This window comes from Trachemys scripta, chromosome 11 (genome assembly GCF_013100865.1).
Source record: "Trachemys scripta elegans isolate TJP31775 chromosome 11, CAS_Tse_1.0, whole genome shotgun sequence".
Lineage (NCBI taxonomy): Eukaryota > Metazoa > Chordata > Testudines > Emydidae > Trachemys > Trachemys scripta.
Window position 1 is genome coordinate 12,207,536 of NC_048308.1, and position 144,179 is coordinate 12,351,714.

General features: G+C 45.3%; 3 protein-coding genes across 9 annotated transcripts; 1 reads left to right on the top strand and 2 right to left on the bottom strand.

Annotated features, from left to right (window-relative positions):
- Positions 1-11,870: 11,870 nt before the first annotated feature.
- DBI (diazepam binding inhibitor, acyl-CoA binding protein) lies at positions 11,871-20,477 on the bottom strand. The gene is made up of 4 exons (XM_034785058.1): positions 20,329-20,477; positions 18,524-18,641; positions 15,786-15,848; positions 11,871-12,908 (listed from the first exon to the last, which is right to left on the bottom strand). Exons 1-4 carry the CDS (start codon positions 20,335-20,337, stop codon positions 12,835-12,837), a joined length of 264 nt encoding a protein of 87 aa, XP_034640949.1. The 5' UTR covers positions 20,338-20,477; the 3' UTR covers positions 11,871-12,834.
- A 149-nt stretch (positions 20,478-20,626) lies between these two features.
- On the top strand, positions 20,627-41,409 carry C11H2orf76 (chromosome 11 C2orf76 homolog). 2 transcript variants are annotated; one of them, XM_034785057.1, is made up of 7 exons: positions 20,871-20,885; positions 27,773-27,978; positions 28,120-28,272; positions 29,348-29,398; positions 33,627-33,664; positions 33,798-33,879; positions 38,256-41,409. In XM_034785057.1, exons 3-7 carry the CDS (start codon positions 28,140-28,142, stop codon positions 38,330-38,332), a joined length of 381 nt encoding a protein of 126 aa, XP_034640948.1. In that variant the 5' UTR covers positions 20,871-20,885; positions 27,773-27,978; positions 28,120-28,139; the 3' UTR covers positions 38,333-41,409. The 2 variants fall into 2 exon arrangements, with proteins under 2 accessions (XP_034640947.1, XP_034640948.1); XM_034785056.1 differs by lacking the exon at positions 27,773-27,978 and having other exon boundaries at positions 20,627-20,885; positions 38,256-41,408.
- Positions 41,410-45,442: 4,033 nt separating this feature from the next.
- On the bottom strand, positions 45,443-88,322 carry STEAP3 (STEAP3 metalloreductase). Of its 6 annotated transcripts, none has more exons than XM_034785208.1 (6): positions 88,119-88,310; positions 69,607-70,091; positions 68,292-68,819; positions 66,449-66,613; positions 56,936-57,156; positions 45,443-45,963 (listed from the first exon to the last, which is right to left on the bottom strand). In XM_034785208.1, the coding sequence occupies exons 2-6, from the start codon at positions 70,087-70,089 to the stop codon at positions 45,912-45,914; spliced, it is 1,449 nt and encodes a 482-aa protein (XP_034641099.1). In that variant the 5' UTR covers positions 70,090-70,091; positions 88,119-88,310; the 3' UTR covers positions 45,443-45,911. The 6 variants fall into 6 exon arrangements, with proteins under 6 accessions (XP_034641099.1, XP_034641100.1, XP_034641096.1 ...); XM_034785205.1 differs by lacking the exon at positions 45,443-45,963 and adding an exon at positions 71,963-72,148 and having other exon boundaries at positions 54,698-57,156; positions 88,119-88,311; XM_034785209.1 differs by lacking the exon at positions 56,936-57,156 and having other exon boundaries at positions 45,885-45,963; positions 88,119-88,322.
- Between the last annotated feature and the right edge of the window lie 55,857 nt (positions 88,323-144,179).

A 144,179-nucleotide genomic window follows, 5' to 3' on the forward strand; every position in this document is an offset into this window, starting at 1 on the left:
ATTTTATTATGAAATCTGATTTTTTTTAAATTGTTAATTACCTGCTTATGTAAAAATGAATTAACGAACATCAAACTAAATACAAGTAGATTCATACCCCCAGAATTAATTGTAAACATGACATACGTAAATCATGTATATTTTATGGTAGTATAGTAAATTCCTCCAGAAAAATAGGCCCAATATAATACAACACCTATGCAACCTAGCCAAGTTTACATTGTTATTGAAACATTAACTTTTGTATTTCTTGATCTTTTGCAATTTAACTGCAATCTTATAGTTGCTTTAATGTAGTTGTTTACCTTTAATTTCTTTGTTGCTCTGAAAGAGAAAAATATGGGAAAGTAGAAATTGCCTATACTTAGAATTGAGTTAGTTCCAATTATGTGTTGAAATTCACCCTTCACTAAAGTGGTTGAGAGGAGGAAGAGATGAATATTTGGATGATACTATAATAATTAATAATAATTACTCCCTTTGCTGCTGCTATTATTTGTCTTGAAACACCTCTCTCTCTCTCTCTGTGTGTGTGTGTGTGTATATGTGTATTTCCTTCTGTAATCATTTTTTAAAATCCTATCTAGGATAACTGTGGACTTTATAATCAATGGAAAAATGTATTTCTTTTCATTCTATCCTAACTAAAGTCAGCCAATAATTTTACTCAACCTTTTCAAAGTAAAACAACAAAAACACTTTTAGGCAAAGATTAGCCATGGAAGATCTCAGCCATGAGGTTATTATTTTGGAAAGCTATGCATGTGAAAACTCTCTGTGTTATAATGGGGATTGCTTAGTACCTTTAAAGGGACACTGATATCTTAAAATTATTATTTGTTTGTATTATCGTAGCACCTAGGAGCTCCAGCTATGGACCAGGACCCTGTTCTGCTAGGTGCTGCCTTAGACAGGCCAACCTGCATTCTTGTGGCTCAGAGACTAGTTAATGGACGATAGAGCCTTGCAATTCTAGGTTAAGCAGTGTAGATACATACCTGTATCCCTCTCTCTCTCTCTCTAGGCTTGGCAGAATTTGATTTTTTAAAAATAATTTTGACAGATAATACTGATGTTTACTTTTAAGCATTTTTTCAATTTTAATCAATTTACATTTTCACAGGTGTGAGAAATTATCGGGGGTCAGACAATAATTGTTTAATGACAGTACACACTGAGATTCAAAAAGTTAAGACTTTATAATTGTTACAACACAAACTGTCAACATCATATGTCAAAATTTTAGCCTTAAATCAAACTCTATTAAGTTCTGAAGCAGCATTTTTCTTATGTTGCCTATCTGTAAATTTCAATTATTATTGGTGGAAATATTTTTTGTTGATTTGTGTGTGAATGGTGACATTTATATTAATCAACATTTTACCGATAAAAATCTAATCTTTCCAAGCCTTTATATAGAGATTTTAAAGAAAGAAATAGATTTTAAGTGAGTACAAGTAATGAGGCATAATAATCAAAAATGGTTACAAGAAAAATAAAGATAAAACACTTTCTAGTATCTACTTAAAAAACTCTCTTGTTCCAGCAGGCTTTCATGCTCCAGCAGATTACTGACTAAACTCTTTAGGTCAGGAATGCCACCGCCCCGTGCCCTACACCCAGAGTCCAATGGCTGTTTTCCTTTGTCTTCTAAGGTGCGATGCCAGAGACAGACAGGGAGGAAGGTGGGGTGCTTTGGGGTGTTCGTGCCTCTTTTTTTATAGTTTCAGTCCCCCTCTTGGAAAACATTTCCAGGTGAGAACCAGGAGACAAAGAGTTTATGTGGAAGGATAGTCCCTGCTGTTTTTTTCCACCTGTTTGAGCTTCCTTTGTTTTCCCTTCCTGCTTGATGATTCTGTTTACTGCTTAAATTCAAATTAAGGCGAGCATACATTCCTTTATTTAGAACAGACCTGTTTGCGACATCTGCTTGGGCAGGACTATGGGCTTTGGAACACAGGTTAATAACATTATACAAGGGAATCTTATAACTTCACATACAAGGTTGCCAAACATATCTTATCAGGACAATACTGTCCAGCCAATTATGAGTTTTCAAATGATACCCCAGTAGGCATACTTTGTACAAAGATTATTACAGTAGTATGTAGGGTGTGAATACGGAGTGTATTCCATCACAGTAAACTTCTTTTTTTCTTTCATATATGGGTGCTATTCACAGTAACATTTTTAGCACCAAAAGATCACCACCAAAATAACTAGAGGAAGGAAGGTTTTCATCACCAATATGCCTTCATTGCAGTAAGGCGAATGACCAGTCAAGCCATTCAAAATAAGGCGCATCTGCAAAGTTGGTGAGAAAGAGCTTTAGGAAAAGGGTAATGTGAAATGTAGTACATGTAATCTGTTTTACATACTCTGGCCCTGGCAGTGATAAAATCTCCAAATACTTCAAATCAAGAATAATACACTCACTGAATAATGAAATGGTCAACTTTTGCACAATCTCTTATTGCATTTGATAGCATGCGAATAATGCTTTTGGGTAAGGAGTAATAATATGAGAATGATAAGTAAAGGGCTGTCTTATCACAGGCTCGAGTTAACATTTATTATTGCTGTATCCAAAGTCCAAACTCCATCCTACACTCCCTGCAAACTCAGTAACCTAGGCTTGAGGACATATGACTGCCAATTGCCCTCTGACTCACCTTCACATTGGGTCTGCTTGAGAGCATAGGTTCCCCTCCTGCATACTCTGCGGTAATCAGGATGCCGCTGCCCTTCATAGATGTAATATCACAGGCTGGATTGGAAATTGGTATCGCTGGAGAGACAATAGCAACTCCCTGAGAAACTATTGGAGGAATCTCCCTTGTTCTAGTATCCCCCTGTAATCAGAAATGTCTGTTCCTCCATTAGTCAAGGGTATTATCTATAGCTAGGATCTTACATGGCTTGCATTACTGCAGTGAATGAGTCAACAGCTCCTTTAGCTTTTTGAGAAGAGCAAAACACCAAATATGAAGCAAGAAGGAACATTCTGGCCCTGGAGGGTTTGTAGGAACATCCTACTAGCAACAAGAAGAGAGAGAGAGACACAAAAACAGCTCGTGAAGTTACTGAATGCCGATTAACAATGTCTAACTTCTGAACCTTGGTTGCCTTCTTTTTCAACTCTGTTCTCTGCAGAAATATTAATAAGTATACTCATAATTTTGAAAAGCAAGAGGTTTGTAAACCAGGAAGGTCCATGCACCAACAGCAGCTATCTATCTAGTGTTTGTACCTGGTAATGATTTCTCAGTGCCTAAGTAATTTTAATAGATTCATAGCTGACACTTCTTTCGCTGCCTTTGTTTGTCCACTCCAGGCACAAATATTTATGTATTCATTTCTGCGTAAAGACATTTCTTCCTTAACACCTTTTCTACACTCTCTTACTGCATGGTCCTTACCTATGTAGGAACTCCTAAATTTCATCTCCATGTGCTCTGCTTCTTAGATGCACAGCTGAACCTGGAAGGGCTGATTCAAATTGGAGTCTATTCTGATGTAATTTAGTTGATGAAGTGCTGGGGTCAGGAAGAAAGTGTAAATTACATCCATTCAGGGCTTTCCTACACAGAGGGCTTAATCCCTAGCTTTTTGATGTGTGTCAGTTACACACAACATAAGCTGCACTCATAGTGTGCACATGGCATGGTTTTCAATGCACATCACTGTGTACACACACGCTTGCTGCATACTCAGGGTACAACATTCTCGGAGGGTATCCCTTGGTCCTTTACTAATTGCTCAGCAGTTTGCATTCTAGGATTTTTCTCGCTGTTCATTGTGGGATGCATAATGGAAGCCAGGAGATATCAAATTTTTAAAAAATCCCGTGTGTCCTCTGCCTCCACCTCGTACTTCCTTCCTAGTGGACTAGTCCATTTTTTAATTGCTGTGGCCAGCATGGACCCAACAATGCTCTGTGCTGGTATCCTTGCAACTGTGTATTCATAGAGGTAGCTTGGGCTGTATTTCAGCACTCAAAGCCAGATGAATTTGGCTTTAGACTTTGCCTGTCACAGCACTGAACAGATGATGTGGCAGCAGCAGCAGCAGCAGGAAGAAGCGAGAGAAGGACATGGAAGAAGACGAGGACTCTCATCAACTGATAGTACAGAACAGATTTGTGGAGCAACTTCACACCATTCAGTGCTTGTTTCTGGGCTTGGGAAACCAGTGTGGACTGGTTGGAAAGAATCATTCTGCAGACCTGAGATAACCTGCAGGGGCAAGAGATTTTCTGGGTGAGGAAAGTGACTTTTTGGGAGATATGTGCTGAACTACAGTGATGGTGTGCTGGCTTGCAGTGCCCCATGCCCATGGACAAGCAGGTCACCATCTGGAAGCTTTAAAAACCATACATATATCCCTGAATGCCAACCCATTCAGCATGGGGAGATTGATTGCTGGGGCCATTATCATGGAAAAGGTACTGTTGCACCAGGAAGCTTGGTAATGCTCAGTTTATTGGTGGCTTCACATGCAAGGGCTTCCCAAACTATATTGGGGCAACTGATGGGACCAATGTGCCTATTATTTGCCCACTCCCAACAGGGATCAGAATTTATAAACAGAAAGGGTATTTTTCTAGGGTGCCCCAAAGGCTTGTTGACCACCGTGGCCGGTTTATGGACATAAGTGCAGGGAGGTCGGGAAGGGTTCAGGATGCTTGGCTCTATTGAAACTCCACCCACTTTACCTGAAGAGAGAGAGGACTGTTTGTCCCCAGGATCACTATGGACATCAATGGCATGCACACTGCTCCAGCTATCCTGGGAGACCTGGCTTATCCTTGGTTTCCCTGGTTAATGAAGCCATTCACAAGCTCCTTGGACAGAAGGAAGGAACTGTTTGAACTACCACCGCAGTAGCTGCCGAATAGTAGTGGAATGTGCATTTGGCCATTTGAAAGGAAAGTGGCACTGTTTGTGGAATAGGTTGGAAGCCACAGAAAAAAGCCTGCCAAAGATTATAGCAGCATGTTTTATTTTGCACAATATTTGTGAGAGTGAGGGGTAAAGCCTTAATGATGAGCGGGAGGCCGAGGTCAAGACTTCCTCAGTGATCTGAGCAGCGTGCAAGGCATTCCATAGAAAATGGTAACAGGCAGGGCAATGGTGTCTGCAATGCCTGTTGCTCTTATTTTGAGTCTCAGGCCTGAAACTGTGCAGCTGCACATCCAACTGTTATCCTGTGGAGCAGGCGGTGGGATGTATTGTGAGCAATTCAATGTTGTTTATGGGTAGTGGAGGTGTAACATTGTGGCAATCCTTATTTCACCTTCTGTCTTTGACTAGATACTTTTGTAAAATCTTATGCATGGAGGGTATGGAAGAGCTGCATTATGGGTATGGAATAGCTTCCATGCGATGAAAGCTTAAAATGACTGGAGCTGTTCAGTTTAGATGACTATGATAGTGGTCTATAAAATCATGAGTGGTGTGGAGAAAGTGAATAGGGTATAGGCTGCAGGTTTCAAAAAAAAAAAAAAAAAAAACAGAAGGAAACACTTCTTCATGCCACACACAGTCAACCTGTGGAACTCCTTGCTGGGATGTTGTGAAGGCCTGAAGTATAACAGGGTTCAAAAAAGAACTAGATGAGTTCATGGAGGATAGGTCCATCAATGGCTATTAGCCAAGATGGTCAGAGATGCAAGCCCATGGTTTGGATTTCCCTAAACCCCCGACTGCCAGAAGCTAGGACTGGACAGGGGATGGACCACTTGATAACTGCCCTGTTCTGTTCATTCTCTCTGAAGCATCTGGCACTGGCCACTGTTGGAAGACAGGATACAGGGTTAGATGGACCATTGGTCTGACCCAGTATGGCCATTCTTATGTTTTTATTTAAAACAATGATTTTCTGTGTAAAATGCATTGTTGACACCTTATGAATAATGTTTTCAAGGTTTTTATTATTAAAGTCTATGATGTAACACAAATAATCTTTAACTGAAACCATAAACAAAACAGTTTTTTTTTTATTATGAAACAAAACAAAACAACTACGAAGAAATGTTTAAAACAGTGAATCAAGATGTGACGGGATCCCTGGGGTGCAGTCTGGGACTGTGGAACCTCTGTGCCCCTTTATTCTCTCCAGCTTGGACTGTCTCTCACAATGCTTTGCAAACCCCTCTGGGCTCGATCATCACTCAGTACAACCACATGTGGAGCGCCACACCCAGCTGGACTGCATGAATGCTCCCAGAGTACTCATGAATCACACAGAGTAAGGCACCAGCCAGATCCCCCCAGCTCCCAGCCTTGTACCTCAGGAATATACCATCTTGCACTGCTTTTTAGTCTCTTCTGTTGGGGTCTTCTGAGTGTCCTTGTTGCCTGCAGCATAGGTGGGGTCAGGAGAAAGGCCAAGCATGAGGCCACTGTGTTCTGTTTATACCCTTAGTCCATGTGCTTGGAGAACATAAGTCCAGGCAGGTCTGGTGGGCATTGCTGAGTCCCCAGATAAGGTGGAGCAATTCCCCTGGCGTGGGGACTCAGTGAGTGCTTGAATTGTAACTCCCTTGCTGGACAATGGCTGTTGATCATTGTTTGACACCCGCCTGCATGTTGGTTAGCTCCCTTGACCAGGAGGGTCTAATATCTGGGCATCTCCCCAACTCCCAGCATATTTTAGTGACAACCATAGAACACAATCTCATAACTTCATCTACACTAATGATATACACATTTAGATGGAACAATGGCTTTCAGCAGATCATAACCTTTCCCATGAGACCTCACATGGCATGCTTTATATGCAATATCACAATGATATGTAAATGAGGAATATGGGGGTTACAGGGCGCTCACCCAAGGAATAGAATGTCACACAAGACATGAAAGTGGAGCAGGGCGGGACACAACCTGGGTGGAAGGGTGGGGAGGGCTTAAAGTCACAATGCCTCTGCCTCTTCTTGTTCATGTGCCTTCTGGTGTTGTGTTGCAAGTCTTGAAGTTACCAGGGTGCAAGAAGGTTCACAAGAGCTCAGCTCCTAGATGCAACTGTTCTCATTGCCCTGAGCTTGGGTCTGTAAAAAGCTGGCCTCTGGGAGCACTGCTGTGAGGGCACAGCAGGGAGGAAGTGCTGTTGTCTCCAGTAGCCCGTATTGTCCAGGGTCTGCATAACATGGCGAGTGATGGTTTATAGCACTGCATTGCCTGTTATAATAACAGCAACACGTGCAGCAGCAGAGTATTTTGGCTTTGTATCGCCTCCGCATCTCCCTGTCTTTTTTTATACTACTTTTTGCCATGCCAACGCTGTCCCTGGCCATTCCCAAAATCTTTCTGGAGAGCTACCCATTTCTCTCTCAGTCCTTGTCCTCATGCACTGCCACCACCTCCCTATATGCGGTTCTTTTTGGGACTCTGCAGTAACATCAGCCAACATTGGGGGGAGGGATAGCTCAGTGGTTTGAGCATTGGCCTGCTAAACCCAGGGTTGTGAGTTCAGTCTTTGAGGGGGTCACTTAGGGATCTGGGGCAAAAATCAGTACTTGGTCCTGCTAGTGAAGGCAGGGGGCTGGACTTGATGACCTTTCAGGGTCTCTTCCAGTTCTATGAGAGAAGTATATCTCCATATATTATTTCGTCATGAGTTTTCCGTTGTGCCTTAGAGGCTGTGCAGAGCATGGTGGTAGGGGGCTGGGAATTATGTTCCTGGTCTGGCTTTGTAGTTTTAGTATACATTGGAGGCACCTACATGGTGTCAGAAACATTAGCAGGGGGTGTGGGAGGCATCTGGGAGCAAGCTAGATGATAATCCCCTTTAAGCTGTCCTGACTCTGAATGATATTACATGGAGGTGGGTGACTGGGAGGCAGAGAATGGCCTTATTGAAATAGGCTAAGGGCAGACTAGCAAGATAGGCTGTGAAGTTATTCACCAAGATAGTCCCCACACAGCCATGCAACAGGAGTGGAAGAGAGTTGTAAGCTATACAATGGGGGATGGAGGGAATGAATTATTCCTCATAATCATAGAACAAAAATGGAGGAAGTTCTCTCTCTTAGATTTTGCTTTATCTCCCCTGCAGACATGGTAAAAGTGCAGAGGAAAAATAGATAGGGTTCTGCAATGACTATCTGAAGCATTCACAGTCCCTAATCCAGGGGTGGGCAAACTTTTTGGCCCAAGGGGCACATTGGGGTGGGGAAATTCCATGCAGGGCATAAATATAGGGCTGGGGCACAGGTGTGGGAGGGAGTGCAGGGTGCAGGAAGGGGCTCAGGGCAGGGGGTTGGGGCACAGGAGGGGTTCAGGGTGCAGGAGGGGTTTGGGGTGTGGCAGGGGTGCAGGCTCTGGCCCAGCACCGCTTACCTGGAGTGGCTCTGGGGTGATGGCAGTATGCACCATGGCCAGGACAGGTTGCCCTGGCCCTACGCCACTCCCAGAAGCGGATGGCACCATATCCCTGAGGCCCCTGGGGGAGAGGAGGGCAGACAACTCTGCACGCTGCCCTCGCCTGCAGGTACTTCCCCTGAAACTCCCATTGGCCGCGGTTCCGTTCCCAGCCAATGGGAGCTGCGAGGGGCAGTGCCTGAAGGCGAGGGCAGCGCAGAGCCCTCTGATCCCCTCCCTCAGGGAAGTGGTGCCGGCTGCTTCCTTGAGCAGTGTGGGGCCCATGGCGCCACGAGGGTGGCAATCCTGCGGGCTGCCTCCAAAGCCCTGATGGGCTGGCCTGTAGTTTGCCCACCCTGTACTAGTCTCTCCCTGTGTAAGCTTGTGAAAAGCCATTAAGAGTTTTGCTATCCCTAAGGTTAAGTTCTTTTCCTGTAAGTGTATGCGTTCCAGGGCAGTTATACCTCAGCAGGGAGCTGTAGTCAGTGTAGCTTTCCAGGTATACAATATCGCTATCTACCTCTTGGAAACAGAGCACCAAACTTCTTTTCCTGTAACTGCTGCCTCCATCCAAGCTTGAATTTCACCCAAATGGTTGTTTCCATTATTCGTATTTGCTGTAGGAGGGGTAGAGACTGCGGCTGCACCATGCTGCCAGTCACCAGTTTGAGCAGGCAAATGGGGTTGGGAGTGGGGTGCATTTACAGGCAGGACAGATGAGGGAAGGAGAAAGGAAAATAGGTAGATGGGCATGTGCGCTCTGTGGTCAATAGTTAGGGCTTTAGTATGAGACAGAGGCCAATTCCCCAGCTGGAGCAGCCAACGTTTTGGAAAAATGTACTGGGGAGGAAGGGCAGAAATGCTAATCCCAGGGTTGTGAGTTCAATCCTTGAAGGGGCCACCTAGGACAAAAAATCAGTACTTGGTCCTGCTAGCGAAGGCAGGGGGCTGACTTGATTACCTTTCAAGGTCCCTTCCAGTTCTAGGAGATAAATTAATGGAGATATCTTATGTATTTTATAATGGCACAGAGGTAGCACAGCCCTATGGCACAATAATAATAAATTGTAAAGATAGATACATGCTGAAGTTTCCTCAATAGGATCTGCCTCATCAGTCCTAGCCTGGGCTGCTACCTAGGAATCAGGCTCAGTTACTGGAGGACAGGAATTGGGCCTGCCTTCTAGTTGGCTGGTGTCACAGTCCTCCTCAGAAAGCCAGGATCTCTGGGATTCAGCTCTCTTCACTGGCCTTCTGGTACTCATCCTCCAAGGAGTCCTGCTGTTCCGCAGCTGCTAAAATGGCACACACCAGCAGAGCTGGTAAAAAATCTCCAGTGGAACATTATACCACTGGAAAATGCCATTTTGTCAAAATTGAAACTTTTCATAGGGATATTTTAATTTTGATGAAATTTTGTTTAAAACAGTGAAATGAAGCATTTTGATAAGGAATAGAATGGTTTGATGTTTCATTCTGAAATTTTATATTATGCATTACATTTCTCCCCCACCCCCAAACATTTCATTTTGCAGGAAAATGAATTTGTTTTCATTCCAGTTCAGAACAAAAACAAATGTCAAAATACCAGAATTTCTCATGGCTTGGAAACTACGCTTCAACTAGCACTACACACCAGCTAATGGGCAGAGAGCTTTTTAGATGAATTTAAGACAGATACTTGTAACAACTGCTAGAAAACTTGTGCCGACTCTGGATGCAGCAGAGATCGCACAAGCCAAAGCAGTTGCCAGAAAAGCAACATTACTCATTGCATTGAGAAAAAAAAAAATGGTCAGTCATGCATGAAAATATTTCAGGAAATCAAGATGCAGATGGACACAACTGCTGATACCTTCAGATGTTTTTGATCAGAGATATTGATGCACAGGAATCTTCTCATGATGGAAATATGGCCCACAAACTGTCGGGATATAGAAGACCAAGCTAAACAACATAGATGGAGAACAAAGACAGTGAAAGAGATTCAGGAAACAATATCATCACTGCAGGAGCCTTGCCAATGCTGCTTACTACCAGAAAGTTGTGTCAGTCCCAGATACTGGCAAACTACTTTATAATAAATAGCCAATAGTGCTTAAAGGCCCCACCCTGCAATGCCTCATATGACATGAGAGTTCCTGACAAAAAGTTACAATCTAAGTAGACAAAAGGGGGAGAACAGAAGACTTACAATCCCATTTTAAACAAGGAATTGAGGAAGAGGAAAATTAAGTGATTTGCTCAGTCTCCCAAGGCCCAGTCATGTACCTTATCCATAAGTTGTAGAGATTCTGGCAGCTGAAAATGCCATGCAAGTGGCAATTATGTCCAACAAAAGACATTAGCAAACTGTTAGGGAGTAATATGAACCCTTTCAGCAGATAAAAGCAGGTGTGGAAGTATTTGCTAGTAGTAGTTCGATTCTGCTCCAATAGCTAATGGAAATAGCTAAGGATCACTGGTTTCACAACTACAGCTGTTGAGTTTTGGAGCCACCTAAAGCATTTAGGGCTGGCAGGGAATCAAAGTTATCTCATGGGTTAACCTGAGCTGCCACTCCTACCCTGTGTGTTTTACTAGGGAAATGATAAAACACACTAAGCTTCCAACAAAGGGGAGAAAAATCAGAAGAGGCAGGGAGTGAGAGACATGAAACAGGAGGAAACAAAGGAGAGGGGAAAAAACCCCATAAATGTTCTATCTTAAAGAAGGTAGTTTCCCCACTCCCACCCCTGCTCCACTTGAAAAGCTGAACTACAGCACCAAGTTTACAACAGAACCTTTTAAGTTAAAACAGCAGTGGGCCAGGGTCATTCAAATCCATGGAAGGAACTGAGGTCGAGCCATTTTAGCCTTCTGCTGGCATTGGAGCTGGAACAGAGGTAGCTGTGATTTGAGAGCAAAATGATTTTCTGAAGTTTAAGAAAGATACAACTAACATGAACAAAATATAGACAGTCAGCTACTTGGCATCCACTAATCCTTGCACTTCCATGAATTTAGAAAATCATGAGTGCACTACCCCTAGGCTTACCTGAGGACAACTGGCAAAGGGCCCCCATCCTATTTACCCATGATATTGTACCTGCAGCATGTACTATTCCTCTATGTCCAAGCAGCTAGTATGACAGACTCTATAGTGTTACTTTTATCTATCCTGCAAGAGGGTGTGGGTTACTTTTCACCTTTTTAGGGGGGGGAGGGGAGAGAAGACAAAACAAAACAAAAAACCTACTTAGTTATCTGACTCCTCAGCAATCCTCATTCATGGTCATGCTGAGCTGACAGTCTTTAATCCATGCTGTGGCTTCATCTTTTGAAGCCAAAGTTGCTACAAAACAACCACTGAAACAAGATACTGAAATGCTCCTGAAAGTGTTCCTTTGAAAGCTAGGCCTAGGATTTTCCCAGGTAAGATTTTTATTGCTGGGGAGGTGTTTGAGATGGTGTCAACTGGTACTACAATGCTGGTAATGACAGCAACAAACTAAATCCAGACCGAGGGAAAGGCTGTTAGTCTTTATTTAACATTAAAGGAAAGGGAGATGGGAGGGAATGGCATTTAACCAACAATATGATTTAGTGATTGGCACTGGGTACAGAGATCAGTTATTGACTGCAGAATGGTAGGCAAATTACCAGAAATCTCCCCTGCCCTCCCTCTTCCAACACATGAGAATTTCCCCACTTGGGTCATTTCTTTGAGATCCTCACAAAGCATGCTATGTAGATGATTATACTGTGAGGGATGGAAGGCTTTCTAATGGCTTAAATCAAGCATGCTTGGGTAAAGGGCACTAGCCATAGCAGAGTCAGTGTAGAAATCCATATTAGTAGGAATATGGAGAATGTTTTTTAACATTAGCTTTAATAATTTTTTAAAATCTGTAGTCTTAAGGTTAGCTAGTTTATCATGGACTATTGTAGCACACTTCCACGTATTCTAGCCTATAGTAATTGCAAATTACCCATCAAGTGTCTCCTCTACACCAGAGATAGTAATTGTGGCCACAATTACTGTTTAATTTTGATGAAGCCAGTGTTACTATTGCATTATGAAAGGTTATTAGAGCCCTCTAGTGGGCAGGACAGTTCTGGAAACAGATAGCTAGCAGCTTCAGTTTTGTAATGACAAACAAGAAGTACAAGAAACTTTTAAAGTGTTGCATCATAGCTATTCTTTGGGCAAAGAACTATCACTGTCAGTTATCAGGTGGAGATGGGCAAATGGTAGCCAAATCCCTGTATTAAAGTGGCCACCACAAATAAGTAACAAATGTACTTTAATGATTCACAGGGTAAAGCTACCCAATTCATTAGGTGTAATTTACAATTAGAAGTTTAATCTGAATTGCAGAACTCAAACTACAGTACACTACACATTCTAGTCACCCCCAGTAATCAGTTATCCCGTGTATTAAGAAATAAGGCACATTTCAGGTCCACAAGTGGGGAGTGGATGCAATTCTTATATGCCATATTTGCCCTTTAATTCTTCCACTTTTGCTATGTAAGCTTTCATTGCCTCTTCTTTGGCCATTCCTGAAATCAGAAGACATGCATCAGATGAAGACAAATGTTCTAGTCATATTCCTCACAGAGTACTTGTAATAGCCACTTGTTACACTTAAACCACCAAGTTCTCCCCACTTCAGTTGTCTAGTAAGATCTATGTTGCACTAGAAACCATGGGCAAACCAGTTTAAAGCAGCTAGAGGATACACGGCTGCTTCCTGGAAGTTCCTTCATGCCAATTACTTTGTATTAACTGAAGTGAATTGTGAAGTTATAGGGCTGGTGAGTAAGCCAGCCCTGTAAGCCTCGTACTGCAGTAGAGTAGTAAGAACTCAACTGGAACAGTAAAATATTACCAAGTAGTCAGAATACTTTGAGTATGCCACAGAATCATGAGATTAGTGGAGGCCGTAACCCATTCATAGAATGTCTCCCCTGAATTGCTTGCTAATTTGCATGCTATAGCACTTTCAGTGAATGAAAGTGGGCCACTCACCTTGTAGCTGCAATTCCTCCTAGGGATTCATTTGTTTGCCCAGCCTTTGTGCTGGAATCTTTAAACCTATGCTCAACTACTTGGCTATTTAGTAGAAGCAACCTAAATGGTCACAAAATTAAAATATATTACACTACTGCCTGATCTAGTGCAGTGGTTTTTAACCTGTGGTCTGCAGACCTGTGTGGGTCCACATATTAGGTTTAAGATTTCCAAAGGGGTCCACACCTCAATTTGAAATGTAAGGGTCTGCAAATAAAAACAAAGGTTGAAAACCACTGATCTGGTGAGACCATCTTATTCATAAGGTTAGCACTATAGGCACAACCATGATGGGGGGTAACCCCTGCAGAACACAAGTTGCTCCCTGAGTGTCACCCATCCTGTACCCTGCCCTTTCCCAGCAGCAGTCATTACCTGCCTCTCTCACCTCCACCTACAAAAGGGCCCTGGGGTTAGAAGTGGAGTTGTTACTCTTCCCCACCAAGTTGGCCCCAAGCAACATCAGCTGTAATTCCTTGCATCACAGGAAGTGTAGGTTGGCCTCATTCCTGACAGGGCCCCGGACTACTTCCAGGTGACAGGGCTTTCCCAAGCAGGGGTGGGGTTAAATTGTAACCAGAGAACAAAGCAGCTGCAGGATAGGAAATATTTAAAAAAAAAAAAAACCCTAAATTTCAATATATGTAGAAGTGGAATTTATATCCTTGGTTGGACAGTTTACAACACTTTTGTAGGTTATCATTTGGTATCACATGTGATCTGGTGTTGCCTTCTAGAGAAGGAGCCTACATTCCTTTCAGGTTTCCCCTGGAAGGTTCTTTGATAAAGCATGCAGCTTTGTTCAGTTACAAGCCCGTTTACTGTGTCTACACGACATCTTAATGCCAAGTTACAATTCCTTGTTGTGCGACTAGGTGGCATGCAGTCTTGTAAGGAAGTTATGAGGGACACTCCAGGCTGTTGGATCTAATATTAGACCTGCTCCGATTTGTTTTTAGGGGCATCTGTCATTCTTTCTGCAATAACTGAGCAATGACTTGAGACACAAGCTTACTCTCCAAAGCAACATTTGGATATAGTGCAAATAGCAGCAATACATGTACCCCTCGCTGTGTTAGGAGAGGGTGGCTCAGCAGAGCCGTTTGCATTTTAGGTATACTGCAACCTTAGTCTGGGGGACTTCACATCTGTGAAGTGATGAGGTGAACTCAGGGCTCAAGGATAATCCCTCTTGATTGGAAGACCAATTTAGTTAATGCAATGGAACATAGTAACTGCGTCAACAGTATATGAGGGGAAGAATGATCCAGTTGTTTGTGTGCTGGTCTACCAAGTGCCAGGCTAAGATCAATTTCTTGCCCAAGCTTACACAAGAAGTCTGTTGCAGAGCAAGTCAGTCTGTGCCTCAGTTCTCCATATGCAGAGAGGGCTAACAGTACTTCCCCACCCCAGAAGGATGGGTAAGGTTAAAGACTGAAGTGATCAGATACTATGGTGATGGCTATATAAAGATCTAAAATAGATATGTATAAATAACCTCAGGCACTTTTGTAGTTAGGTATTGATTAGAACAGTTCAATGCCAACACAGAAGTACCACATTAGAAGTGTTAAGTCTGTTGTTCTACAGTTAACTATCCATTAATTACATCAGAGTATTTAAGTGAGCCTGAACCTGCCAGCAGCAACTCCTAATTGTCTTGGACATGTAGTCATAGGGCTTGGCTACACTTGCAAGTTACAGTGCAATAAAGGAGCTCCAGGCACACTAGCTCACTACCCGTCCACATTGGTAAGGCACGTAGAGCGCTCTGACTCCACAGCTACAGCACTGCTGGTACACCACCTCTCTCCCTCCACATACACAGTCCACACACCCCCCGCATTTGAAAAGCATGTTGCAGCCACTTGCATGCCAGGATAGCTATCACAATGCATGGCTCTTTGTGGCATTGCAAGAGCTGCTAATGTGGCCACACCAGTGCACTTCCAGCTAAGGCCTTGGCTACATGCGCGGATTCACAGCGCCGCCAGGGCTCTCTCGCAGCGCTGCGAGAGCTCCACCTCTCCAAGGGGAATAGCGTGCAGCACTGCAAGAGAGCGTGCAGCGCTGCAGGTGCTGATTACACTGGCGCTTTACAGCGCTGCACTCGGGGGGGGAAGGGAGGGGTGTTTTTTCACACCCGAGTGCAGCGCTGTGAATTGCTAGTGTAGCCAAGGCCTAAGAGTGTAAACACTCGGCAGCATTTTCCCTGCTGCTGTCTCCGAAGGCTGTTTAACTCCCAGCACTCTACAACTACAAGTGTAGCCATGCCCATAGAAGACTTCTACTCATTCATTAAGTAGCAAGTATTAGGATTTGTGACCAACCCTGCTGTTTTCATGTCATCTTTATTAAAAACTTACCTTTTAATGAATTCCAGGCATCCCACTTCGCTTTGCCTTTGAAGTCAAGAAAACCAGGGCGCTCTAGGACAGACAATATTATTAGCCACAGAAGAGACAGTCAGTGGATACAAACCACACTGTTGGGAATCTCTCATGTCCTTTCAGGAGATTGCACTTGATGTGATGGTTCTGTGTAACATGGTCTCTCATTTCAGACATCATACTTCCTGAATTAGAGTGTACTCAAGAAAGAGCTATTTTGTTCAGATGCTGGAGAAAGCACATTATAACTTTCTATTGTTAGCAGCACTCCACATGGTCATCTCTGCTAGGTTTATTATCTATTGTTGGTGAGAACTCGTTTACTATAAATTTACAGCCTTCAGTTTATTTTGTGAACTTGACAGCACTGTCAGTTTAGTCATCTTATGATGTCAGTTTCCCTATTCCCTAGAGTTTTCTGCTACATCAGCAGGGGTGCTGAACTGTATCTTTCTTAAGAGATGTGAAAGATATTGTAGCAAAGAGATGGCATAATAGACAAGAGAAAGGTGATATGAACCTCTTCCCAGTCTCAAGAATAACTTCCAGCTTTTGGTCTTCTCAAAAGAGGCAGAGTTCTCAATTAAACGTAATATGGGTAAATTTAATATACAGTCATGGGTAAGTGCTATGAGACCAGTGGCTAGATGTAGAGGTGGAGCATTAAACTCATGCCAGCCTTACAGCAGGGGAGTGACTTATAGCATTAGTTGGTAGTTCCACCCCGTAACAAAATGGGAAACTAGGTTATTGCTCCACATGAACTGATGCTTCATAATAACAACACTAAAAATCATGCAAGTGGTAACGGCATGCCAGGACACTTCAAGACCACTAATTTGACTTGGAACAAAAAGTAATTTTGCATTCCAAGCTGTGCCAGAAGCCTAAGCTTAGAAAACTGCTTGGCTCTTTTCCCCTCTGCTCCTTTGCAGAGTCAGGCCTACAGTGCAGTGCAAGTTTGTCTATAAAAACATTGCGTGCACACTTAAAGCTACAGTGTGCCAACTCCAGGCAGCTTGGAAACAGACCCATGTCTGATAGCCCTCACCACTAACTGGTTCAGTAGGCCAGTGCTTCAGCTGGTATTTTTCCATTTCTAGATTTAATTCACTTCAGATGTTACGCAAGACCACTAAGACCATTTGCATCATTAGACTGGGAAACGATGAAAGTCTGCATCGCAAGGTAAGTAAAGCTGTGGAACAGGCTTAGCCCTTTACCTCTCATCTGTGGGAGGATTTGTTTCTCGTCCAATCCCACAGCCAGCTCTGACTGAAGTTTCTCGTTTCAGTACACACCTGCTTTAATTTTTATGGCTTCTGCTGCCTTTGGTTTTCTTTAGTTAGGCCTTATCTACACTATTTTCATACCAGTACAGTTATGTAAATGCTGATGTCCACTGTATGTTGCAATTTACCCTGGTAAACCACACCAGTTCAAGCCCCATTTCCATAGATGCAGCATCTACATCAGTGCTATTCTCCTAGTCTAGATAGCCTCTTAGTCACAGCTGCCCAAAAACTGAAAATTAATGCAGTTTCACACAGCAGCTGTATAAAGGATGCAGGATTCTTAGGGTTTTCTATATTCACAAGTTGCACTGATTTAACCTCAGCCAGTGCAACTTCTGTGGTTTAACTAGTATTTGTTCAAAACTGGTTATCAGTTGAGTTAATGCTTAGCATACTCCTCTACATCTACAGGCAAGTATAGGCCAGATTTAAAAGTCAAAAGTGTCATTAAATTGCACTAGTCTAAACCAAACCAGTGAAAAACCTTTAATTACAACTTGTACTTGGCCTTAAAGGATCAGAAATAAGTTACTTGCTTTTCACCTATTAGCTACCCTACTGCTAGTGCCAGACTATGTTGCTTTTCCCTACATCAGTCTACTAGGGGCAGCTACTTTAAGTTTTGAGAATAAGGACAATCAGTTATTTGCTTAGGAAGGCATTTACATAGCTATCAATACCCTATTTATTTGAATGAGGCATTGCTTAATCGAGTGCAATACAACTTACTGGCCAAATACATCTACATAGAGGGTTGAAACGGTACTGCTCCAGCATATAAAAATGGGAGGACCTGTGGTCAGGAGTAGTTAAGAATGCCAAGTGGAAAAAGTACATGATAAAGAGAATGAAATGCAGGGTAAGAAAACACCATTATTTTTATCAGCAAAAACAACGAAGAGTTCTTGTGGCACCTTAGAGACTAACAAAAGCCCACAAAAGCTTATGCTCAAATAAATTTGTTAGTCTCTAAGGTGCCACAAGGACTCCTTGTTGTTTTTGCTGATACAGACTAACATGGCTACCACTCTGAAACCTGTCATTTTTATGTTGTTCAAGCAGCTCTCAGCTGAATAGTAGAGGGTGGGGTCATGTAATTTTGTACATTTCTATGTAAAGGTTATGCCAAAGCAGCAGCACTCCTAAACTTTCAAAAACCCACTCTTTGCCCACACCATAGAGATTTTGCCTCAAAAAAGCAGGAGCATAGTTGTTTATGGTCAGTGACTTGGGAGCTAGAGGTCAGGGTCATGTTGCATTACACACCACTCAGTTTCACTACTTAAAAGTAATTTACAGAAAGCCTGATGTACATCTAAAGCCATTAGCAGCTAGTGATAATGGAGCACCTCTCTTTATTGAGGAAAAAGAGTGAGCATTTTTTATTCCTCAAGCCTAGAACTCCTTTCCAATACATACCTGTGTTTATATCTCCAACTGTAGCTTGTTTGAAGTGACTGTAGATGTACAGCATTTCTTCATCTGTCGGTTGAGACTTCAGTTGCTTAACTTCTTCAGCAGCTTTATCAAACTCAGCCTAAATGAAAAGATCAAAAGTTTTCTATGTTGGTTTTCACTCTTGCCAGTAGATATTAGTTTAAATCTTGAACGGACAAATCTAAGGTCTGCTTGAAGAGGACAAAATAGCAGGAAGAACACAAAAATTAAAGTTGAAACCAAGTCTCATGACTGGAGTTTACACGAAGGTGAGACAAGAGATTATAAACATTGCATTCTGTGTAGCTAGAAATGCTAATAATTGTAACACTTACATTAAAAGTCAATTGAACTAGGTTACTAACCAGTTTGTGCCCTGTAGGATTAGGAGTGAAAGTCTACTATTGTGAAAGCAGCAGCAGGATCAGAGATATTTGCTACAAATATTGCATGGGAAAAGAAGTTGAGAAATCTGCAGTGAGGATTTGGCAGAAAGGAGGCCTTGAACACAGCCCTAAAATGTTAAGCTTCCCCACCCCTTAACTCCTCCAATTAAGAAAGTTCACTTGGTGATTCTGAGATTACATAGTCAGACAGCTGGCACCTACCATTTTTGGTGGTAATTACTGGCCATTTCCCACCCTATCCATCAAGTGAATGGCCCCTTCTCTGCATAGTCTCTCCAACCCCATCAGTTTATTGTCTTGACATGTTACACAGCAGATGTTTATACAAGTGTTTTATGGGCCACTTTTGTGTAAGGGAAATGCTATCCCTTATTTTATAAAGCTGCACCTGCACACAAACTTAAAGTAGTTAGCATGTCCTCATACTCTTTAGCAAGCTACTAACTCCACAACTTGTGTCCGAGTAGTTACCAAGCCATCAGAGCTCTTGGATGTGTTAAGAGAAAGACTGCAGCCTCTGGGACAGAGTCTTCTTTCCCTTGACACCAGCATAACGCCATTGGCTTCAGCAGTGCTTCTTCCAGTTACACTGGTGTGAATCTTGATAATCAGGCCATTTGCTCTTCACCATGGCATCTTCACACCATGCCCTTACTAGACCTATGGACATTGGGCTCGCTCAGTCTCCACTACCACCCAGGACGCCCTTATGCGACCCTCTGCACCCATACAAACGCCTTTCCCCCTATAAGGCTAATACCACCCCCCATAACTACTTGCAATAGCAGCACTACACAGGCCTCGGGTTAGTGGGAGGTGGAGAACAAGAAGGATGCAGCAGACGTGCCCTACACCGTCTATAACCTCCGCGCTGGGCATGCGTCCCCTCCCCACGAGCCCCCCAGGGGGGCGCTCCACCCAGTTTCAGAGTGGACGCTGGTCGGAGTAGGGTCCTGCCCAACCGCACGGCCGCCTGCGGACCCAGGGCTTAGCGCTGCAGCGGCTGGGGGGAAGCGGCAGCTCCCACTTGGCGCGCTCCAGCCCCAGCGGGGCCTCCGAGGAGCAGGGGGCGGCGGGAGAAGCCGCCTGGGTTCGGGCTCGGCTCGCTATCGCGCCCCAGGCCCCTCGCACTGGGAACGGGGAGGCGGGCGGAGGGCGGGAGCCCCGGGAGAAGGGCGGAAAGGGGAGGGGGCGTCGCTAGCGCCGAGGCAGAGCCGCCCCCTGAGCCGGGGGGAGGGGAAGGAAAATGGAGGGGCTCCCAGCTACCAGGGGCGAGACCACACCAGAGAAGCGACCCCCCCCACCGCACTTGCTAAGGGAACGGGGGGGGGCGCGGACAGCTCCCCCCGCCTTAGCCCCCCCAGCGCGGGCGCCCCGTACCTGAGACATGGCAGCGGCCGGCAGCAGCGAGTCGTTCGTTGTGTGGCTGATTGACTGGCTCGGACCCTCCTGCCAACGTGCAGCAGCGTTTCCGCCTTCGCCCACAGCACCCCTACTTCAGCCCGCCCCAGAGCGCCCGCCGCCCAATCACAGAGCCCGGCGGGATAGGGGCGGGGACGCGGCGTCCAGCGACCAATCACGGTTCCATCGGGGCGGGAAGGCAGGACGAAACCGAGCTCGGCCCACACCAATCCCCCCGCGCGGGAGGCGGGCTCAGGGGCGCCTCACGGCCAATCACTAAAGGAGGCTCGTGGTCAGAACGCCTGACGCCAATCCAGGAACAGCGAGGGGCGAGGCAGAGCGAGACCTGCGCCCAATCACACGGAGCAGTGAAGGCAAGCGCGAGGAGGGGGTGGGATAGAGTCTCGTGCGGCCAATCCCGGAGCCTTGCGCGTTGAGAGAGGCCCCGCCCTTACGTCGGAAAGGGTGGAGGCAAGGGAGTCACGTAGGATGGCGTGAGGGCGGTGAAGCCGGAAGTGCCCGGGCAGAGCGTCGCAGTAAGAGTTGAGGGGGGTAGCGTCTGCTTGATGGGCGGGGCCAGGGGGCGAGGGAGCGCGAGCTCAGGGGAGTGTGGCGGTTGGCGGGCCTGTGGTGGGGGTGGGGAAGAGGCGGCAGTGGGGGTGGCTGTAGTATAACCTCCAGCCCCTAGGGGGTGCTGTGTGTCACATGGCCAGCCGTGGGGGAGGGGCAAACACGTCTCTCCAGGGGAGCGCGGTGGCCAGTCTGAGTCTGGAGTAGACGCCTGAGGTGCTTGCAGCGTCGCCGCAGCCTGCCAGTGGGAGGAGTACAGGCCGTGGGGCCAGCCAAGGTTGCAAGCTCGATGGCATGAGGCATTTCAGTGCCCCCGGAAGCTCAGCTGTGCCAGGGCTGGCAGACGGCAAGACACTGCTGCGAACACCACCCGGAGCCTGGAGACGTCCCGATGTCGTCTTTCATGTCTGCTCCGGGGAAGGCCGGCAGAGCATAACTTTAAATCCATTGCCTTTAATGACCACAGTCACAAAGATAATGGTGAAAGAGTTCTGGCAGTGCTTGACGCCTACTTTATACCTCGGAGAATTGTGGGATATGAAACGGTGCATTTTTGCCAAAGAAGTCAAGAACGAGGAAATCTGTTGAATCTTTTATAGCAGTTTTGCATGCCTTGGCAGAAAGCTCTGATTTGAAGGCTATAAAACATGAAAATATCAGCGGTAGACTGGTTATTGGTCTTATAGATAAAAGCATCTCACAGCCGCCATAATTAAAGACCGATTTGACCTTACACACAGGCTAACTACAAAACCTTTCAGACTAAATGCACAACATATGGAAAAAGTCTTAGCCCATGAGATGTGTGTTCAGCCAAAGGTGCAAGGTATAACAAATACACAAAATATGGACATTTTGCCGGCGTTTGCTGCACTGGGGCAGTCAAGAGGCATTGTTTCTGGGATCTATCAAGTGTGATGATAGAGCCTGCCTAGAGAGTGAAACTGAATATTCATGGAAAGACCATTGAGTTTAAAATTGACTTAGGAGCAAATGTGAAAGTCATACCAGAAGGGATGTATAATCACCTTGAAGTCCTCCCAGAGCTGAAATCGCTTGACACAATCCTGACTAGCCCTGGAGGTATTGTGAAGTGCATGGACCAGTTCACCATAGAAACAACTTACAAAGACAAAAGCTTTGCATTCAGAATGTATATGATCAAAGACCAAACACCAACAACCTTCTCAGCTGCAGCATAGAAGCCATGATGGGCCTAATTAGAAAAGTGGCAGAACTTCTTGGAGTATTTGGTATTGGAGTTTTGGTAGGAGTCTGAGTATAAATAACCTTAAGAGGCAGTGTTGAAACATATATTGTACGTACATCTCTGAGGATTCCTATCATGTTGTTTAATAAAGGGGAAACTGAGTTAAAGAGAATAGAATAGATTGGCTTAATCGAGAAAATCTTTGAGTCAACATCATGATGTGCCCAGTGGTACCAATTATAAAGAGAAATGGAAAAATACAAAACTTTGTGTAGGGCCTTATGAAATCTGCATTAATGAGAACACGGATGGAATCATGAAATTAAAACATAACATGAAAACCGGGGTGTTACTGGCATTAGGACCACAGTGGCAGCCAGGCAGGGCGGGCTGCATGGCTGAGCTACGTGCAGCCACTGGAGGTAAGAGAGCAGTGGTGTGGAGAGGAGGTGCAGGTGGCTAGGGCCACAAGGGATTGCAGGGGTTAGGGGAGAAGGGTCAGCATCTGGGATTTAAGGGCAGCTTCTGAGAACTCAGTTCCTTGCTGTGTCAGTTCCTCTGGGACATTGGCATCACATTAGGGAGAAGCCGAAATACTCTCAAGACGCTCTGTCAATAAAAGTATCCATTGCGCAAGTGAAGATAGGTTCATTTGAAAGAACCTCTTCATGCTCCTTTACAGAGGCAACATGTAGCTGTGGCTAGTGAGGGGACACAAATGAAAGGTTCTCAGGAAGCCCAGCAGTGAGGAGGCAGTAGAACTCTCCCTATGTCCCTGCATTGTGGGGAGGAAGGAAACAGCAGGGTGGCTGGCTGCCGGCTGAGCAGCAAGGACATAAAGAATAAGTATCTCCATGTGAATGTTGCAGAATTAACAACACAAAGTATCTTTAATAACAACACCTCTACCAGGCAGATGTTGGAAGAGACTAGTTGCAGATTTATGCAAATTCAGAAGACATAAATTACCTGGTCATAGTGGACTATTTTCTTAACTACATATAAATAAGGTACTTGAAAAACCTGACCTCTTGCAGTGTTGGCAAGAAACTGAGGGTACGTCTATACTTACCTCCCGGTCTGGCGGTAAGCAATCGATCTTCTGGGGTCGATCCCGGAAGTGCTTGCCGTCGACGCTGGTACTCCTGCTCTGCGAGAGGAGTACGCGGAGTCGACGGGGGAGCTTGCCTGCCACGTGTGGACCCGCAGTAAGTTCGAACTAAGATAATTCGACTTCAGCTACTTGAATAACGTAGCTGAAGTTGCGTATCTTAGTTCGAAGTGGGGGGTTAGTGTGGACCAGCCCTGAAGTGCGCTTTTGCTCATTTCAGTTTTCCAGAACAACTAGTGATGGACAATGGACCACAGTTCACTGCAGTGGAATTCAAGTAATTCCAAATGAAATATGATTTTGACCATATTACTCGCAGTCCACATTACCCACAAGTGAATGGAGAGGCTGAGAGGGCTAACAGACATCCAGGAAAATCCTACAACAGGAAGGTTCATTTGTTGATCTTCTGAGCTACAGATCAATATCAATAGCAGTCACTGGTACAGCACAACTCCTGATGGAAAGACAACCCAGAACTACTGTTCCAACTTTGGAAAAGAATCTACAGTAGAACCTCAGAGTTATGAACACCAGAGTTATGTACTGACCCGTCAACCACACACCTCATTTGGAACCGAAAGTACACAATCAGGCATAGCAGAGACAAACAAACAAAAAAGTAAATACAGTACAGTATTAAATGTAAACTACTAAAAAATTAAAGGGAAAGCAGCATTTTTCTTCTGCATAGTAAAGTTTCAAAGCTTTATTGAGTCAATGCTCAGTTGTAAACTTTTGAAAGAACAACCATAATGTTTTGTTCAGAGTTATGAATGTTTCAGAGTTATAAACAACCTTCATTCCCGAGGTGTTCGTAAGTCTGAGGTTCTACTGTATCTCCAAAGTGACCAGATGTGAAGATAGTAGCCAAACTGGATAAAAAGACAAAAGGAGTTTATGAACGCTTTTATAGCAGATGTCATTCAGAGAACTGCCAGATCTGGAACCTGGTGACTATGTTTGTGTCAAACTGGATGGAGAAAAAGGATTGGCAACTCCAGCTGTTGTAAAGAAAAATAATTTGTTGTCCAGACCATATGTGATTGAGACGGACAATGGAGAGTTCAACAGAAACTGTCGACATTTCAGTTTGTTCCTCAGAAGGAACAATCAACAGAGCAAACTCTACAGATGGTTCATGCAGAACAAGAAGATGACCACTCAAAAATTCTAAACTGATCAAATACAATCACTGCAACTAATAGACAACCAGATGACCAAGTTGTTACTTGTTAGTGTTGTGTAATTAGAAAACCAGTATGACTCGGAGAGACTGAACTTTAGAGATAGTATGATAGTGTAATTTTATAAATGGTAGGAATGTAAAACTTAAAATGGGAGATGTTAATGGAATGTTAAACTGTATTATACTATTCAGCCACTACGTGGCACTGTGTGTAAAATGCCTTTCCTGAGATGCTAACAGTAATACGCAGAAGTGCTTTAAAGCAGTGTTTCTCAAGGACTGGTCTGTGAACTGGTGCCAATCCTTGAGCTCTCCCTGACACAGTTTAGGAAGGCAGCAAGCCAGTCCCTGATATCAAAGAGTTTGAGAAACACTGCATTTAAATATCTTTAAGAGAACATATTACTTTGCTTGTATCTCCATGATGGAAGTTCTGTAGCCAGGGGGAGAGCTTTCCTGGCGATAAAAAAAATCCCACCCGAACAAGTGGTGGTAGCTTTGCTCCCGGCGATAAAGCGCTGTCTATACTGGCGCTTTTCAGCACTAAAACTTTTGTCGCTTAGGGGGGGTGTTTTTTCACGCCTCTGAATGATTAAATTTTTAGCGCTGAAAGTGGCAGTGTAGACGTAGCCTTAATCTGATATAGAAGCCTGACCTACTAGTAGCAGCCTTACAACCTACTGTGTACAAGGAGTACATAACTAGGGTGACCAGATGTCCCGTTTTTATAGGGACAGTCCCATTTTGGGAGACTTTTTCTTATATAGGCGCTTATTACCCCCCACCCCCTGTCCCATTTTTTCACAGTTGCTGTCTGGTCACCCTATACATAACAGTGACAAAGCAGGTCGGGGGGGTGAGGGATGGGAGGCTGCCTGTAGCAAATTGGAGGCTGCCTGTAGTGGGCGTGTGGGAGGGATGAACGGCAGTTGGGGTGTGTGTGAAGGGTAGGGGGCTGCCTGTGGCAGGTATGGGGGGGGGTGAGGGGCAGGGAACTGTCCGTAGTGGGGAGGATGAAGGACAGGGGGCTATCTGTAGCGGACACCTGGGTGTGAGGCAGGGGGATGCAGTATGAGGGAATTTTCGGTGAACTGTCACTTGGAGTCCTCATCCATTCTTGGGCTCTTTGATGAGAAACAGAAAAGGGATTCCCTGACTTTTGGTTTCCTTTACGCTGTGGGGCAGGGCTTTAGTGCAAAGCTCTTTAGTTAGCCTTGGTGATCTTATATCTGTCTTGGATATGGAAGAAATATCTAAGCTCAAGTCCAGGAATGATTTGGTTAACACAGAGAATAATTGACCATCAGTATGTCTGCATTGGACAGTTTGCTGGTTTTCTGGGCTGCACTTTCTGTGTCATGCCTCCTGAAAAGTGCAGCACAGAATCTGGCCCATCTCACTATTAGATCAGTCTAAGATATCAGCATTTCCTCATCTAGGTGCTGAATGCTAAACTCTGTGGCTTCTCTTCCTCTCCATCTTAGAATCTGCTTCCCCCAAGATGATCTCACGTAGTTCTGGGGGCAGTGGTTCCCAAACTTTAACAGCCCGCGAACCCCTTTCACTAAATTGTGAAATCTCGTGAACTCCCTCCTAAAAATGAATATTTTCAGGGATTTAAGTTTAAATTTCCTCAGTGTGAATTTCCTCGGGCTTGGGCTAGTGTTCGGGCTGCCGGCTCCCCCGCTGACGGGGACAGGGCTCGGGCTGCCAGCCCCAACTGCCCGGCCCTGCTCTCCCTGGGGCTTGGGCTGCCGGCTCCCGCGCTGACCGCCGGGACTCAGGCTGCCAACCCCAACTGCCTGGCCCCACTCTCCCTGGGGCTTGGGGTGTCTGCCCTGCAACCGGGTCCCACCTGCTGTCTCCAGTGCCCGGGGTCCTCTGTCCGCCATTAGTGAAATTTTTCTGGCGAACCCCCTGTAACGTTCTGTGAACCCCAGTTTGGGAACCACTGTTCTGGGGGTAGAGTGCGTTCAGAACCCAGCAGGGTCCTTCTCTGTGCTAAGGGTCTTTCAACTTTCGGTCCTGTGTGGAGAAGGACCAGGATAATGTTCACCTCTTTTTAGCATAATTAAAAAAACCCTCTTTTCAGATACAAAAGAATGTGATTTTGTATGTACATGTTATATAAATGAGATACTGATGTACTGTGTTTTAACTTGATTATTGTGCTTCAGGCATAGAACTTGGGTCAAAAACTTTAAATGTGACCCCCTCCTCCCACCTGCAAAAGTTAGGTAAAGTCAGGGGACAGAAGGATCCCCCTCCAAACAAAAATGGAAGTGAAGCCCTGTGAATGACTTAAAAGAAGGATAGCTCAGGAGTTTAGTACACTAGCTTGGGACTTGGGAGATTTGTGCCTCAGTTCCCCATTGGATAAATAGCACTTTCCTACCTCATAGGAGTGTTGTGAGCATAAATGCATTAAAGATTTGAGGTGTTCAGATACTACGGTAATCGGGATCATATAAGTACAATTGATTGATAAAGACTAAATAAACAATTTAAAACCTTTCAGATACACAAGTCTCTTAGTTATTGCAGAGCAACAAATACATAAGGAATCAGTACGTAAGAGACAAATAGAATGAGCAAGAGAGAGCGAAAATATTGTGCAGATAGTTGGAGATAACTGCAAAGGCAGCTGAAATGTAGCTCTGTGCTAAAGACAAACTTCCTGGCACTGAAGCTGTGGCCCAGTGTCATTGTTGCAGAAAGCTAATGAACTAACGGAAATGGAGGAAGTGGAAGAGCATCTACCACTGAAAACTGGGGATATTATCAGTGGTAGGAAACAGCTCTGCTGGCTAGAGAGACAGGAAATTGACTATGAAGGTGCTGAACTAAAATCTCTGTCTGACTTTGCTTAAAGGGGAAGAGCGGGAGAAAAGCAGACTTAAGCCAAAAAAAACAAAAAAAAACCAAACCAAAAACCACCTACCAGTCCATATTCTGCTTTCAGTTACAGAGGTGTAAACCCAGAGGGGGTTACTCTGGATTTATACTAGTGTAAATGAGAGGAGAATTTTGCCCCCTAATTCCTACAAAAATGACGTTATCTCCATCACCATTATTTTGTTGGATTTAATTTTAATTTGTTATACAGTGTAAAGATGAGCCTTAGGTGGTAGCACAGGCATTTTTCTATATGGTGTGTCTGTGTGATACTGATGTATTATAAATAAGCTTTTATTTTTGTTTATGGTGTCCAATTCTATCCTTTGGCTCATAGAGGACAGGCAGACTTTTCAGTGACTTGGACTTACAAATAAATTAAAAGCAAAACACGTCTCACACAGCTTTAAACCATTTTTCTGTAATCTTTTTTTTCTTCTTAATATAGGGCCTGACCCTGTGGCTCGTTCCTGGAGCTGCTGCTGTTCTCAGTGGGAGTTCTGTACATGGAACAACTGCAGAACTGGGCCATCTGACATATAGAGTCAACTTCTACCCTTAAATTCTGGACAATCCTGTGTCAGTGAGGAGGCTATGGCTCTGCTCTTGCTCCCATCGTAGTCATGGCAAAAGGGGTACAGAATTGGGCCTAAAGTGAGGGCACAGTATGTTTAAAAGTTTGTACATTTTTAACTCTTTGGGACTGTCAGACTAATGCACCTGCACCTAGTTCTTTTAGCTGTTATATTTGTACAAAGAGAGAACTCAGTAATTACTCTCTTTAATATCTTCTAGGGTGCTTGCAGTTAATTCACATGTCATCAGAAAACTCAACCATTACTGTTCGCCTGGTTCGCTCCTTTGAGCACCGTAATTTCAGACCTGTGGTGTATCATGGAGTTAATTTGGACCAGACTGTAAAGCAATTCATTACATTTGTAAAGAATGGTAAGGCACTGTTATTCTTACACACTTATTTGGTCCCTGTACTTTGCTGTCTGTGCGTAAGCAGGTGTAGAGGAGCAAATTAATGGGAAAACTCTTGTGGCTCCATTAAAGCTGCCAGCTCCACATGTTCCCCTTTGGGCGGCTGGGGATGGAGGGGGCTGGGGAGCCAAGGATTCATGGGGGATTTGGCCCTTGATCCCAAAGAGGATGTCCAACTACATGTAGGCATTACCTCCCTCTGCCCTGCACTGGAAATCCCCATGATCAGTCATGGCAGTGCTGTGCTGCAGTTCGCTCACTGCCCCAAGCTGCATGGGCTGCACTGTTGGGCAGCTACTCAAAAAGCATTAGGGACATATGCCATCTAGCAAATTTTTGGTCACTGTTTCTACATGACTAGGGGCTACACCAATATTTGGCAGAGAGGGAAAGCAAAGCGGGTCTCAATTGAATGGGGAGGAAGTGTTCTGCGTAGTTATTTTCAATGATGGAAGGTACCACTATATGAGTGTGTTCTCTGGGATGTTTTCTTCCAGGCTGAGTATTGTCAGCCAGAAATGCACACAGGCACTCAGCATCTCTTGGAGTTGCTCAACACCAAGCCCATAAAGGGGCTAATTTTCAGCAGTGTGGTTTTCTTTTGGGAGCTGGTTAGCAGACTAGTCTTCCACATCCAATTCATTTGTGTGTCAATTGTTTGGGTGCAATTTGCAAATGGGGATGCACGACTTCTGCCCCTGTGAAAATGTTAATAGGATACACATGACAGTAGAGCTATGGAGGATCAGACTCCAAGAGTCTGATCCTGCACACCTTTCCTGAACATTATGCATGTGGGTAGTCCACTGAAGTCATTGGGGCTACTCACACAAGTAAAGTGTACCAGAGAATTTGTAGGACCTGGGCTCAGATTTGTACCAGTTGCTCTTCAACTTTTGATGTTAAGACAAGTTTCCTGATTTGAGATTTATTTTAAACTTCAGATTCAGAGTGAAAGCTTCATGATGTAATCATTTAAAAATATAAAAAGAAAATTGTTACAATCCGTTTCATGTAGTCTCTTTATTTTTAATAGATGTGTCTTTAAGAACAGGACTTCCACCTCCCTTTAAAAAATACAAATATGGTATGTGATTTTTTTCTTATTCTTTAAGAAATGTGTGTACAGTATGTTATACCAATTCTCATGTGATTTAACTGCATTACAGTTATTTCCATCTAAATATAGTAAGTCAGGACTAGTCTCCTGAAAGGAGATGTGACACACACACTCATACTTTGGCAGCTGCTTTCAGGAAACAACTAGTCAAGCTAATGGTTAATTTGGCACAGCCCTATTGCGAATGTCGTACACACACCATTAACTTTACATCACGTGTCTACAAAACCCAACGATTATTATGAACTTCTGTATTCACTTCAGAATTAGGCAGCACATTACACATTCTGCTGCTAATTGGCAAAGGCATTTTGGGATATTAATTTTTTATCATTTTTGTAAGTGCCTTTTAAACTCTGTTCCCATTCTGCAGAGCAGCTTGTGACCCACAGTACTTTGAAATCACAATCCTCTTCGTGGTTATGCATTTCAATACCCGGCTACTAATTGTGAGGTCACAAGGGATGGCCAAGAAGAAGCTAAAGGCACCGAGTGGAAAATATTTAGATTTATGTACTTAAAGAATTTACATAATATTAAACAAGACGAGGAGGAGGAAAACACGTCTAAAGTAAATAGGAAACCTCCTAAATGTAAGCTTGGGATGAAATGAAATGGAATGAAATAGCCTGGGGTAAGATTTAAATCTGATTCTATGCTCTAATGATTGTTGCAAGTAATGCTGCTCACATGCAAGTTTCCTTGGTGTAAGCAGGTGGAGAGTATCATACTTTGAATAGAACATGCTCCAGATTTATCCCTTTTCTGGGATTTGGCTTTAATTATGCTGTTTGGTGACTAGAGCAAAAGTACTGCAATGGATGACAGCAGGGTCATGCAGTTATACAGCATAAAGAATAACTCAAATGACAATAGAACACTTTCCCTGAGACATAAACCTCTCCCAAGAAGAACTGTTCCAGGGGTTTCCTTACAGATGCCTCTCTGCCATCCATGCCATTCCCACCTCCCTCTGTCCAAGGTGGAGTTAGCAAACCACATCTACCACACTGATGAAGCATCTCCCTGAGTGGGGCGCACATATAATTCCTGTGAATGGTCCTGGGAATTACACGCCTCTATCAAGAGACTAAACTGGCATAGGGCCTGATTCTTCATTCACACTGATGGGGAATCAGGAGGTGCAAAATGGGAGCAAGTGGGAAATGTATCGGGGATTAGAGTTTAATTTGTTAATGTCTCTATCTTCAACTTGTTTCTCTGAATTTAGAGGACAGATGTGAATATTGAATTATTTACAATTCCAGAGATTTGAAACATCTGTCTCTGGAGAGCCATTCTTCCCTTTTGTGGCAAATGAAGGAGACCTGTGCTATCATTTTATTCTTTATGCTGTGGTATACCTGCAGGTCCATGCACAATTTTTGGTCTAGTCACAACACATGGCATCAGGGGAGATTTGCTGTGCGCATGTGCTTGTGGACATGTGGCTAATTGCTATTCAGAGTACTGAACAAAATACTGTACAATCAAGGGAACAGAACTACGCCAGGGCAGTAGTTTGATTCCCGATACGCTAGCTCAGTCTTAGCCTCTCAGCCGTAGGTGCCAGTTATGCTGAGTTTGCGTGTAAGGAATCCAAACCGAGCTCCTGATCTTTCCTCTGAGCCCTACCTTCTCTCTTTCATTTCTCTACCATGGTGGTGGGTAGCACCACCATCCTCCTCATCACACAGGCCTTTAATCTGGGCTTCTCCTGTAACTCTGCCTTCTTTTGGTTTTCTCAGCCCATCACTGTACAAATCTTGCTGCTTCTTCTTGGCCAGCATCATAAAGGGCCAACCTTATCCCCGCTCTGACTCATCCCATCTAGACTCTGATTGGCCCTCACCTTGACTTACACGTTTCTTTGTATTACTGTAGCATCTAGGAGCCCCAGTCATGGACCCTGACCACATTTTGCTAGGCGCTGTACAAACAGAATGAAAAGGCGGTGCCTGCCCCAAAGAGCTTCCAGTCTAAGTTGTGCAACTTCCACCAGTCTGGCTCGACTGTTGCTGCCTCATTTCCTCAGATTTCATTAAAAATGCTGCTGTCAGACTCCTCTTCTTGGTGCTTCATTTGCACTAAGGCCCCCTCCTCTTTGTCTCTCCATTCTCTCAACCTTCTCCATTGCATCATACCTAAAATTCTTGTTCTCACTGTTAGAACCCTTCAGTTTAGTTTCTTCCTGTCTGTCCATCCTGTCATCTTACTGTTAAGTTGACTCTGCCTGCATGGCACCTACAGTGTCAGCCTTGGTCGCCCACTTGTTTGTTTCTTTCCCTTTTGCACCTTTTCCTGTGCATATGAAGCAATATGAGGAAAGTTCCACAAAGCCACCTTATTATCCTCCTTCGAATCCCTCCTTAAAACGTACCTCTACCATGTTTCCCACAGAGAACTGTCATCTGATAATGGCCGGGCAGGTAGCAAGCTGTGATTTCTGCTTCTGATTGGCTTACTACATCTACAAATTGTGCAGACAGCTAGTCTGTACTAAAGCATCCCATTATTTTTACTTCATTCCCTCCATCCTTTTCTTTGTCTGACACGTGTCACATTTTGTCTTTTAGATTGTAAACACTTTGGGGCAGGGACTGTCATTTACCACATGTTGGTACAGTTCCTAGCACAATGGAGACCCAATCTGGTGGAGTCCTCTAGGCCCTACACCCAATACAAATAATACAAAGAATTGTCATCGGAGTTCAGTACAGTTTAGTATCTCATGACAGTGTTTTATATCAACGGTCACAAAAGGCCTGTTACGAGGAACACCAGGTAACATTTATTTATGTGCTCAAGTGAGATTAGTTTGGGGTTAGCAAAAGCAAATGGGAGGAGGTGAGGCTTTAGCCCGGATTTGAAGAGGCTGATACTTTATCTACATGGTGGGGTTGGAACAGCGTCTCCTTCATAGGGCAAATGGTTAAATGCAAAAATTTCCATGGTCAGTGGTGGAGCTGTGAACAGATAAAATCAAAAGTGACTCAGAGACTGAATGGGTAAGTAAGAAGTCAGCTCAGAGAATGGGGATGTGAAGTTGTACTAGGATTTGAAAACCAGTAGGCTGCTCTTGGACTCCATTCATTGGGAGTATAGAGCTGGCTGAGGTTAGTAAAGGTCATTGATAGCTCGCATGTTCTCTTCCTAGAGATGAAAGCTTAGTATGTTTTCAGTGTGATTATGTGGTCTTCTTGCAGTAATTCTATGTAATGGTAAGATTCCAGTAAGTGTTGTTTAATGCATGTCTTGCTTCTAAGATATATGGATAGTACTGCAACTGGCACTGTATGCTAAATCTTTAGTGACTTTTGCACTGGGAGAGCAAGGCAATCCAAAGCTCCTTAAATGCTATGAATAAAATGTACAAAATGGGCTGAAGTTGTGTGTATGTTCATGGATTAAAGCCTTGGATTAAACCTCTAATTGAGAACGTGATCTTTATTGTACCAGAGCTCTGAATACTCAGTCATACCAATTTGAAAGTTACTCTAGTCCACATTCTCCCCCCCACCCCCCCGACTTACAAGTGGGTAAATAGCATCAAGTTTCTAGCTCCTTTGCTGAAAAAAGCACTCGTGTCCTATTTTGAGTTTGTTCAAACATAGATGTGTTGGAATTCTGTTTTAATATTAAAGTTCCTATATATGTAACAGTGGCATCCTTTTACTGACTCTGTTCCCTGTGAGTGCGTTCTGCCATCTCTGCTTATTTTAGTGACAAAATTAAGTTGTTACTACTTTTTTCTCCTGCTAGCAGAGCAGAGCCAACACCGCCGTGGGAGAGCAAGTTGGGTTCTCTTTCTTCTTGTGCAGCATCAACAGATTTGTTTATTAAATTCCAGTCACCTTCTGTGCACCTGTGCAATCTCATTGAAGACAGATTGCAAGGGTATCACAGAGGGCATAGGATGAAGACAGTGGGATGGAGTAAATGTCCTTGAGACCCTAATTGCGTGACAGAACTTCTAACACAGGTGGTAATACTCACGAAGAAAAGAACCTAGCTTGATTCTCAGATTTCAGGTTTGGATTGCAGGGCTAGCTGCTAGTGGAGAGAGTTTTGTTTTTCCCGTTTTGAACAGAGAACACTTGAAAATTCTCAAGCGATGACAAACATGGAACCCTCACAGTGCCATTGTCCAGTGTAATGAACCACATCTTAAGGGAAATTTTGTATTTTCTTCCAGATACGATGAAGATTATTCACCAAGCACATGGATCTAAGGTACATTTGCTATCTGTTCCTTTCCCCCCCTTTTATGTGTGGATACAGCAAGATCTATGTACTTTTAGAGAACATAATGGCAGAGCTAATAAAACCTGCATTTATCTTTATATTCCTGTTTACTTATTTCTAGACCAATGAACTTGTAGTGAGTTTGGAGGATGATGACAAACTCATTTTAAAAGAAGACAGCACTTTGAAAGCAGCTGGAGTAGGTAGGAGTACCTTTATATTGACTGACAGAACTGATCATTATGCTTGTCATTATACTGATAACTGGCTGATTATGTTTGGATAGTCTGCTGAAAAGTAAATGCTATTCCTGATGCTTTTTACACTACCTGATAATTATCCAGGGAAGAAGGGGGGATAATGTACATTCACATCATTGGGCTGAGGGCGGCAGGTATGTGCACTCCAAATGCTCAGAATGCAAATTGTGATTTTTAGAAGGTATGCTTAGAATTCTGCTGTGGGTAATTTTAAATGATTGACAGATAAGATTAAGCAGACATAGTACTAAATAACCTATCAGTAACATTTAAACTGATGTTTTGGTTAGAAGTTTAAGTAGTGGAGCTAGTGTGGAATAATGAAATGAGATTAGGTTTGTTTAATGTGCAACACAATATTCAAATTGCTCAGGGCAGCACAAATAATATCGTTTAGAAGTGAGCTGAACATGACGCGTGGTTAAAATCAACCTGAGTCCTTGCTTTCTGACAGAAGAATGCATATGGCCAGGGCCGGTACAAGGAAGTTTCGCGCCCTAGGCGAAACTTCCACCTTGCGCTCCCCGCCCCCCTCGTCCCCCCCCGCGGCAGCTCCCCTCCCCGCCCTGAGGCTCCCCCGCCCCCGTGGCAGCTTCTCCCCCCGGGGAGCCGTGCGGCAGCTCCCCACCCCAGCTCACCTCTGCTCCGCCTCCTCCTCGAGCACGCCGCCCCCGCTCTAATTCTCCTCCCCTCCCAGGCTTGCGGCGCCAAACAGCTGATTGGCGCTGCAAGCCTGGGAGGCGGGGGGACCGTGCACTTGGAGAGGGGGCGTAGGAACGCTGTAAAAAAAAAAAAAATTGGGGGCACCGCTTTTTGGCACCCCCAAATCTTGGCGCCCTAGGCAATCGCCTAGTTTGCCTAAATGGTAGCACCGGCCCTGCATATGGCGCATGTCCTGTGCTAATAGTGTAAAGAAATGCCTATGTATGACAAATCTGATAGTCACTGGATGTCAATTTTGGCTCCATGCAAAAATGATTATGTGGCAGCAGAGCAGCTGAGACTTTGAGGCCCAATTTACAGGTTTTGAAACAGCACTGATTAGTTTAGAATGTCGCTTATTTAAATCTGGTGCACAACAATCTTACGCTCTGGGTGAAACATCACAGAGGAAGTTAGAAATAGAAGAACCCATTCAGCATTAGGCCACCTAGCCTCTCCCCAGCCAATGCAGGATTTCCCCCTACACAGTACTATTTAGCACTTTGTCTGATCTAGTTTAAAATCCTTCAATCAGTGGTGCTTCCTCCACTCCCCTTAGGAGACTATTATAAATCTTACCATTGGAAAAGATAAATGGAACATCAGAAAATACTCTTTTGATTTCATTCCTTTACTCCTGGTTAATCTCATTGGGCCACACTAATCAATTCCCCTGTTTCCTTGGTATTTACACCTGATACTTCTAGTTTCTCCCCCTTTCCTCTTCGCACACCACCCCTTATTCTATACTGTAATCTTTCTGAGGAGAAGACAGTCTCGTACTATATGTATCTATTGTGCCTAGCTCAATGGGTCTCTGATATAAGGCCTTATAGAGGACTGGGCATTACTGTATTATTAATAATAAAAGTCATTCTTTAGCCTTCCCTGCTATCCAAATCCTTTTAATCCAGATGAAAACCAGCTCTTTGGGAAGGAGGGTTATTGGCAGTCTGAAGACTTCAAAGTCTTGTAATTTAGTTAGTATATGCCTCGTCAGCATGAGTCTTACCTACCTAAGACTTGAGGTAGCATGGCCTAGAGCAGTGGTTCCCAAACTTGTTCCGCTGCTTGTGTAGGGAAAGCCCCTGGCGGGCCAGGCCGGTTTGTGTACCTGCCATGTCCGCAGGTTCAACCGATCGCGCCTCCCACAGGCCGCGGTTCGCCGCTCCAGGCCAATGGGAGCTGCTGGAAGTGGCGGCCAGTATGTCCCTCAGCCCGCGCCGCTTCCAGCAGCTCTCATTGGCCTGGAGCGGCGAACCGCGGCCTGTGGGAGGCGCGATCGGTTGAACCTGAGGACATGGCAGGTACACAAACCGGCCTGGCCCGCCAGGGGCTTTCCCTACACAAGCAGCGGAACAAGTTTGGGAACCACTGGCCTAGAGGTCTACGCAAGGGGCTGGGAAACAGTGGCAGATATTTGTTTAGAGCTGCCCTCCTCCAGTGATGTCCTTCTTCAAGACAGTATTGATGAATGATTGTACATTCCTACCTTTGAAACAGGTACCATAGTCCTAGTGGTGGTATAACTTGATGCAATCTCAGTAAACTATCAGCACACCAGAGTAATCTTGTTCTGAAAACAAACTGCGATAAACTAGACTGTTTTTATTTCTCTGTATGTAGGGGAGGAGGGAATGGTTTAAGGATGGAAGAAAAGTAATTAAAACACTACCCCATAATTATTCAGGTTAGCTATATACTTACAACAAATGCTAACTGCGTCAATGCCTAACTGCTGAGTGAGGTAGAATGAAGTTCTTGCTGTGTAATGAGGAATATCCTCTTACACTTGCCAAGTTTTGAGGTTTTAAAAGAGCAGATTTTGTGTTCTCATATACTAAAGTTTACCTCAGTGTGAAAAGCTCTCTTCCACTGACTTACAGAAGCAGAATAGTGTAGTAAGACCTTTGGCGACTCCTAATTTTTATCCATTCAGAGTAGATTTGCATTTCTGGTAAGTAATAAAAATGTAGCGAAAGCTCTTCGGGATAGGGACTGTTTCTGTTCTGTGTTTGTACAGTGTTTAGCACGATGGGGTCCAGGACTAGAGCTCCTAGGCGCTATGGTAATACAAAGAATAAACAAAATAAGTGATGCACAGTATCATGTGATATTAGTTCTGCCTTCATTGAAATCAATTGCAAATCTCCCATTAATAGCTTCTGTAAGTCAGTGGAAGAGAGCTTTTCCCACGGAGGTAAATTTTGGTATATGAGAACACAAAAACGGCATCAGTTAGGCATTGACGCAGTTAGCATTTGTTGTAAGTATATAGTTAACCTGAATATATAAAGAATAAACAAAATAAGTGATGCACAGTATCATGTGATATTAGTTCTGCCTTCATTGAAATCAATTGCAAATCTCCCATGAATAGATTCAGATGTTAAATATGTAGGCTGCACAACATTTGCTAGAAGCAAACACTAGAATTTCCCTTTTAAAAAAAGCCAGGAGCCCAATCCTGCAAGGTACTGAGCACCCTCCTCAACTCCAAAGGATTGATTTTAGCATTGGGCAGATTGGGCTGGAAAGATGTAAATTAGGAGGGTATTAGAGAAGCATCTTTAGGAAATCCTCTGTGGTGGTGATGATTATTACAGCTATTATCTAGTCAGCAAAGTTAATGTGTGCGTATTTCTAGAGCAAGGATGTATGTTAATAAAGTGTTCAGCATTCATTGCAAACAATCTTGTCAGTTTCCTAGTCAAGATTCTAAAACCTCTCCTGCTCCTTTGTATAAGACAGGCAGACTTCATTAAATTCAGGTTTAATTTAAAAAGCAAATGCAGAACTTATTGGCTCAGGACCTTAAAGAATTCCATGTTTAATAATTGTGAAGGTTTTCCATCAGATTTGTCTCCACTCTGAATTAGTAATGTTGCTGACTTATTGTTTTAGAAGAGGAAGTCCTTGACCTGCTGGGTTGAAAGAATTGTGACTGCTCTGAACCTTTGTGGGTCCTTTAGCTGTGCCATATCCCCTGTGAATAATTAGAGGTATTTGAAAGTATTGCTGGAGAAGCCAATTTGTGTCGTTCACTTTGCATATTGTTGAAGCCTTATGAATTAATCATTAGCAGGGCAAAAAATTAACTTCTTCAGACACATATTTTGATGGGCCATGAGGGAGAATGTAAAGTGATCTGTAAAATATTCTCCTAATCCTCTAAGTATTAAATTATTATACCTGCAGGCTAATTTCAGAAAAAAAGAGGTTTTTTCTCCCTCCTTAGCTGAATAATGGACTGGGGAAAAAACAAGCGTCGTTGTTTTCTAGGATTCTTAGAAAGAATAAATGTCCAATCTCGTAGGTTGCTGAATGCCATCCAAATTGTTTTGTAGCCTTTGGTGAAATTAGTCTTGAAGGTTTTTGTAGATGTTTGTTTACATTTACATGACAATGTTCTAGTTCTTTTTAACCAGACTAAAACACATGGTATTTGGGTCTAACGTAAAAACAAACAAGGTGGTGACTAGTGATTGCCTTTAACCAAAAAGGCACTGAATGCATTCTGAGGTTCTAATTAATGTTAATAGGCTGCTATGTGGTTAATACAATAAGCATATGCTTTTATTGGGTATGCTGAATATTTATTTTTTTATCCCTTTCAGCAGATGAAACTGAATTAGCGTTCTTCTGTGAAGAAGATTACAGAAACTACAAAGCTAATCCGGTTTCGGCCTGGTGACGATCCGAAGAGACTTGGATTTTTTTGTTTTCTCATACCTGTTTAAAACTCTCTTTTTCTGTTTAATGAGATTTTTTTTAAATCAATAAATCCTAGAGGATTGCCTCACAAATGCTGAAATTTCTTTATTATAGAAACTCGTTTCTCTCAGGATGCTGAGATTCAGGGGGAAAAAATCAATGACCCAAATTTGCTTTCCTTTCATACATTTTCCCTCCCCACCCCCCTTATAATGTAAGCAGTATAAATGAACTTGGACTTGTAACATTCTGGTGGTGTGATTCTACAGTGGTGGATTAAGTATAAGAGATTAAGTATAAAAGATGTTCGCTATGTATGGAAATTGTACAGATGTAAAATCCCATCATGATGGTATCCTTTCTTTATGGAAAAAGGAAACTTTTTATGACCAACTGACTGGATATTTTAAAGAGTTTAGTGATGGAATCCCTAGGTTACAAATAATAGATTTATTTCACTCATCTTATGTTCAGTCTGTCTTGTTTGAATGGTGCAGGCTGATTCAGGTTTCATATTCTTCACTTGTGAATGCTTTCCTTTATACTCTATATTCCAGCCTCGGTTAGTGTGATGAAACAGACAAATGACTGTTTGGAAGCTTTTGTGTTCAAGGACCAGCCTGCCTGTTTTTAGCATCGTTTCACGGAGATGCCTTGGTATAAGGCATAGCAACTTCACTTCTTGTGTGACATCAATATGCATAAGCAGACATCAGGCATTTCTCCAAATGGTGTGAAAGCCAGTGAATGCTCCTGGGTTCAGTTCAGTATTAAAAGAAAACCAGAATGATTGCATTTCTTGTGATGGGAGGCACAGTCTGTGGGCAGCTGTTTCCAGGACAGGGAGTGATTCTTTCCCACTTTCTTGGAGATGAATACTCCCATAGTGTCACTATCTATTAGTTCCTGGAACTTCCATACTCTTCTGCTACATTCACCAAATTAAGAACAAGTAGAATAGTCATCCTAGAATGATTAGAATCACTTGCTCCCCAGGAAGCGTTAATACTGCTGTTCCATGAAATTGCGGTGCTAAGCCAGTGGCCCTTCATGGGTTGTGTTGTACAATAGCACGACAGGGCCTTTTGTTATACTCTCGAACACTGCTTGTATACTGTGACGCTTTCTGAAATACTGTTAGACTTGTGTTACTTTCACCAGCTCTTTAAAGAACTTCAGTCTTCAAAAAAAGGCATAGAAAATCACCAAGACTTATTATTCAAACAGAGAATGTTGGAACAGAATACCAGGAGGATTGGTAATGGAATATGGGGCCTTTTGTCGCTGGAAGCTGGTTTGATTCTGGAGCAGTTGAGTGGTGAACAAAAGTTGTTAGCATCCATTACTTCCAGTAGCCACTGTGAAATGGGTTAGAGGTTTCTGTTCAATTCCTTATGGAATGGTCAGCCCATCACAAGAAAAGGCCACCACAGTTGGTACCCTGCTTTGTGGTCTTAGCAGAGGCCCTGACTAAATGGGTATGGAGATTGAACTAACATCTGATCAAAGGTGATTTCCCCATGGCAGTGTGGGCTAGTTTGTACTGATTTCGCTTGTGCTCTTAGCCATTGTGGGGATAATGAGGACTTTACTTTCCAGGGCTATCAACCTGTCATCTCTCACCAGCTCTAAATTAAACTATAAAACAAACAGAACTGTAGTCTTTATCTTGAGTTGCTTTGATTTTTAAATCAGCCTGAGGTTTACTGTCTGAAGGTGGTGGAATGAACTGACCCTCCTGCAGAAGAAACAGATCCAGGACTTTGTATGGATCACAATAGTTGGGAAGGGATAGCTGCAATGGGAGAGGGCAGAGCTGGGGAATTTCTCACGGAGGGAAAAATGGCATCAGGGAGTGGAGGCTTAGTTAGATGTTGACATGGGAAGATGGCTGCAGTGGGAGCAAAGAGGAAGTTTGAATGAGAAGGAATCGCCAGCATGAGCAATGGTGCCTGGCTGAATAAATTCTCAGTTATAGCTAGACAGCTGGATACCAAAACAGTCTTCAACTGTCCTAATTTTTACAATTAAAACTGTCACTTTGTTCACTTAAAATACCTTTTGCAAATCTTGCTTGTGCAGGCATCTGAATTTTCCAGAGACAATTCTGTTATCTCTTGACATTGATGCTGCTTTTCTATTTGTTAAGAAAAAATTGCTGGCATGAATATTTATAATGGGTATGTTAAATGCTCCCAATTGTTATTGGCTTAGACCCCTTCCTAGGTCTTCAAGGAGGAGTCTAAGTCTATGTTGTGCAGTGTCAGTGTTACTTAGGGGAACTCTTTACCCTCTGAAAGTTATTTTGTTCTAGAAGAGATTTGCAAGTATTGAACGTAGAAGGACGAATGTTCCTCATTTGGTTTTGTGGGCATTCAGCACACTACCTTACATTTAGTTTATTTGAAAAAATATTTACAGGTAACCTTTTAGCATGTAGCACTTGTCACTGGTCTAGAACAGCTGTGGATTCCTGTCTTACTGGGCAAGGAGTAGGGAAACTGACTTCAGGCCTTGAGGAAGAGGGATCCTTAAAGGGTGAGAATGTGATTCTAGGATATGCTGTACTTGTCCATGCTTGGTCACATCAATAAGAAAATACAGGGCTCTCTCTTTGAAGTTAGTGGCAGAAGGATCACTATAAACACTTAGGCTATGTCTACACAGGCAGAGTTTTTTCGCAGAGAGTTTGGTCGCTGATAAAAAAGCGCTTCAAGAAAATTGCTGTTGTGTTCACATTGTCTTCCACTGGTGGCATAGCGCATTCACACTTGTGGCACTTGCATCGGCAATGAGAGCAGTGCACTGTGGGTAGCTACTCCACAGTGGAGCTCTCCCGCTTCTGCTGCTAGGTCTTGTGGAAAGGCACAGGGGATCATGGCGCATCATGGGTCCGGGCTCAATGCCCCGTGATGCACTGCTTTCCATCCCAGCATTCCATGTGCTTCTGTCATCAGTTCATGGCATTTTTCAATGTCCCTTGTGTGACGTTGCACCCCATAATGCTTTCTAGAAATATGCTTATGAGTGTAAATATGATGTAACTGGAATATGCTTCCTACAAAAGGTCTCTTGTAAGGTATCATTACAAAGCTTATGTTCTTCTGCATGTATTCATCCTATTCGTATGCATGTATCATTTTTATATCTGAAGTTATGAGCCTTGGCTCTATGCTTGTATTTAAAGTGTTTGCTGTAGAAAGCACGTAAGGCAGATGTGGTCAACATAGTGTGAAGGGGTTATTCAAGTAATTGGGAGTATTTAGTTAACAATGGACCTTGATAGACACCAATCCACATCTGAGCTTTCTTGGGAAGTCCTGCAGAAAACGGACATGTGACTTGTCCATGTGACTCCAAAACTCCATTTTGTAGTTGGATTCTACACGGGGGAGAGGGGGGTTTCCACCCACGAGAGAGAAACTATATAAGCCCCTGGGGAAAAAACCTCCATTTTGTCTTTAGCTGGCACTAGAGAGAGCCTCTCCACCCCAAAAGGATACCTGAAAGAAACTGGAACAAAGGACAGTAACCACAGGGGTGTGAGTGATTGCTGGACCCAGACTAGAAGGAGGCTAGTCTGTAAAGGAAGCTTACTAGAACATCTCTGAGGGTGAGATTTCATCTGTAATCACTTTCTTACTGTATTAGGCTTAGACTTGCATGTTTTATTTTATTTTGCTTGGTAATTCACTTTGTTATTACTTGGAACCACTTAAAACTTACTTTTTGTATTTAATAAAATCACTTTTTACTTACTAATTAACCCAGAGTATGTATTCATATCTGGAGGGGGGGGGCAAACAGCCGTGCATATCTCTCTATCAGTGTTATAGAGGGCGAACAATTTATGAGTTTATCCCGTATAAGCTTTATACAGGGTAAAACGGATTTATTTGGGGTTTGCACCCCATTGGGAGTTGGGTACCTGAGTGTTGGAGACAGGAACACTTCTTAAGCTGTTTTCAGTTAAGCCTGCAGCTTTGGGGGGAACGTGATTCAGACCTGGGTCTGTGTTTGTAGCAGGCAAGTGTGTCTGGCACAACCAGGCAGGGCACTGAAGTCCCAAGCTGCCAGGGAAAATGGGCTTAGAGGTAGTCTCAGCACATAAGTTGGCAGTCCCAAAGGGGTTTCTGTGATTCAACCCATCACACCTTGTTTTCTGCTTGCCCTGCCACATCTATCTGCAGGAATGGATCCCGTGCTGATCTCCACTGCTCTGCTAGCTCTTACTAGCACATTGCGAATAGTAGTGGAGTTATTCTTGAAGTTATGAAGGCAATGACAGTCAAAGTTGCCTGACGCAGTGTCCGACATAGAAAGCAGCAACATTAGATTGCTTTTGGCATTCATGGAACAACTGATCACAATGGAACGTCGCTTTTGGGCTCTGGAAACTAACACAGAGTGTAGGGATTGCATCATTATGCAGGTCTGGGATGATGAGCAGTGGCTGCAGAACTTTCGGACACGGAAAGCCACCTTCTTGGAATTGTGTGCTGAGCTCGCCCCAGGATGTGACGCAAGGACTCCTGAATGAGAGCTGCCCTCTCAGTGGAGAAGCACATGGCGATCGCGGTGTGGAAGCTGGCGACTCCAGACTGCTACTGGTCGACCGTGAACCAGGTTGGAGTGCGGAAGTCGACTATTGGGGCTGTGTGAACGGAAGTGTGCAAGGCCATTAGTCACATCCTGCTGCAAAAGACTCTTGGCAGTGTGCGTGAAATTGTGGATGGGTTTGCAGAAATGGGTTTCCCTAACTGCGGAGGGGCGACAAGGGGTTTTCGCAACAAATTCTTTGGTGGCCTCACCGTGAGGCCACCAGCTCTCACTGGTGGCTGCACTGACACTTTTTTTCCTAAAATACTTAATTAACTTTAGGAAAAACAATTAAATATGCACAGATTCACATCCAAATCTTTGTAATGTATATTTGTAGGGGTTTTTGGGGGAGACTCAATAACAAAAATAATGCTACCTCCCCCATCCAGCACTTAGTGGGTCCTGGGGCTTGCTGTGAAAAGTGATATTTGTATATTTGTTAATATCACAGCACACTTAGTAGCTACCTGCCAGGCTGTGATAAGTGACATTAACAAACATACACTATCACTTTTCACAGATAGCTAGTAAATCTGCTGTGAAAAGTGATACTTGCATGTTTGTTAATATCACTTTTCTCAGCAAGCCCCAGAACCCATTAAGCCCTGGATGGGGGGACCGAAGAGGGAGGCAGCAGGGGCCAGAGGCGATGGTGGGATCAATGCATTGCCAGGGGAGGCAGCAAGGGCCCGGGGCAATGCAGGTGGGCGATGAGCCCCACTGTTGCGTGGCCAGAGCCAGGGCCTGGTGTCTGCTGCCATGCGGCCAGGGCCGGGGCTCAGTATCTGTGGCCGGAACCTAGAGCTGGGGTTGGGAACTGCATGGCTGGAGCCAGGGATTGGAGCCCGCTGCCACACAACTGGAGCTGTGGTCAGCACCCAGAACTAGTGCCTACCACTGCATGGCCAGAGCTGAGTGCCAGAGCCCAAGAGTGCATGGCTGGAGCCAGGAGTCAGCACCTGCTGCTACATGGCTGGAGCCAGTGCTCATTGCTGCACAGCCAGAGCCAGGGGTCGGCACCTGGGGCCAGTTCCTGCCACCACGTCCGAGTGGCCGGAGCCCGGGAACAGAGCTGTGGGTCGGCTGCCATGCAGCTGGGGCAGGGGATCAGCACCAGGGGCTAGAGCCGTGTGGCTGGAGCCCGGGGCCAGTGCCCGTTACCGCCTGGCCAGAACTGGGGGCCAGAGGCCGACAGAAGCTCCACAACCAGAGCCAGGGATTGGTGCCCAAAGCCCTGTGTTCGGAGCCGGGGCTGGGGGGTCAGCGCCTGTGGCCAGTGCTTGCCACTGCACAGCTGGAGCCCGGGACTGGAGCCGGGAGCCAGCGCCTGCTGCCACGCAGCTGCAGCCAGGGGCTGGAGGCTGAAGTCCTGCAGCTGGAGGCCAGGGCTGTTTGGTCAGAGCCAAGTGTGTGGTCAGTATTCACTGCCCTGCGGTCGGAGCCCAGGGCCACATGGCCAGGTTCCTGAAGTCCCGCCGCTGGAGCCTGCCGCTCAAACCCCCTCTCCCCAGTGTGGGTCAAAAACTCACCTTGCTCCTGCAGCCTTGCGTCCCCACCTCTCTCCAGAGGCAGTGCAGGCGGTGCATCCAGGAGCAACAAGGAGGGAGGGAGAGGGGCCCATGCTTTGCCCCTCCTCCCCCCGCCTCACCGCCAAGGAGGCTGTCGTGGCTGCATGAAAATCCCCTGGTGGCTGCATGCTGCCATGGTGGCCGCATTTCAGAAACCTTGCAATAGATGGCGTGCATATTCCAATTCTGGCACCGGACTACCTTGCAACGGAGTACATCAATTGGAAGGAGTATTTCTCCATGGTTTTGCAGGCTTGTGGATCACCCTGGGCATTTCACTGACATCAACATGGTCCAGAAAGGTGCATGACATCCGTATCTTTAGGAACATTGGCCTGTACAGAAAGCTGCAAGCAGGGACTTTCTTTCCAGACCATAAGATTACCATAGGGGAAGTTGAAATGCCCAGTGATCCTGGGAGACCTGGCATACCTCTTAATGCTATGGCTCATGAAGCCATACATGGGAAACCTAGATAGCAGTAAGGTGCAGTTCAACAAGAGGCTCAGTTAAGTGCAGAATGACTGTTGAATGTGCGTTTGGCCAATTAAAGGTGCGCTGGCGATGCCTGTATGGCAGGTTAGACCTTAATGAGGAAAATGTTCCCATGGTTATAGCCGCATTTTGCACACTGCATAATATTTGTGAAGGGAAGGGTGAAAAATTTACTCGGGATGGACTGCCAAGGGCTATTAGAGGGGTGCAATGTGGGGTAATAAGAATAAGGGATGCCTTGAGGCAACACTTCAAAGCTGAAAACCAGTAATATTTATTGCTATGATTGGGACTGCAATGGTTAATTAAATTTGATATGCTAGGAAGCAGTTGTGATTGTCTAGGATTCAATGTAAGGAACTGATAAAAGTGCCTGTTGATTTGCAGGTACCATCTGCTATCATGGAAACAAAGAGTGCTTATAATTCAAAGAACTTTTCTTTTATTGCCAAATAAACCACAACCCAACACCACACGCACACACATAGACACACAGATTCTTGGTGGGGGAGAAGGTACTGGGGGGGGGGTGACTTTCAGAGCTGAGCATAAGTCCAGCTTTCGTTTGAAACCCTGTCTACAGGGGGTGGAGTTTAGAGGAGAGCACAAAGTGTCAGAAAGCAGAAAGGAATGCGCCAGGAGAATTCTGAATGTGCTGAAGGGGAGGGCGAGCACGCATCTGCTCAGTCTGGACCATTACAAGAGACTGGAGCATGTCAGTTTGATGCTCCAAAACTTTTATCAGCCTCTCCGTGGCGTATCTATTGTACGCATCATTTTCTTTTCTTTCCTGCTTGTTGCTTTCCCTCCACTTCTTGCATTCAGTCTTTTGTGCCTCTGACTGCAGCAGCACCTCCCAGAACATATCTTCCTTGCTCCATCTCGGGCGTTTTCTTATCTGGCGCAGATGCTCTCCTGCTGTTGGAAGGAGTTCTCAAGGTCATGTCTAGAGAGGCATAATTAACAATAAACAGAAGAACTATTGTCAATTACACACAGAGCATTGAAACACTGCATTAAAATAAACAGCTGGTAACATATCTATCACTTTCTCGGTGACCCTAGGCAAGCACCCATGCAGGAGAACACCCCAAGAATGGTGAGTGAACCCAGGGGCAGGGGCATTGTTCACTGCAGAAAAGCAATGTGAAAGGGTCGCAGGGCACTTATGGGGGTCAACACTCTAAACTCTCCCACCGTTTTCCACAGGTGGAGGTCACTTTTTGGAAAATATCTCACTCCTGAGGAAGGAAGCAAGGGTGCATCTGCTACACGCTTGCATCCTCTGCCCCAGTCCCTTCGCTGCTTGCCTGTGTGCAGCTTTGGTCCCTGCCTAAGTAATTGCAGAGTGGCGCGGGAAAGTGTCTCTCAATGGGGGAAGGAACAAAGCAGCTCTGCCAAGGAACCTCTGGCAGAGGATCACTGAGTGCCTCCAGAAAAGTTTCTCTCTGGAGGAGTCTCATGAAATCTTGGAGTGCGTCAACTCCCTGTTCCGTCATTCTGCCTAGCTGTGGAAATGCCTAGCACACAAACACAGCCAACCTTGTACATTTCTCTGCCCTCAACCCGTTTCAGAACTTCACAAAGCAAAACCACTTATCAGGGGTCTCCTCTCCAGGCTTGCCAGAGAGCGACTGCCAAGACTGGCGATCCACCGCCGGAGTGGAGAACAGCTCCTGACTGGATGTACCATCCGCCGGCCCTGCCGTGGGCTCCACATCTTCAGCCTCCACCTCTTCATCAATGACTTCCTCCTCGGGTTATGTCCACTTTCCACTGGCCCCAGACCCGACGAAGTATCCACGGTGCTCTTGGCGGTGGAGGTTGGGTCGCCACCTAGGGTAGTGTCAAACTCTTTATAAAAATGGCAGGTCTGGGGCACAGCACTGGAGCGACGGTTTGCCTCCCTTGCCTTGTGGTACGCGTTCCTCAGCTCCTTCACCTTTGCGCTGCACTGCAGCGTGTTCCGATCATAGCCCTTTTTACGCAAGCTGCATGCAATCTGGCCGTAGATATCAAAATTCCTACAGCTGGCGCACCGCTGGGACTGGACAGCCTCCTCTCTCCACTCATCAGATCCAGTAGCTCCGCAGTAGTTGAAATGGGAGATTGTTTGCTGCGTGGAGCCTTATTGGAAAAACCTGGGAGGTGAGCGCAAGCCTGCCCACGTCTAAAGACCCCTCCCCCAGCCTAGTGGGAGGGACCACTGGATCCAGGTTCCATTGAGTACTTGGGACAATTAATGAAAAACAGGGTCAGGAGTGTGGAGCCACCATGGTCACCAGGGAGGATGTGATGTGAGCTCCCCACGCTGAGCAAACAGGAAGGGGAATTTCAAAATTCCTGGGGCTTTAAAGGGAGAAAGGTGGAAGGTTGTTCACCTGGCAGCAGGGCAGCAGAGTTGAAACTGCTGACCAGAATGGTCAGCATGGGCATTGTGGGACACTTTCCAGAGGCCAAATACAGCACTAAAATCAAGCATGGTGTCTACACTGGCACTAAGGCGATAAAACTTTGGTGCAAAAAAGCCTTATGATTCTTGTCAACGTGGGTTTTTTTACAGCGCTGCAACAGAGGAGTGTTGGCGCAAAAAGTGCCTTTGCAGTGCGTACACCTCTGCTGCCTTTTGGTGAAAAAACTTGGCAGCGTAGACCAGCCCTTAAATGACATAGAAATGCAAAAGTTGTGTGTCTGTCTACACTGGCTTTATGGCTTATAACAACAATCTATAACCCACTAACAGCTACCCCACAGCTATTGCCTCCCCCTATCCTCCCTAGGACTGGAGGTGTTAATAGGCCAATTCACCTTGAATGGTCTCTTACAATATGTGTTAACTACTCATGCTAAACGAGTCTGCTCCACCTCGTATTTAGCTGTGACACTTGGTATCTACCCTAGAGTTTACAGTGGCATAGCTATCCAATGCAGCTGCGCCGCTGTAAGATCTCTATGATGGGAGAAAGCTCTCTTGTCGGCGTAATTACTCCACCCCCCACCGAGTGGCGGTGGGGTGTGTTTTAGTCACACCCCTGCGTGATATAAGTTATACAACATAAATGGTAGTGTAGACATAGCCTAAGTTTCCCAGACCTGAAGAAGAGCTCGGTATGGCTTAAAAGCGATGTCTCACCAACAGAAGTTGGTCCAAAAAGCTATTACCTCCCCCACCTTGCCCCTCTTTATATATTGTCTGGCAGTGTTTCAGGAAGGGCTCTGCTTTTCTTTGAGATCAGATCTTTTCCCCATTATTTCTTTTTGCTGGACTTCTGCACATAGACTTTCCAATTATGAATGAGTCTAGTAAAGAGGGGCAGGAGAGGTGAGACTTCTTTTTGCTGTTTTTTGTGGCACTGGCCTGGTTGTTTCCTACCTTAGATAAGGTAACTTGTCAAGCCTTCCCCTTTTCTAGCTCAATCCATTCATCCCTTCCTTGTGCTTTTCTTCTCTTCCCTTCTTGCCAACCCCCACCCCCACGTCTTCACTGCAGCAGGTTTTCATGGATGCAGCATTTGCTGCACAGCTGGGACAGCAAAGGCTCACTCTAGTGGTGCACAACTCTTTTTTGCACCCAGTGAGGGATTCGTGCCCTTCCCGAAACAGAAGCTATGTCCCAGCCGTGACCTGAATGAGGAGAGTGTCAAAGGCTCCTTCTGAAACAGGTTCTCAGAAAATCACGCATAACATAACCCTGTCCACTTCTTGGTTTAAACAGAAATGTAGTTTCACCATAGAGTTGTGTGCAATGAGTGGGGAGAACTATAACAAAGCCCAAGAGCTACTCGCGTGATGTATCTTTGTCTGAAGAGAAAGCCAGCAGGTGTCAGCACAGCCTGTTCTTCAGTATTCCAAAGCCTGCATGAGCAAGGAAATATTTAGCATTTGTGAAGAACAGTTCTCTGTGAACTAGTTTAACTTGCAGAGCCTGTGCTAGCTCTCTGGGGCCGAGCGCAGATGCTTTCCTTGCAGACAGTGTTGCATTTTAAATTGAAGTCAAAACGCTGGTGTCAAATCTTAAATTCATCCTGTTAGATTAAGAGCATTCTTCGCATAGCCAGTTCCAGCGTGTCTAAACCTTTGCACAGCCTGGATGTTAATCTCCCCATATCAGTCATTTGGTGTGTTTGGAAAATACCAGTTTTACTTTGCTGAGGCATATTTATCTAGCTTTAAAATAAGTCGGTCTTAACTTCAAGGTGAAGCACTCAGAGCAAACACAAACATACATGCAAAATCCTTCACTAAAACTTCAGCAATACAACGTAAGCCAGAACACACACATTATCTTAATGCCCTCCACCCTGCCCTCCCGTTAGTCCCCCTGTGCAGCGAAAAAAGGGGAATCTTGCATTGTGTCTTCCAGGCCATCACATCTGAGCTTTGATCAACTCAGGTGGGATGTGAATTCCAGTGCACAGAGGTGACAGGCTGTAGTGTTGTGAATTGATTCACTCATCTATCATGGCTGAAGTGGGCTGTAGTCCACGAAAGCTTATGCGCTAATAAATTTGTTAGTCTCTAAGGTGCCACAAGTACTCCTGTTCTTCTTTTTGCGGATACAGACTAACACGGCTGCTACTCTGAAACCTATCATGGCTGAGGTTCACATAGATTATGCCCAGATAATGGGCAACAAGTGGTGCGTAAGGGGGTGTAATGGACTTCCTTACAGTTAGGGTACGTCTATACTTACCTCCGGGTTCGGCGGTAAGCAATTGATCTTCTGGGATCGATTTATCACGTCTTGTCTAGACACGATAAATCAATCCCGGAAGTGCTCACCGTCGACACCGGTACTCCTGCTCCACGAGAGGAGTACGCACAGTTGACTGGGGAGCCTGCCTGCCACGTGTGGACCTGCGGTAAGTACCTTGTATTTCAAACTAAGATACTTGGACTTCAGCTACGAAGTTGCGTATCTTAGTTCAAACTGGGGGGTTAGTGTGGACCAGCCCTTAGTCTCCCATCTATCTACATGCATTAACTTACCAGTGGAAGGCTGGCTACAGAGGAGATGAAAGAAAGTAAAGTTGAAATGTGGGTGCGGGCTGGTCTGTGTGATGTTTTTTCCTTAAATCTTCCAGTTTTGTTTCTCTTGCTTTACTCCTCTCTTCTGCAGTCTCATACTGTGGAAATTACTCTAGGGATTTTCAACCTTTTTTGTGCATAAGCAAAAAATTGTCCTAGGCCATTTAGTTCCCATTAGGGATTCATAATAACTTGTCAAATTTCATTTTATATCAATCACCCCAATGTAAAAATGAGGTAATAGGGGAATGTGATGGGTGGGTTGCTGGTGGTGCCAATGGGGAGGTGAGGAGGATGGGGGTGTGTTCGCTATTCCCCCAGCAGCAGACTTGCTGCAAGAGTGTGGTGGGCCTGGCCCTGTTGTCGCGTGAAACACAGCTCTCCCAAGAGCTGGGAAGGAAGGAGAAGACTGAGGAGCAGATGTGAGATTGGGTTAGGGTTAGAGCAGAGAGGGACAGCAGGAAAAGTGGAACTTTTCATATCTTCCTACACCCTCTGTTGCACCCTAGAACCCACATGATTTTGCTTCACCCCACCAGCAATCCATGGGGTGCAGCCCAGCAGGCTTCCCTCATGAGCCATTGGTGGGTTGAATCTTAGGGCAAGTCCTGATTTACAGAAATCAATTCCTTTATAATGTAGGGGCCAAATTCAGAGGGGTGGGGGTTGGAGTGTAAATTGGATGCAAATCTAAGTTGGTTGTGGCTACACCGAAGAGACCAGAAGAAGGTGCAAAGTATATCAACTTAGACTCATCTCTGCATTTGTCCCTAGGCCTCACATTCTGCCAGATGCGGCATGTAGTGCTGCACAGCTGAAAGTTTCCCTATCCTCTAAGAGCTTGTAGGCTCTCATTTTACATCACACTTGGGTCTAATTTGGCCAACGTTGTTATCTGCACCTATAGGGATGAGGGTGCAAGTGGGCTGGGAAAACATGCCCAAGGCATCTATATTTCTCCTGTTCTGTACTCCACATGTGCTGCTTAAGAGGCCAGATCAGGAAGCCCCTTTGCTTGAATGGCCTTAACTTTAAAATGTCAAGTATTGGGCTATTCCCACATTGGTGTGCAGTCAAGCAAGCCTCAGGCTCAACGACCGTCTAGCCGGCATGAACTAAATCAGATCAATGGTCTTTAGTCAATGACTTCATCCAGAGTTAAACAAGTGGTGTAGAGAGGAAGACCCCCCCTATAAGTCATTAGTGTTAGCTGAGCCTCTCATTTTCTTTTTCTATTTTATCAGGGGGAATCTGGCTTAGCAGAAAGCACATCTGGCTCTCTTCTAGCATCTGCTTTCCTACTGCTGCCTCTAGGGTACTGAATGACATCTATTTAAGAGCAAATATTTGATAGTAGATGACTCTTTAATCCAGGAGAAAGAGGCATAACAGCTGATTTTGGCTAGAAGTTGAAGCTAGATAAACTCAAATCAGGGGCAAAGGCAAATATTTTTAACAGTGAGGGTAACTAACCAGTGGAACAGCTGGACATGGTAGATCCTCCATCACTTGCTGTCCTTAAATCAAGAGTGGACATCTGTCTAAGAGACATGCTCTAGGTCAATTACAAGTCATTGGGTTTGTTGCAGGAGTCATCAAATGACATGGCCAATACTATACAGGTCAACTTAGATTGTCATAATGATTCTTGCTAGCCCTACATCTATGAAAAGTGATTAATTTGCTCCATGAACAAGAACAGCAAATAAGGTTATATTGTACCCACATATTGTACATCACATGTTTAATTTAAATTATCTGGCTCTGAGTTTCACATAAGTTCTTGGCAGTGGGAAACTAGTCTGTATAGGAGTTCTGCAAAACTGTCACTCACTAAACAATAAATTGAACCAAACCTCTTTAGTGTAACAAATCCATTGTTTCAAAGCTAAGGCACAATCTACAGATTCCACTAACTTGATGCATGAAATTTTGCGATCCAGAATACACAAACAGTGACAAAACTTTCAGCTGTAACAGCTAGTATACCTGTGCTAGTCTTCTTGGTGACTTGGAGAGATTTTATGAAATACACCTTATAGCAGTTTTCAAGCAATTGCATCCCCCTTAAGATTTAACCATAGTTTGATAAATCACTTTGTAAGTAAATCCCTGAAGAGCAGGAGACCAAACACATTGCTAAAAGCCCTGTATAATAAGGAAGGCGTCAGAGAGCCGTACCTGCAGAGGCTAAACATTAGCACAGGAATTTAAATTAACTCATTAAAATCAATTTACAAACTAGCTCATTAAAATGCTACACTGCAGATCTAGAAATGGTGGATCTGTTATCCCACTTCCTTGAGGTAGTGACTAAAGGAACTGAGGCCAAAGAGACAGTGTTAAAGATTGCATCTTTCCACTCTCACTAAACTCATCCATTGTCCCCTTCTTCTTTAGCTCTATATTAAGGCAACCTTTTGCTTACTGAAGTAAGCTCTGCTATTCCTGAACTGCAACAGCTTGTACAATATCCATGGTCAGCACCCACAAAGGCCTGCATAATTAAATATCTCTTGCAGCTGTAACTAATGCAAATATGTGGAATATTCCCTCTTCCACTCATATGACATAGAATTGACAAGTCTATCAGAGCATTGGTCCTTCTAGGTAGTATCTTCTCCCATCACAACAGCAAATACCAGCTGCTTACGTTAGTGGGTTTTGTTTCTCACATTTAAATCCTGGACAATCACATGGCTTTATTGATAGCTTTATTTAATAGAAAGATATTTTAGATTAACATTGTATTGTCTATAGAAAAAGAGACAGCACACAAGAATGAGTGAGTAATGATGCCATTATACAGGCACATTCATTCTAGCTTTATAGAGCTATAATTGTAAGACTAAGAGGCCAACGATGAAAGAGGATTAAAACTGGCCCTGTTCTCACAGCTTTACAATAGGTTCTTATACCCCAAAGGCACAAAGTAAGCAAAACAGAAAATAAAAATACAAACAGCTTGCCATTTCAGCTATAAATCTTGCAACAAATATACAAACACCAAGTACAAAAGTAATAACAGTAACCAGGAAATGTTTAAGCTAACATTCCTCAACCCCCTAGCTACATCAAATAATGCAGTGGGGAAAGATGTTAAAAAGGCAAAGAGCATTTCCAAAGTTTTCTTAACACTTTTTAAAAATTATTATTTCTACAAAGTCAGAATAAATTATTCAAAATTTTAGTATCAAGGATTTAGGATATAGACCCCAAAGGGTAGAGCCATTCTGAAAGTTGCACGAGTTAGGACTTACGTTCTGTAGGTAGAGAAATTGGTCCTGGGGTAGTCAATTTTATTTTTTGTCAAGGTCCAAATTTCTTGGTCAAGGTATAGGCAAGATCCAGACTCCAAAGAAAATAATAAGAAACCCAACAATAACGATAAGTAAATACAAATATTTTGGTGTTCAATCAAAAGTGACTGTTGGTCCGGATTTGGCCCACGGCCCACCTATTGACTACCCCTGACTCTACAGGTTCAGCCCTACCACTTCTTGCTCTGTGAGTGGTCCTGTTGATGTCAAACCCTATGTCTCAGTGCAAAAGTTATCTTGATATAAAAAAAAAAAAGTTTTTTTTTGGTTTTTTTTAAACACACACTGAAGACAAAGCCTAAGGTTTGCATCTGAAGAAGTGAGGTTCTTACCCACGAAAGCTTATGCTCCCAATACTTCTGGTAGTCTTAAAGGTGCCACAGGACCCTCTGTTGCTTTTTACAGATTCAGACTAACACGGCTACCCCTCTGATACCTAAGGCTCATGCAACTTTCTCTCCCTCTCCTCTTTTTTTGCTAACAGTGTAGCAGTCTACCAGGTTGCCTGCTGCAGAGGAGTGAGAGGAAGCACAGATGTGAGAATAAGCATCAGAATCAGGATTCTTTACCTTAGCCAGAAAATGTGAAAACTAGTGATTTTATGTTGGCTTTGCCTGATGATGAAATACAGCAGGAGGCTGGAATGAGTAAGTGGACTGAATTCAAATTCACTTCCAGGAGTTAAATTGAAGTGGATGGAATTACACCAGAGGTGATTTTGGCTCAGACCTCTCGCAGAAGCTGTAATTTGCCATTCAGTTGCACATATTACTGTCAAATCTATCTGCTTTGTGAGTAATGTTAGCAGATAATGATCTGGGCATGGAGGGGTTCTCGATAATTCTCCCTGCCCTGAAAGGCACAACAGGGACACACAATAACTCCCTTCTTATTGAAGGAATTATCATGTGATTGTGAAATCCAGCACACTGACTCTTGTCTTGATTTCCTTTTATTTAGCAGGAAGACATGGTGTTTTGAGATTCCAGGGTGATTCTTACACAACAGCAGAAATACCTGAATATCATCGGGGGACTATTAGTAACAGCTTGTAAGTCTTACTCTCCCCAACAGTTTAAGGCTGAACAGCAAGTTCTGATCAGCAGCAACTTTTAAAAATTCTCGGGTGAGTCAGGTATTAACACCTGTCATATCTTCAAGGCACTGTCCAACAGCAACTTGTGTACTTTACTCCGTTGTAGGAAACAAGGCTATTACAACCAGATCCTAACATCACCTAGATGGTATTTGGTCCTGCATGCGGGCAGGGGACTGGACTCGATGACCTCTCGAGGTCCCTTCCAGTCCTAGAATCTATGAATCTATGAATCATACTTTGATGTAATTCTTCTATTTCCTCTTGATTCTCCTTTTTAAAGGATCTGTTGTAAAGTTTGGCAGTCATCGTAGACAGACAAGTTGTAATCTCTATGGGGCAAAGACTGTGGATTTGTATGTGTTGTAAAGCATCTACGACATTGGTTTGTTTTCAGTCAAGAGTGGTGTATTAATTTAGACTGTGGACAGTCTGAACAATCGTTGTGATAAAGAAAAACAAATATAGAGTCTGATTCTCCACTGCCTTGCACAGAGTGTGGGCATCATTCACCCCTGTGCCAAGTAAGTGAGAAGTTCTGCCAAACGATGCTAGTATTTTTATTGAGCGTGTGCATAGTCATCTAGCCAAGCGATTGGCATCTTCAGTGGCGTGATGCAGTTCTTCTAAGCCACCTCTGACCCTAGTCAGCAGGCATTCCTCGACAATGTGCGGCATTGTCTGTGTTGTGCCGCAGCTGCACAAAGGGCTGTCCCGAAGGCCCCAGCGATACTGGTTGGCTGCACAGAGACCCTGCCTGGTCTGGAACCTGTTCAACAGGGGCCACTGGCGACTGGGCAGGTCAAAACCAAGCGGGCAAATTGTGGGGTTGGCGACAAGGGGCTGGTTGGGGATTATAACAGATATCCATTCCTCCCACCAGAACGTTTCCGCCCTAACATCCTGACGTGGCAGATGAGACCATAATGGGTGACGTGACGGCAAACGTGCAGCTGGTGGTTTGAAAAGGTCATTGTGCAGCGGCAGGCTTGAGTTGGCGTGTACTTTCTCCAGTAACCTGCCAGTGGTAACCTCTCGTCTGATAGGAGGGGGAGCACAGGGTGCCAGAGATGATACACATGGCGGCATGTAACTGCGCATGATGCCAGTGTATGATACTCACTTTGTAGCTGAGTAAATGACTCTTGAAGGTGCAAGGCGCTGGAGAATCAGGCCCATAATGTGTAGCTGCGTTGGTGTCCATTCCATGACTGAGACTTGGTCAGAGACAGATGAGTTTTAGCCTTTGTGAGAATGTTCACAGATGTAAACTCCCATTTTTTGGAGGTACTGGATCTGTCACAGAGAGGGAGATGTGTCATTGCTGGTGGTGAAACAAATACACCTGATAGTTGTTGTTGTAGATGTAGTTGAGCACGTTGATTTGAGTTTAATAAGAGTAGTTTCAAATGGCGTCACCCCATTAGTCACTGCTAATTCAGCTGGCAGTTGTCATTTCCCCGATGCCCAGAGTCAATATCATGAAGCTGTGAGTCCCTTTGGAGGTTATCTTTACACTCCTTCCATTGGGGGATGCACTAAACTTTGGTTTCACATCACTGAGAATGTGTGGTCGCAATGACCACTGCGGATTACACTAAGGTGTAAATGCACTTCAGGCACGGCGCTGTCTTCAAAATCTATTATAACCTTTGGAAATAAATCAACTCTTCCAACGGTACAAATATGCACATGCATCGCCCACATCTACAAGACCAAAAAATGCACTGTCCACATTTGAGAAAGTCGTGAATACTGAGATGTGCCATCCAATTTGTTGTGTCCAGGGGTCAGGTTTGGAAACACATCCCAAAGTTCTCCAAGTCACTGGATGTTTCTGCTGTGGTGGCAGGAGTTAAGTAGTTTGCGCTGAGATTTATACTGCCCTCATTCAGCTTCAGAGTCGACTTCCCATGTGGAAGAACCCCAGGGACTGCTCACACTTCTCAGAACCATTGTTTTGGTTTAGCAGCAGATTCCGATGGTCCATCAGGTCACATGCAGAAGGATTTCTTCATAATTATATGGGATACAAATTGTCCCCCCAGCTATTTAAAAAAGAGAGCAGCTGGGGCCCCAACAGAGAAGCATCAGTACAGAGTACCACCAGCTACTGTCTCAATCGACCAATACGACCCATAGAATTCCATTTGTTTTCTACATGTATTTACAGCTGCTCTCTCAAATGTCATGATGATTTTTTTAAGGCAACAATCATGGTAGCAAATCAGCAATATATTTTAAATATTACTGCGCAAACTAATTTAACAGTAACTGATTTTTCTAAAGTCACCAACTATGAATATCAACCCACAAGGCAATTATACCAAACATACACAATTAGGAAAAACCTCAAGAAATCTTCATAGTGCTTTGAAATTCTCCATCAGTAAGAGAGGCTCTGCTACACATTACTGGAACTTTCTCCGCTTGAATATTCACCAGTTGCACTGGGCAGTGTGAATTTCACGTACCTTCCCTTTTCCCAGCCGTTCCGAATGCGCCGCAGTCTTTGGTGGATACAGGGCAAATGGAAGAATATTTTCGCTAAGATCACAGTACATGGCACCAGTAGTGTGAGTGTGTAACTTGGCGGCAGATAGAATTTGTATTGGTTTTCATCAAAGGCCCTTGTCCATCCAAAGGTGAGGGTGTGTAGGGTGCTGACTACCAGGGCAATAAATCCAAGGGTGGACTACAAGGAAAAGAAACACACTATTTACTGAGGTGCCACACTTCTCACAGTAGTAATACTTAGCGTAAATAAAGCCCTGAACACTTACATGGCACTTTGCTGAAGTAAGACATTCCCTGTCTGCAGGGCATAATAGCTAAGGATTCGAAATCCGTTCCCACTAAAGTCAATGGGGGATTTGCCATTGGCATCGCTGTGAGCAGGACTGGGCTCTAGCCAAGACCAGCATCTTCGACGCGCAGTATAACCATTAACGAACTCTCACCACTTCTGAATACGTGCTAGCCTCAAGTTAGTGGTGGGGAAACTGGCGTACAGAGGTTGAGTGAATAATTGAAACAGAAACAAGCTGGTGTAAGTGATAACCTACAGTGGTTTCCCTGTCTCCACTCTGGGTTTGTGCAGGTCCCACTGATAGCTGCAACTGGGGCAAATCCCAAGTGTATGCTATGGTGGAAGCACGTATTCAATGGCTCGTTTTTAAGAGGCCTGCACAGCCAGCAGCTGCTGCAGGGCCACTTATTTAGGACCCTAAACATGGACTTAGGCGCTTAACTTTAGCCCCCCAAAATCCTGATCAATGCTTCTTGTTAGTCATAGCCGAGAAACACTGCCTTCCAGAAGCCAAGTTGGGTGATTGGTGGGGAGGGAGGGGGGAGGAGGGCAGCAGGAATGATGGGGTGGAGTAAAGATCAAATCTTCTTATTTGGAAAACAAAAATCAGCTGGAAATTGCTGCTTCTAAAATGTTGCCTCCTGGTTGTGATTGTTAGTTGACAGTTATACCAGATTTCTCAAAAGTAACCTGGTTAATAATGACAAACAGACCAACTGTACCTGTCCCGCAGTGTAATTAATTGGGCATTTAAAAGGATTGGGAAGTGGAGAAGAAAGAAGCTCTATGGAGTCTACTTCCCTATAAGTGGTATATAGTTAGCTACTTAAATGACCCACATCATTCTGAGCACCTTAGAGTCATCACTGGATTTCATTCTTACAACACCCTTATGATTTAGAGAAATATTATCCCCACGTTACAGATGGGGAACTTATCCATGGTTCTACAGAAAGTCTGGGGTAGAGTTAGGACTCAAACATGTGTTTGCTGAATGCCAGTGCAGCACCTTATCCCCTAGACTAGAGCATCCTTCATACCAAACCCATCCCTCCTTCCTACTCAAAGTCTCATCAAATTCCTAAGCCTAAGCGATAACAAGCCCCCCCAACTAGATGAGGAGAGGTTCATCTTATTTGGAAAATTAAGAATGATAACTAGCCGGAATGTGCCCTGATTGCAGTTGAAAGATACAGTGCTCCTAACAGCAGCAATCGAGTCATCATGGCTCATACATCATTTATTGGCTGTTAGCTCTCACCGGCAGCCAAAAATCCCTGGGTGAAAAGTGGCAGGAAATACCAGCTTATGACTAATCTTTCAGAGAAAAGATTTAAAATGGGGAGGGGAAAAAATGTACAAAGTGAAGCAATACCATTCTGCATTAGGCAAGGTGTTCTTTTGGAGAGTTAATCCAAAAGGGTTTTCACATAACTTATGGCACTTGAGGCTGAAGTTAATTATTTTTTTCCCTTTAGTTTCTTTTTAAACAACTGCTGGTAGAAGTGAAGCAGAAGCAGAAGCAAAAGTTAGGACAAAGCATCACCGTGGATCAGTTAGTATTAAATGAAAAAAAAAGCCTACCTTTAAATGATGTTAATTTTGTGACCTGAAACAAAACACTAATAGGCCAGGAATTCCTAGATAAGGCTATAACTCAGTCCAGAATCAGAGCAGAAGTTCCTTAGAATGCAACAGTGGCTAATTCATTAGTTATACAAATGAGCATCTAGATAATAACATGATGTTTGAGCCTGATCCGACATCCACAGCAATCAATGGGCGTCTTTGACTATAATGGGAGTTGTATTGGGCCTGCTGTCCTCCTACAATGTGTGTGGGTTGTGTGCTACTGCCCTCCACTGGCTAAAGAGTCAGTATGTGGGATCAGCACTGCCTTGTGGCTAAAACATGCACATAAGCTGAGACACCAAGTCATTCTAGGGCAGTGGTTCCCAAACTGGGGTTCGTGAACCCCTGGGGGTTCGCGAAATGTTACAGGGGGTTCTTGGGGGAAAAAATCCCTAACGGTGGACAGAGCTGTCCCTAGGAACCCCGGGCAGCACGGGGCCAGCAGCCTGGAGCCCCTGAGCTTCCAAGAGCTAAGCAGATCAAAGCAAGCCTATCTATCACACTGAGGAGATTTAAACTTCAAGACTCCTTATAAGAAATGGAAAGGGAGGTGGATATTTTTTGCTGATTTTATAATTAAATAGGCAGCTAGTATTGTTTTTTAAATTATTATGAAGAACAAGTTTAAGCTTTGTTGTAATGTGCGTTGTTTGCCTGGACTGCTCAAGACCTGAATGCTTGTGGAAGGAGGAACTCTTTGAGTTGGCTTCTTAAATACCTTCATGCTGTTTCACATCTTATACTCCGTGATGAAACATAGGAGCCTTTTCTTATAACAGGCTTATTCAAAGTTATACAAGCTACGAAAGTGAGATCTTGGAAGAGTGTTGCCGTTTTCATAATGTAATAAAAATACTATAATGATAAAGAATAATTAATAATAGTGTGGAATAAGCATGTGATAAAAATAAATGTTATATTTCCAAGGTCACTGCTTTTATAATTTATACTCAGATAAAGGAGAAAATCCCTGGAAATATTCATTTTTAGAAGGGGGTTTGCGAAACTTGACAGTTGAGTGAAAGGGGTTCGCAGGTTGTTAAAGTTTGGGAACCACTGTTCTAGGGGACATCTACACAGCAACAAAAGACCTGCGGCAGTGAGTCTTAGAGCCCGAGTCAACTGACCTGGGCTTGCAGGGCTCTTGCTGCAGGGCTAAATAGAGCAGTGTAGACATTTAGGCTCGGGCTGGAGCCTGGGCTCTGAAACCCGGCAAGCGAGAGTGTCTCGGAGCCCGGGCTCCAGCCTGAGCCCTAATGTCGCCACGGCTATTTTTAGCCCCACAGTGCAAGACCGAATCATTTAACCCCAGCTCTGAGACTTGCTGCCATGTTTGTTTGTTTTGCTGTGCAGACGTATCCCTAGAGGCTGCTAAATGAATGCACAAGGTTGAAAGTCTCACAGGTTACTGGCCTAATAGGATGAAGAAGCTGTCAAGCATCCTGAAAACACTTGTACTAGTTTGCCAGCGTTTCTAGCCCTGATACAATATTGGATCTTGATGTCATGTAATTCTTGCTCTCTTTCTCAGTTCAGTTTCTAGCTAAGAAACTATCTGATTAGCAATACAGTTTTTTATGCTGTTTCCATATGGGTTTACTGCCCACGTAGGATTCCATTAAAACAGCATATGTTGAAGTACTCTAAAAAGTGCTATGTAAAAATAGTACCTCCTTACTCAATCAATCAGCTTCCCACGTGTCTTCTATTGTAGATAGGTTCTTATACCACCCTCATATCCATGGTACCTGGAGCCTTCCAGTAATGAGGCATCAATGACCATGGCTAACACCTGTCCCATGTGGCTTGTTTAGACTTGTCTGTACGCTGCAGTGTTCAGAGTGATCTTTTGCTTCCTGGTAAGTCTACTACTTTTACTCCCGTTAGCACTGCAGAGTCAATAGAGGAAGGGGCAGTGAGGTGGATTCCACTCTGGCTCTCTCATCATCAACAAAACGGTTAAAGAACTTCTGATAGCAGAGTCTTGATTTCTGGTGATGCATGAGCCAGAAAGAAGCCAGGTCAGACTGACGTTCAGATTCCAGGAGGGGTCTGCAGGGCTAGAAGTTAATAGGCAAAGACATCCCCCCCTCCTCCACACACACCCCTTTTTCAATCTGGAAGTCATTCCATGATGACAAAAATGGAAGCCCTGTGTGCCATTTGAGTCACAGTTTTAAAACTGAATCGCTCTGGGGAAAACAAAACATAAGGGAAGATGAAAAATTTCTCCATTTAAGTCAAGTTACACACATGTACCATTGTGAAAATAAAATGCAATGTCTAAATCATGTATAGTTCCTGTTAATCTTAAATATTGAGATATGCAGGGACTACTGAAAAATTGAACATTTAAAATAGTAAATCCTCTGGGTTTGTGCAGCAGCACAGGTGTGGTGTTGCTACTTTAAGGTTGCACATGCAAGCAAGTTTTTGGCCAGTTAAGCACCAAAAGCATATTTTAATAGAGTAGAGAGATCAAACACTACAAATATATGATGCTCACACTACTGAATGAGGCCTGAAACGATCCAGATGAGAATTGGATAAAAATAATGCCTGGATTTATATTTTTAAAAATTGCTGACGGATAGAACTCTCAAAAGACCCTCGGACAATTTTATTTGCCTCAAGGCAGGCAAATAAAGAGCATTGAACTTGGAATTTCATTTTAAACACATCATTGATGAGGCCAAGATGGGAGCAAAGCTTTGATACTGATAGATGCTCAATTTGCACCTTTTCAAATCTTTCAGTCTTTTCAAACATTTTGTACAGCATTTTGAATATGAAGAACTATGTAAATCTCAAGTTTATTATAACTCCTAAACTAGGGCTACCATATGGGGGTCTGTCTGGGGGCGGGGGTGTGAATATGGGGTGGGGGTGTGGATAAGGGTCGGGGCAGTCAGGGGACAGGTAGGGTAGTAGGGCGTTCTCAGGAGGGGGCAGTCAGGGGACAAGAAGCAGGGTGGCTTAGATAAGCGGTGGGATCCTAGGGGGCAGTTAGTGGCAGGGGTCCCAGGAGGGGGCAGTCAGGGGACAAGGAGCAGGGGGGGTTGGGGGTTCTGAGGGGGGCAATCAGGGGGTGGGAAGTGGGAGGGAGTGGATGGGGGTGGGGCAGGGGCGGGGCTAGAGCGGGGCTCCTCCCCCCCAGTGTCCTCTTTTTGGCTTGTGGAAATATGGTAACCCTACCTAAACACTTTGGATAAAGTGTTCTGCACTGTACAGTACAGTGATTGCTTCAAAGGGACAGTGAACAAGAGTATATTCTATTCCACCATGCATTCATTTAGCAGGAAAAAATAAACATCTGCATGTGCACTTTCACTGCTAATGTGCAAGGATAATAAATGCATCTATTACTGTTGTGTTAGTTTCTCCAGCTATCAGGAAATGCATTGCCCATTTGCTTAAACACTAATAATCCAAAAATTCCTCATTGGAAAATCTAGAAATTAGCATTTCAAAGAAGTTTAAACTTGCTTCTCCAACAAGATATGTCCACAGGAAGTCTCAATACCTTCATTGCCTTTTCTGCATTCCAATCAGCTGGGTAGCTTGTATTGCAAAGTCGTATTGTTATCCTGCACTTACAGAAATAGGTGTAAGTGTAGAGTTACCATATTTGAACTTTCAAAAAAGAGGACACTCCATGGGGGGGTAGCCCCATCCCCTATCTACTCTCTCCCACTTCCCGCCCCCTGACTGCCCACCACAGAACCCCCAACCCATCCAACACCCCCTTCTCCTTGTCCCCTGATCATCCCCTCTGGGATCCCTGCCCCGAAGCACCCCCCGGGACCCCACCCCCTATCTAAGCCTCCCTTCTCCTTGTCCCTGACTGCCCCCTTCTGAGTAAGTGAGCCAGGATTTCCATACACTAAGCCAGCCAATCATAATGCAGGGAAGCCAGGAGCTATTTTGGAACAGGGAGTCATTTATTTGTTTGATACCAACGCTAACACATTGTTAGAATGAATTGAGAATGATTGCCAAAGGGCCTGTACTATGCTCTTATTAAATGCACTAGTAAGAGACAGCTGTGCTGGCTTCCAGGACCGTGTGTGCATGGTATGTCTACACTGCGATAACAAACATGAGGCACCAAGTCTCAGAGCCTGGGTCAGCTGACAGGGGCTGCAGGGCTAAAAATAGTAGTGTAGACATTATGGCTCAGGCTGGAGCCTGGCCTTTGAGTAGGGTGACCAAGTGTCCAGTTTTCGACCAGAACACCTGGTCGAAAAGGGATCCTGACAGTGCAGACTGTCCGGTTGGCAGCACCGCGCAGGAGGGCTGGCAGGCTCCTGCTAGCCTCTGCGCCGCGCAGCTCCTGGGAAGCAGCTGGCATGTTCCCCCCGGCTCTTACGTCTAGGGGCACCCAGAGGGCTCCTCCTGCTGCCCCTGCCCCAAGCGCCGCCTCCACAGCCCCCATTGGCTGGGAACCGTGGCCAATGGGAGCTGCAGGGGCAGGGTCTGCAGACCGGGCAGCGTGCAGAGCCGCCTGGCCGCACCTTCATGTAGGAGCCGGAGGGGGGACATGCTGCTGTTTCCAGGAGCTGCTTGAGGAAAGCGCCGCTTGGAGCCTGCACTCCCGCCCGCATCCCAGGCCCCAACCCCCTGCCCCAGCCCTGATCCCCCTCCCACTCTCCAAAGCCCTTGGTCCCAGCCTGGAGCACCCTCCCAAACCCCTCATCCCCAGCCCCACCCCAGAGCCCTCACCCCCTCCCGCACCCCAGCCCCCCTGAGCCAGCCAGGTGAAAATGAGCAAGCGAGTGAGGGTGGGGAGAGCGAGCGACAGAGGGAGCGGGGATGGAGTGGGTAGGGTCTCTGAGAAGGGGTGGGGCATGGGCAGGACCTCAGAGGAGAGGCGGGGCAGGGGGCAGGGCAAGGGTGTTTGGTTTTGTGCGAGTAGAAAGTTGGCGACCCTGTAATTTTATAGCGCTGCAGTCTGAGTCCCAGGGAGCTGAGCCAGGCCAGCCGTAGATGTGCTGTCGGTCTTTTGTTGCAGTGTAGACATACTCAAAGACATACCACCGCGGTGGAGGGGAGCAGGCATGCAGCGTGGTTCACGACTCTGGAAGGAGGAAGGTCTGACCAAGGGCAATGTTTCCAAAAGTGAAAGTGGGAGCCCAAGTCCCATTTTCAGAAGTAATTTAGGCACTTAGGAGGCTCACTCTCATTGCAAGTCAATGGGACTGAGGCTCCTGAGTCTTTAATGACAGTGGTTCCTCAGCACCTTTGAAAATTGTATCCTTAGACTCCTCAGTCCCGTCTGAAAATGGGGCTTGAGGGCTTCTGAAAATTCTACCCTGGAGCTCTGCACCTATGAAAAGTGCCACTGGCTCATTTATATTAGAGCGGAGCAGCCCAGACCTTTTGAAATCTGTCTACTCAGTAGTCAGAATATTTATTTTATGCTTATTCTGTTTTATTTAAGTTCTTCCACTGAGCCCATCACTTTCCTGAGGCCATCAAAGCCAGACCCTTCTGGCTATTTAAAAAGGAATCCCATAGCTACTGGGGGTTTGCAATGGAGAGACTCCTGTATGTTGATGATCCACCTATGTGACAACCCACAATGAAATGCAGATCAAAGGAGTGAACTGACCTGTTCTGCTCCCGTTCTGATGAGAGGCAGTGTGGTCTAATGAACACAGCCCTGCAAGAGGAATTCCCCCTCAAAGCCTGGCTGTATCACTGACTCATGGGGTAGCTCTGGGTAAGTCACAGTCTTGCTGCCTGCCTTAACCCACTTGTACAATCAGGATAATGCTTGCCTGCCTCACGACAGTGTGGCTGTGAGGATCAATTGGTGTTCGTTAAAGCGCTATGTGAGGGCCAAGCATTAGTAATAGAAATGCTACGTTATTCCCTTATGTGCTTCCAGTGTGTTCATCTCCATGGGCTCAAGGTGCCATTACACAGATTACATAAGAACATAAGAACGGCCATACTGGGTCAGACCAAAGGTCCATCTAGCCCAGTATCCTGTCTTCCGACTGTGGTCAATGCCAGGTGCCCTAGAGGGAATGAACAGAACAGGTAATCATCAAGTGATCCATCCCCCTTCGCCCATTCCCAGCTTCTGGCAAACAGAGGCTAGGGACACCATCCCTGCCCCCATTGATGGACCTATCCTCCATGAATTTATCTCGTTCTTTTTTTAACCCTGTTATAGTCTTGGCCTTCACAACATCCTCTGGCAAGGAGTTCCACAGGTTGACTGTGCGTTGTGTGAAAAAAATATTTCCTTTTGTTTGTTTTAATGTACCATCAGCAATTCTCCAAGCAAAGGACTCAAATCTCAACTCCTCCTTCTATTTTTAAGATGCTGACATTGCAGTTAACTCCTCCGTGCCGGCAGGACTCAAGTTAGCTGTTTATTAGGTATTTTGCAGGAGCACTTAACATTAGGGAATCCTGACTTATATCTAAGCCCCTTTACTTTCATAAAGCCCTCTATGTATTTGTCACTATAGCTATTAGGATGGATAATATTAGGCAAAAGTCCCTTAGTTAAGACTTTAGTTAACATTGCCAGCCTATGCCCCCAGCACACTACCTCTGCTGAATGCCTTTAACGATCCGTCTTTTAGAAGCACAATCACGGATCTCTGCTTGCAGCAATCATAATCGCTTGCATTTCTATAGTGCCTTTCATCCTGACGTGTCCTAATGCTCTTTGCAAGCTCTACACCGCACGATCATCACATTATGCATGACTGAAACGCAGCCATCTCTGTGGGAGAACAAGCCAACCGGAGGGAACGTTTCTACGCTGGCAGGGAGAAGGACTAAAATGACCTAAAAGGCATTTTGCATTTCTAACTACTATGAGAGCTTTTTAACAGGGCAGCATTATGCAAGGGTGCAGGCTGGGAAGGGAAGGGGAATCCAACTGAACAGGCAGGAGGGATTTTAGGCAGGCAAAGCCTTTGCTGGAATGTTGCCAGGAAATCAGAGTTAACCCCTCTAAAGTGGCAAAGGAAACACCAAAGGGAGAAAGTTTCAGACAAGGCATTAAATGAGTAGCAGAGTCGCTCATGCGCACAAAGCCTGCCGTTAATCAGCATGCAGCTCACTAACAGACGTTACAGGATTGCACAGGGACAAGAAGAAACCCGACGCCTTTCAAAATAAAGGCTAGATCCTCCAGCCCTCTCTGCGAGAGACCAAAGCCCCAAACAGAGTGGAAATGTTTCCCCAGGCTGGCGTGCAGGATGGCCATGCAGGCAAGACTCCACATCATCCCCTATGGGCCACAGAAAGCACTCACTGGGCAGGAGTGCGGTGGGACTGTGCATGACTCCACTGGCCCAAAACGTCATGTGGTGGGTGGAGCAGCAGACTCTGCCCCAGTTCTTCTCTCCACAGCCCGCTGTAGCAGCAGCTGCCCGCTGGCACTGCTGGCTGCAGTGAAGAGTCCATTTCCCAGCCCCCCACGCTCAGTTCCTGCAGACAGGGGAGCAGGCTGCGTGCTCCGTTGGCGGATTTGGCTCTAATCCTGCCTTTAACCTCTGGAAAAGGCAAATATTGACTTTACCTGAATGAAACTGAATTCCCTCCAGTTGAGAGAGTTTGCGATAGAGGGAAGTGAAGTTATGGCAAGTAATGACAGTAGGCCTAGGGCCATTATTCCAAAAGAGACGTAAATCTCCATTCTCCAGACCTCCTCCTCTATCCAGGCATCAGTCTTCTTCTCCATGACCTAGTACAACAATGAAGATTAAGCAGCTTTTTCTACAGGAAGTGGTTAGTGCCAGAGATCATTATTTGACTGACTGATTCATTGAAAGCAGTCATCTTGGCTAAATGTTTAATTCTCATTTAATTAGACTAGTACATTTAATGAGCTGGCTAGCGTAACCGCAGCACTGCCTTCTCATGGATGGAATCAGAACTGCTTAACAGCATGTGTCATAGACCTCTCTACTGCGAGCAGAGAATCTCCTTTAGCTTTGAGTTTTTGAAGTAGTAGGAGTAGAGATCTAACCTCGTGGTCATTTAGCCACATAACAGGTACAGGACAAGCAGGGGAAGCTCCCCCACTCTGCCCTACCAACATGCCTCGTCTGGAGGAACTTTATTTGGGAGGAACGGGATAGGTTAGCCTTCATGATCCACTAAATTCAATTTACAGCCTGATGTTAAGAGGTGTCAAGTCTCTACAACTCCCATTACCCTCCAGAGGACTTTCAGGTACTCAGCACCTTCAGGATCAAGCCCTGAAGTTGCATTTAGAACTGCAATTAACATGAAAAGTCAGTTTAAAGCCAAGAGCAAAAGTACAGATCTTTGAATACTTGAATACAAAGTGGCCTCCTAATGGTATTCATTTTAAGTGCACTTACGAGGAAAACTGTTCAAGCTAATTGAAGCCAAGATGAGATTTATACTGTATGGCAGAGGTCAACATTTAGAACAATCCATTTATCTCATTAAATGGTCTTAATTCACTTAGCAAGGACATTGCTAGAAAATAGGAGGTGTAAGGGAAGTGAACACAGAAATCCTGTCTGGCATTTATTTGTGACTGGCACAGATGTAAAGCACAGGTGAGAGTGAGAGCACCTCACCTCCCAAAAAGCAAAAGATCACGGCACAGCCAGAGACACCTCCCAAATAAAGCAATTTCCAATGAGTAGAGTTAGTTTACTCTAGCATGAGTTTGCCCACTGGAATTAGTGCAATAGCTTCTCCAAGGAGAATCAGAGTAACACTTGCAGGATTTTCCCCACCCACCCCCATCTCCTACCCCCCTACACTTTACCTGAAAACATATTAAAAAAGAAGCAGTGGAAAACCCCACAAACGTTTTGTGAACTCAAAATTACATAGAACGGCACAAATAGTGTGTCCAGAATTAAAAGCCTGCAATCCTGCAAGTAACACGCAGTGGGAGAGAGAGCAATTTTCAAAACCTGGGGGAACCCCCGCTCTCCTCCATTGGGTTAGGATTTCTGCCCCCACTCCGCCTCCAATACTTCCCCAACCTTACACAGGGCTCAGCAATCCCTGAAGACAGGAGGCGGATTCGGCTGACTTTATTCCTTTCAGGAGCAATGGGAAGCTCGACTCTCTAACTTGACACAAGAGACTGGGATCCTCTTGCTGGGAATGGCACTTATCATGGCTGATCAGAGTTCCACGTACAGCTATCAGCTGGGCAGGAGAGCACCAGCCAACCTGACCTGTTCTTCCACAGTGACCCAGTGTCACCATTGGGAATGGGGCGTATGCACAGCTAATAACTCACATGAGACTGGGCTCATTCTGTGGGAAACATCGAAAGCTAAACATATGGCTCAAATACTAGATCTGCTCCACAGGGTTTGGGCAGATGTATAAGATTATGCCATGCACTGACTGGGCGATGAAGGTACTACCTGCTTGACGGCTGCGTTGATTAACTGATACCGATGAGATCGGCGCATGGGCAAGCAGAGGCTGTACACGGCGTGCAAGGCTGCGCAAAAGAAACTCAGAAGACCAATCTGCTTTCTGTGCTGCAGCCACTGGTCTAGCCAGTCTGGAAAGCGTCTGTACTTTGTGCCATAGTGAAGCTGGAAAGAGGCGGCCAGGACCCCGGGTAGATAAACGAGAGAGAGCATGACGTAGGCTACGCAGGGGAGCGTGCTATTGACCACCTCCACTGGGATCTTGTAGAACTTGTTTTTCTGCTCCCGGATGTAAGGGTGTAAGACTTGTCTGATGAAGTTGTAGGTGTAGAAACAGAGAAAGAGACCCAGGGCCAAAAAGACAGGGATTTTCCAAGCTGGGAGGAGGCGCAGGGGAATGTTCTCGATCTCGCAGGCTGAAGACAAGGAGCCCATGTCCACAGGGGTGAACCCCATGACTTGAGCAATTTCAGCGACTATACGCTTGGCTTCTTGATTATCACAGCAAATCAAGACCTGCAATGAACCAAAAGATACATTAACAGGCAAACAGAGCCGTGAAGCGAAGGAAACACACACTTGGGAAGGAATCTGGATTAACAAAGGCCTAGATTCCTAACAGCAATATAGTCATGTCATATTGTATTTTTAATGGATGCCAAGGGTGCAGGAAGCCCAGGAGAGGCAGTCATTTAGATGTGTGTTTAAGTCCAAGTAAATACATACATAAATAATGTGTTGCACTTATATGGACCGTTCTATCCTAAGATCACAAAGCGCTTTACAAAGCTAATTAAAGCTCACCCCATTGCTGTGAGCCAAGTAAGCCCTTTTATTATCCTCTGATAGAGGAGGCACCAAGGAGATAAGGAAGTTAGGAATCTTCGAGTACTTTTGGTCATCTTCCTACTTACTAAAATTGGCTGACAGAACCGTTTTGGCCTAGATTGAAAAAAAAATATGTACATCTCACGTTAAAATAGCAATGCTATCAGCCACCTGGTGTTTTTAGCAGCTGCTCACTACTTTACAAAATTAACAGATCACACAGCTTACTTCTGTGAGGAGAAATAAAATGAATTTGTCCCAGGCCACAGACAGTTTCCACACTAGTGCTAGGATTAGATCTTAGCAATTTCTGGTTGTTGTCCTTGCCCCATCCTGTGTTCCATCCACTAGATCTCACTTCTCTCAGTAAGTAACGCACTTAACTAACACAGTCAGATCCCAAATCCTGAAGTCCAGGTGAGTTTTGCCTGAGTAAGGTCTGTAGGATTTGGTCCTTAATAAAAGAAAACAATACCTGCTTATTCCCGTCTCTGGGACCTGACTGTAAGGTCCATGCGGATATCACGTTAAATCCTTTGACGACGGTGCAGGCTGGGAAAAGAGAAGCCAAGTACTCGGCATTTGATTCTTTGTGATGGTTAATTTCAGTGTTGTTGCTGACATCCACCAGTATTTTGCCAGCCAGCACATCTGTCAGGTCACAGAGCGTGGAGTAATGTTCCCTGAAAACTGCCACAAAAATAACATCCGTCTTCTTTGCAGCATCTGCCTGGGCTGTTACTTCAGCTGCTGAAGGAAAGAGGCCCGCGCAGCGCTTTGGATTGCGGCTTCCGACCACCACCTGGAAACCCGAGTACACCAGACGTGTGGCCAACGAGCGTGCAAAGTCTCCACTTCCCAGGATCCCTACGGTTCGGCCAGCAGCCGGGGCGAGATCTGGATTGCTCTCCATATTCCGGCGACCTAGGAGTGGTTTTGCCATGTCTCCTCCTGGCATCCCTTTAGGCAAAAGCACAAAGGACAAGTTCACTGGAAACAGCATTTTCAAAGCCTTATCTCCCTGTCTCAATCTACGTGCAATAGAAACAAACCCGCAGTAATGTGGCAAATGCTACATGCTACACGCACAGCCATTGCAAACGGGGTCTGTGTGGGAACCCACCAGAGACTCAGGGAGGAAGGAATCCCCTGAACCTGCAAACTGGCTGTATAATGCTGCACCCCTGCAGGGCTCATTGGCAGCAGGGATCGAACCCAGACCTCTGGATGTAAAAGCAAACTGCTATTGCGTGAGCTCAGAGACCCACCTCTACTCGGCAAAGCTGTAGCAGGCTCATCCATCTATCTATACGCGGACCAGCCACTGCTAGTGGAGGATAGAGCGCCAGACCAAGTAGGTATGAGTTAAAGGAGCAAAGTAGCTATATGACTCCATTGTGGCGGCCTCTAGACATGTGCAGTCAAAGATCCACTGACCACTCCCCAACGCTGTCCTCTGCCTGCCTCTACCCTTGCCCCAAACTTACTCTCCGGGCTATAAAAACCACAGCAGCCTTGACCCCTGTGGTGCGTGTGGGCCTTCCACACCATAACAGGGTGGTCTGGACCCTCTCTGGAGCAAAGGGGCTTGGGGCCAGCCAGACCTGGTCCATGGCTTGGCCCCTTTAAGAACCTGGTGTTTAAGGGAGGAGTAGACAAGCTGGTGACTTGAGGGGCCAGGTGTAATCAGTGAGCTACTTCCTGCACAGGATAAAAACGCAGCTGTTTGCTGACTGGGGGGAGAGAAAGGGCAGGGGGTTTGGAGTGTGCCTGGCTATGCAGCCTGGGCTGGAGGGCTGTGAGATTCTTTAGTCAGGGAGGTCTAAGCCTGGGAATCTGGACAGGGGGAGAAAACAAAGCCTCCCCAGGGAGAGTCAGAAGGACTGGCAGAGCTCCCTGGCTCAGAGCTATCTGGAGGGGGAGCCAGGGTTGAGGGTGAAGCTGGAAAAGCAGGCTGCAGTTCCTAAAGGCGGAATAAGCTGAACCCCAACAAGGGGAGCTTGACTTTACATAGTGGGCTGTGATCATGTAACTGCGGTGCAAGGAGGGGACGGAGGGTGGGTGCCTGTAAGGCTGTGCCTTGAGGGGCTGTGCTCTGGGAGCGCACCCTACCCCACAGAGGGCAGGGGACTCAGCATTTCCCTTACTGGCAGCAGGGAATGCGATGTTATGATCTACATAAGAAAGACAGCAGGCTTGTTGCATGGAGGTGGACACCAGGCTGGTGGCGTCCTCCGAATCCACAGTTGGGTACTTTGAAAGAGCATCAAACAACTCAGCCTGGTTATTCAGATTTAGAGCTGGACTCTAGACGGGGCATCTTGTGTCACGATGGAAGTGTCTGGGCTGAGGCATGGGATGCAGCTTACACAGCCCTTGCCTGTTCCAATTTCAGTCAAGTGCTTTTAGCTCCAGACCTTGAATAAGCAATACAAACGTACCCCCGCCCCCCAACACACACATTTAAAATAATCCACACATAGGAAGGGCTTTACACCACCCAGGCACATCTACAGCACCTTCCATCCAAGCAACTCGCTAAGCTTTACAAACGCTAATGATTGTCGCCTCCCAGCATTCACTGGGTTTTATCACTAATGGGGAGACTGAGCCCCAAGAGGCTAAATGACCTGCCCAAGGCTACCCAGTACGACAGCAGTGCCAGGAGTAGAACCCAAGTCAGTGCCAAGTCTGCTGCCTTAGTCCCCAAACCATCCCCTTTTCCTAATAAAATATATGTACAAAATGTTACTCTACAACAAAGACACATTTCTCTGGCTCTTAGGCAAATTAATAGAAATTAACATTCCGGGTGACAGAATGGTTGTTACCTAGGGACTCATTTCATCATAGGTCTAAAGCACCTCAAAAGCATTCCGAGAGCTCCCAAAGGGACGGTGAACTGTGCTGGAAGATAATCTTTTTGTAGTGTGACATTTCTGTCCTGTAACTGCCATTCAAAACAAACAGGGACATTTGCAATGTTCTGGGATAAACTGCATCTCTGTCTCCCGCTACTTGGGTTCAAAAGGAAGAGAAAAATAAAAGCATCACAGAATTAAACAGCGTTTGAAAATAAGACAGAGCAGAATATTTTAAAAACAAAGATATTTTCTAAAATTAAGTGTGGAGTTGGGCCCCGCTATTTCAGTCTTAGATTGTAAGCTGTTTGGGGCCAGGATCATCTTTTTGTTCTGTGTTTGTACAGCACCTTACACAATGGGGTCCTGGCCCATGTCCACGACTGGGGCTGCTAGGCACTATGGTTGGGATCCATGAAGGTATTTAGGCACCTAAATCTGATGCTTAGGCACCTTAGCCTCAGACTTAGGTGCCCAGCTCCCAGTTTTGGCTCCACTGTGATCCACAAAACTTTCACTGATCCCTGTAGGTGCCTGAACTCACTTGGTGCCTAAGTTTTTCCAGAGTAAACATTCCCTAGGAGTCTAGATTTCTGCCTATGGGCATGCACACTGCTGCCTCCAGTTAAGCATCCAGACACCTATCTCCTGCCTAAGCCCTAGAGCAGTGGTCACCAATTGGTAGATCGCGATCGATTGGTCAATCATGGAGCCTCTGCCAGTTGATCGCAGTCTCCGTCCACCAAAACTCCGGTGGTGCAGCAGGGCTAAGGCAGGCTCCCTGTCTGCCCTGGCCTCGTGCTGCTCCCGGAAGCAGCCAGCAGCACGTCCTGCGGCCCCTACAGAGGGGTGTCTCCGTGTGCTGCTTCTGCCTGCAAGTCCCACCCCCGCAGCTCCTACTGGCCGGGAACGGGGAACTGCAGCCAATGGAAGCTGTGGGGGCAGTGCCTTCAAGGAGGGGCAGCGTGCGGAGCCACGTGTCCCCTCCCCCCCAGGGACTGCAGGGATGTGCTGCTGGTCGCTTCTGGGAGCAGCGCGGGTCTGGGGCAGGCAGGGAGCCTGCCTTAGCCCCGCTGACTGAGGTAAGCTCTGCCCAGCGGGAGCCCACACCTCTCATCCCCTGCCCCAGCTCTGAGCCCCCTCTCAGAGCCAGCACCCTGAACACCCTCCTCCACCCCAACCCCCTGCTCCAGCCCGGTGAAAGTGAGTGAGGGTGGGGGAGAGCGAGCGACGGGGGTGAGGGTGGAGGGATGGAGCCTCAGGGAAGGGGCAGAGCCTTGGGGAAGGGGTGGGGTAGATCCTGGGTTGCACTTAAATTCAAAAAGTGATTTTGTGCTTTAAAAGGTTGGAGACCACTGCCCTAGAGCAATTCACGAACTGTGATAAGACAGATGCTCGGCCATCTAAGTCATGTGCAGGGCCCTATCAGGTCCCATTCAACACAGAGAGTAGGGAAGAGGAGCCCACCATAAACTCTTAGCCCACTAGCTAGAGCACTCACCTGGAATGGTCAGCATCTTCCATTGGTTAGTTTAGGCAGCTCGGCACCTAATGCGCTGGCTTTTGTGGATCACATTCTAAGGCACTTCTCTCCCCGCCCCCATCCATTGTCTAGGAGCCTAGGTGCCTAGCTCGGCTTTGTGGATTGCAGTGTTGTTCCTTCTATTTTGTACATGCCTACAAGTTTAGGTGCTGTGACACTCAGCATTGCACATCTAAGTTCTTTCATGGATCCCACCCTACCTCAATAGCACATCTAACAACAGTTTGTGTTTAAATACTGGCGGGACGGGAGGCAATCTCTCTTAGATCTCCTGGTAAGCAGATTTCTCTGAGAAGTTCTAAATCTCAGACAAACGACATGACTAGGAACGGATTCTATGAATAGCAATTGGGATTTTTGTAACTTCCATATCTCCCCTGAACACACACCCATCGTTCCCCTGTATACCTCCACCCATGCTCTCCTTCCATCATCCCTTCTGTGTGTTCTCCTGGGCTTTCCATAACTCCTGTGCTTCCCAGTATCCTGCACCTCCTTCCATGCGCTCTCTTCTATTGCCCCATCAACCCCGGTACAGTCCACCTCTGCACAATGACTCCCCTTTGTCCCCTATACACCACTAGCCATGTCTTCTCTATTCTCCTCCATCCCCCTTCATTCCTCTTCTGGTCCACTGCACCTGTGTCCAATCTACTCCATGCTCTCTCCCCTCTCTCCATGATCCTGTTGGCCCTTGGGATCCCCTCATACTCCTCCGTGTCCTATCAGCATCCTGCCCCCACTTCCTTTAGCATCCTGCCTGCCCACAGCCCCCCTGTTCTATGCCCCTAGAGCATGGCTCCAGCCCAACTTCTCCTGTCCCCCTCTCCATACACCACTCCCAGACTCCCACTGGGAGTACCCGGTATCACTTACTCTTCTCCACCACCACCACCCCCAGCAATCCTTGCCCCTCACCTTGCCCTGCAAGTCAGCAGCAAGTCCATTTCTGTTTCACAAACCTTTATTATACTGACAGCATCAATGCTGCTTTTTATACAGGCATGAACGGCTTGCACCTTTTTTAAACCACTCCACTAACTCTGCCCTCCAAATAGGTACCCAAGGTCAGCACAAACAAAACAAACAGGCGGTTTCTAGGCTAGCCTCACCCTGCAGATATCCAGAGCCAGAGAAAGCCAAGATCAGCTTGAAAAAGGGAAATAGATACATGTTCAGAACACTAACTTTAAAATTCCTTTGTCAATTGTCACCACACTTGCCAGAAAACAATGCTACCTTGGGGTGAGATATGACGTGAAATTTCAGGAAGACCAGGTTCTTATTGAGGAAGTTACAAGGTGGGGAGGGATTAAAAATCAGGCTTGTTGTGGCAAGCTAAATTGTGAAGCAGCTCCCACTCTTTCGTTACCAAAAGCCAACTCAACTCCACCTCTAGCTATGCTATTAATGACTCTTTAGATATGAATAACCTGAAAAGCTGATTTGTCTGTCCCTTTCTGCTGTGAACTTATTGCATTTCAGTTTTTATTTGTACCAGTAGCCACAGAGCCTGGGGGCCCCATTGGGCTAGGCACTTCACAAACACATAGTAGGTGACGCTCCCTGATGCAAAGAGTTTATAGTCCAAATAGATCAGACAGCAAAGAGTGAGAGAAACTAAGTATTGTTATCCCCATTTGACAGGCGAAAGCACAGAGATAAAATGACTTGACCAAGGTCATGCAGGGTATCTGTGGTAGAATCAGGAAAGGGATCCAGATCTCTCGAGTCCAAATCGAGTTCATTAACCAAAAGACCAGGCCTTTTTCCACTCATCTTGGATAATGAAAATAGGCTAGTCAGTTTCATTTTTGTCTGTAGATTTTAATTAGTATAACTGAAGTTCCTATGCACTGGCAGTGTGATGCAATGTTCAGATTACAATCCCCTGCAGTGTTTGGATGTTGGCTATAAAGAGGATCTACCTGGGGGAGGGGGAAATCAACACACACTTCTCTTGGTGCAGTGGCTTGTAAAAATAAAGTGAAAGATCTTAGTTTTAAAACATGTCACTTTAATAGTAAGTTCAGTGTCATTCTATATGACAATGAGCCAAATTGTGCCACCAAAGAACTTTGCAGTGATCTCAGTAAGTTCTGTTTCAACACAATGATACAAGAAGGCCCAAGAAAATCAACTTTACTTTTTGAAGTCCTGTCTCTTACTATTGCTCTTACATAATTATCTTCAATTCAGCCTCTTGTTTCAAGGGTGACGTGTAATGTCTTGGCTAAAATGCCTGTATTCGTCTCTCCCACCCAGTCTACTGAAGGAGATAAGGGGAGGGCATTTTCAACTGGACATTTAAAAGTACACAGAGTCCCAACCACAGGTGTCCGTTACTCTTGGACCGAATCAAATATGCATAGCTACAGAGCCTCATCCGTGCTGAGTCAGACTCTATTTCTAGGGATCATTTTAGATAAAATGCTTCATTACGCAGATCTGCTAATAAGCACATTGCTTGAAGCAGAACAACAAAAGTAAAAAGCAACCACTGTAATCTAGATCAAAATCACTCTAAAAGTGCACCAAGATGGTCCCTCTCAGCTATCAGATCATTTGCACTACATCAATTCCTAGAAGCCCTGGTCAGGATCATAGGCCCATTATTAGGGTGACCATATTTTCCCAGAGGGAAAACGGGACACCACACATGGCCGGCTTGAGGCCCCACCCCAAGGGACCCCCTCTCTCTGCCCATCCAGGGCCAGCCCGAGTGCTAGGTGCTGAACAAACACAAAGGAAGACATGATCTCTTCCAATCTAATGCCCCGATCCTGTGATCAGATATGTGTGGAGAGACCCCTGGACCCTCATGGACTTGATTGCAGAATTGGGACTTTTTATGCCCCTACTAATTCAGATTGCAAAACATCAACTTTCAGTATTAGCTTCCCTGGTATTTACTAGCGAGTTAATACATAAAGAAGTCAGATCTGGAAAGAGGCATTTGGATCCTAACGTTTACACTCATGAAATTAGCTTTCACTGTTTTCATTACCAAACGAAAATATTCACTCCTCACCTACAGCTATTTTGTTACAAGTGAAAAGAACCCAGGTGGTTTCTTTCCCATACCTAAAGAGGCTCCCTCAGACGAACACAGCAGGTGCCATGTACCTGTTGAAACTGGAATAGATTTAGCTAAGAAAAGGGCCTTTTATACAAAGCTGCTTGATCCTGAACTCTGCTATACATTCCAGGAGTCCTTTCACTTCCATTCATGTAGCAGGGCAATAACATGACTGGTATGCAAGAAGCTCAAAACATGAAAAGGCACCAAATAGGGGGAAAGCAATACTTGTAATGGGAAGAAGTAACTTAGCCCTTCCTCCCCCCCACCCCCCACCACAAAACGTCAGTTGCCAAACAGTGCAAGTCAGGGAGGTGAAGTTAGGAAATGTCAGACTTGCCTGTGCAACTTTCATTGTACCCCTTGTGCGTGTGCATTATGATACAGTCTTTGATGATAAGATCACATACCATTTTTTTCCACAGGACCCCTGCCTCATTCAGTCCAGTGTCTCAAAGAAAGGTTGCCAGAATTTTTTAACAAGGGCAAAACACATTTTTTCCCTAGCTTTGTTCTTGGAAATGGCTGAACTGTTTCGGCTAAATTTTTCCAGAGTTATTCACCCCTAAGTAGACACCTGGCAAAGCAAATTTCAGCCCAAAGAGTTCAAGTTTGGCAAAGTTTTTTAAGCAACTGAAAACAGGGTCTCATAATGGGAATTAACAGGCAACCTAACTAAGCAGTCCTACTAGCCCTGCCTGTAATAAAGGCGGGTGACTAAGCAAAACTGGAATAATGGAAAACAAATAGGCAGTTTATGATTTTAGAGGGCTTTTTTTCTTTTTAAGCAGGGTTACCACCAGGCTATACCACACATCCTGAATCTGCTCTGCCAAATTCTGCTCAGAAAACCGATTTCCTTGATAGCCTGCACAGACAGGGGAAAGGCAAAGGTCTCACTTTTATTCCTTTATGACAAAGGAGATGTTTACACAGTTTCCTGTGCCGCTTCACTGTAATGAAAGCGACAGTCTGCTGGATTTGCTGCGGGCAGCCGGCGTACTGATAGAATAACGAAGTGCCTCCCCAGGATCTCTTTTGTAATAAACGTTTCATAAAGTTGGAATCTGAGGATTTGGGACGCACATGTCTGGAGTTTAATTTTCTGGTTAATGCAGCAGAATGAGTTTTGGTAAGGAGGTAAATGATGACTGTGGTGCAGTAGAGTCTACAAACTGAAGAATGGTGGATCTAATGTTAATGCCTGTAATACTCTAACTCATCTGGCTGATGTAATGGCTAATAAGAAGGTTATTTCCATGACTATTCTCATCTCACAGTTCTTAAGAGGCTCAGATGGATATTTTGCAAGAGCCTTGAGTACTGTACTTAAGTCCCATGTGGCTGATATCATTTTCTTCCGTGGTCTTGGTTTCTTTGCTGCTCCTCTCAAGTTAATTACTGTCTAATGGTGACTCACCCCTTTCTGAGCTTTTCCTCTGCAAAAAGCAGGAATAGCAGCTAAATGGCAGCATGGTGTACCAGGCTGACTACCTGAATGGAAGAATCCTCTCAGAGGGATCTAAAAATACCCTGCAGTCTGTAGATAATGGGTGTGATGCAAGGATGCACTCCTTCCTGAGACAATAGAGAGCAAATCTTTTCCACTTTCATGCATGCAGATTGTGTTTGGAGTCAAGTTACATGCAAGCCTGGAGTCCTGTCCTTATTAGCTGTAGAGATTTCAGAAACAGTGAAACTTGTCTTCAGCAATCACTCAAGGTATTTCTAGTAAAGATGCAGAAAATCTGCACTCAGTGCGTTCTTGGTGTGGTTATTTCTTGGTGGTCTCTTAAGACCGGAAGTTTCCATAACTGGGTATGCCAGCCCTTAGACTTGTGAGGAAATGCTCCTAGACCAGCACTACCCCACATGCCAGGTTTTGTTTCTTAAACTTCCCCGGGGGGTAGATGCCATGGAAAGAAAGGCAGTGGTTTGGGGGGGGGCAGTTTGGGGGCATTGCGCAGGAAGAAAACTGTGCTGCTGCCTCTGCTTTTAGGAGAGAGACCGTTGTTCCATGAGTAGGATCTCCCTCCCCATCTGCTCTCACTGGTAAGGGACCAGGCTGGCCCAGGGCAGTTCCCGCTGGCCCTCTCCGGGATCCCAGGGAGCAGGCTTGCTGGGGAAAGTAGTTCCGGGCTGGGGGATGGCATCCTGGGAAATAAGCCGGGGGGAGGGGAGGAATAAGCCTGGTCTTCTCCCCTAGTGGAGGAGGCGGGTTGAAGTGCTGGTTCTCCTTTGAAACCTATGGGCATGTGACTCCCATCTTTTCTTTGATTTGGAATAGCTACGGGGCAGACCCATGAAGGAGGATCAGAACCAAGTTCTAAGAGACTGTAGTTATGTTGAATTACCCTGCGTGTCTAATTGATACAAGGACCCTGGCAGGGGAAGGGTAGTTTCCTCCTCTTTTGCTTATGTTTGACCTGACACTGTCTCTTATACAGGTTTGGCCCTGTTTTCAGGTTCCTTTATGATGCTCCAAAAGGTCACAGCCAGATCCCTTCATTTGGGAGGAGCAGCTATCGCTTCTGCTCAGACACAAGAATCAATCTGATGCTGGCTGATTTGGGATGGCAAACCAGTGTTTCCTGAGCCATCTTGGGGCTCGGAGAATCACTTTATTATTCCCTTTCTCGAGCTTGTGGAGGATATGAGACATCAATAGGAAAGAAGGCAGGATTTCTTCTTGGCCAGTCTACAGTGAAAACACCTGCTGAGTAAGCCACCCACCCAGAGAGGTCTCCATGGTCAGACTAGGAGAAGAACGGTAGCTGAGAGAATCTAGAGCTGTTCTGTTATGCAAAATGTGTTCAGGAATATTGCCTCTTTGCTCAATTACATCAGAACCTTCACTGGGACACTTATACCAAACTGCCAACTGCCTGGCCCTCACTCAGGAGCTGGGATCCTATGTACACTTATGACTACAGGATTACCTGTTTCTTTATCTCTATCCCTCTCCCACCCGTACTTAAGTGCATGATACAACTGTGTGACACCTAAACACTACATCTATAAGGACATGGGGAGAGGAAGATTATTGACATGGGGAACCATTCAGGGGAATCTAACTGGACTGAAGCAACGGAAAGTGGAGGATGGGATTTGGAAAAAAAAAAAACAGAAGGAAGGAGAGAGGTTACTCGGATTACATTACCTTCTAAACAAAACCCTTATATTACCACTCACTCTGTCTGCTTGTGTACTCCATCCATTCCCCGTGTCTTTCTCTATATAGATTGTATGCACATCTGTGCAAGGATCTTATCTTCGTATGTGTCCAAGAAACGCCCTGCACGCTTTTAGTGCCAAATCTGCTTTGCCATACTGCTATGGGCATTTACCAGCCCAGACACATAACCTCCTTGTTCACCCATTCCAACAATGATTAAAAAACCCCAAGCTCTAATATTTTACTCACCTGCCAAAAATATCCTGCCATCGGTGAGTTTGGCAAGGCTGTGCTACCCATAAATAAATGATGACTGTAGCGGTTGCCACGGTGGGGCGTTGCCGCAACGGCCGTGGTACAGCAGTCCTTTCTGCGTGCCTGGTAGCATGCTCTGTGTACTGCAAGATTGGAGTTCCTATAGCACCTGCGTCCAAGCACCAGACTCTAGTCTTTGGTGCTCCCCATTAACCCACTCAATGCATTTTGAGTAAGTAACAGCACCGGGACTGCCTGTAACTAAAAGGTGCAAATACTCTAGGCACAACAACGTCAACAGTCATAACGAAAGTTCAATCCAGACTCTAGGGGATGTCCATTGTGAAATAACTGCCCCATGGGATTCCCCGGCCTAGTGCTAAGGATACTCCCTCCAGTCCATCCATTGCCTAGACAGTGGTCAAGCCCTGGCCTACAGAGCCCACTAGAATTGACCTCTGGCTTTGCCAGTGGTCTCCTGGTATCCACGTGTGCATTTACCCCACTCCTGCTTGCACAATGCTGTCCTATATCCTCCTGCTTCTGCCAGCAGCAGGCTGATGCTTTGACTGGCTCTTAACTTTTTAGTCCCAGCTCTCCGGCTGCCTGCTACCCAGCCTTCCTTCTGCAGCCAGCTCCTTCTGGTTCTGGCCTGCGGCTCCTGCTCTCACAGAGCCCCTGATTCTCTGCAGAGTCCACTCCCCCTCAGAAAGTCCACTACTTTTACCTGCTCTCTAGTGTTGATGGAGCTGTCTACTGCTAGCAGTTGGACTGTGCAATATAGCGCCCTCTGCTGGCTACATTTCAACACAGCACATTCAAGGTGGTGGTTAGGACCCAGCAATTTCATTACAACAGCTTTCCATTTTAGGCTCTGGACTTTGAGTCTTTTCAGCCGTGAGACACAGGTACAAATAGCAGAACCCAAGCCACCAGACGTATGCAAAAAGGAAGTCTCGCTACTCTTTGTACACTCTTCGAAGGCTGTACACATGCCAAACCCCACCAGACAGAAGCAGCACCATGCCCAGTAAAATACCCTCAGCGCCAAACAGACAGCGCGTTAGTCTGAGCAGTTTCCTCAAAGTTCACCTGGTGAAGAGCTTCACTTGCCATTCAGATGGGACTTAAATCAGGGGAAAAAATAACCCAGAAAAACTGGTACTCCCTAGCTTTCTACTGGTGGCATCCATCTCGCTGACTAATGATAGATCTTGAGTATATATATCGTCTTTTGAGCCAGGAGATGCCAAAGCCCATTACTGATATGCAGCCAACTCTGAGGCGGAGAGCAGTTACCAGCTAGAGCCAAGCAATACAATGGCACAGGGAGGGGACATTTTGGCCAAGGATCTTATATGGCAACCCCCTGGTGTTATGAAAAGTGCTATGGACGGAGGCTGTTTAATGCCTACACAAAAGACAGAGGGCCTTGATGTTAAGGTCTCATCCCAAACACTTCAGCACAACCTGAGCCCAGAGAAGGGGGAAGACTGAGTCAGCCTGGCTGGGATGGGGACTGTGGTTCAAGGGGGTCCAGGTGTTTCAAATTTAAAGCTCTGACCATTAAGCAAAGCATCCTCCGTGACAGCAGCACATCCATACGTACAAGCTTATTAGAGCTCCTCTAGCCTGCTTTTTAGTGGCTGTCTTTGTATTGTCCAAACAGCCAACTTTTCCGAAGTTACAGTCAAGGGCGAGCGAGGGGAAAGTGTAGCGAGAAAGACGTCCCACAAGGAAAAAGGGTATGTGGGGTAGGCGGGTTGAACAGCATGAACCTAGGGAAGAGAGATAAGGGATATCAGAAGCAGCCAGCGTCTCCTTTCTGTCTCTCAAAGAGCGGATTGGACAGTGCAGGGGCACGCCGAAGGAATTAACAGTTCAAAGGCAGATCTGTTGGAAGACAAAGTTAAAACTCAGTCTAACTTTGCTGAGTTGGGGGGCAGGAGGCGTGGCTGGGAAGGAGGAAAACTTAGTTTAAAAGCAGCAAATAATACTGAGGTTGTACGTTCTTTGGGGCAGGGATGAACCTGAGATAAAAGAGCTCTAGAGGCACTGTGCTACCTATCTGACTACCGATGTGTGGAACTACTGGCTAGATCACTGCCCCGTCATTAAATGGGCAATGGATTTTTCAGTGTATAATCCAGCTTCTTGTCCTCTACAACACAGCACTTGCTTACCACTCTACTCTCATCTCTTTAATCAGCCGACTGACCTACAAGACTCCTGCTTCCATCACCACCTCTGCTACAGCAGGGAGCGGGCAAACCAATTACCAAGACAGAGAGATCTTTGGAGTTTTAACTTTAAAGCCCTTGCTGGAGTGAGTCCAAACATTTTACTGATCATTTGGCTCCCTCTATACCACCTTGTCCTTAGGTCAGAGGGCAGGGCGCTGCTGGAGCCTATGGTTTGCAGAGACTGACAGAACATGGACCATACTTTTGTAAGCTCTGTGATCCCTTTTTTTGTGAGGCAAAAAGCGGGTCATAGACCTCTTTTAAACTGTATTTTGTATTTCAGAGTGTCCTTGGCAAGATACATTAATTGGTGCTTTATTGCTTTTAGATTCTATCCATCTGGTATTATTTTCTTGAGTCTTTAATACATATTTATAGTTAAGTCTATTGGAGTGCTCCCTCTGGGAGATAAATCTCCTGAAATAAAAGTTAATTCATTCTAAATAATAAGTGATGCTTACTGATATGTGATGGTGCTTTATATTATAAATAATTGGTGCCCAGATACTTCGGTGATGGACACATTAGAAATACCTTGTGCCTCAGTACATGTGAATAACTTTACATATCCAGTGATTTCAGTGGAAATGCTCATGTGGATAAAGGTGAACATGTATAAACGGTTTGCACGATCAAGGCTTAAGGTAGAGATTTTGAAAATCTGTTAGGAGAAGCTGGGGACTAAAGGTGAATTGTGCTTTCTGTATTATTTTCTAAGACCTTGGTTAAAATGTTCAGAAGCTCCCAGGCGACTTGGTGCTTTTGAATATGTTGCCTTTGTCTACACTAGGCTACACTGCTAATGCCCGTTCAGCAAGAGAAGAGCCCTAGTCAGTGTAAGGAGGGAGGAGAAACCACACCATGAAGAACAGTAGTGTTTCAGTTTGAAAATCAATTAGCATCTGCCTCCATTATAAGTTTGGTTTGGGGAGTGTCATAATCAAGGATGATAAACTGAATCCTAAAAAAGATGGTGCTTATTTATTCTTGGAAGGTCAGATTTCATCACCATAGCAACCAGCATCTTTTCCATTTCTCCAGCAAGTTGGTTTCATTAGTAACCTTGGCCAAATGGGTTTGAGAGAAGAAAATTTTCACTCCTTTGACTAGAATCTGAGGGTGTTTCTATGGGTTTTTTTATGTCATGTTGCAAAGCCCAGTTCCTTATGATGTGTGTGTTTTTTTTTTAAAAAGCTTTTCAAATGGCACATTTTCCTGTGATTTCCTGCATAAGTATCTTTAAGTCGTCACTTGCAATTCTTTCCTTTACAATTACACAGCAAATCAAACATGTATATTTAATATCAGATCTGGCTTTACTGTACCTGGTTTTTATGCCAACTGTGGTTTGTTAAAAGAGATGAGGAAACTAAGGCCTGGGGTGGTATTTAAATCTTATTTTAAAAATCCTAAACCCACAGGAATTTTGATACTATAAGCTACTTTCTTCCTCCCCCCAGCATGTTTAGGTTTTATTTCTCTCCATAGGACGGCACTTTGCAATGCACAAATCTCATTTGGAAGATACCGATGTAAATGCCCATTGGTGCATTGTGATATGCTTGTGCCACACCCAGCTGGCAGGAGCAGGCCTCTAGGTGCTACTACTGCAATATAAATAATATATTGTGACAGACCCAGACCAGTGGGGTACAGGAGTCTGGTAGAGGGCAAATATACTGGTCACTGGATGAGTAGTTTTCTGTTCCCTAAGTGACCAGAGCAGGGGATGCACTAGAGTAATCAGGAACCTGCTAGAACCAGTTAAGGCAGGCAGGCTAATTAGGACACCTGGAGCCAATTAAGAAGCTGCTAGAATCAATTAAGGCAGGCTAATCAGGGCACCTGGGTTTTAAAAGGAGCTCACCTCAGTTTGTGGTGTGAGTGTGAGGGGCTGGGAGCAAGAGGTGCATGGAGCTGAGAGTGAGGGTGTGCTGCTGCTGGAGGACTGAGGAGTACAAGCGTTATCAGACACCAGGAGGAAGTTCCTGTGATGAGAATAAGGAAGGTGTTTGGAGGAGACCATGGGGAAGTAGCCCAGGGAGTTGTAGCTGCCATGCAGCTGTTACAGGAGGCACTATAGACAGCTGCAATCCACAGGGCCCTGGGCTGGAACCTGGAGTAGAGGGTGGGCCCGGGTTCCCCCCAATTGACCTGGACTGTGGGTTCTTCCAGAGGGGAAGGTCTCTGGGCTGTTCCCCAACCCACATGGTGAATCTCTGAGGCAAGAAAATCCACCAATGAGTGCAGGACCCACCAAGATAGAGGAGGAACTTTGTCACAATATGCTTTCATGAACTTCCTGCTCTTTAACCAACAACTCGCCACACCTGGGCTCGGGTCCGGCAAACTCTTATTTATGTGCTCAGCTCTGCACGGAGTGGTCACTTCTCTGAATGGTCCCATTGAAGTAATCTGAAATGCACACTTGTCCTGCATGTTTGGCTTTCTGAATCACAGTCGGTTCTGTGATTCCTGCCTCCACCCAAGTTAGTGTTCTGTTGTTACTATACAAGGACAGCCCTGTGTTAATACATTTATGTATACATACACAGATGTAAATAGGAAAAAATCTTAAAGCCTATGTACCTGATCCTGCAAATAGTTTGACCTGCGCAGAGTCCCACTTAAGTCCATGGGGGCCTGCCTGCATGGAGCCAACTGCAGGATCAAGGCCTATATTATATATGGTACCCTTTCCCTCCCTTTTCTTGGAATATTTTTCCTTAGGCACATCTAACCTCCAGACAAAGGTTGCTCTCCTTGAGGATCCTGAGCAGTGGTTCTCAACCTATTTACCATTGTGGGTCGCATCCAATACTACCTGTATGGCATGGGTGGTGGGTGAACCCCCACTTTGGGGAGGCTAGCTTGCTGGCCCCACCCCTTCTGCCTGAGGCTCCACCCTCCTGCACGTCGGAGCCCTGAAACCCGCCGCCCCATAACAGAAGGAGCACTGAGGCCCCACGTGACCAGAGGAGCCCCAGCTCACCCACCCCGAGCCAGCCCCTCCAGCCTCAGCGGCAGGCCGAGCGCCACACTGTGCCGCTCCCAGTGCCAGGCCATGCCACTCCCCCCCCCCACCCCCTGCCTGAGCACCGAGCCGAGCTGCTCCCCCATCCGAGCCAGTAGCCCCATTGCCGGCGGAGCTGCCTCACTCCCCTGCCAGACCCCTGCTCCTGCTGCTTGCTCGCAGCATCCCTCCTCACTCCCCTACCCCTGAGGAGAAGCGATGCAGCAGGGAGCTGGGGTGGGGAGGTGGAGTGCAGGTAGGCAGGCAGTGGGTGGGGGCCGGAAGCCTTGGGGAAGGGCCAGGGCCACCACAGCCCAGGTGTCCCATAGGAGTGGCTGCGCCAGGAAGGCTTTGTCTTCCCTGGCCTATTATACCTGCCGCCCATGCATGGGTGGTGCGTATAATAGGCTGGGGAAGGGTGTGCCTCCCCAAATAGCCCAGCATGGCCCCGGCCACACCCTGCCCTGAGGCCCCCTCCTGCCGCTAGTTGGCCCCAGCCCAGGCAGGCTGCTCCTGTTCTGGGAAGGGAAGCCTGCTGGGGCTCGGGCAGCTGGGACTTGGGGTGGCTGGAGCTGCCCAGCGCTGGGGGGGGGGTCCTGACATTGGGCCACATCGCCCAGTGCTTGGGGGGGGGAGCACAAAGGGAGGGCCGCGTGCCGCCCACCTGTCACTCTGGGGCTGGGTGGGGGGGGGATGTGTGTGCCACCCGCCGGGTGCTCTGCGGTTGGACGTGCTCGGGTGACCTGGGGCTGTAGGGGGGCTGGTGGCTGCGGTGGGAGGGCCTCTGGTCTTGGAGGGGAAGGGTGGGCTGGGCCTCAGGTGGAAAGGGTGGGCTGGGCCGGGGGCTAGCCTCCAGAAGCCCATGGCTCACCCAATGCCATGCTGTATGGCCCTGAGGATGTCACATAGGCCACAGCTCTGTGCTATGCTGATTGGCTGAGAATGACTGATCCTGAGGAACCCTACCTGGTCCCCCATTTCTCCCTTCTTTCTCTTTCAGTGTGCTGCGAACAAGGTGTTAATCATCTGACAGGTAGGACAAGCAGCCTACTCAAAGGCCAGTACCAATCCACTCAGTGGGTGTTCTGGAAGGAAAAAGCAACAGAGGGTCCTGTGGCACCTTTAGTGAGGTTCTTACCCACGAAAGCTTATGCTCCCAATACTTCCGTTAGTCTTAAAGGTGCCACAGGACCCTCTGTTGCTTTTTACAGATTCAGACTAACACGGCTACCCCTCTGATACTGGAAGGAAATGTTTCTATAGCTAAGTGGTAAGCAAACTTCCTCCTTTCCCTGGATCACAAGCATGGCACTCAGAAACCTCCTGAGTTTCTACTGGCCTGGGCAAGGAACAAAAGTCATTCCAGAATCAGACCACAACTCCCATGTCGATTCTTTAATTTATACCCTGATATATTGTTCTTCGTTTCTAACTAATCTGAGACTGAACATAAACTAAACTCCCCTGTGGCCTTCAAGCATTCTTCCTTTTACAGACCAGCTATGGTGATAATATAATTATTGCCATTATCTCTCTGTTCAAATGGAATTTCTGTTCCTCCCTCTGACACCGACGTGACCTTGGACAAGTCATTTCACTTCTGTGGCTTGTTTCCTCATCTATTACATGAAGATTGTAAAATTTGCAAAGCACTTTGGGGGCCCTGCATGAAAGTATATATAGTATAAGGGTAAATTATTGTTAAAGGGACACAGTCAATTTAAAATGTACATATCTGTCTAGTGGATTTTTTAAACCAACTGTTGACACATCTAAGATGGCTATAGGTGGGCAGGAGAAAAGGTATTTTAGCTGGTTTCAGTCTGTTTTCTGAGTCTATTTGACAGCACTTAATGTAGAGTCAGTTTCTCTTTTTCCCGGTATAGACTGTCAATCTCCCCCGCCCCCATTTGTGTGGGCGTTTTACACACCAACAGTGAAGACTTAAAAAAAAATGGAAAATGTAACTGTAAAACCACAGAAGCTGGAGGATTCAGGGCAGATACTTCCTGAAAGCACTTCTAACTCTTTTCTAACTCAACGTCGTTTGAGAGGCTGCTGTGAGCTGAAATAAAAACCAAATACTTCCATTGCGAAAACCACGGACACCAGCTGACGTCCCAAACACCCCTGGATTAACGCACACATAACAAAGCAATTAAAGTTCAATGCCATCTCCCTGATTTGAAACAAGTTACTTGACTACACCGACTAGACTCCCGGAGAGAGAAAAATCAGACTCAAGATGTTCCCTAGCGTGTTGCTTGTTGCTCGTCTTGCCCGGGGCGGTGCATGACCCAGACGCCCGGTCCCACCTGTTTTAAGAAAGCCAGGCCCGAGGGAGTAACATCACGCCATCATGCTGGCCATGCGAGCGCCTAGGGAACAACGCCCCCGGGCCGGAGCGCGAACAGGGGGTGGCCATGTGCGATCCAGTCGCATTGTGGACGCAGGGTCTGGCCCCTCCATACGTGTGCGGGGGCAAAGGAGAGGCTGCAGCGGGGGCTCCGGCGGACCCCGGGCTGAGAAACTCCCCAAAGCCCCCCTGCCTGTGGGGGGAGAGCGCAGCCCGGCCATAGCTTCCCCCTCCCCGCGCGGTCAGGTGATCGGATGGGGTCCGGGATCACCAGCCCCGCTCTCCCTGGAGCCCGGCACGGAGCCGCGCGCTCCAGCCCCCCTCTCCCAGCCCGGGCAGTAGCAAAACTCCGGCTGCTCCCGCCCCTTCCCCATTTACCGCCGGCAAGTGGCGCGTCGCCACGCGAGGGCGGGGACAGGGACCCGGCTGGGGCCGGAGCGGGCCCCGGGGCCGTGCACTCACCTCCGCCGGGGCCGGGCAGTGAGCGGGCAGCGCGGGGCGCCTACTTTGGGTAGTTGCGACTAACGCCCCGTGATGCGCGGCGCGGAGCTCCTCCTCCCGGGCCCCATGTGCCAGCCGCCGCTCCCGCTTCCCGAGCCCGCCCCGGGCTCCTGCCCCTCGCTGCGGGCACTGGGCCAGGGGGCTCGCCGGGGTCCAGGCCGGCTCAGCTGGGAGCTTGGGCTGGGGAAGGAGGCTGGCTTCCCTGGGACCGTCTCCGCCTGTTTCATCGCAGGGGCCAGCTCGTGGCTGTGAAGCCCGGCTGCTCTGCTGCAGACCGGAGACAGCCCGCGGTGAATGGAGCTTCTCCCTGTCTTCTCGTGGTTCACTCTGTCTGTGGCAGGAGCCAGGACCTCAGTGTGCCAGGCACTGTGCAAGCCGCACCGAGAGATGGCCCAGGCTTCTTTCCTTCAGGTGGCCCAGATCAGGGGTGCACCATAGAAGCCCAGGCTGCCTTGAACTTGCTGCAGTATGAAACACAAAACACCTCTCAAACACATCACACTGGTAGGATTGCGATTTTAGAGGCACAAAGGCCAGGGAAGGCTTTTAACAGCCCCTGTATTTCCCCCTGCATTCCAGTCTTCGCTTGATAACAAAGCTATTGTTCACGAGCCATGGACGCTACCCAGAGTGTGTGTATAACCCCATGTGGTTTTTAACCTGGGGTTTCTTTCCCGAGATCCAAGACCGGGCATTTGGAGCTCAAACTTTTCAGGACTGGCCAAACTCCTCTTCTCCCGCACAGTTGCAAGGAATGTGACATGGGAAAGTTTGGGGCCTGACTGGTGGGCCTCCCCTTCAGTCCCCAGCCTGCAGGTTTCACAGCAATGACTGGCTAGCATGTTTTCCCTGAACTCTGGATTTTGGGCACAAACTGATCAAAGCTGGTCACAGCCCTGTTGATCTCAAACCTTCTCCAAATGTGGGCTTCCAATGTCTCCCGGAGCCTCCCTTCAGATAAGTAGGGCTGTACTCTGCTGTGTATTACGGTGTAATGCCTAACGCTAGTAGCAGATCCATGGCCATGCAGAATTTCACATAGTGACTAACTAGAACTTAATGTGAGCAGCAAGGATGGGAGCTGGAACTTCCTGCTCCACAAGCATAAGCCTTTGCTACTTACTAAAGGAGAATTGCTGTTAGCAGTGTGAGATCTATGTGACATGAGCAGTTCCATTCAGTAGGGGATAGTGGCACACATGTTAATTACATGTGGAATGGGGGTAATGATTTTTATTTTTGAAAAAAGAAGCCCTGCATTCTTTACTAGAGTTTCTCTATTAACAATTCAGACTAAATGATAATAGATGATTTGTCCCTGACCTAGGTTAGACTTTACCATGTCCCTTCGTGTTTCCTTGATTTCTACACAAGGAATGTGGGGATGTTCTCAAGTCCGGGATGGCTATATGAGCACATAAGCAAAAAGCCCAGACTGCCTGTCTGTCTGTGCATGCCCGTCACTTTTTTTTATTTGACAGGAGGCAATAAGTAAGAATTCAAAGGGGCCATGATAGATTTCGAAGAACAAATACCCACAGGTATAAAAACAAGTAACAAGAGATTCTTTAAGTGTATGAGAAGCAGGAAGCCTGTGAAAGAATTGGTGGGTATTCTTGATCCCTTGGGCTTAAAGGGAGTAATTAAGGCAATTAAGGATGAGTAATTAAGGATATTGCTGAGAAGCTCAATGATTTCTTTGCATTAGCTTTCACCGCTGAGGATGATGGGGGAGATTCCTACCGTGGACCTGCTCTCGTCTGGTAACAAAGATGCAGTGCTGTCAGAGACTGAGGTGTCAGGAAAAGAGGTGCTGGAGCAAACTGATAATTTAAAGCAGTAAGTCACCAGCCTCACGTGGTCTATCCAGCAGTCCTTAGGATCTTAAGTATGAAGTGGCTGAGCTGCAAATGAAAATATTCAGTCTGTCATTAAAAGTAGCCACTCTTCTAGTGGATTGGAGAGCAGCCAATGATGTCTCTATATTTAAAATTAGTTCTAGGGGTCATCTGGGGAATTATAGACCCACAAGCCCTTACAGCTGTACCTGGCAAATTGGTTGGAAAGATAATTAAAAACGGAACAACAAAACATCCGGAAGATTATGATATGATAGGATCTAACCGGTATGGATTCTGCAAAGGAAAACGGTGTCTAACTAATCTATTGAATACTTTGAATGTGTCAATAACGTAGTGGATAAAGGAGAACTGGTTGCTATAGTTTATGTAGATTTCCAAAAGGTATTGGACAAGGTCCTGCAGAGGAGGCTACTGAAGAAGCTAAGTAGTCATGAGGTGAGAAAGTATTGCTATGGATTGAAAATTGAGAAGAGATGGACTCAGGTTTGGTCCAGTTTGGCAAGTGCTTTGTTCTTGCTGGTTCTCTTTCAGTTTGATTATTTACTGAGAATGATGCTCGAGTGCAATAGTGGAGGGACTAGTCCCCTCTCTACTTGTAATATGACTGATGCAGAAAACCACCAAATATTGAGCCAGGCGCTACCCTCTGACTGAAAACCTGGAGGGTGAGAAGGAGAATGCCCCCGGCGCTCTGGCACAGCACTTGCAAAGTTAAAGTGATCTCTGGGGGAGGAGATTGGACCAGCCTGGAGGGCCCGGGGGTTCCAATCTCTGTGGGAAACTCAGAGGCTGACAGCACTGAGCTGGAGTGGAAGGGCATGCACAGCGTGTGAGTAGGAGTCACTGTTCTCATTTCGCCAATTTGCTGCCAATCCCACTTTGCTCCCCTCTGCAGCATGGGGCAGAGCAGAGGTGAGTATGGAACTCAGTGAGGCAGAGAGAGGAAAGCCATGCTTCTCGCCGGTGTCTGGCCCTTTACACGTCTGCAAGTGGGAGGATGGGAAGAGAGCACAGAGGGCCTTGCCGTGCTGGTCTCCTGCACAGGCAAAGGGCACAGTCAGAGACCTGGCAGGCATTCAGGGAGCACCAGGAATACACCAGTCTCGAGCCATTCCCAGCAGTCTAACGGCTCCTCCCCTCCCCCACAGAGAAGCAGAGCACTCTGCACTCTTTCAAAGGGTGGCACCAAGGCCATGCCCTCCCTCTGGGTCTGGAGGCATCGTGCAAGTGCCAGGGTGGTGTGCCCCTCTTCACTGCACCTGACCACAGACTGGGCCTGGAAGGCACAACATGGCCCATAATATGGCATTTGTTCTGATTCTACTGTGTTATGCTCCTAGCTTCCCAGTCACTTAGGGGAAAGGGAAATAGGTTGTTTCCAAGGACCAGATTACATGATACGGAGTCTAGTCTAAAGTGCCCCCCCTGGATGTTAAATATTGAAGGCCGGATTGTTGTCCTGTCAGCGTACTGGGGTCGGACAGATCCTGTACCCGATACAAGCGAGAGGCTGAAGCAGGCCTTCGTTTTCTGTTAGCAAGTGCATTTTACAGTGCCAAGTGTTTTGTTTTGATGGGAGGGTGTGGTTTAGTGAGCCTCTGTACATGCTATCTATGGCCATGCACTTACTGGCTCTTAAAAGCCCTGCAAGCAGCTGTGGGTGGAGATAATAGGTTCTCCCTCTAGATGGGGAGAGAATTGGTGTATTAAAACAACCGCATGTCGCTAACAACTCACAGCTCAGTTCCATTATCCCAAAAGTTGGCACTGAAGGGAACCTTCATGGTTCAGACAGAAACTCAGTGTCTTACCCTCAGCGATTGCAAAATAGTCTAATGAGAAATGAATCTGATATAGCGTAGTCAGGCTACTAGCAGATTAGGAGGCCAAATAGCACCAGCAGAGAAGAGATCTATTTAAAACCAGTGGCAGGGTATGACCCATAGAATAAGGAAGGGAGGAGAGGATTTTCCCCCAATTTTTGTTCCTTTCTGTCTCCATGGCTCACTCCGCTGCTCCCCCAGCAGAGCTGGGGAGGAGTCTCTCTCCTCCAGTAGGATCGAAGCAGTAGGTGCAGAGAAAGAGCAGCGTAGTGGGGCTGCTCGGAAGCTCATTACCCAAGGCACCTACAGCTGAGTGACTTGTCTAGCTCTGTGCAGTCGGCCTGCTTTGCATCATTATTTTCATGCAGGAGTCAAAGGTCGCCGTATAAGAGTGCTGTTCTTGGTAGCACTGGGCTAAATAAAGCTTGCCCATGGAACAGGCCACAAAAGATGTTATGGGTACATCTACACGGCAAAAAACCCTGCAGCAGCAAGGCTCAGAACCTGGGTCAACTGACTCAAGCTTGTGGACTAAAGACAGCAGTGGAGATGTTTGGGCTTGGGCTGGTGTGTGGGCTCCGAGACCCTCCCCCCCACACTGGGTTTCAGAGCCTAGGCACCAGCCCGACCCCAAATGTCTACATTGCTGTTTTTAGCCCCGGGCTCTGAGACTTGCTGCCATGGGTCCTTTTTTTGCTGTACCCTAAAACACATGTGCATTTGGCCAAAGAACTCCAAGAAACAGGAAAGTCACTCTATTCTCAGAGAACTGACTCGCAAGATGGCTTAAAAGGGTTTGCATTATTAAATTATCTGAGCATTTTAAAGTATCTTCCTGGAGCCAGTGGAAGAACGTTCATGCTGATTTCAGCTTTTTAGAAGTGACCTAACAATGCTCACTAGCAGGAGAAGCAAGGCCGCTGTGCCTCCCCGCAACTATGGCTCTTTGTTATTCCTCCTTCCACTGCAACTTCAAAAGGAACATCAAAATGCAGTTGTGCTCTGGAGAGTCACTGTGAAAAAGATGTCCCCGTCTTTCTGAACAGCTCTGTTCTGGGTGTATTTGTATATATGCCCATTTTTGTGATTAAACCGTTTGCCTAGCAGGGCCACTGCGGTACCAAGAGAGTAGGCTGGATTCTTTCCTTCTTGTGCAGCAGCAACAGAATTCCTAAGTTCCCAAGAAAGGGTCAATCAGTCAGACCTGTGCAAATGTTTTGATAGCAATGGAGTCGCACAGGTGTCTCTGAGGGCTTAGTTTGACTGGTGAGATCTTCATTATTGGGGAGCCTATGCTAGAAGGAAAGAACCCAGCTTGACTTTCAGGTCTCAAGATGCGTTTACAGGCTCGTAGTTGGCAAATGTCTCTCTATTTGTAACGGGATATAGAAAATCATTGAGACACAATGCATGCGGAATCATCACTTTTCAGAGCCAGGCTGCATTTCGGACTAACTTGTATCTGGTATGTAAATGAGTTGACTGCCCCCCTGGTTCCCTGTTGTGGCCAGGGAATGCCCTGCCCTTTATTCTCCTTCATCCAGGCCCTTTTTCAGAGACTCCATGCATTGCTCTTCCAATCCCCACCATTATTGGGGGATCTGGGTTCATCCAGACAAATAACTCAAAAGTAAAACTCAGAGTCCCCCAAATCTGCCCTGAGGCAAGACTCTTACCTCAGAGCCTGGGGGATTTAAAGGGTTCTGCCAGAGAGTCCTTCCTAGAGTCAGCCATCTCATACAACTGCTTCAGCTCTCTTCCAGGGAACCAGCTGCTTGAAGTTCCCTCCCTACACCAGGTGTCTGGTTTAGCAAGCCTGCTCCAGGCGTCTCATCTCCTGCAGGCAGCTTTATCATCAGGCTTTGTCTACACGGGCAACTGAACGACAAAACTTTTGTTGTTCAGAGGTGTGAAAAACATACACACACACACACACACACACACACACGAAAGACAAAAATTGCGCCGGTGTGAATAGCTACCGCTGCTCTTTGGGGATGGAAGTTTTTTGTCGGTGGGAGAGCTCTCTCCTGCCAACAAACAGCAGCTACACTGTGTGCCTTTTAGTGGCACGGCTGTAGCGGCACAGCCGTGTGGCTAAGAGCTGCGTAGTGTAGACAAAGCCAAAGCCTCATTCCTTTTGCTGTCTCACAGGAACCAGAGACATAGTCGAGTTGAAAGAGAATTTGCTGTTTGCCGGTGACAGCAGCATTAACTCCCAGAACTGTGCATTGGTGCATGGATTCAGTAATAATAGTTTAGAAAGAGGCGGAAAAGCTAGAAGTGGGTGACTGTGATTCAGACAAAGAGTAGGATCTAAAGTGTGAGTTAATTATTGCCAGAGAGGAGAGACGGGACATAAATCTAACTCCAGCCAGGAAAGAAAGAGCATGTGCAGAACTCGTGAACATGAGGTTAGAAATCTAACGTGGGAAGAAGTGCAATGCCTCAGCCTGGCTCAGAGCCTGGGAAGTGGCAGCTCAGTACGCTGGCAAGAAATAGAGCACGAATGGCAGAGGAAGCTCCTTCCAAACTAACTCTAAAGAAGATTGCAGGAATACTCTGACCCTGGTGACATAAGGACCTGACTGCAGAGGGAAGGCAACCCAGATCGACATGGTGAGCCTGACCAAATCTGAAAGAAAATTAAACCAGGAACAAGCTAGAGGAGAGAAGCCCTGAAGTTCAGCTGAACTCTGCATGCCACATCTGCTATGGTATGACCTGCCTGCTTCCATTTCCCCATCTGTAAAATGGGGATAATACTTCCACACCTACCTCACACGGGAGCTAGGAGGATTAATTATGTTTGCACAGTACTTAGTACAGATTAAATGTCTCCACTCACACAAATCACAGCTCCCCCCCTACAAGCTGAAGAGGCAGTTACTCGTACTCAGCTGCAAGTCTCCCGGTGTCAGTCCACTAGGCTGAACCTGGTGTGTTCTCAGTATGTGGGTCTTGGCTCTGGAGTGTGTTCCTTCAGGGTCTGCCAGAACTCACGCTTGGCATCCTTTAGGATTCAGTACAAGACTCCTCTTTTCAGGCTGGCTTCTGAGCTAACGGGCCCAGTGCTGGATAGTGGTGGCTTTTCTATCATTGGATGATTTATTGTCAGTGGGTGGGGACGAGAGGAGGGGAGATGTCTCAGGTGCTTTTCAGATTTTGAGACGCGTGCCTCATTTAGGGTCTGCTCCAACCCCACTGAAATCAATGGACTTTCGCTTCGGCCCCTAACGTTGAATGTAGTAGTGTAAGGATAAGGCCTTTTCCTGTAGCCATCCATATTGTAAGGCCTAAAGCCTAAGGCCTTTGTCTGCAGCCAGATTAGAAGGCAGCAGCCACTAGTTGAGAAGCAGGAAGTCACATCCTCACATTCCATCTAAATTACATTAAAACAATGTCATATCAGGCTGGTAAGAAGGAGACCCCGTCCTAATAGCACCCACTAGCACCAGGTAACGAAACAGATCTTAAGATGGTTAAAGAAAACTTAGTTTAATAGCATTCTGTCTGGCAAGAAATCACTTATCAATAGTCGTGGTTGTGAAATCCTCATTTCTTTATTGTTTTGTCATTATGGTCCCCACTTTGATTGTTTCTGTCAGTTACACAATTAATTTACACCTAGCAAAATTAATTAAGGTGGTGGGGTAGGATTGGTTAGAGAATATTGTTACACTGTGTCCGATTGGTTAGTAAAATTTTAGTATAATGATTGGTTAAGTTATAGCTAAGCAGGGTTCAAGTTTCACTACATAAACTGGGATCCAAAAGGAAGTTCTTTGGGAAACCAACTCCAGGACAGAGCCCCAAGCTCAGAGCTGCAGACCTCAACACTCTGCCAATGACACCGTGCAGAAACTGGAGTCCCCCAGATGGACCCGATCCTGACTGGCCATCAAGAAAAGTTCATCTGTCTTATTGGGAGTGGTGAGCATTGTATGTGTAGCGTGAGCATTCTGGTTTTTGCTGATTGTTAATAAATAGAGGTTACGTAGGATATTATTGTGTAAGGTTCTTTCACTGGTAAAAGACCCTGTACAGCCACAAAATATTAAGCTCTGAGTCCACAGGGAAAGGGTGTTTGCCCGGAGCCCAGGGAGGAGTAGAGCCCGGAGCCCACAGAAAGGTAAAGTTAGGTGCCTTTTGCCTTGAGCCCTAGGAACTGGGTAAGGGTGGGTGCCCTAGAGTGTGTGAGCAACAGAGAATTTTGTAAGAACAATGAGGAATCCTTGTGGCACCTTAGAGACTAACAAATTTATTTGGGCATAAGCTTTCGTGGGCTAAAACCCACTTCATCAGATGCATGGAGTGAAAAATACAGTAAGCAGTATATATATAAAGCATATGAAAAAATCGGATTCTTGAATACAGTCCCCTGCTTTGAGGGAGGTAGCATGACCTATTGGCTGAAGAACAAATCAGGGTTAAGTGATCTGGGTTCTTTTCCTAGCTTTGCCACAGAGTTACTGTCTGCGCCTCAACTTCTTTTCTGTATGGTGGGGATTATATTACTTCCCTACCACACAGGGCTGTTAGGTGGGCAAAGTGCTCTGAGATCCACCAATGGATCACACTCCATATAGTTTCAGGCAAGGGTTGTGGATGTCTGACACCATCTCTGACAATGTCTTCCAGGAAACTGACTCTAAAAGGGGTATAATGTCAACCTATCAGAAATTGGGCCTCTTAGACTAATTGGCTGCCTTCTTCAGCTAATTCCTTGCTAGCCATGATTACTCTGAGCTCCTCTTCAAGGAAACTAAACATGAGTCAATAATGTGATGCAATTGCAAAAACGGCTAATACCATTTTCAGGTGTTTTAACAGGAGTGTTGTATATAAGATATGGGAGGTAATTGTTCTGCTCTGCTCAGCACTGGTGAGGCCTCAGCTGGAGTACAGCACCCATTCTGGGCACTATACTTTAGGAAAGATGTGAACAAATTGGAGAGAGCCCAGAGGAGAGCAACAGAAATGATAAAAGGTTTAGAAAATAAGACTTATGAGGAAAAGTTAAAAAACTGGGCATGGTTAGGAGAGTGAAGGAGCACCTGATAACAGTCTTCAAATATGTTAAGGGCTGTTATAAAAAGGAACCGGTGATCAATTATTCTTCATCTCCAATGCAGGTAGGACAAGAAGTGATGGGCTTCACCTGCAGCAATGGAGATTTAGGTTAAATATTAGGAAAAACTTTCATACTATACATCTAGTTAAGCGCTGGAATAGACTTCCAAAGGAGACTGTGGAATCTTCATCACTGGAGGTTTTTAAGAGCTGGTCAGACAAACACCTGTCAGGGAGGCTCTAGGTTTACCAGCTCCTTCCTCAGTGCAGGAGGCTGGATCAGATGACTTCTCAAGGGCCCTTCCTGCTCTACCTTTCTATGAGACTATGAAGTTTGATAGTGACTGCTTTGTGTAGTGCTGTTATGTTGAGCACCACCTAGTGGCTAAAGTGGAAATAATGGGTTTCTTTTAGGAGCACTAAAGCAATTGTATGTTTCACTCTGCTGGTGACCCAAAGACGTATCCAAACGTAAAGCCACTCTAATATGTAAGAGTTAGAGTTGCTCAAGTACAACAGCTTCCAGCCCAAACAATAAAAACTAGAACGCCACAGAAACATTATGTCAAAGACACTACACAGCGACCAGGTAGCACCTTTTAGCTTATGGAAAGTGAAATCTTCCTGTGGCCCTATTCGAAACTGATGGATGTTGCATTACATACATAAATGGAGCAGGGATGTTGGCCTAGCATATTTTGGGCATTATATATGTAATCAGAGCTGATCAGGATAAACAAACTGTGAAAATCGCAATACTTTCCAGCCAGGTTTATAACTGTTATCAGTGTTGGATTAGATTGGAAAGCCCTGTGGGGATAATTGTATCACCCTGGCTTTGGCTGAGTGAAAATGTGGGTGAGCACGAGGGGATGATGGGCCTGGCCTCTGCTAGCATCTAAAAGAGCTGGCCTTTAGCTCCAGGCTTGTGCTTTTCAAGCTGAATGTCCAGGGTTCCAGTCGTTGCTTCCCAGGCTGGGGAATGTGTGATTTTAACACAGTTGATAACTGTTGTATTAATCCACTGGAATAAATGGGCCAAAGGTGTTACTACAACCCCATCACTTTCCAACATGAAACAGTATCGGCCACAGTTTGGGGTTTGGTATACGGAGACCTCAGTGCGCTTAGTACCATGGCAAACACACCATTAACAATCCTCTTAACCTTGTATTAAAGATACTTAAAAGAAAGAAAAACAGTTACAGCATTTGAAATGTGAAGTATTACGTAAGGCTTTCATGTTAACAACATCCCTCGTTCCCTTTCCCTTTTGCTGGAGAGAGTTTTAGAAGGAAATACCCCTTGTCTGACAGTCTCTTAGATGTTATTAAAGATGATATGACTGGCCTTTCAGGGGAAAGAGAGGAAGTTAGCTGAGATGAGCTGGACTCTGGAGCTGTAGTTGTTGCTGCTGTTGCTAGAATCCCATTGTAGCCTCTATTTAAAATTGAATTGATAGTTCTGTGTTAAACCAGTGTCCCTAATGAGTGAGTCTGGCTCCTGTGTTGCTACAGTTTTAAGATCAACAGGGTGAAAGTTACCTTCAGTGATTCTCTTAGATTGGGAGGCTCTAGGAACACACGAAAAACGAGGACAGTGACCACAAACAAAGTTAAAAGTAAGAAATCTTGTTTGTATTATTAGTTATACTCACATGAACATATACAGAACCGGAGCAAGTCCATGCAGCAGCCAATGCCATATTCATACTCACATACCCCAAGTTATCACAGAGTCTGGTGGATCTCTCAACAAGTGGTTGTCGATAGAGGGCTGATTCCTGCTGGAGTCTTCCCTTGGGGGCGTCTCACCCATTCCATACTAGGGAACCCTTTTATCCTGTGTTACGACCACCTTATGCATGTGGATGCGGGTTCCAACCCCCTGTTCTTTATCTATACTTCCACACCCCAGACATTTTGGGGTGCCCTGCTTTTCATAGGTTGTCCTCTTAGTTCCCCTTATTCTCATTAGCATCTCATTCGTATTTATGTAAACATGTTCCCAGGGTAACCTGCGGTGAGAGCAAAACTTTCCATGATGTTACAATCAGATGTACTGTGGTCTAGACAGGTACACTGAGGCATATTTTCCTGAACATCACCTGTTGACACAGTAATCTTGTAACTTTGCTACCACAGGCTATTTCCTGGGTCACCTAGTTATGTCAAGCCTTCATAAACCTGAGACCTGGCATGGCTAAGCTTAAACCTTACAGGCCTCAGCCTGTAGGCCTTGCATTGCCACCTTACTTTACTCATATACCTAACAGACATTCATCTCTCCTAAATACTTATCAGTCTTATGCTCCTTATGACATCTTCTATGTTTGCACAGGCCCATGCTCGGCTATGATGCTCAGTACAGAATACTCTGGTGTTTGATAAATATTTTTCTTGGTTGTTTTATGTCAGAAGGCAAAAACTGCAAATGTGTGTTTGTAGTTACAGGGACGTTCTGGAGTGCCTTGGAAACAGAAAATCTCGCTGTGCCAGGGACTGCTTCGGAGCGGTGGCACTTTGCCCAGAGCACAATGTTAATTCAGCTCCACTTTAACAGATAAAAAAGCCTGTATTAATTAAAGGAGGGAATGGGAATCACTTTGATTTCCTGCACAGCCAAAACTCCTAATTATAACAGCTCCCACAAGTTCCACTGTAACTAAGCAGCTATCAGCATTTCTATTGTAAACCTGGTTTTTGTTGGAATTTATAAATGAGCAATAAATTGTGTGGTAGACAAGGGTCCAGATTCTGAACTCACTTTGTAAATTAGGGGCAATGTCACTGAAGCAGCTTCATCACCTCCAGGGCTGGCTCCAGGCACCAGCCGACCAAGCACGTGCTTGGGGCAGCACCTGGAGGGGGGCAGTGCTCCGGCCGGCCGGGGAGAGCGGGGCCCGGTTGGGTTCGCCGCCCTCCCCCTGGTGTTCCGGCCGGCTGGGGAGAGCGGGGCCACAGCCGGGCTTGCTGCCCTCCTGCCGGCACTCCAGCCGGCCAGGGAGAGCGGGGCCACGGCCGGACTCGCCGCCCTCCCCTGCCACACTCCCTGCCAGGGTGCCGGGGGCGGCAAAAAAGCCAGAGCCGGCCCTGATCACCTCTCACATGGATTTCTTGTTAGAACTCTACAGGGTCCTAAGGGCAGCAGACTGCAGACAGTGTCTGTTCTCCAATTATACGCTGACTGCCCTGATCTACAGAATCTTGTGTGTGGATGGGGCTGCCTAGCTAACTGTATAGATGGGGGTGAGATATGCACATCCTGGAACTGGTGGCTCTCCTGTCTCACTCCTCTTTGCGGTTCCCCTCCACCTGTGTAAATGCAGAGGAACAATGGCCCCTGAATCAGATGTGTAGCTGCAGTCAATAAAAGCTAACAGACTGTTGGGAACCATTAGGAAAGGGATAAACAATAAGACAGAAAATATCATAATGCCATGATATAAATTCATAGTACGCGCACACCTCGAATACTGCTTGCAGGTCTGGTTACCCCATCTCAAAAAAGATATATTAGAATTGGAAAAGGTACAGAGGAAGGCAGCAAAAATGATTAAGGGAACTTGGAGAGAGGAACACAGGTTGCAGGAAGGAAGAGTTTGGAGGAGGCACTAGAAAGTCACTCTGTGTGCACGTGGCTGGAATGCTAGCTGCAGCTGTAGCATCTCTGCAAATAGTTTTCTTCATAAAGATCCAGTTTAGTTTTAGAAATGTGAGGTCCTTCCATGTTATTACCCAGCACATGGTACTTGAAACACTGAGCTAGGGTGATCAGGTAGCAAGTGTCTATCATACACAGAGCTCTAGTTTATGAATATAGAGAGGATGAATAACAAACACTCCATCTTTTTATAAACAGTTTAAGATCATATAGTAGCTTACAAGCCCTTGGCAATTGTGTCACAGCACAATAAATCAGAGACAGAGGGACTCATTTGGGACACTTTGCAAAACAGAGGGAAGTTTGCTTTCCTTTAATTCCATGATGACAGATCAAGGCAGAAGGCTTCTAGATTTGTAGCTATATTTGAGTTTCGGGGTTTATTTAAGCAACTCTCATTGCACTTGGGTAGCCATAACTGCCATATGCTAATTATATGCATTCATCCAATAGAAAATAGATTTCACCTCTGAACATCCTTAGTCTTAGTATTTACATGTACATGATGCAAATTATATCCAGATAAAGTTGAGTCATCACCATTGCACGCCTGAAAAGTGCCACAGAGCCTTTGGTAACATCGGGATGCTAGAACGACACTTTTGTCTCTTCTAGAAGATGGTCTTTTTTAAGCAATACATCTTCCAATTTTTTTTTTAAAGTAAAGGGAGAAATACAAAATTGGTCTCCGCTCTAAATATGCAATGCAGAGAAGCAAAGGAAGTTAAGAAGATCACAGACAATTGAATTTAATTGAAAAAGAAGATTAAATAAAATGAGAATTGAATATGAAGAGCTAATTTGAATTAAAGAAAGAAGCCACTTGCCTGAAGAAAGAAATCAGAGGATGAAAATGATTTTATTTTGCATCTGGGTATTAGAATTGTGTAGATCACTATGGTGGTGAAATAACCTCCCCCTCCCCGAAAGTGTTCTTTTTACATTTGAAATTGTAATGTTTGGAAGAGTGTTACAAACTGCAGGGAGTAGGGATCTGCTTTGATTTGTCAGGATTAGGGGATTTATCCTTGTGAACCTTGACTTCCCTTATCAATTGTCTACAGTACTAACTTGTGATTTATATTCACTACTATCAACTTCCCCTTTGTTTTCATTTGTTAGATACATATTTAATTTTACAGCTACCTTCACTTCCCCTCTAAGCCAGGTTGTTTGTTTGTTTGTTTATTTTTAATGAATGCAGTCTTTTTGCCAATTGGGATATTTTGGCTTTTGGGACATCTAGTATGGTGATCTGAAATGATTCCCAATTATCATTCATATTTTTCTGATTAAATTTTTCTTCCCAGCTGATTTGGCTCATAACTGTTTTCATCTTTGTGAAACTGACCCTATTAAAGCATCAAGTATATATATATACAGCATATCAGTAATTATATATATATATATATATAATTACTGATATGCTGCTTGCACATTATAAATGTGCTCACGTCACGATCACTTGTACCTACGCTACCACAGACTTTTAGTTCTGTGTTCAGCTCCTCTTTATCTGTTAGGACTAGGTCTGATATAGAATTCCTGCATGTTGGCTGCAACACTTTGAGTTAGGAAATTTTCATCTATAATGTTTAGAAATTCCAAGGATGTTGTAGTACTGGCACCATGAGACCGCCAGCGTATGTCACTCAAATTGAAATCCCCCGTGATCACACAGGTTTTTTTTTCCTTACACATTTTAGACAGGCGAACTGCATTCAAAAATAAAACAATGTAAAATTTTAGAGTCTGCAAGTCCACTCAGTCTTACTTCTTGTTCAGCCAATCTCTCAGACAAACAAGTTTGTTTACATTTGCAGGAGATAATGCTGGCTGCTTCTTGTTTACAATGTCACGTGAAAGTGAGAACAGGCGTTCTCATGGCACTGTTATAGCCAGCGTCGCAAGATATTTACGTACCAGATGTGCTAAAGATTCAGATGTCCCTTCATGCTTCAACCACCATTCCAGGGGATGTGTCCATGCTGATGATAGGTTCTGCTCGATAACAATCCAAAGCAGTGTGGCCTGACGTTCATTTTCATTATCTGAGTCAGATGCCACCAGCAGAAGATTGATTTTCTTTTTTGGTGGTAGTTTCCGCATTGGAGTGTTGCTCTTTTAAGACTTCTGAAAGCATGATCCACACCTTGTCCCTCTCAGAATTTGGAAGGCACTTCAGATTCTTAAACCTTGGGTCGAGTGCTGTAGCTATGTTTAGAAATCTCATATTGGTACCTTCTTTGTATTTTGCCAAATCTGCAGTGAAAGTGTTCTTAAAATGAACATGTGCTGGGTCATCATCCAAGACTGCTATAACATGAAATACATGGCAGAATGCGGGTAAAACAGAGCAGGGGGCATACAATTCTCCCCCCAAGGAGTTTAGTCACAAATATAATTAACACATTATTTTTTTAACGAGTGTCATCAGCATGGAAGCATGTCTTCTGGAATGGTTGCCGAAGCATGAAGGGGCATACGAATGTTTAGCATATCTGGCACGTAAATACCTTGCAATGCCAGCTACAAAAGTGCCATACAAATGCCTGTTCTCACTTTCTGGTGACATTGTAAATAAGAAGCAGGCAGCATTATCTCCCGTAAATGTAAACAAACTTGTTTGTCTTAGTGATTGGCTGAACAAGAAGTAGGACTGAGTGGACTTGTAAGCGCTGATGTTTTGCATTGTTTTGTTTTTGAGGGCAGTTATGTAACAAAAAAAAAATCTACATTTGTAAATTGCACTTTCACAAGAGATTGCACTTCAGTACTTGTATGAAGTGAATTGAAAAATAGTATTTCTTTTATCATTTTTGCAGTGCAAATATTTGTAATAAAAAATAATATACATTTTGATTTCAATTACAACCCAGAGGACAATATATATGAAAATGTAGGAAAACATCCAAAATATTTAATAAATTTCAATTGGTATTCTATTGTTTAACAGTGATTAAAACTGCGATTAATCAAAATTATTTTTTTAATTGCGATTAATTTTTTTTAGCTAATCACGTGAGTCAACTGCGATTAATCGACAGCCCTAATTTTGTGTGTAACAGCCAAGTGCCTGACTCTTTATGTAACCCTCTCAGCCCATCCTGTGTGTCCCACCTGTTACACCGTATTTGCCATTAGATTGTTAGCTCTTGAGAGCAGGACAGGTCTGTGTGTTCTGCAAGGCACCTAGCATTCTGTGGGCAGCAATGAGACCTAATTTTATCTCAACCCAGTATTAACCTGTCAGTGCTGAATCTGATTCTGTGTTTCCTGAGCCCAAAGTGGTCATGAAAATGTCTGGGGGCGAATCAGGAAGGAAGTGATAAAATATTTGAATCAATGTGCCCTGAGCAAAAAAATGTCCTATGTAAATTAAAGGCATGTTCAGTAATGAAGGGGAAAACAGAAAAGAAAAAGAAAGAGAGACCCTACATTTCAGAATGGATTTTGGCTAAGTCAGGAACATGCAGTAGGGCTCTGATCCAGCAAAGTACTGAAACACATGTGTAACATTAAACATGTAAGCAGTTCTACTGACTCTGATAGGACGCTGCACGTGCTTAAAGTTATGCATGTGCTTAAGTGCTTTGCATCATGGCCTGAGAACAATTTCAATGGAATTTCTTTATAATTGCCATTTCCACTTTGGGCTCAGTAAATAATCAAAGTGACTAATGATTATTCATCAATGACAACTTAATACTTGGCAGTTATTATTATTATTAATATTTAGCAAGGAAGGATTGTCCAGTGTTAAGGTGGTAGTCTGAGACTTGGGAGACCTGGATTTCAATTCCCTGCTCTGCCACAGACTTCCTATGTGACCTTGGGCATGTCACTTAGTCTCTGTGTCTCAGTTCCCCACTTGAAAAATGGGAATAGCACTGCCCTACCTCACAGAGGTGTTATGAGGATAAATACATTAAAGATTGTGAGGTGCTCAAATACTGTAGTGACGGGGGGCCATATAAGTATACTAGGTTGATGCTTTTACTGATTTTTATTAGTGAATTCCTCCCCCTCCCACACAAATACTTATAAAAATAATAATGTAGGAACATGTCAGTTCATGATAACTTATCTTGCAGTTGCTGAAAATGGGGAAGAAGGACCATAAATTTAGCAGACTATATGAATGTTAAATAAGAGCCTTTAGATACCATTTTAGATATGATATCTGAGATTCCTTGCTATTAGCAGTTGGTATTTTTCAATTTAAATGCACCCTGTCATATAAAATTTGGCCTGGAATTTAGATCTAGTAACATATAAGCCATCTGACAAAATTGAAAACAAACAGGAATAGTTCCATGATTTTAAAATGCCAATGTAAACAATTTTGAAAACAAATTATCATGTCTGTGCAGTGTTTGCAATCTATATACTGCATTTGTATTTTTAGCTAGTGCCTGCAATACTGAAAATGAATTTTATGAGAAACTGGTTATAAACCGAGAGTGGAATGGAATAGTTCGTTTTCATTGTGCAAGATGAGAGAAATGCAATAAGGAATCAAAAAGCATAAATAAGTGGAAAGCAAATTTGTTTTTTAAATCAGTTTTAATTGAAGGTGTTGTTTGTAATATAGAGACATGATTTTTAAAGAGATTCTCATTTACATTTTTCTTTAAGATAGTGAAGTACCTAAGTACAGTATGAAAAAGCCTATTCATTTTAGTTGGTGGTGCTAAACTCTTCTGTGGTACATGCTATGACCTGTGCCCCTTTTGAGAAACTTGTACTAAGTTATATTGATATTGAATACGTACAGTTGATTTGTTAGAACCAGGAATGTTTTGTAATCTCTGACTTTGTCCTGTTTTTGCAGTGACTGTTGCATAAATGCTGGCATCTATAGAGGCATGCGAAAAGGTGGTGTCCCGGGAGAAATGTACTAAGCAAATCTCATCTTTTGACATGATGAGAACACAGCACACATAATAAAGGCTGGGTTGGTTTTCTGAACTTGCATCATACCTGGCTGTTGTCTACACTAGGTAAAGTGCATGTGATGTTCCTGGTATACCGGGCTAAAGCAAGTACTTCTCTATTGTAGGGTGTGCAGCCAAGCATGCGGAGTATGGAGACAAAACTGTGAAAAGATCATTTCCAAGTCCTGGCACTTAACAGCGTTTAACTCCTTGGGCCTGTGTGACTTAGGGAAACAACACACAAGCCACTGACACCGATTCCTCATATTGCAGGAGTGTATTGAGGCTTGGTGAATGTTTGAGGTCCTTGCATGAAAGGCGCTATGAAAACTTGGTTATTGACAGAGCTGGTTAAGAAAAAAAAAATCCTGATTTCTCCCACTACACCCAGCTAGAATTTTGAAATTTTGTCAAAGTTTTTTTTAAAAAAAGAAATCATCCAGGTCTAATCGTTAGTGTTGGTGTCACTACTGGGCTGGAATCTGTTTTAGTACAAATGGAGGGCAAAAAATTAGTGCATCATCTTCATGACATTAGCTACCGGAGAGCTACAGTCTCCCCCCTTGGTCATGTGTGCGAGGTGAGTAACTGTATGATCCTGGGGTAGCCCTTCCCCTTCCTCATCCATTCCTCTCCTTTCTTTATCCTCTTCCTATTCCCTGACTCTTACTAATTTGTGCCATTTCCCCTCTCCCCACTTGTAGCCAGGACTGGATTACACACAGACAAACTAAGCACTTGCCTAAGGCCCAAATGCGTTGAGCAGGGGCGGCTGCTGGGACCCACCAAACAGCCAGACAGTACTCACTGTGGCCTGGCTAGCTGTACTGTGGATCTGCCAGGACTGGCTGCTCTGTTCACTATGACAGAAGAGCAGCTGGGCCAAACCTGAGTGGTGCTGCACCCACATGTGCCAGGTCACAATGCCACTTATCCAGATTGAACCGGGGTGCCCCTCTGTCATGGTGAGCAGCATCTCAAGCAGCAGCAGGATCAGCATCCGGTCCTGGCCGACCCACAGAAAGGCCAGCCCGGGGAGCAGGGAACGTGCTCTCTGGCTGATTGTGAGACGATAGGAGCCCAGAAGTGTATGTTTATGTAGGGCCCAGTGATGGGTTAATCTGGCCCTGCCTCTATCTGCAATTTAAAATAAAATAAAACCCATCAGCCCCACTGTGTAATTAACGACATGGTTCCAATCCTCACGGTGTTCATCTGCCGTGGGGATATATGTCCATCCCTACCCCTTTGTCTGCCAGTGACAGGGCTTGTCTTCACTGCTTGAAGCTTCATTAGCTTGAGGTATAACTTGAGTGGTGCCCTAAGGCTGTATCTTCACTGCATGCTAAGCACAGGCTAAGTAATTATGGAGTAAGCTAAGCCATGGTAGCCTAGCTTGGGCTAGCTTGGCCCCTTACTGTGCCGTCATGCCCTGTGTTCACTCTGGTGCTGCATGGAGCCATGACAAGCAATACAGCTAACTGGGCACGTAGCCCGAGACTCATAGTGCTACCACTCGCTTTGCCATTCTGTGCTCACATTTGCTGGGTGTTGTAGGACAACCTGTCTGCTCATCACAGGCAAAGCGGGTCTTAACCAAGCACTGACTTTTGGGATCCAGTTACCCAGTGCCAGGTGGGACATGCCCTCTCTGGGGTCTGTCTTTATCCCCAAGCTGCATGCATATGAGGAAAGCAGCTGCCCTCTTTGGGATAACCCTACGTTCCTTCCCCAGAGACGGATTGCTCTCTCTGCCCCACTTCTGCGTGTGCTGCGAGTCAGGGTCCCTTGAGTGAGATGTCCCCAATCTCTATAGCCACTCTCTGAAGAGGATCTTCTACTATAGGCAGCAGCCTTATGGATGCTGCATACATATCTTGGGCTTTTCCCATCCTTAGGTAGGAATCGCATTATGCAGTATTCCTTACTGCCTCAATTTCCCCACTTTCAGCCGGGGCTTAGCCACAGCCCCTCTGTGGAGGTTTTGGGCCTCCCAAAATTGCTCTTGATTGCCCCAGATGCCCCTTCTATACTGCCCTATTCAGATCCAGTGGGGAGAGCCTTGCTGAAGCACACCTACCCTGCATGTCTATTCAGCCCCTGCTACCCTCCTTGCACAGTTCCACTTGTCAGAAGCTGGGATTGGGTGACAGGGCATGGATCACTTGATGATAACCAGTCTGTTCGTTCCCTTTGGGGCACCTGCCACTGGCACTGTCAGAAGACAGGATACTGGGCTTGATGGACCTTTGACCCAGTATGGCTGTTCTTATGTTCTTATGTGAGGTGTGTCCCAAATGGCGTTGCATGAATGCTCTTCACCTGGGCAAACCTCACCTCAAATGAACTATTGATGCAAAGGAATCCAGGCTGAATGGAAAATCTCCAGCAGTGAGCACAAGAGCACGTTTCTGGAGCTCTGCAGCAATCCGTCCTGTGTCACAGGATTATAATCTGACCCAGTACTGCATGTGTCAATGTGTTAAGAGCAAAATTCTGCTGCAATTTCCTTAACAAGGATCCAGTTTCCTTGTGCTCAACATTTAATTCAGTGTGTGTGTGTGTGTTGTGAGTTCAGGGTGTTGATTAATGATGACTCCAAGATACGGGGAAATTACTAATGTGGAAAAGTGCAGTCAGTGTTTCACGGCAAAGAATAATTGAGCTAACAGTTGACATATGGAGTTGTGTGGGCAAACTAATTAAATTTTACATCTTCCCAAGCATTTGTGAATTTTAGAAGAGGTTGATCTATGTATTAATTAAACCTCAGAGCCAAAGGAAGAGGATGTAACTATTTATACCATGAATGTGTCCCGCAATAGGAAGTGCTTCACTTGTATTTAGAATCACACACAAAAATAACTTCATGAAATCCTGGGGGTCAAGCCTGCCTCTACAGCAGAAGCACACAGCTGGGGGTGCATCCCAGGACAACTCATCGCAGGGCAGGAGCTCTCTCCTGCAGCTGGCGAGCTGTGCTGAATGTGGTGGTTAGGGCCCTTCACAGCAATGGCAGTGTGCATGTGTGCTTATGGAGTGCAGCTCATGGCATGGTAGGTGTAATCACATGATCAGTATCATGTGACTAAGATGGAAATAATTCTGTTAAGCCTGTGAGTTCGTTCAGTATGAATCAAACATTTTCAGAAGCCTGAGTGGGCTCAGCCTAAACCTGCAGTTAAAAACAACAACAAAAAACGCTGTCTCTTCTCACCAACCCTCCAGAGTCCTGAGTGCACAACACACGCTCACTAAGGCAGCCCCTTTTCAGGTAACTATAATCTTTTGCTGCCTGGAGCATGTCTTGCTGCATGAGACGGGTGTAGCACACAGCACACTGCAGCATCCCTGTCCATTTCCCCTGCATTACGTGCAAAAGTTGCTCGCATGTCAAAGCCTATTTTCCTGCACCCTTATGCATTCGTGCCTCCCGGGGCAGGGTATTACGTGAAACCCATTTTAAAAATAGAGCGATTACTGGGACGAGAACCAGGAACATCAGAGTTCTTATCCAAGCTCTGCCACTAGCTGTGCCCTTGAGCAAGTCACTTAACTGCTCTGTCCCACTTTCATCACCTGTAAAATGGGGCTAATAGGGCTTTCTTAAGTAGCTCACAGGAGCATTGTGAGGCTTAGATGGTTAATGTCGCTTCCGTGCTTTGAACATGGAAAGCGCTACCTGAGAGCTGAACATTATTATTGCATTGATCTGGGTGCACTGTATGTAGCTAATGCGCGTCTAACAGGCAATTTAAATATTTATCCAACCCCTTAGTGAGGCATTAGAAGCAGTTCCCGGTTGTCCTACAGTGACCTGGCTGTGAGAAATTGGGAAGCCTTCTAGAACTGTCCTATTAGTGTGATTTCATCACTATAGGGACCTTCTATTGTGTCTGTTTAACAGCTGAAAGGAAGAGCATGCGGAATGTTTGTGATTAGGAAAATCATTTTCTGCCTGACTGCTGTTCTGACAGAGAATTTCCTCAGATTATGGCAGTGGTCCCCAAACTTTTTACCTCACCCCCCCTCACCCCTGTCTGTGTCTCCCCTGCACCCTCCGGAGCCAGGGCCAGGATGGGGCCATGGCTCCAGGAGGGGGGGACATGGATAGGTAAGGGGTCTGAGGCTGCGACCCTAGCTGGGGGCGGGAGCGGAGGTCTTGGCCAGCAGTCAGGGCCCTGGGGGCAGGGCCGGCAGCTGCGGCTGGAAGAGGATCCCAGGGCCTGGGGCTGGAATCCATGGCCAGAAGCGGATTACTGGGAATGGGGCCAGAAGCCAGGGCTGGGGCCAGGAGCGGAACTGGGTGGCATTCCCTTCCCGCCTCCTGTGGGGGCTGGCCTGGGCCCCAGCCACACCCCCCAAATGTTCCTCTGTGCTCCACAGATTGGGGACCTCTGAATTATGGACTCAGTTCTACTCATTGGGAATTGTGCATGGGGATCTCTGACTTGGCACTCTAGCTGGCCCAATACAAGTGCGGCCATTGGGGTGTGCAAAGCCTAGGCGTCCCACAGCAGACTGGCTTGGTCAGCCTGAAGAGCTAAGGAGGGGTGAGAATGCCTAGCAATGCCTCAGCCAGAGTCGCAGGCCTGCTGAGATCTGGTCCTTCCTTGCACTCAGTGGGATGACTGGAGCTAGTATGGCCCTTCGCCGGCAGTAATAGCACTGCGCATCTCCTGGAGTGGGCAAGTAGACACGACTTAGGCTCCCAATAAACAGGCCTTAAACAAATAGTCAAGCACAACTGGTGACTGGGGCAGTGGTATGGGGGCTCTTCCACCCCGGTTGGTGGAGAGGAACAATTGTTGGGAGGAGGAACTTGTGCTCCCAGTTGCTGGAGATGGTGGTAGGGGAAGTCCCTACCTCTGTGGGTGTCAGGTGGGGAGGCTAGTTACATGCATAGGTCATAGAAGACATGTCTCCTCTCCTATGTAGATGAACACTCACCTTACGTGTTGGCTCCAGGGTGCTCTGCATGAAACTGGAGGTTACTGCTGGGTGCAGGGGCATGACAGTTCTGAGGGTTGTGGGTGCCAGCTGCAGATAAGCAGTGCTGGTGGGGTAGAGCAGGGATTGGGGGAATCACAATGTTGTCTTTCTGATCACTGCTGCAGGACTAGCACTCACTGCTACTGAAAGTATTTATACTGGTCGGCCAGCAGTGTCCCTTGTGCGGGCAAGTCACAAAACACTGAATGTTGCTGCATGGATGCCTTCTGATGTGTGTGGCACTGCTTGTCCCCAATAGTTTGTTTCCAGCATTAATTATGGTTAGGGCCCTACCAAATTCATGGCCATGAAAAACATGTCATGGACCATGAAATCTGTTTCCCCCCGTGAAATATGGTCTTTTGTGTGCTTTTACCCTATACTATACAGCTTTCACAGAGGAGACCAGTGTTTTGAAAATTGGGGGTCCTGACCCAAAAGGGAGTTGTGGGGGTGGTGGTGTCACAAGGTTATTTTAGGGGGAGATCATGGTATTGCCACCCTTACTTCTGCGCTGCTGCCTTCAGAGCTGGTTGGCCAGAGAGCGGTGGCTGCTGACCGAGGGCCCAGCTCTGCAGACAGCAGCACAAAAGTAAGGATGGCAATACCATACCATGCCATCCTTCCACGCTACTGCTGGCAGCAGCTCTGCCTTCAGAGCTGGGCTCCTGGCCAGCAGCCACCGTTCTCCAGCTGCCCAGCTCTGAAGGCCGTGCTGCTGGCAGCAGCACCACAGAAGTAAGGATAGCAGTACTGCAACCCCCCTAAATAACCTTGCCTCCCCCCACTCCTTTTTGGGTCAAGACCCCTACAATTACAGCACCGTGAAATTTCAGATTTAAAAAGCTGAAATCATGAAATTTATGATTTTAAAAATCCTATGACCATGAAATTGACCAAAATGGACTGTGAATTTGGTAGGGCCCTAATTATGGTTATGCAACTTCCATAGTTTCACGAAATATGAAGAAATATTAGTATTTGCTATTCTGCTGTGATTCCTTCTCCCAGCAAAGTCTGAGGGGTCAGTTAGGTCCCACATCACTCAGATCTTCTGTGTCCATGGTCAAGCTCCAGCAGACTGATGAAGTTAAAACATGAAACTATTCTTTATTTTCTAAATCCAATCTTTTCTCCTCTTAACATCACTGGGCCTTTTGTAGCATCTCTCGAACGAGGAAACAGCAACTGCTTATGACGTCAGACTAAGAAAGCTTATTAGACCCTGCTAGGAGATGGGATTGCAGCTGATGCACAAATATTAATATTTCCTTAACTTTAGTGAAACTATTCCTAATCTGTACATAGTTAATATTCAAACCCAACCAGGGCCGGCTCCAGGCACCAGTTTACCAAGCAGGTGCTTGGGGCGGCCACTTCGGAGAAGGGCGGCACGTCCAGCTATTTGGCAGCAATTGGGCAGATGGTCCCTCACTCCTGCTCGGAGCGAAGGACCTCCTGCCGAATTGCCACCGCAGATCGCGATCGCGGCTTTTTTTTGTTTGTTTGTTTGGCTACTTGGTGTGACCAAAACCCTGGAGCTGGCCCTGAACCCAACAAAACTACTATAAATTAATGTAATAAAACACTTTAAAAAATCAGGTCATTCTGAGTATACAATCTTGGTTTGTCTCCTCCTCCCACCCAGCACCTCCCACCACCACAAAGAAGAGCAAGATTTTAGTGGCCAATGTCTTGATAAATTCCTAGAATTCCCTTAGAGATGGGGTGACAAGCTTTACAGTGATATAGACTGTAAGTTATCAGTTTTGGAGATAGTAGGTGCTAAAATCAGGTTGGAATTGAAATGGAAGGGAAAAAATAAGATGGTATTCAGAATGATGTGATTTTAAGGTCCATAACTTGCAAATGAAGAGGGCTAGAAAAGTGACTATATAACATGGGAAGCTGGAATTTCCAGCTTTTCCCTGTTGTCTGGCAATAGTTTCTAAACCTAATAGTTGTTAAAATTTCATACTTTGAATCGGTCACTGAACCTTCACTCAGACCAGGAAGAAATGCAGACCACTTACCAGAGAGACCAGGATGCTTCCAGTATCCCAAATATCCCAAGGCCATTCCACCTGTGCAGTGCCTGCACCCAAACAGCTATTTACCCAGAAGAATCTCTCATCCCCATAGAACGAGTGGTTCTCAAACTTTTGTATTGGTGACCCTTTCACACAGCAAGCCTCTGAATGCTACCCCCCCCTTATAAATTAAAAATACTTTACAAATATTTAGCACTATTATAAATGCTGGAGGTGAAGCGGGACATGGGGTGGAGTCTGACAGCTCACAACCCCCAACGTAATAACCTCCAGTTTGAGAACCCATGTCCAGGGCCGGCGCAACCCATTAGGTGACCTAGGTGGTTGCCTAGGGTGCTGCGATTCGGGGGGCGGACCATGGTGGTATTTCCGTGGTGGCATCTTCCGCCGCCTCTGGGGGGAAGGGGGGGGCGGCATTTTGGGGCGGGACCTTCTGCCACCTAGGGCGGCGGAAAAACTGGCAGCACTCCTGCCCATGTCACAGATCAACGTCTGTAGAAGCTTGTTCAGATCTATAGTCCCAGTGGCTTGTTCATATGAATGTTCCTTAAATTCATTCATTGTGAGAAGGATACTTTCACTTTGAAGGAAATTTAACATGATCAATAGGACTTCTCAGGCACTTAAAAGTTACACCCAGGCTTAAATACCGTATGTGTGTGTGTGTCCATGGGGGGCGGAGGCGAGCCTTGGCTGAGGGACCCATCAGAAACTAGGGGTTCATATTAGAAAGGCTGACAAAGCTCATTGCGGTGTGTGTGGCGGGGTTGGGAGTTGTGGGGGGGAAGAGGGAGGAGGTGCAGCACTCAGGAAGTTAATGATCCCATCACGGTTTGTCTTGAAAACCTTGGAATAAATGCAGACTCACTAAAGATAAGGTTACAATCAAGTAAAACAAAACCACATCAATACCACATACAGTGGAACCTCAGGAATTACCAACACCATAGTTATGCACTGACCGATCAACCACACACCTCATTTGGAACCGGAAGTACACAATCAGGCAGCAGCAGAAGGGAGGGGAAAAAAACCCAAAAAGGCAAATACAGTACAGTACTGTGTTAAATGTAAACCACTAAAAAAAAAGGAAAGCTTAAAAAAGATTTGACAAGGTAAGGAAACTTTCTGTGCTTGTTTCAGTTAATTAAGATGGTTAAATGCAGCATTTTTCTTCTGCATAGTGGTTTCAAAGCTGTATTAAGTCAATGTTCAGTTGTAAACTTCTGAAAGAACAACCGTGACATTTTGTTCAGAGTTACGAACATTTCAGAGTTACGAACAACCTTCGTTCCTTTGAGGGGTTCGTAACTCTGAGGTACTACTGTACATGATCCCAAGAAAAATTAGAAAACAGCTATCTTTCCCCCCAGTTCAACCTGGAGTCTAACTATGACTACAGTTGAGGACAAATTGCAATTCTTTACATTGTATTGCATTTTAGTTACAATGTATCATCAGTTTGTGCATTTCCCATGTGCAAATCAATGTAGCCAATACAATGCCCAGCATCTTATGCTAGATGGCTCTTGCTGTTTTGCTGACAGTGCAAATACATTTACATTTAGAAATGTATCCAATACAATGAATTTTAATATAATGTAATAATGGGACCTGCAGATCTCCTTGGTGCGTGTTATTAGAATGCAGCATCAGAATACAGTGCCTTAAAAATAGCAATACAGCGTGCTCTGCAGAAGCGTATGGAATGGATCACTTTGAAATGGATCTAATTTAGTGCTATTGGCATATCAGAAATTGTCATAACAACTCTGAAGTCGAGGGGCAATTCTGATTAAAACCAATAGCGTGATAGGGACCCACACTGAACACAGAATTCAATATATAAAGCAGGGCAAATTCTACAGTGCATTGGACAAAACTGACCACTTCAACCTGAGCTGCATCAATGGTTTGGATGGGTATATGCAAGGCTACTCCCCCCATCGTAGCCTGCTTACTTACCACTGGTTGTCCCCAAGATGGCCATGTGACCTGATGAGCTAAGTGTTCTGCAGGAAAGTGAAGTGGGTCAATACTAACTGACCAGACCAAGGGGGTGCTGCTGTCTTTTATTTCCCCTACCTCGGGATGTCATTGCTCCAATTTCCCAGCATTCCTTCAGCAATGCCTCACTGATTTAAGGTAAATTACAAAACAGGCATTGGGAACTGGAAAACTTACACCATTCTGCTACAGTGAAACTGAAATGAAAACTTACTAAAGAATACATTTTCCCTGCAGCAAACTGAATATAAATGATAAAAGACCAGAGTGAAGAATGTGTTTCCTGGATGCTTATCAGATTTGGAGGGTGTACTATGACCTCATTTGACCTCTTAGATTTGTTTTCTGTCCAGATTTTGATGATGGAGTTGTCAGACATCATTTATCCAGATGTCTACTGTGCAATTTTAGAGATGGTAGTGGCTTTCCCTACACCCACGCTGTGTCTTCCCATTTTCCGGATATTTTTGTGCTTTATAAATGTGTCTTTCAGCCAAGATCATATATAGCTTACATCTTGCTATTGATATGTTGGATAGCCCTGGCAGTCTTCAGGAAATTTATGATCTAGTCCTAGCGTCTTTGACAGATAACACTCGAAATACAAATGTCAAAACGTATTTAGATTTTTCCCTTTTCCTAACTAGCCCTGAAGAAAATACAAACCCTTCTTGACAGAATCAGTTCAGTAGCCTCCTCTAGGTCATGCCTTAAGTGTTTGGGAGAATCTGCCTCTTAGAGCCATATAGATCCAGCATTGCTATATTAAAAAAAGGGCTCTCTAGCCTGAGGCAGAATTATTTAAGAAAATCCCAACAAGGTTAGACACCACTGTATATTGGGGGGGAAAAGGAAATACACCCTTAAAACATGAGAGAAATTGGCAATATTTTAATTAATTTATGTTACATTCTTGGACTGTAACACAGGATGGTGGGGAGAAGCCAGTTACTTTGATTTTTCTGAGTTACAGTCTAGTCTGTTCATTTACACTTATGTTTATTCACTGCAGCGTGAAAGTGCTGTCAGTCAGAGCTAATATTTATAGCTGCTTTCTAAACAGTAATGTCAGCGTGGGGTATATTTAGGCCCTTGTTCAATAAAGTACACAAGCATGAGCTTACTCTAACTCTAGGCCTTGATGCTGAAAAGACTTTTATTCGCATGCTTAAATTTAAGCATGTGAATAATCCCATTGCCTTGAACTATCGTTATTATTGGTTTGGGTTAGGCTAAGCCTCCTTGGTACTGGTGAGTGTATCAACTACCCTTTATTACAGATAAATGTAATAAACAATTAAGCTCCTATAAGGGACCAGATAGCTGAAACAGCAGCAGCGTCCCCTCAAATATAGCCACGTCACTCTGCAAACCAAAGGCCCAACAAAACTTATGTCTGCAGAGAGGTTTTGCTGGCTATTGTTTGATAGAGTGTGAGTGTGAGAGAGAGACACACATCACAGAAAAGGGGCAGAAAGCCAAGGACACAACCAGAGCATGGCTGAGAGACATAGAGCGAGTGAGCATGCACAACAGCTTTTTGGGCTAAGTCCCAACTGAAGGAGGCTTGGAACTGTGAGCAAAGAAACTATCTTCTGTTTGATTTCTGCTGGGTTCAGGGAAACGTGGTCTTATAAATAAACAGGATTGCATCAAAGAAATTCCTGACTCCAAAATCAGTTTCTCCTCCTAACTGGAACAACCTGCAGGACCCCAAATTTCCACTAACCTGTTGTGTCACAAAGAGGAAACATTTATTATATATAGTGCAGTATCATCTAGGGACTCTCAGTCATAGTGCAAGACCCCACTCTGATTGGCCCTGTAAACACAGAGGGAAAAAGACAATCTCTGCCCCCATTTATCTTACACTTTGAGTATAAATGAAGGAGCCTACACACATGCTTAAAATGAAGCATGTGCCTAAATGTCTATGGGGTCATGGTGTTATTCTGCAATGCACTTAAGCATGAGCTTAACTTTATTAAATCAATAGGATTTCAGCATGTGCTTAAATGCTTTGCTTACTCAGGGCCCTAGTCAGGGATGTAGCAGAGATATAGGATCTATATGCAACCGCAAATTATTTTAATAAATGAGAATGTTAAGTGTTAATATCATAGAGTGGATGTTTAAATACTTTTGAAAGAAATAATATTGTGTGTTTGTCTCCAATATTGTATACTTATTTATCAAAAGTCTACATCATTTAGCCTTTAACAAATATCGAGCATAAAGGGCCAAAGCTGCCTTCCTTGAATTATCTAACTTCCCATTGACTTCAATGGGTGTTCTGGGAACACTAGGATGATAGGATTGGACTCAAAGAGCGTGATTAAGGTAGAACAGGCATCAGATTTCACATCAAAGCAGATCCGATAGCTCTAGGGAAAACATACCTGTGATTAACCAGCACAGCCACAATATGTCACCAGTACTCCACACAAGCTATATTGCGAATGCAGAGTGAATAAAATCTTTGTGCTGGTGAAGGAAGAAAACAACATGCAGGCAGGAGAGTAGAAAAAGACTTGATGAGTGGAGGATAGAAGAGGAGGAAGAAATTCCTGCTAAACCGAGGGTGCAGATATGATACCCAGATGGTGACAGTAAGGAATCAGGTTTAATGAGGTCCTTGCTAAGGGAATTAGCAGCTGAAGACACTGATCTCTATCAAGCAGTTCCAGCAAGAGTAACGAGAGAATGGGGCAAAGGCAGGGCCAGTCACTTGGAAATGCAGGTGGACATTGTTGGACCTGGCTAAATATATTACCTTGGTTTGAAGAGGTGGATCCAGTCTCCAGGCATGTGCAGATAATTGTATCAGTTGGGATCTTTCTGCAGCACACTGCTTCTTTTGATTTTTTCTTAACAGCATGGTGGGTGATTCTGATCTTTCCAGCAGTAGCAGCTGGAGAGAGTAAGGGGGAGAGCCACATGCAATAGGTACAGTGAACTTACTAGCAAAACACCTTTGTCAAAAATGAAATGAATGGAAATAACTGCACCTCAGCAACGGTTTACTATCGAAAATAAAACAAAGCCAAAGGGAAAGGGTGGGGAGACTTGATAGACAATGACCTACATCAGGGGCTGGTTATCACTCCTGGCAGAGTTTGCTCATGTGGATTGAGAATCCTGTACAGTCTATTAACCTGCACGGTTCTGGTTCCTCATGACTGAGCGCTGAAGCCTGGAATAGCCATAGAAGTTCCATGTAGAGATTTGGTTCATGTGTCGAGCCTCTAGGTGCTGCTGGGGATCATGCTATCTGACGAGGGTATTCAGTCAAGGTCCTTTCAGCGTCCGTCAATGACCACAACTTTTGGCTTATTCTACCAACATCCTACTTCATTGCCTGCATATTGTGCAGCATCTGTTTTTGGAGAGGCTTCTTTAGCTGCTCATAGAATCATAGATCTGGAAAAAACCTCAAGAGGTCATCTAGCCCAGCCTCCTGTGCTGAGGCAGAACCAAGTAAACCTAGACCCATCCCTGGCAGGTGTTTGTCTAACCTGTTCTTCAAAACTTCCAGTGATGGGGATCCCACAATTTCCCTTGGTAACCTATTCCAGTACTTAACTGTTCTTATAGATCAAAAGTTTTCCTAATTTCCAACCTAAATTTCCCTTGCTGCATATTAAGTCAATTACTTCTTGGCCTACCTCCAGTGGATTTGGAGAGTATAATCGATCACTGTCCTCTTTTTATAACAGCCCTTAACATATTTGAAGATTACTATCAAGTCCCCTTAGTCTTCTTTTCCCCAAAGTTAAACATGCCCAGGTTTTTTAACTTTTCCTTATAGATCAGGTTTTCTAAACCTTTTATCATTTTTGTTGCTCTACTCTGGACTCTCTCCAATTTGTCCACATCTTTCTTAAATGGACCCAAAATGGACACAATACTCCAGCTGAAGTTTCACCAGTGCTGAGTAGAGTGGAACAATCACCTCCTGTGTCTTACATATGAGATTCCTAATAATACACTCCAGAATGATAATAGCCTTTTTTGTAACTGCATCACATTGTTGGCTCATATTCAATTTGTGATCCACCAGATCTTTTTCTGCAGTACTACCACCTAGCCAGTTAGTCCTCATTTTGTAGCTGTGCATTTGATTTTTCCCTTCCAAAGTGTAGTACTTTGCACTCGTCTTTATTGACTTTCATCTTGTTGATTTCAGACCAATTCTCCAATTTATCAAGGTCCTTTTGAATTCTAACCCTGTTCTCCAAAATGTTTGTGACCCCTCCCAGCTTGGTGTCATCTGCAAATTTTATAAGCACACACTCCACTTCATTATCCAAGTCATTAATGAAAATATTGACTAGTACCAGCCAGACCCCTTTAGCACCCAATTGGATATGTCCTCTAGTTTGACAGTGAACCATTGATAACTACTCTTTGAGTATGATTTTTCAACCAGTTGTGCATCCATGTTATAACAATTTAATCTAGACCGCATTTCTCTAATTTGCTCACGAGACTGTCATCCAGGACTATGTCAAAAGCCTTACTAAAAATCAAGCGATACCATGTCTGCTGCTATTCCCCACTCCCATGCACTAGACCAGTAACCCTGTCAAAGAAGGAAATTAGGTTGGTTTGGCATGATTTGCTTTTGACAAATCTGTGTTATGTTCCTTCCCCCAGCAGCTAGTGAAGTGTGGAGTCTTTTTGTGGTGGGATAGATACACTTCCAGGAGCAGGTTCCAGGCCATATACAGGAGCATGAGCAGAAGAATAGGGGTGTGTGTGGGTGTGTGTGGAGGGGGGGCAGAGGAGGGTTGAAGTGTCCCACTCCAAACACACACTCTCTCAGTCAATCTCCACAAGGTGCACATGCAGGTTGACAACTTCTCCCTGAGCCCTCTCCAGCATGTATTCCCTGTTGCCAATGAGGATGGGGATTCTTAGGCCTGGTCCACACTAACCCCCCACTTCGAACTAAGATACGCAACTTCAGCTACGTGAATAATGTAGCTGAAGTCAAAGTACCTTAGTTCGAACTTACCGCGGGTCCAGACGCGGCAGGCAGGCTCCCCCGTCGACTCCGCGTACTCCTCTCGCCGAGCAGGAGTACTGGCATCGACGGCGAGCACTTCTGGGATCGATCCCAGAAGATTGATTGCTTTCCGCTGGACCCGGAGGTAAGTATAGACCTACCCTTAGAGGAGGCTGACAGCAGGCCCCATCAATAAAGAGTAGCGGTGTCAGGAAAGGGTCTCTGTGGGTCATAGACATGTCAGCCAGAGTCTGAGACCCGGTGAGAGAACATCCTGGGGGGTACTGCCTTGAGCAATGGACAGATCACTGTCCCCAGGGTGCTAATTGCAAAGTTGCAGAGTGAGATGTGTAGGCAGACTGAGGAGATGAACTTCAGCTCCCAGGGATCAGGAGGGATGGCACGGGAGGGCATGGCATGGCCAGTGAGGGAGGAGAGTTGCTGTGAAGTCTAATGAGGAATCCACGGGCCCGGGTGGAAGTGGCAGAGATGGGACAGATCCAGGTTTATGGGATCTCTGTGGGGTCTTGTCGGAGGATCCATAGCAACAACTTCAGCTGCTGACTCATGCAAGGTGGGGGTGAATGGTGCGGACACAGATGCTGGGTGTTGTCCTTCTGCTGTGGACTGAGAGGGCAGGTTGGACTGATGTGGGGGCTGCAGTCAGTCAGGAACCCTCCGGCTTTTGTGTTTAGAAGAAATGTGCCTGGTTAATACTGTCTGTGTAGCATGCACCATGTGACAGCAGCAGGGACCTTTGCCTAGGTAGGCTGTAGAGGCAGAGCAGAGCTATCTCACACAGGGGTCATTTCCAGCCATGTTTCACATTTCCACAGTGTCTGTGGTGAAGGGGTATGCGCTCAGTGCAAATAGACACATTTTCAGAGGGGAAACTGTTTACCTGCAATATGTTCCAAAAGGCACCTAGCGAATGGGAAGTGCTGTGCACTGGAGAGGCAATGCAAGGTAAACTGTGCTCGGAGAAGCCAGAACTGTAAGTAAGTAGTATTTGCCTCACCTGACTGTTTGACACCATTTCATTTGACATAACAGAGCATTAGGCTAAGAGCAAAGCCAGCTTGTGGTTCTGAATGACTGCAAAGTAAAACCAATGCTTTATCTGACTATATGTACAGTACTCTGTGGCCAATTAACTGGGAAAAGGATTACACTGAGCAACCTTTGATACATTCAGGAATGAATTGCTTAAAAGTCTGGTTTTGGGGTGACACAGATTGAAAGATGCCAATATCTGGGAGTCTGTAACTTCTCATTGGCTCAGTAAAACCGTGGGTGAGACTCCGTGCTAATGATGTAGATGTTGTAAAGCAAGGCGGAGTTAAGGAAACCACCCCTCTTATAACCAATCGAGGAAGGGGAAGGAAGTTTTACAGCTGCTGTTCTGGATATAACTCTGGCCGGGGTTCCACTGAAAATGGACTCCTGGATGTAGGAAGGCACGTTACCGTGTCGGCAATGAGGCACACTTCTTTAATTCCCTGGGAAAACTTCTTACAGAAACTGGAATGCTGATTGTTCTACTTTTGGGTCTAGATTGTGCCTAGAACTGAGTGGGCACAAAGAGATGCAGGACTATGCTCCTGCGTGGCCTTTCTGGATCTTGCGTCTGGGGCTGCAGAAGCAAGCAGGTGTTGTGATCCTGCTATTCCTCACTGGGAGCTGGTGCATGAGAAACAGGGGCAGAGTGTTGGCTAGTGTGGTGTGTTGAAAACTCTGTTCAGATTAGGAGCTAGCATTTTAAACTCTCAGGGTTTTTCCTGGTCCTGCTTGCAGGCTCGGGGCTCTGTAGGGAAGGGTGAGATCTGGGTCCTCAGCAGTCAGGCTGCAAAGAGCTATTCTCGTAGCTGAAGTTGCGTATCTTAGATCGATTCCTCCCCCCCCCAGTGTAGACCTAGCCTCTGGGTAAGAACTATCTGGAGTAAGGATACCACCATCTAGCCCTGTGTAAGGGACAGATGCTTCCACCTTTCCTTGCATTGAGTAATACTTTACTTTTCTCAGAGCATAGTCTCATTTTCTTCAATGGGACTATTGCTGGGGGAAGGTACCACTCAGAGTGAGTAGATGAGGGGAGTCCGGCCCTTGGAGATCAGACTGTATGTAAGGCACATCTACCCTGGAAGGTTCATAGATGCTCTCTGGGCTGCAGGCAGTGGCTATACCACTGTGAGTACAATTGCAAAGGACAAACTATATCATATGTTCAAACAACAGCATAAGGTGGTGCACTCACCACCCATAGCAGCCTTTTGTGTCAGGGTCCTTATCTCCGGTGCCTCCTGCTGGCCATCTGCCTTTCACCAATTCTGCCCTGGCTCACCCCCTGACCAAGTCACAAAGCGAAGTCCCCTGTTGGCATAACAAACGGTCCAGCTGAAAGGCCAAATCAAATGCCCAAACTAATAGTTCTGCCCCCTCAAGCACCACGGAAGTCTCGCCCCCCCCTTTTTTTTGGAACGGCCATACTGGGTCAGACCAAAGGTCCATCTAGCGCAGTATCCTGTCTACCGACAGTGGCCAATGCCAGGTGCCCCAAAGGGAGTGAACCTAACAGGTAATGATCAAGTGATCTCTCTCCTGCCATCCATCTCCACTCTCTGACAAACAGAGTCTAGGGACACCATTCCTTACCCGTCGTGGCTAATAGCCATTAATGGACTTAACCTCCATGAATTTATCCAGTTCTCTTTTAAACACTGTTATAGTCTTAGCCTTCACAACCTCCTCAGGTAAGGAGTTCCACAAGTTGACTGTGCGCTGTGTGAAAAACTTCCTTTTATTTGTTTTAAACCTGCTGCCTATTAATTTCATTTGGTGACCCCTAGTTCTTGTATTATGGGAATAAGTAAATAACTTTTCCTTATCCACTTTCTCCACATCACTCATAATTTTATATACCTCTATCATATCCCCCCTTAGTCTCCTCTTTTCTGAGCTGAAAAGTCCTAGCCTCTTTAATCTCTCCTCATACAGGAGGCTCTCCAAACTCCTAATCATCTTAGTTGCCCTTCTCTGAACCTTTTCTAGTGCCAGTATATCTTTTTTGAGATGAGGAGACCACATCTGTATGCAGTATTCAAGATGTGGGCGTACCATTGGTTTATATAAGGGCAATAATATATTCTCCGTCTTATTCTCTATTGCCTTTTTAATGATTCCTAACATCCTGTTTGCTTTTTTGACCGCCTCTGCACACTGTGTGGATATCTTCAGAGAACTATCCACAATGACTCCCTGCTTCTTGGCCCCTTCAGAGCTTCTCTTATTTCTTTCCCAGGAGAATTTGCCTACTGCCTCCCTTTCCCAGAGACCCTGACAGCACCCTTAGGGCCTACAAAGATGAGGGAGATCCCTATCTTAGCCTAGCCTGCTCCTGGTGGGTTCACCTTTCTGCAGGTGAACCCACCAGGAGTTCTGCTGCCTTCTCTGTAGTCTCTCCTCAGATGTTGCCCCCTTCCAAGGACCACTGCAGGGATCAATTCTGTCCCTGCAGCCTTCCTCAGTCTGCCTACCTCAGACCCTTTCCAGAGAGGGAAAGAACTTCCTACTTCCCCTTCTGCCTCTCAACTGAGCTCAGTTCTGTTTAAATAGTCCTCTGCCACTGTGGTCAGGCACTCTACTTCTGTTACACCTAACTGTGATTGCCAATTGACCCTAGGTGGCTATATCGGGGCAAGGCTGAGGGGTAATTGCTAGGTCTGAGTCCACCTTGTCGTCAAGGTTTCGGCAGCCTGTGACAAACAGAAAATGACAAAGCTGAAGCACTGTTTATCTTTTCGTGTCTGTGTTGACAATGCCTCGTGCAAGTTATTTCTTCATTGTAGGCCTGTCACTCAAAGACAAACCTAGCATTCCTTGCATCACTTTTTATACAGGTTACCTGACAAGCACCAGTGGCTTGCACACAGCTTTGGGACATATTAAAGCCTTCCTGAAAAGTTGCTTTAAGTCCAATGCAAATTCTTCAGATCTGGCTTATTAATAAATAATATTTTGTAATTCTATTGTACCTTCCATCTGAATATCTCAGAGGGTTTGTACCACTGTTAATTGATGCCTCATAAGAGCTCCATGAGTCAGTGTTATCTGCAATTTATATATGGGGAAATGAAGGTACAGTTATGTGATTAATTCCAGGTTGCACAGGAAGTCTGTGATCCATTTGTTGTCTCTTGTCTTATACAGTTAGATTGCAAGCTCTTTGGGGGCAGGAACCACATATTTGTTCTGTTTTTGTACAGTGCCTACCACAATTGGGTCCCTGTCCATGATTGGAGCTCCTAGACACTACAACAAAAAACAACAATAATAATTCAGACATTTTAAAGGACCTGTGACGTGTCACAACTCACCACTGCGGCACCTCCTGCTGCCAGCCCGGGGAATTAGCGCTGCACTCTTTTCCGGTGGTGTCTCACCCGCTGTCACCTTTGTTCCTCAACCCACATCACTCCCAGGACCGCAGCATCCTCTTCAGTGACACAGCCCTCCGGCTGTGCCACACTCTGTTTCCCCCACTTCCGGAAGGACTGCAGTCCACTGTCCAGCAACTCCCATCAGTGGCTCCAGCGCCCTCTTTGCCCTTCATCAGGGCCTCAATCTGCAGATCCCTGCAGCCTGCCGGGAGCTGCCTTTAGCTCTCTGCCTGCAGCACTCCTTTATCTAGGCTGCTTGCTGCTCTCCACCTGCAAGGCAGCCATCCGACTCCCTTCTCAAGCTCCAGGGAGTGACTGCCCCTGCTCTAGTCTGCAGCCCTTCTTATATGGGCCAGCCCGGCCCTGATTGGCTGCTCCTATAAGCCCTTCTGTGACTGGCTGCTTCCTGAGCAGCCTCCCTACGGCTGCTTTTAACCTCTTTTCTGCCAGTGTGGGGCAGATGCCCTATCACAGTACCACTGTGATCATCTAGTCTGACGTCCTTTATAGCTCAGATTACAGGAGCTCCCTAAATTAATTCCTGTTTGGACTGGAGTGTGTGTTTTAGAAAAACAGCCAATCTTGATTTAAAAATTGCCAGTGATGGAGAACCCACCAAAACCTTTGGTAAATTGTTCCAAAAGTTAACTAACCTCACTGTTAAAAATATGCAACTTATTTCTAGTCTGAATTTGTCTCGGTCAACTTCTAGTCATTGGATCTTGTATACCTTTGTCTGCTAGAATGAAGAGCCCTCTATTATCAAATTGCTGTTCCCTACGTAGATAAGTATAAACTGTGATCAAGTCACTCAGTAACCTTCTTTTGTTAAACTAAGCAGATTGAATGCCTTGAGTCTTTCACTGTAAGGCATGTTTTAGAACCTTTTAATCATTCTTGTGGCTCTTCTCTGAACCTTCTCCATGAAACCATCTTTCGTCTCTTCATTAAAGTCCTTATATTGCTTGAATTGCCAATGCTATTTCTTGTCTGGCTATCCAAATATGGTGCTACTCTAAAGTTAATGGGGAAAAAATGCTGAAGGTTCTTGACGGTGTGGTTGTCTTTATTCATTTTCTTCCTCCCTTTTTTTCGTTCCTGCCATAAAGAGATTTACATAATAAAATGGATATTTAAAGAGTCCAGGAGATTTTTTTGTTTAAAAGGTAAATCACTGTTTAAAGATACTGGTTTGGAAATAATCATTATCGAGCTTCAGTTTTCTCTGCTTTTTCCTCTCTCACAAATATGAATAAATAAAGCTGGTCCTCACTTTTTGAGCTGTCAGGTGAAATTCACGTTGTGCAGTGAGCGAAAGCGATGTCCGTGCACCGCACAAGTCCCACGTAAGCCCTATTTTGAGATCTTTAATAATGCATAGGCTATTTGTTTGCCCTGTGCACAGGGGGGAATTTCACCCTTAGTATCTTATTCAGCTTTAAATCCGCGAGCAGTATGTATGGCAGAACATATTACTGAAATTCACTTCAGCATTTTTCTTTCATTGGGAGTGTGCTCCTGTGTAGTTTGTTTCCTTCTAGTCTTTTCTCTTGCTAGAGAAGCAGCAGTATTTAAGAAGCCCGTGAGCCCAAAGAAAGGGGTCACTATCACTTCGGAAATAAACATGTGTTTGCAACAACTGGCAACCACGGAGTGCCTGCAGGACATGATCAGCTGGTGCATAAGAAATTGCAGGCAGGAGTTTGACAGCAAACCCAAACAGTGTGATCATAATGAAATCCAGTAGACAGGGGCTTGGCGAAAGGGAAGCTGAACAACAGAGCATTTGAATATTACAATAAGATGCAGGGCAAAACATGTAGATTAGTAGAAGCCTGTCTGAATAATCTGGTGGTGGCCAAAGGCATCATTTAAAAACTCTTTGTAAAATGTTGTTCTTTTCATTGTAGCGATGTATTACACTTTATCATTCATACTGCTCCACTCAGTTGTTTTTATTGATATATGCCCTCCAATGGGATTATAACTACTGGGACAAATCCTGGGTCCTCGCTTGTTTTTTGTAAACCTTATTCAGACAAGCTGGCAGACTCAGGCTTGAGTAGGAACTGAGGCCATGTCTACACTACTGGCTAAATTGGCACTGCTGTGATCGATGCAGTGGTATCAATTTAGCAGGTCTGGTGAAGACATGCTAAATTGATGGGAGAGCACTCTTTCGTCAATGTCTGTACTCCACCACCCCGAGAGGTGGAAGCTATGTTGACGGGAGAGTGTCTCCCATTGACATAGCGCAGTGTAGACACCGCTGTAAGTTGACCTACGTTACACCGACTTCAGTTACATAATTTACGTAACAGAAGTAGCGTAACTTAGATCGAATTACAGCATTAGTGTAGAGCAGCCCTGAATGATGTCTTCAGGATTTGACCCATTATTATTATGAAACATTTACATTTACCCAGTGCATAATAGAATATGGGCAAGACATCATCCCTGCGCTGCAGAGATTAACAGTCTAAATAAAACCAGACAAGCAATCATAACGCCTAGGTCCAAGAATACAGCACAGGGAGAATCTTAGGGTTGTAAATGATAGGTCAGATCCTGACACAAAGCCCAGTTGTGCAGCTGTTGAGCACCTACTCCACCCACGTAGTCTCACTGGAGTCACTGGGACAAGTCGCATCAACAATGTGAGCAAGGGGTTGTATAATCAGGCCCTCAGTTTTAACTAAGGCTACCATGGTAAGTTGACCTACGCTACACAACTCCAGCTACGTGAATAACGTAGCTGGAGTCAACGTACCTTAGGTTGAGTTACCGCGGGGTCTATACCGCGGGCAGTCGACGGGAGAAACTCTCCCATTGATTTACCTTACTCTTCTCATCGGGGGTAGAGTACAGGGATCGACTGGAGAGTGATCTGCTGTCGATTTGGTGGGTCTTCACTAGACCCACTAAATCGACCGCCAGTGGATTGATCTCAGAGCGTTGATCCCGGCTGTAGTGTAGACACAGCCTTAGGAAGGCAAACTCCTAGAGAAGTAAGTCAATGGAAGTTCCCCTGAATGAAAAAGGAGTAAGGACCTCAGGATTTGGCCCAGTGAGAAGGAAGGATGAGGAATTTCCTGAAGAGGCGGGATGAAAGGAGGAGAAGGAAGGAGCTTGGCATATGAGGACCAGGAAAATGGCAGAAAGAGGCAAAGGAGGGGAGTAATGTGTGGGGATGGGAGGTAGGAATCAGGAAGGATGTGGGGCAAATGAGAGAAGAGAAGTATGTAGGGCCTTGTAGCCAAGGGCAAATAGTTTGACTGTTTTGCTGGAAGGAAGAATCAGTGGAGAGATTTAAAGTGAAGAAAACCATCTTGCTCGATCATCATTTTTAGCAGCATATCCTTATGTAGCCTGATTTGGGGTGTGTTAGTAGTGTTGATTTAATTTATCCATTTAATTTAATGTAAATAATTAATAATTGATTTTATTAATTTTTAATAATTTTAATAATGATTATTGTGGATATGAATTAGTATGGCTTTCGGCTCACCAATTTGTTTGATCAGAAGATAAAGTTCGTCCTGAATCAGGTTTCACAGAGTTTACAAAGAGAACTTCGGGGTTGTGACAGGATGTTTACACGGAGACAGAAGTAGTTATAAAGACCTTTTTATTAAAATCAATGAAGATAGTAAGTAAATGGTAAAGCAGTTAGAATTACAGAGTTACACCTGTATCACAGTTCTTTAAGAGAATATAAGGTTATAAACTGCAAAATTGATTAATACTCACACCCTGTTTTGATAATAATCTGGTGTTGACAATACCTTGGGTGTTTTTCACACCTCTGGTAAAGGAAGCTACAGCAGAGTTATTCGTTTTCTAACTTAACTCTATGTGTCTTAACTAAATAAAATATAAATGAGATTAAATCCCTTTTTAATTTACAGTCTTGGAAAGAATGAAGAACGACCTATCAATAGTTAATAGCCGTCTAAGAGATGAGAAGTATCGATACGTAGTTGAAAGGTGGAGGCAATGAAGAGTAGACAGGAGTAGATAGGTGGGTAGATTGCCTGTCTAATGGCGAGCTGCCTCGTCTTTTTATAGGGTATTAATCGGAAATCCTTCCTCTTATGCCCATATTTCATTCCTCCCCCACGGAAATGTTAGGGTACACCTACCCCATAGGCTAATATGCATGTGCGTATGGGTGACGTATGTACGCACTTGTGGTGAATTTGTTAGAATGTGGGCAAAACCCCTTACTTTTCCACCCCATATTACTATTGGTTTAGGTAAAGGTCTCTAGACATCTGCGTGGGTGTTTTATCTAATTTTACTTTTCCTGGGAAGGGTCTCAAAAAGGTGTTAACTACGCATTAGCTTAACATACAGAGTTTTAGCCTGGAGGTAGGTTTCTTGCATTACAGCCAAACTTACTTTTAATATAAAATCTAAAAATCTAATACATTAAATACTCATTTTATAAAAAAAATATATTTATACAGACAAGCAGATTAATCCTCAGGGCTACACTTATCAAATCCCAGCATTGCTTATTATGTGCAGCCAGTATCAGATCTCAAGTATAGACATGGTAAGGGCACTTCTCATTTGTTTTTTGTAAAGTGCTGTCTAAGTTTAAAGAGCTTTACACGTATTTAATAATAATAATAATTAATAATTAATAATGATACTGGAAACTGGCCAAGATGTGCCTTATGGGCCTGATCCTGCAGTCACAATGCAGACAAAACAGCCATTGAAGTCAACGGCAGTACTGGCTGGGTTAGGACTAAAGGATCAGGTCCTATGTAAGGGTCCAATCCTGCTCCCATTGAAATCAATGGGAAAATTCAGTAGGCACAGGACTGGACCCTTAGTTTTTACAGCGTTTAGTAAGTAAACCCTCAGATTGTTTCTCAAGAAAAGCTTGGTCTATCCTTTCTGTATTTTGTTTCACGGGTTTCTCTTTTAATGGGGACAGGGATTCAAAATGGATTTCACAAAGGCTCCATGGAGCTCATTGACTTGGCTTCTGCAATAACAAAACCATACTGTCTCTGTGCTGTGCTGCACGGCAGGCACCAGATGTGATGTGCAAACAATTAAAACTCCCCAGTAACGCTGACGGATTGCTGATTGCGTTTCCCACCATCTTCTCCTCTTCCGTTTTTATAACTGGGAAGTAGACGAAAGCAGATTTTCCAGAAGTCCTTTCACGGGAGGTTTTAAAAAGCCCTCCTGCCTGCACATCTGTCTAGCTGGATTTGTACAGAAGCTGCCTCTAGTGCCTCTTGTTTGGATGGGAATCCTCTAGACAACTTCCACTAAGTGACACTTTCAAAGACAGATATACATACGCATCCCATCAAACATTATTTAGGAAACACACATAAAATCCTTGTTCAAAGAATGAAGCTTATCAATTGTTGTTTTTTTCTTTTACTCCAGCTAGCAGTGTAGCCTAGTGCAGACAGAGAGGAATATGTTGCATAGCTTGATACTACAACAACAAAAGAAAGGAATGTCTGTATTTAAAAAGATAGAGGTTGCTGAAATGTTATCATAGGTGCAAAGGAAAATTGGCAGGGCATCATTAAAAATAACTAGCAATAATACCATTATGACAAAGCATAACCTAAATATGACAAATTCTAAAGTCCTTCTTCAGGCAAAACTCATTGATTTCACCTAGTACTGATTTCTTGATTTTAATGGGAGTTTTCCTGGAGTGAAGATTGAATATAAATTGAGAATCATTTCCATATTTCGGAATGATACAGCAATGACCCCATCTATTATATAGGTGGTGGAGATAGTGATGGCTACAATTAAGATTTTCCAACACTTTCCATTATAAGACCCTGTTTTCAGTTGATTATAACTTTGCCAAACATTAGCTTTGCCAACATTTCTCCGTGCTGCGAGTCTGCCTATGGCTGATTTTGCTGGGGGGAAGAAGTTTCACTAAAATGGCTCAGCCATTTCCAAGAATCAGTTTAGGGAAAAATAAGTTGTTTTGCCCATATTAAAATAAAACAATGCAACAACTTACCACTATTTTGTAGACAAACTGTAGCACCTCCAGGCTTTGGAGCATGTACGTGAAATTTGGTGGATGGGAGATTTGCCCTGCTGTCAGGGATGTGCCTTTTGCTGTTCCTGTAAAAAATTGCCCAAGTTATAAGCCTCTGAAAAATCTCAGTTCACAGTTGCCAATTAGAGTCTTGTTAGAGCTTTGCAAATTCTCCAAAGATTCCACCTGCATTGACCATCATCCAGCCTCTCCCAGGTCCTACATGTGCCGTTCTCACAGAGCATGAGCATGCTCCAGCCCAGAGATACAGGGGCTGCGGGCAACTTTCCCTGCGATTGCTCTTGCTGGATGCCACCAGGGCTGCAGAGTTGTCAGGCACGGGAACTGAGAGAATGGTGACTGTCTCTTTTCTGCCTTCAGTGCCCCCACTTCAGGTGCCCAGTTAGCATGAAGGAGAAGGAGGAACAGCATGACTTGAATGCAGAGGGTGAGGAATGGGGGGCTGGGCAAACAGGGGTGGGGGGCAGAGATGTAGGGAGATGGTGATAGGAGCAGGAATTGGGAAGGGAAAGGGTCAGGAGCAAAGGAGGGAAGAAGAGAGGGGGAGAGAAAAAAGGACGGGAGAAGGGCCAGGGTCCGAGGATGGGGGGACAGGAGCAGGAGCCAGGAGCATTCTCCCCTACAATTCCGGAACTGAATCCATTAATCTGGAGCCTCAACATTCCTTTGCTGTCTAGCAAATAGCTGTGAGTCACACTGAGAGGTTCTTCTGTTGCTACCAGTAACTCCGGCAGTCCAAGAGGTAGAGGGCTCTGCAGTGGAGCTATAGATCCCAACTCTGCTGACGAGCCATTTGGAGTCAGTACGGTTCCACATCATTTAATTTCTCTTCTTCCACTTTTTGTTTTAAGCTTAGGAAATTACACACACAAAAACTACGTTAGAAGAGTGTTAACACTGCAAAGTCAAGGAAAAGTGCATAAGTTAGGAAATGCCAGAATTAAGGTTGCCAGCACAACCTTAATTTGGCCCCCTTGTGCATATGCGTTAAGGTAACATCTTTAATTACACGACACTGCCTATTTTTTTCCCACTGGACCCCTGCCTCATTCAGTGAACAGGGCCAATTGTGCTGTTCTCTGTAGGAAGTTGGAAGGTGCGTAGTAGATGAAGCAGGGAACTGGAGGAAGAGAAAGGAGCGTCTTGTGCTTAAGGCAGTTGAATGCCATCCTACATAACTGGATTCTATCCCTGGATCTACCACAGAGTTCCTGTGTGCTGCCAGACAACTCACATCAACCAAAATTTTCCCAGGTGTGCTCTTTGTTTTCTGGGTACCCAACTTGCGAAACCCGGTGTCTGATTTGCAGAAGTGCTGAGCACTCACAAATGCAACTGAGGTCAAAAGGAGCTCTGTTCTGAACATATAATATGGTAGGTACTTTGAAAAATTAGGCCTGGGTTCCCCATATTTAAAATCAACAGAGGGTCCTGTGGCACCTTTGAGACTAACAGAAGTACTGGGAGCATAAGCTTTCGTGGGTCAGAACCTCACTTCTTCAGATGCAAGTGAATCTTGCATCTGAAGAAGTGAGGTTCTGACCCACGAAAGCTTATGCTCCCAGTACTTCTGTTAGTCTCAAAGGTGCCACAGGACCCTCTGTTGCTTTTTACAGATTCAGACTAACACGGCTACCCCTCTGATACTTGACCACATTTAAAATGGAGATAATACCACCACCTCACAGGGATACTGTGAAGATAAATTCACTGGCATTTATAAAGCACTAAGATGCTGTGATGAGAGCAACATCGAATGTAACATAAGAATGGCCACACTGGGTCAGACCAATGGTCCATCTAGCCCAGTATCCTGTCTTCCAACAGTGGCCAGTGCCAGATGCTTCAATGGGAATGAACAGAACAGGGCAAACATCAAATGATCCATCCCCTGTCATCCAGGTCAGCATCTGGCAGTCACAGGCTTAGGGACACTCAGGGTTGCATCCCTGACCATCTTGGCTAATAGCCTAGGGTGACCAGACAGCAAATGTGAAAAATCGGGATAGGGGGTGGGGGTGGGGGTAATAGGAACCTATCTAAGAAAAAGACCCCAAAATCGTGACTGTCCCAATAAAATCAGGACATCTGGTCACCCTAGTGATGCACCTATCCTTCATTAACTTATCTAATTCTTTTCTGAATCCAGTTATAGTTTCCACCTTCACAACATCCCCTGGCAATGAGTTCCACAGGTCGACTGTGCCCACGAGAAAATTAATAATTTTGTAATTAGTGAAGGGTTTGGATGGTGTACAGTAAATACAGCATGGAGCCACACACTGAATGGTGAGGATAAAATTAATATTGCATAAGTTAGTGTCATCTAGTCTGTGCACTGAGTGAGGAAGAGCTCCTGTGCAAAAATAGTATGTGATCATGTAATTAAAAACCATGTCATAAAGCATACACATGGGGCGGGGGGAGGCACAAATTAAGGTTACGCAGGGAAACTTAGTTCTGGCATTTCTGAGTGCTTGGCTTTGCATCCTTAATGTTCCTTTAATGTAGATGGGGTTTTATTGGATGTGATATGAATTAAGAATAATCTTGTTGCATATTGAGGTCTTTTTTGCCTATCTAAACTATTGCATAAAAACATGTTGTTGTTTTTTCTAAGTCGTTATCACCATTTTGCGGTAAACTTTAGGAAGTACAGTACGAGACTCCAGCCCTAGGACCTGATCCAAACCCCACTGAAGTCATTAGAAAGACTCGCATTGACTTCAATAATCTTTGGATGAGATCTTTGATTCTCCCCTAACTAACATTGGTGTAACCCCTTTGACTTCAATGAAATTACTCCTGATTAACACCAATGTAAGTGAGAGGAGAATCAGGCCATGTGAGTCTGTAAATAACATGAAAATTGGATCAGACAGCATCTCTAGTATTTTTCTGGCATTTGCCCTGCATGAATTGAGACATTTCCATAAATAAAAAGAAAGCTTAATAAACCTCAGAAAGGTTAGACTGCTTCCACTGGATTTTGTATGGCGGTTGAGTAAATCCTCCAAAGTAATTACATACCTTGTATGAAGACAGTATTTTTTACACCAGAAATTTCATTGTCACTCTCACGCCATATGTGCAGTATATTTACAATGAGTAACCTCTTCTATTCTGGCAAATCATAGACACACATTTCCACTTCCTGACTCCAGTCAGTATTGACCCAATAACCCAACCTGGTGCCAGGAGGCCCTGCACTGATCCATCTGTCAGATACGATGTAAAACTCAGATCTACCCTGGGTATGGTCATTGCATCCCAGGTAACTCAATGGTTCTCAGAGCAGGGTCTGCCAAGCACTTGCTCTTGTTCCACGGAGAATGGGCTAGTCATGTGATGCTGGCTGTTTCTCCTCATTTCTAACTACTAAGACAGATACATTAAATACTTTCCTAATGTTACTTTTCCATAGAAGTAATTGCTGTAGTTGCCACAGGGATGTTATGTGATGATGAGATGAGTGATCTTCGTGGTCTTGAATGTGATGCCCTTTAGGATTAAGTCAATATAGGGCGCTAAGCACACTTCAGACAGGATATGGGCTATGGGCCTGCCCCCATGCCGTGGCCTCAACCCTCCCTGGGGTGGCAGTGGATGTAGCCACCTATATGTGCCATCTGCGGAGCTGATGGATAAATACTACCACCCATGCCCTCGATCACTGATCCCAGTCTTCAGGCAGCCTGGGATCTATCCCAGAGGAGGGAGGTCTCAGCCCCCATCCAACCAAGCAGAGGATTCACTGTGTAGAGACCTCTGCTGGTATGACCCCAGCAGAGCTGTGATGGGATGGCTGGAGTGAGCTCCTCCTTTCTCCCCCCCCCCACAAAGTCCTGTGCAGGAGTGCTACTAATGGAGGGACCCCAGAGCAACAGCCATCAGTGCAAACAATCCAGCTTCACTCCAGTGGTGGGTTTATTTCAGTGGTGGATGAAATTATCTTTATCCGTACCAATAGGAACGACCTCTTATCATGACTGTGTACAGCCCCTAGCACAATGGAGCATGGAGGTGCTATTGTCATGTGAAACACACACAGAGACATATTCAGAAAGTTGCTTGTATGGGAAAAGGCAAAATGTGTTTTAAAAAAAATAAGACCAGGAACCCAGTTTTCAAATTTGTATATGTATGTCTGGACCCCCAATTCCATATTTTGGCACCTGGATTTGCACTTAAGCCCCTAAAATGGCTATTTGGGCACCTAAGTGCCTATCTGAATGCCCAAACATGGAACTGGCTGCCCTAACCTCAGTGCCTAAGTTTGAAAATTGGGCCTAATGTGCCAACTCAGAGGTTCTATTGGCTAGAACCATCCAACTTAACTTGGAAGTTTTCTGATCCACCAAACAAGCAGCATGTTCATATGAGAGGCAAGTGCTCTGTGTAAGTACAAAAGTACAGACACTGCCTGCCTGATTTGGGCAGTCCTCTAGAAGGCGGCAGTGAAAAAACGATAGTGCTATCTGGTAAAAATGTCAAGAGCACCCAAGTCATTTCAGAGCCTAAAATCAATGGCTCCTAAATCACTTAGATCAGTGGTTCCCAAACTTTTTTTCCCGCGGACCACTTGAAAATTGCTGAGGGTCTTGGCGGACCACTTAATGATCTTTCCAAATGTTGTTTGTACTGTTAGCTAACTGTAAATGCTTTGGATAAAAGTGCTATATAAAAAAACCTTAATAATAATTAATGTATTTTTGTTCTACAAATAAAAGCATCCAACTCATATTTTTATATCAGTAGTCTTACGTTTCTAATGCGATGGCAGCCCCCGAGCTGGGCTGGGAAGGAGGGGGGGGTCTCTCCTCTGCAACAGCAGCCACAGAGCTGGGGTTGGAAAGGAGGGGGGTCTCTCCCCCGCCACAGCAGCCACAGAACTGAGGCTGGGATGGAGGGCTGTCTCTCCCCGGCAGCTACAGCCCTGGAGCTGGGGAAAGTCACCTCTTTCTCTGGCCGCCGCAGCCCTGCATGTCCCAAATTGCCCCCACCCCCCCTTCTCTCCCCCCACTTCCCCCTCCCATCTACTCCCTATTCCCCCCAAGGCCACCACCTCACCTTACATGTGCATCTTCTCCTGGGTCCAGGTACCTAATTAGTGGAGCCATGCCTGTGTGGCTCCATTAATTAGGTGGGTGGCCCTTCATTCTCTCGTGTGTGGCCACCCAGGCATGCACCTTAGAGGGAACTATCTGTGGACCACTGGAATGGAGCTCGGGGACCACTGGTGGTCCACGGACCACAGTTTGAGAACCTCTGACTTAGATGCTTTGGAAAATTTTATCTGGCATCCCAGGCATGCTTGGCACAGCCTCTCCCTGACCCTCACAGCCAATGAAATAGATCAGGTTAGACAGATTAGATTAACCCAGGTTCCAAGAAGGGGACTAAAGCAGATGCTACTGGAGCCTATTGCTAATTCTGGCCTCAGCTATAACACACTCATTCCCGTGATATCTAAGCTCTGTGTTCCAGCTTCCTTTCCACCCAAATCAGGCACCGTGTGTAGATGCTGTCAAACACTCCCACCATGTCCCTGTCTTTCCAGTCCTGGCTCTAGGAGGCATCTCAGTCTCCATCACTGGATTAGAATAATTCTCAGGCTAGTGTATTGGAAGCTGGCATCTTCAACTGGTCATTTAGAGGTTGTCTATACTGCAGTTAAACATCTAGGGCTGGCATGTGTCAGCTAACTTGGGCTCGCTGGGTTCGGGCTACAGGGCTGTTTAATTGCGGTGTAGATGTTTGGGCTCGGGCTGGAGCCTGGCCTCCGAGACCCTGCCCAAGCCTGCACGTCTACACCGCACTTGAACAGCCCCATAGCCCAGGTCTCACAAGCCCAAGTCAGCTGACCCAGGTCAGCCATGGGTGTTACACTGCAGTGTAGACATACTCTTAGCTATTTGTATTATTGATGTTTTTTATTAATTATTTGCAGTGTAGTAGCACCCAGAGGGCCCCAACCAAGACCAGGCACCTTGCTCTAGGTGCTCTGCAAAGATATAGGGCTTGTCTACACAGTATGGCAAAGCATGGCAGAAGGGTGTGATTTGTAACGTGCACTAATGTGCTGCTCTCTAGATGCCCAGTGTAGATCCTGCAGACACGTTCTAAAAGGTACCTAGTTTGCATTAACTCCAGGCTCCTCAGCCATCACCTCTCTTTGGTTGAGACCAGCATCTCTCTTCCTTTTTGACTACACTGTTTCCAGGCACCACAGTTCTCTGACTATACTATGAATTCCCCAGCAAAAGACAGACTGCCTATGCAGGCCGGCTTTGCTTCTCCCCTCAGAGATGGAACCCGGTGAAATTGCCCATAGTGAAGCTACCACGCAGTTCTTTCTAAGCAAGCACATTTATTCTTAAGATAAAAGCATTACAGAGAAAACCTATTAAAACAATAAAAGAACTGATACAAGTGCTAACAAGCTTATCAGAGATCACCCCAGCTCCATCAAGGGCTCTGGCTGGTGAACAGTCCTTCAGACCCCACTCAATGGGTTTTTCTGTGGTCACAAGTTCATAGCAGCTTTTGCTCAGAACAAGCCCCCTCAGGAGTAGGTCAGTTACTCCATTAGGTAGTTTGTCTTTGAACCGTCCTCATGTAACAGCAGACAAAAAGTCCCTCTCTCAGGGTGAAGCTTCCAAGGCTGAGTCTATAGGTAGGAGTTTTCAACCCCTCCTCCCAAGTACAGTACTTCCTGGCAATTCCACTTCCTTTAATGTGCACTAGGTACCTTTTAGAGCACGCCAGCAGGGTCTACATGGGGCAGTTAGAGCAAAACACCATACAGCACTTTACAAAATACACCCTTCTAGGGTGCTTTTGCCAGCACTGTGTAGACAAGCCCATAGTAAGAGACGGCCCCGGGCCAGAAGTGTTTACAATCTAAAGACATTCTCCCTTGGGTCTGTGAGGATCGAAACTATGTAAAAGATGATCAAGTTTCATAACTCATCGCTACTGCTGCCATGATTTAGCGCCTTTTGAAATTGGTTTACAAAAGGGACAGTGCAAGCTTCCAAGTTCTCAATTGCTGTGCCTTGCAGTCTCATGTTTGATGATACTCCTTTCTCATTCACTTCACATAACTATATTCTTGCCATTTTTTCCCCTTTTGGACAGAGTTCTCAGCATTCAGGCTGTTCCCAGCAGCCCCTGCAGTGTTTATGTCACCACGAGACGTGTCACTCATACAGGAAACAGTCAGGCTTGGAAATTTGGGAGCTAGATGACTTGCATCTTAGGAGGAACAGACAGTGAGCAGACAATAAAGCTTATATAGAGAAATGAAATCTCCTTGCCTTCAGCAAGGCTTAATGTGGAGAAAATCAGGAATTACAGATCACTTTAAAAGGTGCCTGTGACATGATGCATGGTTTTGTCTCCTAACTGTTTGAAAAGAGGTGTCATCCAAGTTTTGTAATGCCAAAGCTTTTTACAATGAGTACTTTGCCTTTTCTGGATGACTGGTATTGAGTCTAGTCCAGTGGAAGTTGGTATTTCATTAGAGGAAAAAACTGGACTATTTAGATTATTAGGTCTTCGAGGCAGGGACAGTCTCTTTACTAGGTACAGTCAGTAGCACAATGAGGCTGCAATCTCAGTGTGGGATGCTAGGTGCTACATTAATTCAAGTAAATAATAAAGATCATCATAATAATGAACAAATGTGGTCAAGGTCCTGTGACAATGTCTTTTCTGTCCAATATGAATTGGATGTGCGGGATTTATTATACTCAGAAAGTTTTGATAGATGACAACCTGGAAAAAGGGGCCATACCTGTTTGTGTGATAAGACAGTCAAAAATCTAGTGAGATTTTTGGTCACCTCCCCTTGGATCAAATGCCTTTGGTGAAGGGGAGAGAAGCCCCTTTTTAAATACACATCATTATTGTAAAGAGTGTGACAGAGACAGGAACCAAAAATGAGGAAGTTAGCTTTTGCCTAAGTATGGAGGAAAGAAATGTTTGAGCTTATCTGTTCAATATTAGAGGCTTTAGTCCTGAGTCCTGGCTACCGATGATGCCCCTAGTTTATATCTGTATATTTAGCAGGGACATGAACATAGGGCACATAGGAGAACTACTGATTTAGGGTAAAATTCACCTCTCTGTAAAGACAGTGCAAGTTCACCACTTACCTCCTATTTTGAAGACTTACATAGTGCATACACTTCTCTATAGTGGTGCATCTCACACTGAGGGTATGTTTAAGCACTACTTAATAAGGAGTAAGGAGGGAGGCAGATTGGGTATTTTTAAGGATATATATAATGTTGCAATTTTTAACCATTGTTTTAAATAGGAGGGTCTAGTTCACCACTTCTTCTCCAATTTTACACCAGTGCCACTCCATTGATTTCAATGGAATCACACTGACATAAAGCTGAAATAAAACAGTGATGAATCAAGCTCAAATTCTCAATTCATTTAGGCTTCCTGATTATTTCAGAATTATCTGTTTGCAAATTTCAAGGCCAAACTCTATTCCTACCCAGCCAACTTTTCAGAAACCTGTTGTTTAATGCAGTGGTTTTTAACCTGTGGTCTGCAGATCCCTGGGGGTCTGCAGACTATGTCTAAGATTTCCAAAGGAGTCTGCACCTCCATTTGAAAATTTTTAGGGGTACACAAAGGAAACAAGGCTGAAAACTGCTGGTTTAATGTGTACATCTCCAGGTTTGAAATGTTACATCTCCTGCACTCATCTTCTGCAAATCTGATGGGGCCAGAGCCAAAGTCCACTGAAGTCAGTGGAAAGGCTTCTGTTGTTTTCAGTGAGCTTTGGATCAGGCCCACACTTGGATAACAGGATCAAACCACATTGTTTGGCTGTTTTCCCCTAGTTTGCAAACCCCACTTGTGTTACCAGTTATTTCTTCAATCACAGCTCCACACACTGAATACCCTCCAACGATGGCCGTTCTCTGCTCTGATAGGCAGCCTTTGAAGGTTAACTCACCTGGGCCATGTCTTACATCAATAATTACTTCCAAAATGCTGGCACAACAGAATAGTATTTAAAGCCTGGATGATGCATTGCTACTCTGCTGCACAGAGTGAAGTGACCAGCCATTCCTTATGTTTCTTGTCTTTACCAGCCCCCTATTCCTGTGCTCTGCAACTGGTAAGGGATTGCTGGAGGGGAACACTGACCTGCCTCTCATCTTCCTTTCACTTTTTCATCCCCTGACTCTGCTGCTCACTACCTTGCCACTGTAGGTGGTGAGGTGAAGGCTGAGTCATAGACACACCACCTGGCTGCTGTCAGCATCAATCTCGCTTATAAGAATCCTAGAAGAAAGAAATAGAAAAGACTTGTTAGGTCTTCTCATCTATCTTCATGCCAGGATGGGATTGATCCCTGCAGTAAACTCTCTAGCGCTTTGCTCAGCATAGTTTAAATCTCCCAAGCAATGGGGCTTCCACTGTTTCCCTTGGGAATCCATTCCACAGCCTAAAAAAATCACACTGTCAGGAAGTTTTCCCTGATATTATTTAGTCTAAACTTTCCTTTCCTTTCCTTTCCTTTCCTTTCCTTTCTTCCTTAGTACCACCCCATAGACATGCACCTACAACTCAAGTCAATAGGGCTAAACGCAGGTGCAGGGGGCTGCCCATCAGATGCTCATTGAAGGATTGGGGTCTACATCGCAATTTTTATGTTTATACCGCTTCCAAAAGTGGGCTAGGTGCTGTACAGAAGAGATAAAAAAAAACATGTTTCCATGCCCCGAAGAGCTTATACGCTGCATTTTGAACAAGATGCAGTGACAAGGAATGGGAAGGGAGGGGGAGGGTTATGAGAGAGAATTTACGGAGTTACTAAGTGAAGGTCTTTGTCATGCTTTTAATTTAGTTTTATATTGTTTAGCTTCTCCTCTCTGGTGATCTCTTTTTGGAAGATTAACAGTGTGTTAATTCAATATTTATTAAATAAATGAATAACAAATTATGGATTAATCAATCACGGTGCATCATGTGATGAGGTGCGAACTAAGGGAGTTAAAATCAGGGGTCATCTATTGAATAAGACCCTTAAGGCAGATTGAAGAGGGAGCTCTCTCTCCTGTGATCTGTGAATGCTTAGAGGTATGTTTGTCTCTCACTAGTATTACATGCATGCAACAAGAGGTGGCTACTATGCTCATTGTGTCTTTTTCAGCTTTTCACTGGAACCTGTATTTTTTCTATTAGTTTAAAGCTTCCATCCATTTTTCTCCCTGATAAGCCATGATTTTTCAAAAACAATTGGCAGTGATCCAATAGGTTTGTTAGCTAATTCCCTGGATAGCCGGGCGAGGAGTGGGGAGTGCCTGTCATCTGGACCATCTGATTATGTTCAATACACCTGTGCTAGGATTGGCTTAACTTGACTCTGTGCCTCAGTTTCCCCTGTGTCCGTTCCATCAAGTACACCTATTCCATATGTTGTAATTAATATTCCCCCTTTGATGGTCTGTTTACTGGAACATAAAAAAATGAACAGTCCAACTCAACTCCATACAAATCTTCCAGCCCTCTTCTCCCAGGTGATCTGTTCCTTCCAAATGGCCTTTCGCGGTCCTTTACAGCCCACTCAAAACAGGCTTCCTGCCTGACCTTTCCTGAACACCTTTCCAAGCTGAGGCTTATGCCCCTGCTCCCTACCTGGCTGGTGCAGAAAGGCCCCTCCTGGCTCTTTCCCCTGGCTCGGAGTCTCCTTTCTCTGTCTCGACTGGCTTCCTCTTCCATGTCTCTGGGGCGCTGTTAGGTGTTGCAACCTTTGGCCAGAGCCTTGAAGCGGGGCACAGGGACATGTACATGTGGCCCAGAAGAATGTTACCGTGCACTTACCCATCCCTTATTAATAGGGATTGGAAGTTATTTTTACCAATATTGGCATCTGTTCTGACAGTCTTTCAGAGAAGCTTGCCTATAGAGCAGAGGCCTGTTCGTCCCTAATTTTAAAGACCAGCCCGAACCCGACTAGACCACAGCTTCCCTGAACCCGATCTGAGCCCAACTGTTGGGTCGTTTTCATACCCGATGGACCCTGACACTTGTAGGACACAGGACAACATTCTGCAGTTGTGAAAAGGCAAGATTGCAGAATTTGGGTCACAGTTAGGGACCTCTTTCCCAATTCAATGCTCCAACATCTGCATTTATAAACCATTGGAGGGGAACCAGGTTAGCCCTATATTTGTCTTCTTCAATTTGCTTATTTAAACAACCACCCCTTTTCTAATGCATCTGTTGGACTAGCTCTGCAATGCTTATATGATTGAATAACTGTTTTTCTAACTGGGGTGGGAAGAGTTTGCTACGAAAATGGTCCAAGTTAACGCAACTGCATTTATGGAAAACCTAACAGTGATTTCAAATGGATGAGTAACCATAGTTCAGTGGTTGGAGCATTGGTCTGTTAAACCCAGGGTTGTGAGCTCAATCCTTGAGGGGACCACTTAGAGGGATCTGGGGCAAGATCAGTACTTGGTCCTGCTAGTGAAGGCAGGGGGCTGGACTCGATGACCTTTCAGGGTCCATTCCAGTTCTATGAGATAGGCATATCTCCATAAAAGTCTGAGCTCACTTTCAGAATAAGACAAAAACTCTAGCTACTAAATTACATAGCACAATAGCTGGTTTTGAGCTAAAGGAATTTTCAGGCATAGAGATAAAGTAGGTCTCACCTATTACCGTCAGAATAAACTAGATATATATTTGGCTGCAGTGTGGTTGGCATTGTGTATATGTGTGTGCTAGAAAACCCATGACAGAAATTGGCAATCTTTCTTCCAATCCCTCTGCAATGTCCTGGAGAACCTACTTCTCAGGATCATCAGAAAGCAGTCCTGGGATGTGGCTTTGGGGTCAAAACACACAACCAGTGTATTTATTCATATTCTTCCCCCCTCCCCTCCGATTTAATCAAACTCCTACACACAATTCCCAGGCGGATTATTTCTGCTATGCACAGGGATATGTTGCTGCAGGGGGATGCAGTGCATGAATGGCTGGTTTTAGCCAGAATTCAGGCATACATAATAACTCTTTTTGTAGTGTGTATCTGCTTCCATCTGGGAGTCCTCTACACCTGTGTTCATGTGCCAACCAGAATTTGTCCTCTTGAGTCTCACAAAGTTATTAAAAAAAAAAAAATCTAATCTGCGGGGGTGACAGATGGCTGTATGTGGACCTCTGATGTACTATTTTCTGTTACATTGCTGAACTTTACCTAACTTTTATGTGAATAAACGTTCTGCTTATTATCATTAACCATACAGCACCATAGTTGTGCATGGTACTTGACAAATAAAAGCCTTGGCCCTATCCCAGAGAGAGTGCTCTGGAAAAAAACAGTTCACCAGAGTGTGGGGTGCTGAGAAACCTGTCTATACATAACCCAGGACAGATGTTTATTGTGTGGAACGGAAGCAGTAGTACCTTTATATCAGAGCCTTGCAACCTGATGGAACCTAACGGGACCCAACAAGAAGTGTCCAGTTAGGGTCAGATATGAAAACGACTCAACTCACTCGACTCAACTCAGACAGGGTCAGTCATGGGGCCCTGGGTGCAATGGCAGGGCTGGGATTGTTCCCATGGGCTGGTGGCAGCAGTGCCACCAAGTGAGAGAGCACTGAGCTCACACCAGCTGTTTCCCACCTTGAGACACACACATGATGTGGCCAGATGGGATCCTACTCCAGGCATTCCTTGCCCATATCCCATCTTGCGCTCTGGGTAGGGAGTACTTCATGGTGCTGTGCAAAAGGTGCCCTCACTGCAGCACTTCAGGAAATCCAAGAAGATGATTGGGGGGCTCTGCATGTGGGTACTGACCCTGGGCCGGGGCTCCCACCCATCCTCTGCCCACACCCAGGGTCGGGTGGAAGGTGGCAGTGAATGGGAGGAGGAGGATGGCTGTCCTGTGCCGCACAATAATGGAGCTGTCCTGACACCTGACTGCCCCAGCTACGCACTGGAATTCCAGGGGGCTGTGGCCCTGCTGGGGTGGCTGCGGGATGGGGAGAGGGTGTGGGCAGGTTTGTGACTGGCAGAAGCATATAGGTCTGTTTGCAATACCCCATGGGGCTCCACAGGGATAGCTCAGTGGTTTGAGCATTGGCCTACTAAACCCAGGGTTATGAGTTCAATCCTTGCAGGGGCCACTTAGGGATCTGGGGCAAAAATCAGTACTTGGTCCTGGTAGTGAAGGCAGGGGGCTGGACTCAATGACCTTTCAGGGTCCCTTCCAGTTCTATGAGATAGGTATATCTCCATATATATATATATATCTATATATTTCTTCTCTAAGCCAGAAGTTGCCATAGGGATCATGGCCCAGATCCTGGCCTCTATTAAGGCAGCTTTGTACCACTCTAGTGGCACTAAAGCACTGAAGCTGGTTTAGCTGGGCACTGAAGTTTCTTTTTGCATATGAGAATTCCCCAGGAAGCACAGAGCTGCTATAGCAGCTCCTTCACTTCCCCCCAGTTGCCAGTTTAGGAGGCATGGCCAGGGATCCCTTACAATCCCGTGGGGCTGTGGGCATCCAGTGTAAATTTATGCCAGGGATCAGGCCAATGCCAGGCCACCCCTAGGCTCAGAGGACCAAAGAAGTGACTTAAAGCCACATTTACACACTCTCCCCTTACTCCTGAGCTGTGCCTGTGAGAGCTGAGCCGTTCTGAGCGCTTTTCACCTGCAGCAGAGGATCTGGGGCAGCCTCGGGAGCCGAACTGTTCTTTTTCCCAGGTGAACCATTTTGGATCAATTATTAACAACGAGCGTCTATGTAAAGAAATTCTATCTACATTCCTTCAGGGCCTGTCTGCTCTTCAGCTGTATTTCATGCCCTCTGGTTATTTCATTTGGCACGAGCTTTAACAATTTTGTAGTATCTGTTCTCTTTATTCCCATCCAGGTTTTGTGTACATCGATATACATTATAGACATTGATGAAGGAACATCAAAGGGTCCGATCCTGCTCTGATTAAAGGCAATGGCAGAACTCTCATTGGTTTAATAGAATGTGGGATGAGTTTGTTTAGCTTTTCTGAATAGCTACTGTCTCTGTGATGATACATCATTCCACCTGTCTTC

Excerpts from the sequence above, each read along its gene's own strand:
- C11H2orf76 (XM_034785056.1), top strand. The coding sequence starts at position 28,140 with ATGTCATCAGAAAACTCAACCATTACTGTTCGCCTGGTTCGCTCCTTT. Across the intron at positions 28,273-29,347 it reads CATTACATTTGTAAAGAATG|ATGTGTCTTTAAGAACAGGA; the intron begins GTAAGGCACTGT and ends TATTTTTAATAG. Across the intron at positions 33,665-33,797 it reads ACCAAGCACATGGATCTAAG|ACCAATGAACTTGTAGTGAG; the intron begins GTACATTTGCTA and ends ACTTATTTCTAG.
- STEAP3 (XM_034785205.1), bottom strand. The coding sequence starts at position 70,089 with ATGCCAGGAGGAGACATGGCAAAACCACTCCTAGGTCGCCGGAATATG. Across the intron at positions 66,614-68,291 it reads TCAACGCAGCCGTCAAGCAG|GTCATGGAGAAGAAGACTGA; the intron begins GTAGTACCTTCA and ends TTGTTGTACTAG. Across the intron at positions 57,157-66,448 it reads GGGAATTCAGTTTCATTCAG|TCCACCCTTGGATTTATTGC; the intron begins GTAAAGTCAATA and ends TTTTCCTTGTAG.
- DBI (XM_034785058.1), bottom strand. Across the intron at positions 15,849-18,523 it reads AGTTGGAGATATAAACACAG|AGCGCCCTGGTTTTCTTGAC; the intron begins GTATGTATTGGA and ends TGTCTGTCCTAG. Across the intron at positions 12,909-15,785 it reads TGCCTGGAATTCATTAAAAG|GAATGGCCAAAGAAGAGGCA; the intron begins GTAAGTTTTTAA and ends TTCTGATTTCAG.